Here is a 144,179-nt window from a genome sequence, read left to right as displayed (position 1 = left end):
AATGCAGATAAGATTAGAAGGGAAACAATAAACTGGGAAAACATTTTTACAATCAAAGATTCTGATAAAGGCCTCATTTCTAAAATATATAGAGAATAGACTCTATAAGAAATCACGCCATTCTCCAATTGATGGCAAAAGATATGAACAATTCTCAGATAAAGAAATTGAAGCTATTTCTAGCCATATGAAAAGATGCTCCAAGTCATTATAAATAAGAGAAATGCAAATTAAGACAACTCTGAGATACCACTATACACATGTCAGATTGGCTAGAATGACAAGGAAAGATAATATGCAATGTTAGAGGGGATCAGGGACACTGATACATTGTTGGTGGAATTGTGAATACATCCAGCCATTCTGGAGAGCAATTTGGAACTATGCTCAAAAAGTTATCAAACTGTACATACCTTTGACTCAGTAGTGTTACTACTGGGCTTATATCCCAAAGAAATCTTAAAGAAGGGAAAGGGACCTATATGTACAAGAATGTTTGTGGCAGCCCTCGTTGTAGTGGCCAGAAACTGGAAACTAAATGGATGCCCATCAATTGGAGAATGGCTGAATAAATTGTGGTATATGAATATTATGGAAGAAATGTATCTGTAAGAAATCTGTAAGAAATGATCAACAGGATGATTTCAGAAAGGCCTGGAGAGACTTAAATGAACTGATGCTGAGTGAAATGAGCAGTACTAGGAGATTGTTGTATACTTCAAAAACAATACTATATGGTGATCAATTCTGATGGCCATCTTCAACAATGAGATGAACCAAATCAGTTCCAATAGAGCAGTAATGAACTGAACCAGCTACACCCAGTGAAAGAACTCAGGGAGATGACTATGAACCACTACATAGAATTCCCAATCCCTCTATTTTTGTCCACATGCATTTTTGATTTCCTTCACAGGCTAATTGTATACTATTTCAAAGTTTGATTCTTTTTGTACAGCAAAACAACTGTTTGGACATGTATACATATATTGTATTTAATTTATACTTTAACATATTTAACATGTATTGGTCAACCTGCCATCTGGGCAGGGGGGGAGGAGGGGAAAAATTAGAACAAAAGGTTTGGCGATTGTCAATGTTGTAAAATTACCCATGCATATATCTGGTAAATAAAAACTATTAAAAATTTTTAAAAAGAATAAAAAGCTAAAAACATAAATAGTATTTTCACTTTTTGTTTGTTTTTCTTTTTCATAATTTTTCCCTTTTAGTTTTATTTTTCTTGTACAACATGACAAATATGGAAATATGTTTAAAAGAATTGCACATATTAAAAAAACCAAACATGAATGTTAGAGGTATAGAAGTTGATACCTTTATAAAGGAAATCTCAAACTAGCCTGGATAGTAGAAGAGAGGATGTATTTTGTATGGTCACAGGCAGTGTGCAGATGGTGGACAACCCTCTTGTTCTTACTGATGTCCTTCTAATACTTTTGCTTGAACTTGATAATGACATGGTTGTCCATGCAGTTGGCAAAGTCCTCCCAATTGGGTGTCTCTAGTTGTAGACTTCACTTCAAAAATTCCATCTTCAATGGCAAGCATGGATACACTGAAAGCATCACTTTCCAGATCAAAAATCAGCATGTTTTTCTCACCACCAATTTTTTTGTCCAAGCCTCCTAATCAATAGCAGCAGCAGTTGGCTCACTGGGGTTTTGAAGCACATTAAAACAATGATGGTTTCAGCTTTTTAGATGGCTTGATGTTAAAATAGCTTGGGACTGTGATGACAGCATTTGTGACAAGGTAATCTTCAACAATTTCTTTCATTTTGGTCAAGACCATAAAAGATACTTCTTGCATGGAAACTTTTGGTCTTCTCTTTGTACTCCACTTGGATCTTAGACATACCTGTGTCATTCATCATTGTGAAAGTCTAGTGCTTTGGTTTTGACTGTACAACTGTATCATCAAATTTGCAAACAGTCAGTTTAGCATTAAAGACTGTGTTGTTGGGGTTCATTGGAATTGATCCTTTGCAACCTCTGAAAATATTCTGTTTTGGTGAGAGTGATATAGCTTGGGTGATTCTATTTCCTTGTTTTCTTGGAATGATCTCCGCTTTGTCATGTTAAAAGACTAGACTAAACATAGGAACACCAAGATCATTGCCAACTGTGAGCCCATTTGGCATGGTTATTGGGGCATTAGGGGTCATGACTGACCACTGGAGAATGAGAAGAGCTGCTGTTGCTCTGAGTAGAATTCCTATGCCCTTACTTCTAGTATCTTCCCTCTGTTGATTGTTTCCAATTTATCCTCTATATAATTTGCTTGTACATAGCGGGTTTGTATTTTCTTTGTATAACTAAATGCAAGCTTTTTGAGGTAAGGGACTGTCTTTTGTCTTTCTTTGTATTTCCAGTGCTCAGTGAAGTGCTTAACATATAGTATGTGTACAATAAATGCTTATAGAGTGATGTATTAATACCCTTTATGCTGGGTGCCAGCTACCAAAAGAACAAAGATGAAACTGGTTTACTTCTGTAATAACTCTCATACCTATCTATTCCTATTGCTAACATCTTGTTTCAGGGCCTCATTATCATTCTGGACCAAAATATCAGTTTCTTTTCAGGCCTTCCTAGCTATGTTCTGTCTTGCTCCAATCCATCTTTGATACCATTCTAACTACTCTTTCTTATCTCTCTATCTTGCCCTGTTACTATTTTACTTAACCCTCTACTATGGTTCCTTATCAGGCAGCTACATAGTGGAATAAATAGAGCACCAGATGGGGAGTCAGAAAGACTGAAGTTCATATCTGGCCTGAGACACTTACTAGTTATGTGACCCTGGTTAAGTCATTTAACCCTCTTTGCCTCAATTCCCTCATCTGTAAAATGAGCTAGTGAAGGCAATGGTAAACTACTCCAGTATCTTTGTCAAGAAAACTCCAAAGCGGGTAAATGAAGGGTTAATGTGACTGAAATGACTGAACAACAACCAAAAATGGCTTCTTGTTGCCAAGATCAAACCCCCTACCCTTTTATTCAGAAGTCTTCACAATCTACTGCCATCCTGTTATTCTGGACATATCATATATTGCTCATAATTATGAACTCAGCTTCAACCATGTGTTCTCGATGATTTCTCATCTCTAGAGTTCAATTAAAATAGTAACTCTTCTAGAAGGCTTTCCTTAATCCTTCCTGGAAGGTATCCCCTCTTACCCCTCTAATCTCAGATTTCATTTATTTGTACAACTATTGTGTGCAAAATGTTTTTTCTTTATCACAATCTATCTTTCTTTTTATCTATCTGTCATATTCCACTCTTAGTCTATGAGTGCCTTATCTGGACTTTAGATCTGCCCCAGCACCTGGCAGAGTGATATACATCTGATGAGTACTGAATTCCTATTTTAGCATTGAAGTAATGAAAACTTAGCTTCTTCAAGAAGCCATCCCTTACCCATTCCATTTATTCCCATCATTATATATCCCTCAGTATTTTTGTATACAAAAGACTTCATGAATTACATTGTTTTTGTCTCTTTGCAAGGATCATTTGTCTCTCTGAGAGAGATGTCTGACTGACACATCAGAATTGAAATGGTTCTTTGAGATCATCTAATCTCACCTCATTTTATGAAAAGAAACTGAGGTCATTGAGGCCAAGCTATTGTTCAGTTGTTTTTTAGTTATATCCAACTCTTTGTGACCCCATTTTAAGGCTTCCTTGGCAGAGATACTGGGGTGGTTTGCCATTTCCTTCTCTGACTTGATTTACAGATCAGGAAACTGAGGCAAATAGAGTTAATTGACTTGCCTAGGTTCACACAGCTAATAAATGAGTGAATCTAGATTTGAACTCAGGAAGATGAGTCTTCCCTACTCTAGATCTGGTAACTTTGTCTACTGCACCACTGAACTGCTCCCCATGAAGATGGAATAATTGGACTAAAATTAGAGTGTTAGAACTCTGATCTCCCAATGCCAATGCTTCTTCTTTTTCCTCTACTACACCATGGCATGTCTATTGTATATACGTGTCTTATATTCCTATTAGGCATCAGCACTCTTAATGCATAAATAACTGTTTCTTCCCCATCCCCATCTGTCTATATCTGTTTATCTCTTCCCTCTCTCCCTCCTCCTCCTCCTCCTCCTCCTCCTCCTCCTCCTCCTCATTCTCCTCCTCCTCCTCCTCCTCCTCCTTCTTCTCCGCCTCCTCCTCTTTCTTCTTCTTCTTCTTCTTCTTCTTCTTCTTCTTCTTCTTCTTCTTCTTCTTCTTCTTCTTCTTCTTCTTCTTCTTCTTCTTCTTCTTCTTCTTCTTCTTCTTCTTCTTCTTCTTCTTCTTCTTCTTCTTCTTCTTCTTCTTCTTCTTCTTCTTCTTCTTCTTCTTCTTCTTCTTCTTCTTCTTCTTCTTCTTCTTCCTCTCTCACTCTCTCTCTCTCTCTCTCTCTCTGTCTCTGTCTCTCTCTCTGTCTCTCTGTCTCTCTCTCTGTCTCTCTCTCTCTGTCTCTCTCTGTCTCTCTCTCTCTCTGTCTCTCTCTCTCTCTCTCTCTCTCTCTCTCTCTCTCTCTGTCTCTCTCTCTGTCTCTCTGTCTCTCTCTCTCTCTCTCTCTCACACACACACACACACACACACACACACACACACACACACACACACATACACATTTAGCACAGAGCACACACTGCCCACATGGCATACTTTTGGTTCACAGTATTTTTCTGACTGATTTTCCAACACACTTAGGCTTAGGAGAAAGAAATGGAGTTGAGAATCAGAAGAATGTGGTTGATTTGTTTCCTGGTATGGCTAAGAGCGCTGACTTTAAAATCAGAGGAACCAGATTCAAATTCTTCTGAAATTTACTACTTATATGACTCGGGGCAATTCCCTTAATCTTTCTAGGCCTCAATCTCATCATCTGGAAAATGGGGGGGGGGGGGGCTGGATTTGATTTACAATGTCTTCTACCTCTAAATGAGAGATCTGATGGCATTTTTGGCAACATTGTTTTGGGGGTTCATACTCCTTTCTACCCCCCCTTGTCATGCCCATATTTTAGAGCTACAAAAGACTCATGATGAAGGCGATGATCTCTGGAATATTCATGCCTTGAGAGTTTCTAGCCACAGTTTAAATCTTTGAGGTTCGAGTTACATTTTCACTTGGCTAAAACTCAGCAATTTGATTCAAAGGGAAAAGCTGTCAAGGACAAGAGACAGAGACAGAGAAACACAGAGAGACACATACACACCCAGAGAGAGAAGGAGAGAGGAAAAGAGAGAGAGACAGAAAGAGACAGACAGATAGACACAGAGACAGAGAGAGAAACAAAGACAGAGAAAGAGAGAGACAGACAGACAGACAGACACACACACACACACACACACACACACACACACACACACACAGAAACACACACAGAGAGAGACAGAGACAAAGAGATAGAGACAGATAGAGACAGAGATCCACAAAGAAAGTCAGAAACAGGAAGAACGAAACAGAAAAAGAGAGACAAAGAGAGAGTTACATTTTCACTTGGCTAAGCTAAGCAATTTTATTCAAAGGGAAAAGCTGTCAAGGATCAGAGACAGACAGAGACAGAGACAGACAGGTAGAGAGCTGAAGATAGATAGAGAGTGGAAGACAGATAGAGAGTGGAAGGGAAAGCCAGAAACAGAAAAATGGAAGAGAGACAGAGAGAGAGAGACAGACAGAGAGAGGCAGAGAAGGGGGGAAAAGTTTTTACAACTTCTTGGATCTGGTGTGGCGCTGACAAAACAACACTAGGATGTGTGTGAATCAGAAACACATGGACAAGCTTCTCTTCAAATGCCTGTGGGCTCAGAAGTGAAGGAGTTTCGCTTTCCCCTGTGTTTTCTGTGTTTTGCCAGGTTGGGGCTATAGAAGCAAGGGGGGCCTGAGATGTGTCTCTTGCATCCTGCACCTGTGTGCTCACAGAGTGAGCCTTAGTAAAAGAAGGCTGCAGGTTGGGCAGGCAGTTGGACTCTGGAGGGAGGCCCAGTCTAACCATCTGCCTGGCTGGGCTCTGAATGGGACTAGCTTCTCTTCTGATAGATGGCAAATGCTATTGATACTTATCATTACACTAGGGGGGCTGCTGGTCAAGGACTGATAATGCCAATCCTCAACCTCCACCCCAATCCCAGCTGCTGGAGTCAGATTTTGTCCCTTGTAACACAAGCTCTGGGAAGATGAGTCTCTGCTCTCCCTGGTCTTGTGGCTTTGTTGAGAGGCCACTGACTCTGCAGTCCCGAGAATAAGTTGATCTCTACTTAACTCCATGGGCTCTGGCTCTTGGCTCCTGAGAAGCCCCAGATCTCCTCATGGAACTTTCCACCACCGGCTGGGTGACATTCTATCTCTCTCTCGCAATGGGTCTCGAAGGAAAACTCTGGGGCATTTTCTTAATAACTGGAGCATTGCTTACTCCGGCCTTCTCCCTTTGTTCTTTCTTCCTGGGTGAATGGAGAGTGAAATGAATGAACATTTCTTTTCAGACAGGAAAACTTACTTCAGGCCCCATAATGAGCTAGAATAACTGATTTGTCTATGAAAACCACAGTTGGGGAATTGATGCTGCATGTCAAAACATCCCAGATCACTTTGTTACCAGTTCATTGTCACTGGAGAAAAGCTGTTAGTTGGAAGCCTCAAGCTCAATGAGAGAGCTTCAGTGGAAACATGAAAAGGTTAGATTGTGTTAAAATACCCAAGCTTTGCAATACTTTACTGGGATCTGATTTCAGCCCTTCAGATCGAAGGTTTCCACTCATATTCTCTTTCTCCCCCTTCTCTCTCTTGGATAAAAATAACTTGGCATTTGCCCTGTGCTGCTACTGTTTGAATGTAGATATTAATTTAATCTAGAGTTGTGTTACTCCTTACATATTTCAGAGTCTGGCTGAGACTTTTGTGTTCTTGAAGCCAGGAAGACAGTGAAAAAATCTGAATGTTTGTACTTATTGCAGAAAGGATGAGAAGGGTTTTAGGATTTTTATTTTTATTAACTTTTTTTGAAAGTCCTCATTTTTCCAACTTGTGGCTTTGAAGGTTGATTGATAAAGCTATCAGGGATGGGACCCACAATTTTTTTTAATAAGTTCAGGGCATAAGGGACTGGGGTTCTGATGACTGTGTTTCTAAAACATTAAACTTTTCTACAAGCTTAGAGTTTCCCCATAAGGAGGCTGAACTTTGCAGAGATTGTTTCCCAGTTGTATTTCATAGCTATTCTGTTGACTCAAAACAATAGATCCTAAATATTTTCCTTTGGAATTTTGAGTAGATATATTTCTGGAGAGTTGGATCCACTGAACACTCTTGGGTGATAAGCTGTTCTTTTATCTTGATTTTTTTTAACTTTGAACTGGAAAAGACTAGAAAATTTAGATGGAACTGGCTCTTAATTTAATGTTTTTAGAGAAAAGTACCACCATCTGAATCAACACTACTGAACAACATTTACCACTCCACCCTGTCCCAAAACCCATCTAGAATCATTGATCAGATCTTATTAACCAATTGGATTTTAATCAATTGGTTTTATATGGCCAATTTGCGAATTGCACATATGTAACTAATCTGATTTAATTCATCTAATTTTCATTTAGAAACATAAAGTGAAAACCAGATCCCGCACTTTATGATTTTCCATTCTATTGTGAGGGTAGGTTTACAACATATGAAAAGATAAATATATACAAGATCATTTAGAGAGACAGAAAACATTAACAACTAAGGCAAGAGTAGGAGAGGAACAAGAAAGTCTTCTCAAAGGAGATGGCTATGAGTTGAGCCTTGAAAGAAAATCATTTTTTGGCAGAGAGAAGCAGGGAGTAAACTATGGAATGGTACTAAAGAGGGAAATGGGATTCGGGGAAACATAAAGCAGGTTGGTTTGGCTGAAACAGAGTATGTATGCCTAACCCGGCAAGTTTTTCTATTCCCACAAAGAAACTCTCTCGCTGTGGAGGCTAAGTAGGTTCTCAAGAGTCTGATCTCCTAGTTTGTTTGATTAAGCATGTTATCCAACTTTGCTCTAAGGAGTCAGCCACCACATAGACAAAATCCCTGTCTCACTCTCACATATCTATTACCAACACATTAGTCTCCAAACCAGACCTCACCCACTTTCTATCCCAGTGGGAAAATTCCAGGGACTGCCTGACTGAGCCAGGAACTGGGTCAATCCCAGCTGAAACTGGCCTATCTAGATCCATACCATATACTGATTTCTTTTATCCCAAATTGAAATTTAATAGGTTTAGCCATCAGGTGGCATTGTTAGCCACTAACTTAATCCAATTCAACAGGCTCTGGGCAAGTTCCACACTCTCTTGCAAGGATGGTGGTATCTTTGACAGAAACAAGGAAGTTAAAAGGAGGAATAGGTTTGAGGGGGAAGATAATGAGTTAGTTCTATTTAGAACATGCTGAATCTGAGTTACCTATGAGACATCTAATTGAACTATACAACAGGCAGTTAGTTGGTTGTTGCCCTTTGTTCTCAAAGAGGACCAAAATCACATCACTATGTTGGGATCAAGGTACAGTGTGTCTAACTGTAGTTGAGTAATGTACTATGGAACCTAGGAGAGGGACTGGGGTTTTATATATAGATTTGGAAGTCATCTGCTGAGGGATGATGTTTATAATTGTGGAAGTCAATAAAGAGAGAGAAAAACAGACAGACAGAATGAGATAGAGTCAGAGAGCACAATATCACAGAAATTCTGAGAGGAGGGAGTATTCAAATGAAAAGGATCAATAGTGTTAAGGAGTGCAAAGAAGTCAAGAAGGATAAAAACTGAGAAAAAGATACCAGATTTGGCAAGTGATCATTTGTAACCTTGGAGAAACCAACTTCCATTGCAAGAGGTTGAGTAATGAGTAGGAGGAACCGAAGTAAAGATAATTAATATACACAGATTTTCCCCCTCTTTCAAGAGTTTGTGAAAAGGAGAATTAAAGAATTATAGCTTGAAGAGACAGTAGAGTCAAGTGTATATATATATATATATATATATATATATATATATATATATATATATGTATTAGGAAAACAACATATGAACATATGCATGGATGCATGGGTAATTTTTTACAACATTATCTCTTGCACTCACTTCTGTTCCAACTTTTCCCTTCCTTCCCTCCACCCCCTCCCCTAGATGACAGGCAGTCTCATACATGTTAAACATGTTAAAGTATATCTTAGATATAATATATGTGTGCAGAACCATACAGTTCTCTTATTGCACAAGAAAAATTGGATTCAGAAGGTAAAATAACCTGGGATGAAAAACAAAAATGCAAGTAATCCAGATTCATTTCCTAGTGTTCCTTTTCTGGGTGTAGCTGATTCTGTCCATCATTGATCAATTGGAACTGAATTGGATCTTCTTTATGTTGAAGATATCCACTTCAATTAGAATACATCCTCATACAGTATTGTTGCTGAAGTGTATAATGATCTCCTGGTCCTGCTCATTTCACTTAGCATTAGTTCACGTAAGTCTCTCCAGGTCTCTCTGTATTCATCCTGCTGGTCATTTCTTACAGAACAATATTCCATAATATTCACATGCTACAATTTATCTAACCATTCTCCAATTGATGGGCATCCATTCAATTTCCAGTTTCTAGCCACTATAAAAAGGGCTGCCACAAACATTTTGGCACAAGTATATATATATATATATATATATTTTTTTTAAGGATGAAAGAGACTTAGGAATGTTTATAGATAGCAGAGAATGAGTTAATTAATAGGAAGAAATTGAGGATTAAAGAGAGTGAGGGGAATCATGGAGGCAATATGTTGGAGTAGATGGATGTGACTAGATAGAAAGGAAGAAATGATGCACAACACAGTGTCCCATGAAGTAAGGCAAAGTTTGACAAAGATGACAGTTCTTCTTATAGAATATATACATTTTATAGATATGTAAAGGAACAGGGCTTCCCAAAATATTTTAAGGCAGACTTGTAACTAGGTGGACTAGGATTCTGATTGGACTGTATTTCCCAAAAAGTTTTGGGTTGGACTTGTGTCTAGTTAGGTCAAGGCTTTTCCTGTACTTGTTCGTAGAAGGCTTGCAGGGAACGGTGAGGGTGGCGCGATAATAATCTAAGAAGGAATTTTTAAAAAGAAAACTGGGAAGAATTGGTTGGGGATGGGGAGAGGAAAAGGGAACAAGGAAAAGAAAAATAGTGTGCCACATTACATATCCTATACAGCTAGGACAGGATTTCTTAACTAGGGTTCCTTGAAGTTTAAAAAAATGATAATTGATTTTCAATGCAATTGATTTTCAATGTAATTATACCTTTTTTTTAAAAGCAACAATAACAAAAACAATTTAGAAACATTATTCTTAAAAGAGATCCATAGGACTTACCAGATTGTCAAAGAAAGGAGACAATGAAAAAAAGGGGCTTGGAGTTTTGAAGACCAAGATTTTTCCTTTTCTTTGGCCAACATGGAAAACTGGGTAATAATTCTGTCACAGTGATGTGATAAGAGGAAGTTCCAACTGATTCCTTCATTTGCAGGCTTGATGTGGCTTGCATTCTTCCAGTGTCTGAGCAGACTTCATCCCATATAGGAGCAATGCTTCTATATCTAATAGCAGTGCCCTCCAGGGCCTAAGGATTCAGTTGCTCTGTCATGCCAGAAGTTGTTATTCCAATATTTCCGTACACCCTAGGTCGATCTTCCTGCCAGAACCTAGACTATGGGATTTGTTTCAGGTAGGAGTCACAGACTCCTCCTATCCCTGAGGGGTTTGAGAGGAGATGAAGTAATTTGCTAGGGTATCCCTTGCTGCTAAGGATGTTGGATTTTCTAGGTAAATTGTTTTTGTTCTTACAATGATACTTACATCTAAGTGATTTGTTAACAACAGCTAGATCTAAGAGGAGTGGGCTTAGTGGAAGATGAAGGCTCAGCCAATTGAGTATCTTGAATCCTTGAGTAACAGGAAAAGGGAGATTGTTAAAAATTCTCCCTAAAGAATGTCTTTTTGTTCTCATTGTTCTTTTTTTTTTTTTTTTTTTTTTTTAGTTATGTCCAACTCCATTTGCAGTTTTCTTGGAAAGATACAGGAATAGTTTGCCATTTCCTCTTCCAGCTCATTTTACAGATGAGGACCTGAGGCAAACAGAGTTAAGTCACTTGCCCAGGATCACATAACTAGGAGGTACATAAGGCTGAATTTGAACTCAGGTTTGCATACTAACATTACTATTTCACACCTATGTGATCTTGAATATATAAATCAAGTACAGGCATAGAATTACCAAGGAAAATAATTACAATGAAATAAGTTATCAAAATATGTTAAAAAATAAATTTGTGGATTGAGTTTAAGAATATTTGATCTAGTCCATTTTTATAATGGAGAAGTTAAAGTCTGAAAGGAACTGATTTGCAAAGAATTTGATTCTTTAGAAAAGAGAGACAAATTTGAATCCAGTTCTTGTGATTTTTTAATCCAGGGCTTTCTAGCTCCCTTCATTATACAGATTTCTTACTGCATAAATTAAATTTTATAATATCTTTATAGTATTTAAGTAGATTTGAATCATCTGCTTATAAAGAAGGGAATCTAGATCAGTTTTGTCCTTTCTCCCTCATATCTAGACCACTAATGAATTTCAAGAATATCAGGTTCAGGTGACAGTCAAGGAGATGTAAAGGCTTTTACTCTTTCAGATCCAGAGCAGTCACATTTATGCCTGGTGGAAAGTTTTGCTTTTTTCATATTTAGAGTGGATTATTTTATACTCTGTAAAGAGTGTAAGATCTTGAACATTTCTAACCCCAGGGCCATCAATGGCTAGTTGTCCTTGAATTTTGTCTTGCAACTGGACTCTGGTGACTCTGGAGAAGAGAGTGAGACTGATGACTTGCAGTTCTGCCTCACTTAAATCCAATTCACGTGCAAGTCAAGACATTATTCCATGATGTCATTGGTCCTCTTCCAGAATGTAGAACAACAATAATCTCTCATTCTGAGTGGCCTCTTTGAATATTATAAAGGATGTAAAACTGGGAGTGGTCCATTTACAAGCTTTTAAAAGAAGTATAAAGAAGTATTACTTCTCTAGGAGGTATTAGAAGAGGTATTTCTATCAGTCACCCTCCTGATGGGCATTTAAAAATAAAACTAGCTAGCATTGGGAGTGGGGAAAGATGGGAGGGAAGGAGAGAGTATGATGCTCCTATCATCACTAATGACATCTGACTGCTACAATTTTTCCAGTGGAAGTCATGCCAAAAGCAGGTCTAGGGAGCTCAGAGAAATAGGTAACCATCTTAAGGGCATTCTGGTTTTGTCTAGACTAGAGACTCCATGCTCTTTCCCCAGCTTTCTAAGGAGAGGAGAAGTTAAATACCACAGAATGATTAGAAGGGAAGATGACTATAAGGATAGATCATATATTAGATGGGAAGGGCTCTTCTCCAGCTGTTCAGAGTTAATAATAAAAGACATACATTTCACAAACACTGAACATCACAAAAAAGAAAGAGGAAAAAAAAGATGGAGGGGAGAAAGAAAGGCGTCTGGATCTGCAAATCATTAGTCATGAGCAGAGATTCTTAGAAGTTGTCCCCACAACACAACACCTCAGACAGAAGATTAATTCTCAATAACATATTATGCTCTAAAGAATTGGAAAATGTTCCTCACTACTTACAAAGCTCAGTTTTGGGATTCCGCTAGAATTATGGAATGTTTCAAATCATCTTTGCTTGGTGAACACCTCCCCCCCTCCCATTTGGCTCAGGGAACTCTTGGGCCTTCCACAGGATGAGAGCAAAAATCCCTTGGGTCTGGGGAGGGGGCTGGGATTCAATGCCACAGACTTACAATCCCCTATTGGACTTCCCCAACATGTGTGGTAATATAATCATACTTTGCTTTGCAACTAAATCTTGCAAGGAAGAAAAGAAGAAGAAGAAGAAGAAGAAGAAGAAGAAGAAGAAGAAGAAGAAGAAGAAGAAGAAGAAGAAGAAGAAGAAGAAGAAGAAGAAGAAGAAGAAGAAGAAGAAGAAGAAGAAGAAGAAGAAGAAGAAGAAGAAGAAGAAGAAGAAGAAGAAGAAGAAGAAGAAGAAGAAGAAGAAGAAGAAGAAGAAGAAGAAGAAGAAGAAGAAGAAGAAGAAGAAGAAGAAGAAGAAGAAGAAGAAGAAGAAGAAGAAGAAGAAGAAGAAGAAGAAGAAGAAGAAGAAGAAGAAGAAGAAGAAGAAGAAGAAGAAGAAGAAGAAGAAGAAGAAGAAGAAGAAGAAGAAGAAGAAGAAGAAGAAGAAGAAGAAGAAAAGGAGAAAGGAATGGAAGGATGAAAGAAAAGAAAAAAGAAAGTAAGGAATAAATGAAGAAATGAAAAAGGAAGGAAGGAAAGCAAGCAAGAAAGAAGGAAAGAAAAAAGGAAGGAAAGAATTTTTAAGCTCTATTCAGAAACACCACTGTGGTGAGATTATTTTCCAGTTTGTTTTTAATCAAGCTTTCAAAACCTTCTGATACTTGGGCTACATTGAACCATTTGAAAGTTCTGCTAGTGAAGAAATGGCCAACATAGGCTCCTAGGCTTTTCTCGTAATTAAGACTGGCTATATTGCTTGTTTTCTTGCAGAGTTGAGGATCTTACCTGCTGAATTGTAACTTTTCTTTGCAGACAGATTGAGGATGTGATCTATTTTTTTTTATTAAACCATATAAACCTGGCTCTTTCTAAGAAATCTAAACTTCATGGCATCATAGATTTTGAATTAAAAGGGAGTTTAGAGGATATCTTGTCAAACCTCTTTATTTTACAAATGGGGAAATTAAGATCGAGAAATCAAATAATTTGCCCAAGAAGTTACATAGGGTAGAAAGTCACAGAACTGGGATTTGAACACAGGTCCTCTGACTCCAAATACAGTGCTCTTTCTACTGTCTCAAACTCTCTCTCTTATTACACTTTATATAAATTATTACTTAGGTGATACATGGGCTCATAAGGAGCCTTCTATTATAAGGCTTCTGGCTCTTAATTTCAGCAGATCTGGATTCAATCTTGTTGAAGAAGGAAGCCAGATTTTTTTCTTTTACTTATTGGCTCTTTATCTCCTCTAGTGCTCTACCCCATAGTTACAGAGAAAGGCTCTTTAAATAAAGTTTAAGTGTGGCAAGTAGGAGGCACAGTGGATACAGTGCCAGACCTGGATCAGGAAAATTCATTTTCCTGAAGTTCAAATATGACATTAGACAATTGCTAGTTGTGTGACCCTAGACAAGTCACTTAATCCTGTTCGACTCAGTTTCCCCTTCTGTAAAATGAGCTGGAGAAGGAAATAGCAAACTGTTTCAGGATCTTTGCCGAAGGAACCTTCAATGGGTTTAACTGAAACTATCAAATAAATATGGCTCCTCTAAGGAGTTCCCAAAAGAATTGACTAGATCCTTTCTAGAAATGTATTCAATTCTACGAAGTAGTAGATTTTGGAAATAAGACAGCTATTTATTTGCCCTACAACAAAATAAATGTTTCTTTTTAAAGTAAGACTCATAAGTACATTTTGATAAATATCTAAAAAAGGCAAAAAAAATTAATTAAAATTACTGGCTAGATATTTCATATTCTCCTGAGATCTACATTGTCTAAACTTGCAGTGTCTGTATCTATGTTGTCTCTGGCTAAACATTCCTCAGGTGGAAGAAGTAGGGGGTAATGACATTTGTAACAGCTGTTCCACATCTGTACCAGAGGGCTATATTAGGCTTGAGGTTTAGAATTAGAGAAAAGGGGAGAGATTGCTAATGGAAGAGAGTGTACAGAACATTATCTTCCTTTGGGACTATGAAGTCAAAGACATGTAAATAAATGTGGCCAAAACTGGGCTCTGTGTATCCATTTCTGCTAGTCCTAATGATCATTCCCTAATTTCCTGGGAGTCTATTTCCCTTTTGCTTTGCTTGTAGAATAATTTTCTTCTATTACAACACAGATAGGCATATAGAATGCATATCAGCCCTTTAAGTCATAGATAGGGATATTATGGTCAGTCACATCCATCAACCTAATTATCCTTATATTTGTATCAACAGTGGGACAAATAGTCCAAAATGATAAATAAACCAAAACAAAACAACACAAAACGTTCTTAGGGTATATTTCATTTTGGATGACATTACTTAGGTGGTTGGGTGTTGTCCTTAGTTCCCAAAAAGACATCACTATGTTAGAGTCAAGTTATAGTATGTCCAACTGTGGCTGATCAGACCAATGTGACCTTGGAATGCTCTGCCACAGGTTGGACACAAATAGTCTTTATAAATATTTGGGTGGATTCTCTAACTTTGCACATCTCACATTTCTTCTGAGCTAATTAATTTCTGATTTACTCATAGAACATGGCACCTTCTCTGATAAGGGCATGTCATACTGGGCAGTCCTGTGCAAGTGTCTCCAGTGTTATATAATCAATGTAAAGTTGAGAGACTTCGAGAATGTCCTTGTAACACTCTTTTTGACCACCTTGTCAATGCTTGCCCTGTGTGAGTTCTCCATAAAATAGTCTTTTGGGCATACATTTAGTATTTAAATAATGTGGTCAGCCCAATGAATTTGTGCTCTTTGCAGTTGAGTTTTAATACTAGAAAGAACTTCAGTGTCTGATATCCTATCCTGCCAGGTGACCTTCATGATCTTCCTAAGACAATTCAGATGGAAACGATTCAGTTTCCAGATATGGCGCTGGTAAACTATCCGGGTTTCATGAGCATATGACGTGAGGTCAGCTCAAAACCTTCAGTTTGGTAGTTAATCTAATACTTCTTCTCTCACACAGTGTCTTTCAGAGTCTCCCAAACACTGAGATAGCTCTGGCAATGCGTGTCAACCTCATTATTAATATGTACATCCTTGGAAAGCATTCTGCCAAGATAAATGAACTTATCTATAACATTCAAAACTTTTGCATTTTCTGTAATTGGTGGTTTTACATATAGATGGTGTGATGCTAGCTGATGGAGTACCTATGTTTTCATAGTGTTAATTATTAGGTGAAAATTGGTACAATTGATCCATACTTTGTTGCATCTCTGCTTTGGAAGCTGCATTAAGTGCACAATCATCTGCAAACAAAAAATATTACACCAACACTCCCTTCACTTTAGTTTTGGTATGTAGCTTTTTTAAGTTAAAGAATTTACCATCTTGTATACTTAGAGAACCCCAAAGACTCTGCTAAAAAGCTATTAGAAATAATTCAGAATTTTAGCAAAGTCGCAGGATACAAAATAAATCCACATAAATCCTCAGGATTTTTATACATTACCAACACAATCCAACAGCAAGAGATACAAAGAGAAATTCCATTCAAAATAACAGTCGATAGTATCAAATATTTGGGAATATATCTACCAAAGGAGAGTCAGGAATTATATGAGCAAAATTACAAAACACTTGCCACAAAAATAAAGTCAGATTTAAATAATTGGAAAGACATTCAATGTTCTTGGATAGGCCGAGCGAATATAATAAAGATGACAATACTCCCCAAACTAATCTATTTATTTAGTGCTATACCAATCAGACTCCCAAGAAACTATTTTAATGACCTAGAAAAAATAACAACAAAATTCATATGGAAGAATAAAAGGTCGAGAATTGCAAGGGAACTAATGAAAAAAAAGTCAGAGGAAGGTGGTCTAAGTGTACCTGATTTAAAGCTATATTATAAAGCAACAGTCACCAAAACCATTTGGTATTGGCTAAGAAATAGACTAGTTGATCAGTGGCATAGGTTAGGTTCACAGGACAAGATAGTGAATAAAAATAGCAATCTAATCTTTGACAAACCCAAAGATCCCAAATTTTGGGATAAAAATTCATTATTTGACAAAAACTGCTGGGAAAACTGGAAATTAGTATGGCAGAAACTAGGCATGGACCCACATTTAACACCACATACTAAGATTAGATCAAAATGGGTCCAAGATTTAGGCATAAAGAACGAAATCATAAATAAATTGGAGGAACATGGGATGGTTCACCTCTCAGACTTGTGGAGGAGGAAGGAGTTTGTGTCCAAGGGAGAACTAGAGACCATTATTGATCACAAAATAGAACATTTTGATTACACCAAATTAAAAAGTTTCTGCACAAACAAAACTAATGCAAACAAGATTAGAAGGGAAGTAACAAATTGGGAAAAAATTTTTACAGTTAAAGGTTCTGATAAAGGCCTCATCTCCAAAATATACAGAGAATTGACTTTAATCTATAAGAAATCAAGCCATTCTCCAATTGATAAATGGTCAAAGGATATGAACAGACAATTTTCAGATGATGAAATTAAAACTATTTCCACTCATATGAAAGAGTGTTCCAAATCACTATTGATCAGAGAAATGCAAATTAAGACAACTCTGAGGTATCATTACACACCTGTCAGATTGGCTAAGATGACAGGAACAAATAACGATGAATGTTGGAGGGGCTGTGGGAAAACTGGGACACTGATGCATTGTTGGTGGAGTTGTGAAAGAATCCAACCATTCTGGAGAGCAATCTGGAATTATGCCCAAAAAGTTATCAAAATGTGCATACCCTTTGACCCAGCCATACTACTACTGGGCTTATACCCCAAGGAACTACTAGAGAAGGGAAAGGGTCCTGTATGTGCCAAAATGTTTGTGGCAGCCCTTTTCATAGTGGCTAGAAGCTGGAAGATGAATGGATGTCCATCAATTGGAGAATGGTTGGGTAAACTATGGTATATGAATGTTATGGAATATTATTGTTCTATAAGAAATGACCAACAGGAGAAATATAGAGAGGCTTGGAGAGACTTACATCAACTGATGCTGAGTGAAACGAGCAGAACCAGAAGATCATTATACACTTCAACAATGATACTGTACGAGGATGTATGCTGATGGAAGTGGATTTCTTCAACATAGAGAAGAGCTAATCCAATTCCAATTGATTAATGATGGAAAGAACCAGCTACATCCAGAAAAGGAACAATGGGAAATGAATGTAAACTGTTATTTTTACCTTCTGAATCCAATTCTTCCTGTGCAACAAAAAATTCGGTTCTACACACATATATTGTATCTAAATTATACTGTAATATATTTAACATATATAAGACTGCTTGCCATCTGGGGGAGGGGTTTGGGGGAGGAAGGGAAAAAATCTGAATAGAAGTAAGTGCAAGGGATAATGTTATAAAAAAATTACCCATGCATATGTATTGTCAAAAAATGTTATAATTATAAAATAAAATAAAAATAAATTAAAAAAAAAAAAAAAAAAAAAAGAATTTACCATCTTGCAGTAGCAGACTTTTGTGTACCTCATTTAAGAAAATGGGATGTTGAAGGAACTGATTTGAAGTTCTAGGAGCTAAAATCCCAACAGATTACCAACTGGATATCTGTGAAGACAAAACAACTGTGAAATTACCATAGAAGTTCCCTCCACCCCCTTCCCTAGATGGCAGGCATTCCCATACATATTAAATATCTTATAGTATTATCCTAGGTACAATATATATGTGCAGAACCGAATTTTGTTATTGTTGTTGTTGCAAAGGAAGGATTGTATTTGGAAGGTAAAAATAATCTGGGAAGAGAAACAAAACAAAACAAAACAAAACAAAAAAACCAATGCTCACAGTTTACACTCATTTCCCAGTGTTCCTTTTCTGGATGTAGTTGATTCTGTCCATCATTGATCAATTGGAATTGGATTAGCTCTTCTCTATGTTGAAGATATCCACTTCCATCAGAATACATCCTCATACAGTATCATTGTTGAAGTGTATAATGATCCCCTAGTTCTGCTCGTTTCACTCAGCATCAGTTGATGTAAGTCTCTCCAAGCCTCTCTGTATTCCTCCTGTTGGTCATTTCTTACAGAACAATAATATTCCATAACATTCAGATACCATAATTTACCCAACCATTCTCCAATTGATGGACATCCATTCAACTTCCAGTTTCTAGTCACTATGAAAAGGGCTGCCACAAACATTTTGGCACATACAGGTCCCTTTCCCTTTTTTAGTATTTCCTTGGGATATAAGCCCAGTAGTAGCACTGCTGGGTCAAATGGTATGCACATTTTGATAACTTTTTGGGCATAATTCCAGATTACTCTCCAGAATGGTTGGATTCTTTCACAACTCCACCAACAATGCATCAGTGTCCCAGTTTTCCCACATCCCCTTCAACATTCATTATTATTTGTTCCTGTCATCTTAGCCAATCTGACAGGTGTGTAATGATATCTCAGAGTTGTCTTAATTTGCATTTCTCTGATCAATAGTGATTTAGAACACTCTTTCATATGAGTGGAAATAGTTTTAATTTCATCATCTGAAAATTGTCTGTTCATATCCTTTGACCATTTATCAATTGGAGAATGGCTTGATTTCTTATAAATTAAAGTCAATTCTCTGTATATTTTGGAGATGAGGCCTTTATCAGAACCTTTAACTGTAAAAATGTTTTCCCAATTTGTTACTTCACTTCTAATCTTGTTTGCATTAGTTTTGTTTGTGCAGAACTTTTTTAATTTGGTGTAATCAAAATTTTCTATTTTGTGATCAATGATGGTCTCTAGTTCTCTCTTTGACACAAACTCCTTCCTCCTCCACAAGTCCGAGAGGTAAACCATCCCATGTTCCTCCAATTTATTTATGATTTCATTCTTTATGCCTAAATCTTGAACCCATTTTGATCTTATCTTAGAATATGGTATTAAATGTGGGTCCATGCCTAGTTTCTGCCATACTAATTTCCAGTTTTCCCAGCAGTTTTTGTCAAATAATGAATTCTTATCCCAAAAGTTGGGATTTGGGGGTTTGTCAAACACTAAATTGCTATTTTTATTCACTATCTTGCCCTGTGAACCTAACCTATTCCACTGATCAACTAGTCTATTTCTTAGCCAATACCAAATGGTTTTAGTGACTGTAGAACTGTGATTTTGAAAGATTGCATTCGTTTAATGCCTTAGTGGATGGTCTTTGTGAATTACTGTGGTTGAAAAAATTCACTACCTGAAAGTAAGTCTATTGCATAGAAATAGCGAGTCATTCTTTGTCTCAAAGCCTCAGTTTTCTCATCTGTTAACATTTATATTACCTCTGAGGTCTAAGTGAGGAAAAAATATAAACTTTAAAATTTGAGTTAACCTTTCTTCTCTTGGCCCAAGTATCTATTCTTCTATTATTATTTTGCTTAATGTTTAATAGGCTATTGTATAGGTCTATTTACTACTACTACTATTACTACTACTACTACTATAACTATTGTTATTGTTGTTGCTAGTTAGTTCTTTTCATATTTTTCTTTGGGGTTAATATAGCAATGACTAGAAGACAAGTTTCTATCTTGCTTTTATTCTTTAACATCCAAAGTTCTGAAAAGTATTGCACAGAGAGTGCAATTACTCTTTGAAATTGAATAAAAGTATTTGAATATAAGCTCATTTTCTGTAAGCACAGTGGAGGCATTTCTAGTAGCAAACAGATTGACAGAGATGATACATATTTTATTCTATTTCCACATTATTTTAATTTCTGTTGCAAGGTTTTTATACTTTGAAAGAGATTGTAAATATTTTGGTAAATTTCTTAATTTTTCTTAAATTGTCTGTAAGGATGATTGTGGGCAACAGCTTGGTCTGGGATAACACTCTGGTTCCAGTGAAACTCACTAGTTAATTCTCAAAGATATTTGAGATCTATATTTTGCAGGATGAGGACTTATCTGTTGGTCCATTTTGATATATACCTATATATCTTATATCCAGCTAACAGGGTATAAGATAACTTTGGTATTCAGTAGATGTTAAATTTTTTATAGATGCAATGATTTTCCTGCACAGTTTCTTGCATCATCTGAATTACTCATTAAGTCCAGCCCACTTAAAGATAACGTATTTGTTATTTCTGATAAGGATCCTGAACTATCATCATGTTTTTATAAATAAATTTGTGTCAATCAGCCATCTAATTTACACTTTTTGTTGATATATTGTCTGAATTCTTGTGGATATCATCCAGGGAGGACTTTTTTTTGCTTTGGACAGGTCTTCAATAATTTTTAATTGTTAAAGATACCGATAACCACTGCTCTAGACTAGTGGTTCTCAAACTTTTAAAATTTTGTTTTATTTTATTTTTCCAAATACATACAAGGATAGTGTTCATCATTCATCTTTGAAAAATCTTGTGTTCCAAATATTTTCTCCCTCTCCTCCTCTCTCTTGCATCCCCAAGACTGCAAGCAATGTAACATAGGTTAAACATGTACAATTCTTCTAAACATACTTCCATATTCATCATGCTATGTAACAAAAATCAGTTCAAAGGGAAAAAAAAACATGAAAAACAAACAAACAAACAAACAACAATAACAAAAGGTGAAAACACTGTATTTCTATTGACAGTTAAGTCTCCATAGTTCTTTGTCTGGATGCAGATGGCATTTTCCATCACAAGTCTATTGGAATTCTTTGAATCACCTCATTGTTGAAAAGACCTAAGTCCATCTAGTTGATCACCACATAATCTTGCTAATACTGTGTACTATGTTCTCTTGGTTCTGCTGACTTCATTCACCATCATTTTATGTAAGTCTTTCTAGGCTTTTCTGAAATCAGCCTGCTCTTCATTTCTTATAGAACAATAAATAATATTCCATTGCTGTCATATACCATAACTTATTCAGCCATTCCTCAACTGAGGGGCATCCACTCCTTGCCATTACAAGAAAGGCTACTACAAACATTTTTGCACATATGGATTTTTTTCTCTTTTATGATTTCTTTGTGATACATACCCACTGCTGCATCAAAAGGCATACACAATTTGACAAAGGGAAAGCCTTTTGATTCTAAATTTGGTTAGATTGTATTTCGGAGGTAAACTATTATTTTCAGTTATGTTGACAACCCCATGTAGTGTAGGCCTGTTATTAGTCTTTATTATTACTTGATTAAGTGATATCTATTTGTTTCAAAAGTATTCCTATAAATTTTGACCTATTTATAAGTTGTTTTGAAAATATTTATCAATTCTTTTTCTCCTCTCTGGTGATATAACAGTTTTTCTTAGGATCACACCTAAGGGTGATGGGCCTTGTATTTCATTAACATTGGGTTTTTTGGTTTTTTTTAATTAGGACAATTTCCAAATCCAGTTCTGAAGGTGTATATCAGAACTGGTAGTATGTAGGGATTAATTTCTTGAATGTATTCTTTCCAGTAAAATTTGATTTCAGGATGCCAATAAGTCTCTTAACATTCAGCCACAACTTCTTGAGAGCTTTATTCTTAGTTTATCTTGCCTGATATCTGTAAGGATTGTTTTTGAACAGTGGTTTAATTTTGCCTCTAGATTCAAATTTGAAGCCTTTGGTCTCTATCTTTCTTTGGCATACACTGAGAATTTTACACTTATTGAATCCAAATGACATTTTGAGATCACTGGAGAATGCTTCCACAAGATGAAGGAGCTGTTTAATGTGTTTTTTCAGTGAAGCCAAATAGCTTGATGTCATCCATCTACAGCAAGTGATAATAATATGTTTGCTTTACTCTGATTCTTTCTTTAAGTTGGATAAATTACACTTAGCTTTGTTTTGGAGAGATAATTCATTTAAGTATAAACATAACCATAATGGGCTTAAAGTGTTTTTCTGGAAAACAATTACCATGTTTTATTCCTTTTTTGCTGACATTTTTTAAAATTGTATTTTATTCTTTAATTAACAAAAATATATGTCCTCCTCTCCCTAACCATTGTGGGGGAGGGGAAAGAGAAACACCTTGTAGCAAACATGCATAATATTGATTTTATTTTGTTGGTGACATGTTTTAGGTAGAGAATATTTGGACACCAACTACTCTAGCATCTTTATTATATTTGGCTCAAAAACACACGTATGTATTTATAGTACATGAATAAACCATGAATATGGAACTGAGTCAAATTCTTTAGGCAATGTAAATGTTATGGCAATTTGGACAGTTTATTCAATACTTGCTAAATTAATAATAAGCTGATTTTTACATCCTTAGGATTTTGGCATCCCCCCCTTTTACCTTAATCAATTTAGATGATATATTGTTTTCTTTTAAATGTTTATAATTTTTGTCATAGAAGCTGTAAATGCTTTGTATAAAATACATAAGTATTTTTTTGCTAATAATTCTTGTACCATTCTGAACGATTTAAGACAAATATTATGAGCCTTATTTCGGCTCCCAGTGACTTCCCAATTTCTCAGAAAAACTGAAGTCATTCTTCTTGATTTAATTACTGTTATTAGTTATACTACAAGTGCCCAAACTTTTTATTTATCATTGGATCCATCTTTATTATGTTGGACTTCTTGGGACCATATAGATGACCAGAAATGTTCCACACCCTCCCTCTTTAGAAGTTCATTCTCTGTTCTGATTTCTTTGCTTCTCAAGCCATTGTAGTAGGATGTTTCACTAATGTTGAATTATTTGTTTTATAACTTGCCCTGCTTTGAATTGCCATATCACAGTAACCTTTTATTTTGGTTTTTAATTACTGATAAATGGAGTTTAGAATTTCTGCTATACTTCTGATGTCCAGATTCTATTCTACATTCTTTCTTTGGTGTTGTCTTTATTTGAATAATATGGTATTCATGTTTTCTATTATGCAGACCATGTAGATGTTGATCTAATCTTCTAATGCCTTTACTCAGATCTTCAGGAGTTCTCTTAAGTCATTTCTGTTGTGATAATATTTGTTGCTTGTCCTTAGTAGTATTCTTTGATAGTGCCATCTTTCTTCCTGTGGCCACCATATATATATTGTTCTATATAGTTCCTGAAATGTTTTCATACTTTCAGTACTGTAGAAGAGTGTCATTAAATAATCCCTCATTCACAATAGTCATAGCAAATACCAACTTTTAAAAATAACTCTAAGTATAATTAGTTAGCTTGATTGAATTCCTGTAATAATTAAATCTCAAGAAGGGTTTTTAGAAATTGAAGTCTAAGTGTGCCCATCTATTTTTCAAGACCGAGATGTCAGGTTTGCATTTGTCACCTGCATTGCTTTTGGATAGAATTTCACCTACTTTGAATCAAGTCAAGATTTTCAGTGACCCCCAAATGTTTCATCTTTTTTTTTTTTTTTTTTTTTTTTTTTTTTTTTGCTGAGGCAATTATGGTTAAGTGACTTGCCCAGGGTTACAGAGCTAGGAAGTGTTAAGTGAATGAGGTCAGATTTGAACTCAGGTCCTCCTCACTTCAGGGCTGGTGCTCAATCCACTACGCCATCTAGCTGCCTCTTAATTTCATCTTTTATTTTGTCTGATCTAGAGTTAGGAATGAAGTTATTTCTTATGATTTCATTGTATGGTTGACTATACATTGTTATGTGACTTGGCATTGAGGAAAAAAATGTGGGAAAAGTCTAGTATGGAGCTGTTGCCTGTAATTGGTAATATCTGTTTTCAATTTGTACCAAGATAGTATCAGCATATAATGAAAGTATTCATGTCTTCAGTCCATTTCATGCACCCTTATAGTAGGTCTGTTTTAGTAGTTAGCTCCATCTGCAACAGAGCAGTTCCATTAGGTGGGATTGAGGTATTTCTTATTTATTCTGATAAATTTTACTTTCTTGTGGTACCAGGATGCAAAGAAGTCTTGTTCTGCTGTCTTCCATGAAAGTAGGTTGCTATGATGTTTTCAAGTAGTATCTGCTTACTACCCTTTGTTACCCCATCTATTTCTTTGGTTCTTAGAAGCAATTGCATCCCACAAACCAAGATGCTAATTCATGTATGGATACTTCAAAAGCCTAATGGCCAGTATTTCTAGTCAGGCCTTTATAGAGCCACCATAATGGTTTCAATGCACATGAAGTCCCCACTGTTCATCATCCTGACTTGAATCTTTCTACCTTATCATTATTTCCCCTCACTCTTTATGGAATAGACAATATGTTGGTCTTCAGAGGTATTGCTATAACTAATATATCATAAAATAATACATGATTGGTTAAATCATTATATGATATCACATATAATGATATAATATGGAATTTATAATTTTATTAATATTGCTATTTTTTAAATAGCAACAACTACTACAAAACCTTAGTTGAGAAGGAGCATGGTACAAAGAGGCAAGGAAGGGATAAGCCTTGGGTTAAATGATCATCTCTGAAATAGATTAATGATGTGATCATAGGCAAGAAAATTCACCTCCCATGATCTCAAGTAATTCACTAAGGCTGTAAATGACAGATAAGTTGATAATTTTTTGCTAGTGGAAAGAGTTTCTACACTGGAAATCCCTTACACCTATGAAAATGTGGATCTGGATCAGGTCCCTTTCCCTCTACCCCTGCTACCAAAAAAAGAGTTATTGACATAACTTAAAGATATGCTATTTTAAAGGAGTATTTCCAAGATAAAATAGAAGTTGACCATCATCATGAAAAAAAAACTTATTATTATATCTCTTTTTGGTGAGTTTTGTTGTACCAAGATAATAACATTATTATGGTTTGCCCTATGCTTCCTGACTCTATTTTCTTATTTCCCAGCTCAGGACACATTGGCACAAACACACAGATAAAGAACATATATAGATCACAACAGAATTACTAAAGCACGATATATATAGGCCAGTAAATAGTGAAGTCATAACAGATCTAGGATAAGTGCATTTGAAATCAAGAAGCAAGCATTCAGGTTAGAATATAATTGAGGAAAACAATGAGGAAATAAGCCACACCACATCCATATCCCCATCAGAATTATATAGACAGATATTAGCAACTTTCCTTTTACCAGTCCTAGAAGGCATCTTAGATAGGGATTTTTCTTTCACCCAGAACCATACAAATTATGGAAAATAAGTGGCACGAAGAGGTAAGTGGGAGGAAAAGATAATTCAGAAACTAAAATTAGACATGTAAAGTTTTTCCCCAAGTGATGCAATTTAGAGGAACACAAAAATCTACTAATCAGTGGTCATGGATGATCTAACTAATAGAATCAGATGTTAAAACAGCCAGACCACCAATGGTATTATTCTCTGATTCTCAAATCACTTTCTATATGATCAGGGCTTTTTCCTGTTGAGCCGCTAATTTTTCTTTCATGAATACCTTTAAGATTATTTTTTTCACTCCTCTACCAGCATACTTACTAGCATAATTTCATCTAATCATGAGTCACAAAAAAGTCACTATAACAATAAAGTATGAAGTAAAAGTAAATATGAAGGTTGATACTCCCAGATGGATGATTCTTAGGCCTTCCCATGCCTCTTCTGAATCTCACTTTGGTCTTTCTCCTTCCTGATCTCTTGCAAGGATCTGTCTCCAGGTACCATTCTTTTTGCTCAGCATATTCCTGTGTATGATTTTAGGCACAATGCATTATTTTGGAGAAACCTAATAGTGATAAAACTTTACATTTTTTTTTATTTCCTACCCACTAAAGATAGGAATTTGGTTGTCCTATGGTATATGGGATGTAGGGAAACTCAAGCTCACTGGCTTTGAATTCAGTTTCCATATTGTTGTTTGTCCTTCATTTTCAAAGACGATCAATGATGTCATGGAGTGCTACCTTACATGAATTAGATTTAAGTGAGGAAGATTTATTAGTGAGCCAACGAGGCTTCTCCTGGGCCACATTTTTGGCCAGAATATACCTAACTGGAGGGGTATGGAATAGATGTAAGAGAATCATGCAAAGGCAAGGAGTGACCAGTCTAGCTTCTCCTTCCATGTGAAGGCTTCTGGTAGAGGTGATCAGGATTGAATAGTTCTGCAATAGTTGGATAAAGGCCAGGGCTGTCCAGACCTGTAAGGTTGCACTGGAGTGCATCTCCTGAGTTGTTCCTGGAAACTCTCTCCCCGCCTGCTTTTCCTGGGCTGTTCCAAATGCCAGCTAGTGCCATCAATCCCTCACTTTTCAGAGCCCGGAGTTTATAAACCAGCAATAAAATAAGTGCTCTGTAAGTGCTTCTGGGAACTGCCCGAATGCATTTTCCAAACATAAATAATGGGGACCTACCCTCTGTGCAAAAGCAAATGAAAGTAGCAAAGTGAGTATGAAAATCAGTGAGCCATGGTGAGCTAACGAAGTCAGTGAGGTATCCCCAGTGAATGCAGTATAAGCAAAAGCCATTTGTCATGACAGTCTGTGTGGCCAACTAGCTGTTATTGGCATTAATCTCCATCCCATCATCTGTGGAGAAAGGACAGAAATCATTCAGATAATTGAGAAATCTAAGGATGCCTCCTCTGCACATTGAGGATTCCACCATCAAATTTTCTTCTCATACTTTGCTTAAGTAGGAAGTAACACATTGAACTAGCAAAAGATAGATGGCAGAATAAGAAAAAAAACCCAACAAAGCAAAATCTAAGCATAGGGTCAGAGATTGTAGTTTTAGAAATGAAAGTCATCAAATCAAATTTTTTACTTTTACAGAGGAAACTGAGGCACAAAGAATTGGCATCACTTGCTCAAGGCCACCTAGCCAAAAATGACAGGACCAGTTCTAGAACCAAGGCCTCCTATACCTCACTTAAAAGGCTCTATCAGCTGCTCCAAACATCTCTGATTGTACTCTAAATCTTTTATAGTTTGACAATTACAACATTGTTCCTGAATGAGACCATTGCCATATGCTGCTAACTCTAAACCTGAGAATATTAACCACTCCACAATAGGATTGATCCTAAACTATGATACTTGATCACCTGCTAAAGTTTCTTTCTTTTTTTCCAATAGATGCAATGCTTTTTTTAAAATTGCTATTAATTCCCAATGATTGAACTTCCTCTTACAATATAAAAAATATATAATTAAGCCGAACAAATCAACCCATTGTTTATGTCTGATGATGTATGGCTTATACTGCACCAACAGTCCATCACCTTTTTCTTCAGAGGTGGGAGTCAGTCAGTTAATGAATGTTTATTTAAGCACCTACTTTGTATTAGACACTGTGCTAAGCCTTGGAAATACAAAGAAAGATAAAAGGTAGTTGCTGCCCTTGAGAAATTTCCAATCTAATGCATCCTCTGAAGTCTTGTTTTGTCAAAGTTCTGATATCTTTCAATGTTGTTTTCCTTTACATTATTATATTCATTCTGTAAGTTATCTTGGTCCTGCTTATTTCATTGTGTATTACTTCATATAAATCTTCTCCAAGTTTCTCTGAATTCCCTGTTTGCTATTTTCATACTACAATAAATGCAATAAATTCATCACCTGCCACAATTTCCAGTGTGGCTCAAACTATTGTTCCCTTTCTCTAAAGAAAATGGAAAAGAGGGAGATGGCAGGGCAGGGATAGAAATCAGAAGATATTGATTCTCATCATGACTCTACTTCTACCTTACTGTGTAGCCTCGGGAGAAACACTTTCAAAAAATAATTAATTTTTTTTTCCCCTGAGGCATTTGGGGTTAAGTGACTACACCAGGCTCACACAGCTAGGAAGTGTTAAGTGCCTGGGGCCAGGTTTAAACTCTGGTCCTCCTGACTTCAGGGCTTCGCTCTATCCATTGCACCACCTAGCTGCCCTTAGAAGAACCACTTTTACCTCTTAGTATGTACATTTGAAAAATGGATCTAATGATAACAATGTAATGATTATTGTGAGGATGATACAGCAGTGTCACTTGCAATCTGTGTAATCAGAGGCAAATCACTCAAGATTATGGGTCTTGGTTTCCTTATTTACAAAAGTATTAAAATTGGGACTAGATTGGCTTCTAAGCTCTTTTTCAGTTCTAAATATATGACCTTGTGACCAAATTAGGGATCCTTGAAAAGTATTAAATGTGAGCAATTGTTACTGGACTTTCTCCATTGCCACTCCACAGTACATGCTGCATGGTATTCTTTGGGACATCTGTCTATCAAAAACATGATTTTTTCCACTGTTGCTCAGGATGCTGATTCTAGCTTTTCTCGTCTGATCTTTGGTACAGTTGTATCAAATACTTTTGTCTCTGTTGCAGACCCAAACTAGAGGATGCCATCATAAAAAACTCCATAAAGAGCCTGGACCTTGTTTATAACCCAGCTGGAAGCTAGTGAATTCTTTGACACCTCTCTGCCCCTTCCCCCAGCCCCCACTATGAAGTTGCCAGTGATTAAGAAGCTGAAACACACACATATACATACATTTATATATATATATATATATGTGTGTGTATGTGTATATATATGTACATATATATGTATATATATATATATATATATATATATATATATATATATATATTCACACTCATTAAAAGAAACATGGTGTCCACTTTTCCAAGAAAAGACATCTTGTCTGTGAGTCCTGTCATACGTTGGGAGCACCTATTAATTGGCTTCTAGGACCCAGTGTCAGAAGTCAGGCCCGGTATGTTTATTGACACAAGGAAAAAATAAAACGTTGTATAATTAGTTGAGTGACTGCCTCTAAATTCAGTCACTCCCCTTGGTATGTGCCACTGACAGGGTTTAAAATTCCATTTTGGGCTCTGAAAGATGCCAGGCCGAAGGTAGCCCAGACCTAACCCTCCCTACATCAGAACTATTGTACAAATGGGCCCAGTGTGCTGCTTGTGTTAAGATGGAAAACTTTTACATGTTTGATTTTTATGCAAGTCAATTAACTTGTTTTTTATAACTGTAAGGGCTTGCTTTGCAAATAAGATTACTTACCACTATAAATTATGGGAACATAGGGCCCTATTCAAGCAAAATTTTACACACCCCTAGCCCATGTAGTGGGCTGCAGGCCTGCTCCCAGCATGGGAACAAGCTTAGTCAAGTGGGAAGGGGGAGGAGGGGAAGGGTGGGGAAAGATTATTACAGGGCATTATTACACAGGTTCTTCCGAGAGGGAGTGACTTAGAATATCTATCTACCTTTGGCTTCTTTTCCCCTTACTCTGACCTGCCTCCAGATTATGCCAAATTTTGCCCTAACAAAACAATGGAGGTAAGTGAGAACGTGGAGGAAAATATAGTCTTTAAAATACCAGTAGCTTGGTGACCCCATCTCCCCTTGAAACCTCAGGCCTGATGCTAAGGGACATACCCATTCTTGGCCCTTTTCCCTGGAGTGTCATTCCAGGGGATGGCTTAGGAAAAATATCCTCCTATCAGCAGAATGTGGAGCAAAAGCTGTTTTTTTTTATTTGTATAATAATAGGCCTATCACATTTCAGAAAGCCCTGGAGAAATGTATATGAACTGATGCTAAGTGAAATGAGTATCAAGAGATCATTGTATGCAACAACAACAACAACAATATTTGTGATGATCAATTCTGATGGACATGGCTCTTTCAACGATGAAATGATCCAGGCCAATTCCAATATACTTGTGATGGAGAGAGCCATCTGTACCCAGAGAGAGGACTATAGGGACTGATTCTGGATTACAACATAGTATTTTCACTTTTTTGTTGCTATTGTTTGCTTGCTTGTTTTTGTCTTTCCCATTTTTCCCTTTTCAATGTTATTTTCTCTTGTGTGGCATGATAAATATGGAAATATATTCAGAAGAATGGTACATGTTTAACCTATATTGGATTACTTGCTGTCTGGGGTGGGGGGGAGAAAATCGGAACACATGTTTTGCAAGGGTGAATATTGAAAACTAAGTTTGCATGCATTTTGAAAAATAAAAAGCTATTATTATGAAATTTAAAAAATAATAAGATTAATATGATGCTTACCACATAGTAGGTACTTTATAAATGCTGGTTGAATTAAATTGTTTAACTTACTGGCCCTTCCCCTTTTATTTAAGGGACAATGGATACATTGGTTCTCCTGACTGTATTCTTCCTTATTCCTCCTCCTCCCCCTACCAGGAATGATCAGAGTCATACCAATAACAAGCTGGTATCTATATAATACATAAAGCCAAACATTTTAAATGCATTATTATCTCATTTGTTTCTCTCAACCAGCTTGTGAGATAGGAGTTATTATCTCCATTTTATAAGTGGGAAGACTGAGGCTAAAAGATATAAAGAGATTACTCCTAGGTCTCACAGCAATCAATTATCAGAAGTATTTGAATCCAGATCTTCTGTAACCTACATTCTGGGCTCCATCTTCTCTTATAATCTTATCTCTTTACATTGCTTTAGTCTGTTGCATATCTTGTTGGAGGGGATGAAGTAAAGGGCATAGCAAGAGTACCCTTGCCCTAAGGAGTACATAAAAATGGTAAAAATACATTTAGCCATCAGGAAGATTCTAATCTAGTTTGGAATAAGGTTCCAAATGAACAAATACTGTTGTGTATTCATAGGAATGGAATTCTTGAAAGAAAATGTCATGAAAAAGATTGATAATTAAGTGAAGTAAGCAGTTTTTTGTAGAGAATAGCACCCTCTCTAAGACAAGCAAGAGAACCATTGCTAGCTCTGACCAGGTTCTTTGCAGAGAAAGTGATATAATTTAGAGTAATATTGGTGTTTATCAGGAAACAGATATAACCAAATGTTGAATTTTTTTTGACAGAGGAGGAACTAGGGTAGGCAGCCTCAATTTTCTCATTTGCAAAAAGAAGATAATAAAAATAATAATGATAATGATGATATGCTGTCTAGAGCATATCATGTAGAAGACACAATAAGGAACTGCTTATAACAAATTTTTATTTATTTTATTTCATTTTTCCTTAATAATAATTTTTTAAATTTCAAAATATATGCAAAAATAGTTTTCAACATTTACAATTGCAAAATCTTGTGTTCTGAATTTTTCTCCCTTACTTCCCCTCTCCCCTCCCCTAGATAGCAAGTAATCCAATATATGTTAAACATGTGCAATTTTTCTATATATATTTCTACAAATATGCTACACAAGAAAAATAAAATCAAAAAGGAAAAAAAATAGAAAAAAATAGAAAGCAAACAGTAACAAAAAAAGGTGAAAATACCATGCTGTGATCCACATTCAGTTCCTGTAATCCTTTCTTTGGATGCACATGGCTCTCTCCATCACAAGCCTATTGGAACTGGTCTGATTCACTTCATTGTTGAAGAGAGCCAAGTCCGTCACAGTTGATCATCACCTAATCTAACAATATTTTTTTTTAAAGAATACCTCTATTTTTGGTGGGCCACATGAAATGGCTTGTGTCACAATGATGGCTTCCAGTAGAAAGGAACTTACAGCATGTACAACTTTTAAATGGTTCCTAAGTACATGAAAGCTTTGTTGTGGCTTTGTGGTCAAGATTGAATTACTTTACAGAGAAGTAATTATTTTCATTGATGATAATAATAATTTGCAGTTGAAACAAAATGTAGTGTGCATGGTAGAGCTTCTGACTTTAAAGTCAACAAGAGTCTGGGTTCAAGTCCTTCCTCTAACATATCCTATACTTTGATGGACAAATCCTTATTTCTCAGTACCCTTGGAAATTCTAAATAATCAATTAATTAACCAATTAATAAGTATTATTAAGGCATGTATTCAGTGAATACTATATGCTAGACACTTCTCTAAGGCACTGGAGATAAAGACCAAACTGAAATAGACCCTGCCCTCAAAAAACTCATACATATACAAATACACACATTTACACACAAAGTAATGCATGTGTGTACACATGTATATACACTTAAAATGTATGTTACATACATATACATGTGTGTATACATATCCATATATGTATGTAACTTCCATATAGACCCATCTAAACATGTGTGTGTGTGTGTATATAGAGAGAGAGGTAAATAGGTAGACAGATATATAGATGGGTAGATGAGTAGATAGGTAGATAGACAGATAGATAGGTAAATAGATAGATAGATAGGTGGATGGATGTGAATAGAATCCTGAATTTAGATTTTAAAAGATTTGGATTAAAATCCTTCTGATAGTTACTAGCTGTGAGATCTGTAAGAAATCACTTTATGTCTCAGCCTCAGTTTTCTCATTTGTAAAATAGGGATAATAAAAATAATGTGATGAAAGAGATATGTATTTATATATATATACATATTTAAGTATATGAAAAATAAATAATAAGGTAACTTTTTTGAGAGGGAAAGGAAGGAGGAAGAAAAGAACAAACATTTATTAAGCACCAACTTTTTTGCCAGATACTAAGCTAAGCACTTTTACAAATATTATTTCATTTGAGAATGACATCAGGAAAGGTCTTTGTTGAGCTTTCAAAGAAGCTGAGGTTCTGCGAGGTCCAGCCCAGGAAGGAGTGTATTTCAGGCCTGAGGGTCTATGGGAGATGGAGTGGAACAGCACTGTAGGAACATTGAAAGTGGTGGACTCAGGTCACAGGTGAGTGGCTGGCTGAGTTTCCATCCCAGGCAGCCCCTATACACTTATGAAGTCTAGGGTCCCAGACCAGAAAACAGACAAAACAAAACCCTCATAATCACATGACTCTTTCAGGTTTCCAGAGCACTTTACTCACAATAGCTTTGGGAGGGAGGAAGGGCAAGTATTATTGGTCTCATTTCACCTTTTAAAGTGACTAGCCCAGGGTCGTGGCTTATAAATGTCAGAGTCAGGAATCAACCCCCTGCCTCCTCTCTCCCAACTCCCCACACCACAACACAGATTATAGACACAGGACTGAGTTAAATGGACAAATCCTAAATAAAGAAAGTAAGAAAGATTTATGAGAGGGTGGGGATAGGGACAGGGGAGAAGCTTTACCATTTTAGGTTTTGCATGTGTCTCTTTGCATGTGGATTTGTTTTTCCTTTTTTTAAAGTCTGGACTCATGGAAAAGGGCCCTTTTTAATTAGCATCAGCTAAAATATGAAGGAAATAGCTGTGGGCCTTGGAGTTAGAAGGCTTGGGTTCAAAAGCTCTGGTATTGATGTAAGTGTACTTGGTTGAGTAACAGGCTCTAAGTAGGTCTGACTAGGTCTCTTGCTCAATTATTCCAATAGTGTCTGACTCTTTGGGACCATATTTGGTGTTTTCTTTGCAAAGAGATAGATAAAGAGAGCGAGAGCGAGAGAGAGAGAGAGAGAGAGAGAGAGAGAGAGAGAGAGAGAGAGAGAGAGAGAGATGGATAGATTTGTCTTTTCTTTGTCTAGCTCATTTTTTACTGATGAGGAAACAATCAGAGTGAAGTGACTTGCTCTGGGTCACACAGCCAGTAAGTGTCTTAGGTCAGATTTGAACTTGGAAAGATGAGTTATCCTGACTCCAAGCCCAGTGCTCTATCCACTGCACCACTTAGTTGCTCCTTGCCTCTTGGAGGGTCCAACTCTATAAAATAACACATATTTATTTTATCTTTTTCACAGGATTTTTAGATATAGATGGTCTTCATTATTGAAAAAAAAAATCACTGCATTGGGAATGAGGTTACCTGGATTTTGATCCTGTCTCTATCATTAACTTATAGCCACATTACAGCTGGATAGTTCAATGAATAGCACTTGTACTGAGCCTGGAGTTAGGAAATACTGAATTCAAATCTGACCTGGCATACTAGCTGGGGTGGTTCCTCAGTTTCTTCATCTGCAAAATGGGGTAGGGAAAATAGCATCTATCTCTTAATGTTCTTTTTTTTTTCCCCCTGAGGCTGGGGTTAAGTGACTTGCCCAGGGTCACACAGCTAGGAAGTCTTAAGTGTCTGAGACCAGATTTGAACTCTGGTCCTCCTGAATTCAGGGATGGTGCTCTATCCATTGCGCCACCTAGCTGCCCCTCCTAATGTTCTTGTGAAGATAAAATAAGATTGATCATATTTGAAACATGCTTAAAACAAATCCTATATGCTAGCTATTATTCTTAGCTATCTGAGACCTCAGCAAGGGACTTCCTCTGGGTTCCAGCTTCTTTATCTGCAAAACAAGGAGAGCTTATCCAGCGTTTTGTGATTCTGACAATGGGGTTTTTTTTCCCCAAGAGGAACACCATTTTAGGTTTTAGGGTAGGGACTGGACTTATGCCATTGGCATAGGGAGCTGTCTTTACCAATGAAAGTCAGTACTTATTCTGCCTGAGATATAAAAGAGGACTGTTTAATAATATTAATGCTTGTCTAATGGTTTATGGTAAAGCATTATACATAAGTTATCTCATTTAAGCCTCACAACATCCTTATTATCCCCATTTCACAGAGAAGAAAATTAAGCCTGAGAAAGAAGTCCCAGTATTTTAATTCAGTTCTTCCTGATTTCTGAACTAGCCTTCTTTCCCATCATGCCATCTAACTGCTTTTGATGCCTATGCTTAGGTAGCAATACATACTTCTAGGAAGAGACTCCTGTTCCATTTTTTAAGGGCTATGGGCTCCAAGGGCCCCAAACAGAAGATGACAAAGGCAGACCCCAATGCTTGCTTCCTATCTTATTTGAGCTCTGCAGAAACCTCAGTGCCAAAGCCGATCTTGGCACTGATATGTACTTGGCTAGAGTGACTTCTGAGTCTGGTCCAGGTTACTCTCCCCTGCCCCACTCAGGCTGCATGTTGGCTTCTCTCAGGAAATTCTTCCAACTTTCTGGCCGCAGAATTTTCCCCCCCAAATCTGAACTAGATTCCTAACCTGTGGTTGGTCAGATAGTCTGCCAGCTCTCTGTTAGGTACTGGAGTGCTGAGGGTAGAAGCAAGATGAGACCTTGTGCTTGGAGAGCTTGTGGAGTAGGTGCATTAAAAGAAACTGAAGGACATACAACTGAAAGTAACATATCCATAAGTGCTAAGAACAGTGGGTTTATAGGAAGGAAGGTCTTAACTGTGCCTCAGTTTCCTTATGAAGAAGGAAGAAATTGGATTGGAAATCAGGAATCACTAACCTCTGCTCTGTTAAGCATTTTTGTTTTTCAAGTATTTTAATAACTATATTTCATTATAATCATAGTATAATGGTATAGTATAATATATATTATGCTATATTATATTGGAAATTAGGATTTCCTTTGTAATTCTATGTATATTATTCTATGGAGTCCATAGATTTTTATCCAGTGCTTTGCAAGTAAATGTTTAACTGTCTCCCTACATATATGTGTGCATCTACACACATGTATGTATATATAATGTGCATGTGTGTTACATATTTATGTGTGTGTTATATATACAATGTAGATGTGTGAATATATACATATTTGCAAGTACACATGTGTATACGTGCATAACTCCTCATCTGTGAAATGATCTGAAGAACTCCAAATGGGGTCAGAAAGATTCAGATATGACTGAAATAACTAAACAACAAAATTCTCACAATACACTTTTAAATTTAATCTGCTTTCTTAACTTTTAAAAGTGATCTAGACGATTAACAAAACGATCAGGCAAACTCTAATTGGTTCTCAGGATTCCAAGGTATAAATGTTTACTCTGAAAATAATTTAACAATGGGTTTTCCAGCCTGAGGTGGCTCCAACACATTCCTGTTTCATTCATACGGGATCTATGATACAAAAAAGATTAAGAAACCCTTGATTAGGTGTTCTTTAAGGTGGTTTCTAAGTCCAGGATTCTGTAAGATCTTGTTAATTATTAATATAAATCAAAGATAGAAGAATCTATAACACCCAGGAGGGATTGGGGAGAAGGCTCAACAAAGGAAGCAGCAAGTATTAGAAGCATTAGTATGAGATCTGTAAGGGACAAGAGGAAATTTATTCATCTGCCTTTAAATAAACAAGTTATTGTCACAGTTGAAACCACTGAGTCCTGCAGGATTTAAGTGATCATTTCCAAATATATGCTTCTCATTTTCCTTTCAAGAAAGCCATCCCATAAACATTTTTAGAACAATTTAAGCTATTTAATCAATATTGGATTGCTTGCTATCTTGGGGAGGAGACAGGAGGAGGAAAGGAAAAAAAAACATGGTATACAAGGTTTTGCAAAGGTAAATATTGAAAACTATCTTAGTGTGTATTTGAAAAAAATAAAATACTAGTAAAAGAAATGAGATGATGATGATGATGATGATAAAAGAAAGCCATTCTGTATAACAAGGAATAAAAATGGAACAGAGGGCAGAGGAGAAGAGAAGCAGTACAATGTAACTAACCAGTAGATCAACTAAGTCTGACAACAAATGCAGTATTCCATGCTCAGAGTCCTTTCCCCTTTACACAGAAGAGAGGATGCTACATTTTCATTTCTAGTTTTCCAGGTCTATTTTGTTCATTATAATTACATAGTCCTTTTTCCTGTTTCCTGGTTTTGCCTATTTTACTTTGTATCCCTTTATTTGGTCTTTTAAAGTTTTTCTGCATTCTTTATATCCATTGTTTCTTATGGAGACAGCTAGGTGGTACAGTGGATACAGTGCTACACCTGGAGTAAGGAAGATCTGATTTCAAAAAAGTTTGGAAAGATTTACATGAACTGATGCTCATGAAGTGAGCAAAACCAAGAAAACATTGTACCCAATAACAAGATTATGTGATGAACAACTGTTAAGGATCTTGGCTCTTCTCAGCAATGCAGTGATTCAAGGCATTTATAGACTCAGGATGGAAAATGCCATCCACATGCACGGAGAGAACTGTGGAGACCAAATATGGATTGAAGTTAGTATTTTTACCTGTTTTGTTTATTTTTTCTCATGTTGTTTCCCCTTTTGGTCTGATTTTTCTTGCACAACATGACAGATGTGAAAATGTTTAAAAGAATTGCACATATTTAATCTATATTTTGTTGCTTACTATCTTGGGGAGGGGGATTCAAGGGTTGGATAGAGAACCTGGAACACAAAGTCTTACACAAATTAATGTTGAAAATCTAACCTTAGGTACCTACTAGTTGTGTGATCTTGATCCAGTCAATTAACATCTGTATGACTCAGTTTTCTTAATTGTAAAATGGGTATAATAATAGCACCTACCTCCCAGGATTGTGGGGATCAAATGAGATAATGTTTGTAAAGTGCTTAGAACACTTTCTGGCATATAGTAGGCACTTACTGAAGTATTGATTCATTTCTTCCTTATAGCCTAGTGATAATTCCAATACTTTCATGTATCATAACTTATTTAGCACTTCCATTTTATGCCTCTTTTTCCTCCCCAGTTCTTTGCTAGTCAATGACTGTTCTTTCCCATAATTTTCTTTATTGCAGAAACATTCTGGCTATGACAAGTCTGTAAAAGGGAGTAGTACTGGAGGCTGGGTGGCCTAAAAATGGAAAATCCTAAAACTGTAATGATGTGTGAGATTCACTTTGCTAAGTGATGTAGAAGATAGAGTGCTAGACCTGGAGTCAAGAAAACCTGAGTTCATCTGACCTTAGGAACTTACTTGCTTTGTGACCCTAAGTAAGTCATTTAATATTTTGCTCAGTTTCCTCATCTGTAAAATGATCTGGAGAAGGAAATGGCAAACCACCTCAGTATCTCTGCCAAGAAAACCCCAAATGGGATCAAGAAGAGTCAAAGATAACTGGAACTATTGAACAACAACAATGATTTCAAATTCCCACTCTAATATTTATTACCTCCATAAACCGGGGCAAGGACTTTACCTCTGTTAGTCTTGGTTTTCTCATATATAAAATGGTTATGTGTGTGTTAGATTAGGTAATAATAAAACATATACTTATATAGGACTGCAGAGATAGGGACTGGACCAATGATTTCTTTGATTTCGGAAGTCCTGGAAAACTATTTATTTCTACCCATGCAATGTAGGAACAGTAGAGGGAAAGTGAATCATGCAGGTTCACACAGCCAATATATATATATCACAGGAGAGATTTCAAAGTAGAGCTCTAAAGCCAGTTCTCTAACCACTGGGATGAACTGCCCATCCCATAATCTTTATGTTTTGCTGTTTTGCATACCTTATCTCATTTGATCTTTGAAACAATACTATGAGGAAGTTACTTTAGTTAGCATTATCTCTATCTTATAGCTTTAATTGGTTATGGTCTGTGAAACTTGGTCTCAGAAAGATTAAATGACTATCTAAGATAGCTAAGTAAGAAATCTAATGTAGGATTTAAAGCCAGGTCTTGTAAGCTTGAAGTCTATAACATCATTTTCTACCAAGATAGACTTGGAGTTGGAGGCTAATAATGTATTATACCCCAAATTCTAATATAAGAGGGAGCAGGCCTAAATGATCTCAGAGATCCTTCTCACTGGAGATTCTATGAGGTAACTGATGCAAAAGATCAAGAAGATGATGAGATACTCACTGCTGGAGTGATACATCCTCTCATTGAAGTTTAAAGAATCCATCCATTACAAATAGGATTAGCTGACTGCTCTAGGAAATCCTCCCAGAGGTGTCCCAAGTTATCTCCAACAGCAAAGTGATTTGCAGAGAGATAGCTTTTTGATGAGATTTAAGGTGCCTCTAAACCTATAATGTAATCAATCCAAAATAATCTCTAAACCTGGAAGCGGAAACCTGTTATGAAATTGTGTTGACTTGGAGGGAGATAGCTAATGACAAGAGTAAACCAAAGGTCACTTGTTTCTCTCAGCTTCCAGAAAAAGGAAAATTACAATTAAGCTTTTCTCCTGCAGACTATTCTCACAGTGGGAGGAGAAGGCTATATTGAGTGGCCCAAAGAACCAGTCCTTCCTGTGACATTATGTTAACTGTATAATCATGGGAAAGTTAAGTTAATCTTTTTAAAGCTTTAATTTCTTCATTTTTCCCATGTATAAATCTATGATTATATCAATACTCACTGAGGAAACTTCCTTTACCAAGGGCAGGTCTGCAGTCATTATACAATTTATCATAGAGAGTTGTTTGGGGGCACTGAGAGATTATGTGAGTCTGCCCTGTTAAAAGCAGAATTTTTACCCAGTCTCTGTGACTGGTAGACCTGCTTGCTATTCACTATGCCATGCAGCTCATTGGACTTTACAAGTCTTATTTAAGGACATTTAACTCAATTTACCCCTTACCAGACAGCAATCAGTGTGCTAGGCACTAGAGCTCATAGAAACAAAAATGAAAGACCTCAAGGAGCTTACATTCTGTTTTGGAAAATGACACTGACACAGATAAGTATCCACATCATTCCATATCATAGAGGTTAGGAGTGCAGTACCCCTGTGATCTGGAAAATTTGCTTAACATTTTTTGGTGCTGCCTTTATACCAGAGAAGATGTCTGAATTATTATGTCATAAAAGATAAAATATATTAATATTATATTTTACTATACATTTGTGCATTTCAGTATTTCTGAATTTTTTCTGTGTTGTCCACTGGCCTTTGTATATTGTCTATGACTTCTGCAAAACTCTCCCAAATTCCCATTTAATTTCTTATGCTGACTCAATATATTGAAACTATAATGGGGAAAGCTGAAGTATGGAAGAGATAACTATTAAAAATAGGTATGGGACAATTGAATGGTGCAGTAGGTAGAGCACTGGCCTTGGAATCAGTTCAAATTTTACCTGATACTTAAATTGTAAGTTACTTACTCACCCGGTTGCCTTAAAACAAACAAACAAACAAACAACAACAACAACAACAAAAAAAAAACCAAACAAACAAAAATAGATACAAAGTAAATACAAATTTTTTTAGAGGGAGTAGAGAGAAAGAGTTAACAATTAGAGGAATCTTTTAGTAGTTGTTCTATTACCATGTTACATTTTGTTTACTAATTCAGTTTTCTCTGAGCCTAAGGAGCAGTATCTGTGGAGGACCTGAATTCAAATACAGTCTCAGATACTTACTAGTTGGACAAGTCACATATCCTTGTCTGTCTCAGTTTCCTCATATGCAAAATGAATTGGAGAAAGAAATGGCAAACCACACAGTGTCTTTGCCAAGAAAATGCAGGTTATAAGTCTGAGGTAACTAAAAACTACTAAATAATGACAACAAGAACTGGTGAGGGGGTTTTCTAGGTGGCATGCAGCATTGATGTAATATAGCAATGATGCTGAGGTCCTCTGATTTTAGGGGAGGTTTCTATTCTAACAATAAATCAGTAATCCTAAATTTTCTGGACTTCCTACATCTCAATCTAAGAACAACAATCTTTCTGATTCTGAATAGACCATTCCTCAAATTCATTGCTGACTGATAATCTGGTCAGTGAGAACCAAAGAACCAAAGAAATCACTCATCTTCTACCTCTGGGCCATAGAATTAGCATGTCAATGATAGAAAGTTGGATAAAGGAGTCTCCTCTCTTTTGGCACTTTGCTAATTTCTTTTGGAATTTAGCCAGTTTATAATGGCATTACAATTACAACAAAATTTTGCCTCCTGGCTAGGGAAATAGATTCAAGCCTGCAAATTCTTTTGAGATACCCCAATACTGGTCTATGACCCCCAAACTTTTGGGGTCCTCTTCCTAACTTCAATAGCATGACACAGTGGAATCAATAGACTGGGACTATAGTTCTTGCTTTGCCACCTCCAAGCTCTCCTGTGACCATGGGCAAATCACTTTCCTCCTTGGTCCATTTCATCATTTATAAAAAATGAAGAGATTGAGCTAGTTGACACATTTTTGTTTTCACATTCCTATTTCTCAGAAGTGATGAATGCATCAGCTATCTGGCCTAATCCATCCACTATTTGGTTAGTTAGAGACTTTCCTGGTCTCTTAGGGTCTGCTTTCATAGCTATAATGGCATGAGAAATCAGAAAACCAGAATGATATAGGGCAAGTGGTTCTTAAAATTTTTGATCTCAGGACCCTTTTACCCTCTTAAGGATTATTGAGAACTCCCCCAATAAGAACTTTTGCATATGTGCATTATATGTAGGGAAGTGTTGGTAAATGTTTAACAATCAGGTCTCTGAAGAAAAAAAATGTATATATAACATACTTTTAAATTAAATTTGCATCATTAATACTTTCTCCATCTTTTTCTTAAGTACAGAAAACAAGAAAATAATAAAACAAGCCTCATTTTGTAGTGTTTGCTGATTTCAGAGATGTAAATACTCATGCTAAAAATGTAACAGTTGGCAATTCAGCTGGATTAAAAATTTAACAATTCAGCACTTGTTGTTCAGTCCTGTCTGACCCTTCGTGACCTCATTATGGACTTTTCTCTGCAAAGATCCTAGAGTGGTTTGTCGTTTTCTTCTCCACCTCATTTTACAGATGAGAAAATCAAGGCAAACAGGGGTAAATAAATTGCCTAGAGTCATAGTTAAACTATAAGTTCCTGAGGCCAGATTTGAACTCTTCTTGACTCCAGGCACTTATCCACTGCACCACTTCTTTGCTCTGTATACCCTGCTTATGTTTATCAAAATAGCAATTATAATATCATAATGGTACTATTATAAAAATTCTTTTGACCTTGTAGATCATCTTGAAAGAGTCTTCAGAGAGAACCCAGATCATTTTTTGAGAATCAGAGATGTAATGTAAAGAGTTCAGGACCTGTTCAGGAGAGATCTGAATTTGAATCTCTCCTCTGCTCCTAACTCCTTGCAGGAGCAGCCACAGTTTTCTAAGTCTTTTAAGTTAAGTTTTCTGAGCTTTAGTTTCCTTACTTGCCAAATAGAGATAAGAATTGTTTGTACTAGGATAGTTAGGAGTCACAAAAGAGATAATGCACATAAAGTGCATTGACAATTTTATTTATTATGAAAATCTGAGCAATTGTTCACCTAAGCTGTTTTATGGGTAGTTATAACTAGGCTTAACATTATAGGTGACCCATAAGCCAACTGAGATTTTTACATTCAGCATAAAGAGGTTTCCATCTATTAGGGATATAAATTTAAAGCTAGGAGGAAATCCATGGGTCATTTCTTCTAACTGAGAAGAAAACTGAGGGCCAAGAGAGGTATAGTAATTTGTTTAAGCTCAAATAGGTAAGAAGCAGAGGAGGAATTTTTTTTTTTTTTTTTTTTTTTTTTTTTTCTGTCTCACGGGCCAGATGCTGCTCGCTGAGGATGTTTATGCGGCCTACCAGGTTATGGCAAATGGGCTGAGGGGCGGAGACAAAGTGCGAGCTTTTGTTTTTACTGTAGTCCGGCCCTCCTATAGTCTGAGGGACAGTGAACTGGCCCCCTATTTAAAAAGTTTGAGGACCACTGGAAGGGTCTAGCATCATGCCTATAATACTGTAGATGCTTAATAAATGCTTATTGATCAATTGTTTAATGGTTTATTGTAAGGGCCCTTTAAATGGGCGGACACAGTGCATCGGGATTGAGGCCCAGAAGTAATTTCTGTGGATATTAGGACTGCCCTTGGGCGGGATCCTGGCCATATTGAGATAGTTTTGTAATGGGTGACTCTCTCGCTGATTGGCTGTGTGTGTGACCTCACAGGCCCTATATAAGCCCACTGCAGGCAGCAACCGCCCTCTTTAACCTCGTGCTGTTCACCCTGGCTCCTAGCCTGGGTGGCCAAGCCAAGATGGGTAGCCGAAAGAGGTAAGGATTTTGGTAGTGAACACATGGGTCTTCTGACCAGGTGTTCACTTGGGAACCAACAAGTCAGGGCATCAGCTAGGGCATTATGTGAGTAGGTATAATAAAGGCTTTTAAGATTACACGTGGTTGTTCTTGAGTGCGCTACCGGTTATTAAGCTATAGAAAAAAGAGATTGTGGCCAGAGACCTTAGAAGGCCTCAGAGGAGGCGAGCCGGGTAGAGCTCACACTGCAAAGGACAGTGGTCAAAGGTGCTCTGGTGGGTCTAGGACAGACTAGTAATTGTAACTGCCAGGAGAGCACGTTACAAATGGCGCCCAACGTGGTGGACGCATCAGGAATTATCAGGTTTTGAAAATATTTAATATTCAGAATTAAGATTCTGAAAGATCCGGTAGAAACGCCACTTAGGAGGGAAGACAGAGAAGCAATATGGACCCAGGTAACTCTGGGATCAGACTCAAGGACACAGCTGAACATAATGCTTATTATATAAAGAGGTTAAAGAGCCAGATGGAAGATCTTTTAACAAAGATCACCACTGAAGAACAGCAGGAAGCTTGTAATCAAGCTCCACAAAGGCTATCCCCACACCCAGTAAATAGAGCTAGGAGAGGGAGAACCTAGAGCTAATGCGATTGTATGACAGTAGAGAGTATAAAATGCCACAGCAAGAGTTGCTGGAATTGCAGGTTAAACTACAGATGGAGATAGAGAAAGAAGAAAAAGCTAGGTTACTACAGATAGAACAGGAAGAGTTCAAACCAGTGGCTGAAACTAAGGAAGGAAATAAACAAACCACGTGGACTTCAGTTGTAGAAATTCTTCTTAGCATTTTGTTGGTTTACCTTGTGCATTGTTGTTTTAAGGAATTTATTGATTACTCTTTCATTGAGAAGAAGTTTAGTTCTTTTTATGTGCAAAGCTCAGGTTTGATTTTAAATCAGCCTTTGGGGAATTTTCCAATTCTTCTTCCCTCTGCCTCACCTTCTTGGGCCAAGGGAGAAGGGGGAGGAGGAAAAGGAAGGGCAATAATACCATCAGCACTGCCCATTAATCCATTCAAAACTCCTGTGTCTTCATTTCAAAGGACAGGAGTAGGCTTTATGCCCCAAGGCAAAAAGGAATTGTGGGATATTGAGTATAATCAGAAAAGTTTTAAAAATACAGTTCAGTTAATTTCTAAGAAACCTTACAGGGACAAGACCTTGCAGTTAGAGAGAGTGGAATTTTATACTTGTAAAACTGCTAGGATCGTCTTTGGAGAGTTGGAACTCCTCTTTTCTTACCTCGTGGATTTTCCACTTCCACAGGTGAGCTTGATTTCCCAACCCCCTACGGGTACTTATAAAACAGTGTTTATGTCTAGAATGGGTTGGAAAATTGCTGTTTTAATCACTAGAATAAATAGACAGTGTGTGATCTTTGACCCAGGAGGAAAAGTAATATCAGATTTATTGATTCACACTCCTGGAGTACAATTCGGTATCAGAAACTCAAACTGATTTTTAGGCAAAAGAATTCAGGGATATAGCCGAGTGTTCTAGTAAAGTCATTACTGCACAGACTATCCCCAAGATCTTCTCTTCTAAACAAGAGAAGGGAATTTTGGGATATGTGATTGCTTACAATTTTTAAATTTTGATTTTACATTTTTAAACATTTTTGATTTTACATCTTCAAAGTATTTTGATTTTACATTTTAAAGTTATTTTGGTTTTATATTTTTAATCTATTTTGGTTTTACATTTTTAAATTCTTTGCCTTTTACCTTAGCAATGCACTTCGGGCATACACAGAAAGTGCAGCTAAGTGACAGACTAACTTTTGTCTGACTTTTGATCTTTTTGACAACAACTTTGTTTCCACTGTGATGTGGAAAGGCCTGGATGGCATTTGGAAAGGCCCAAGTTGGGCCCTGGGTACATTCCTTCCTAGGTGCAGATCCAGCAGTAGAGTTCATCCCCACCAGAGACATTTGTAACCTGGGGATCCAAGAGAAGGACCAGACAACCGGCCAGAGGGACCAGCCAGATGTCCGCAGCCCTTCAGACGCTGATGGCAGCAATGTCCCTCCTGACCATGACACCAGAGACACCAGACACAGTTCCAGTGTTGCAGCTGAAATGGACTGTTTTGGGTGATACGCAATATAAAGACTGTAAATGGACAATGGGCCTGCTTGCTTCTCCCGTGGCCACTTGCCATATGGTGGCCTGGGAAGAGGCTTTGCCCTATGCTTTCTATTGAAGGACTATGCTTTTAAATTAGTGGGTGAAAAACCAACACACCCACCTGCCATTGTTATTGAGACAATGTTACTGGACATGACTTTGCTTATGTGCACCTGTGAAACTAGAATTGTTCTAGAATTGTGAAAAGTGCAATAGAGAATTGTGATAAGCTAGAATTGTTCTAGGATTGTGAAAAGTGCAATAGAGAATTGTGATAAGCTAGAATTGTTCTAGAATTGTGAAAAAGTGCAATTGAGAATTGTGATAAACTAGAATTGTTCTAGGATTGTGACAAATGCAATTGAGAATTGTGATAAACTAGAATTGTTCTAGAATTGTGAAAAGTGCAATTGAGAATTGTGATAAACTAGAATTGTTCTAGGATTGTGACAAGTGCAATTGAGAATTGTGATAAGCTAGAATTGTTCTAGGATTGTGACAAGTGCAACAGAAAATTGTAAGAAACTAGAATTGGTCTAGAACTGTGATAAATGTAACTAGAATTGTGACAACCTACCTCACTGATATTTGTTAACTAGAATTGTGATGTTTTACCTTGTTGACTTCCCACCTCAGTGTTGACATCCTACCTCATTGGCATCCAACCTCTTTGGCCTATTATCTCGAGTATGACTTTGATGAATGGATTGAACATTTGGGCCACTGTTGAGCCTGGTTCTCATTGTCATACTTCTGTTTACTGATCTGCTGCTTTGTACCTCCTTGGGCATAACACTCTGTCATCTCATGGACCAAGTGAACTATAGCTGGTGCTAAAAGTTTAGCTTGGTGAGATGTGCGGTTCCCGCAAAACAAGAGAAAGGGAATTGTAAGGGCCCTTTAAATGGGCGGACACAGTGCATCGGGATTGAGGCCCAGAAGTAATTTCTGTGGATATTAGGACTGCCCTTGGGCGGGATCCTGGCCATATTGAGATAGTTTTGTAATGGGTGACTCTCTCGCTGATTGGCTGTGTGTGTGACCTCACAGGCCCTATATAAGCCCACTGCAGGCAGCAACCGCCCTCTTTAACCTCGTGCTGTTCACCCTGGCTCCTAGCCTGGGTGGCCAAGCCAAGATGGGTAGCCGAAAGAGGTAAGGATTTTGGTAGTGAACACATGGGTCTTCTGACCAGGTGTTCACTTGGGAACCAACAAGTCAGGGCATCAGCTAGGGCATTATGTGAGTAGGTATAATAAAGGCTTTTAAGATTACACGTGGTTGTTCTTGAGTGCGCTACCGGTTATTAAGCTATAGAAAAAAGAGATTGTGGCCAGAGACCTTAGAAGGCCTCAGAGGAGGCGAGCCGGGTAGAGCTCACACTGCAAAGGACAGTGGTCAAAGGTGCTCTGGTGGGTCTAGGACAGACTAGTAATTGTAACTGCCAGGAGAGCACGTTACAGTTTATTTTTTCAATAGAAAGGTAATTGTTAATATATAGATAAGCTCCTTGAAGGCAGGACCTGTTTACATTTTTGTCTTTTTTTTTTAATTAACTAGTATAGTGTTTAGCATAAAGTATCTGATTTTGCTCCTCTTTCTCCTCTCCCTCTTCCTTCTCTTCTTTCTTTTCCTCCTCTTCTCATCCTCCTCCACCTCCACTTCTTTCTTCTTCTTCCCAATGACATCAAGGGTTGATGTCTTAACTCATGGATGAACGGGATTTAAGTGAGGCAGAGTTGCACAAAGTTGTCAGATTTATTTTCTCATCAAAGTCAACCTGATTTAGTCTATTTGCTGGGACAATATTGTAAGGATGTGGCCTCTGCTCTTGGATGAGAGTTAGGTAATGGTGGAACCAAAGGTGAATGAACAGACCTGAAAAGAGTTCAGTAAATTCTCACACTAGAGATGTTCATCCTCTCTGAACACCCCATATACCTCTAATATATGCTTGCTGAAACACTTTTTTTTGGTGTTAGCAAAGAATTGTCAACAATGGACAAAGATGTCCATTGATTGGGGGAATGGCTAAATGAATTGTGCTATATGTATGCAATGGAGTATCATTGTAATGTAAGAAAAATGATTATGATGATGCTGAGAAGTTTGGCAAGCTTTAGACTTATAGAAACAGCTGCAAAATGAAATAAGTAGATGCAGGAAAATACTATAAAATAGTAGGAATGGAAACAACAATAAAACAATTGAAACTGAATTCTGGGCAATGATAATGACCACATTTGACATTAAAGAAATGATGATATAAAAAGATATCATCACTTTGCTACTTGGCCAAGTGGGACATTGCATATAATATTAAATATTTTTGCTTAGTTTTGAAGAAATTATTTTCCTTTTTTATTGTAAAAAATTCTTATAAGAGAAAACATTCTGAGAGGGAGAGGGACACAAAAGGAAATTTATATGATAACCAAAATAAAATTCATAAAATTTGAAAAAATAAAAAAAATATGCTTCATGATTTGAATGAGATTGTAAACTTTCTTAGAGACTTCATCTTTTTATCCTTGCATTTCAAAGATGTTCTTACATCATAGGACTCTCATGATGCTTTGTGTGCAAGAAGTGGTATATAGCAAAGTGTGGTGATATATGACTGTAGAACATTTGCTATGGAGGAGATAGATCACTTGAGTTCAGGAGCTTTGAGTTGCAGGAGGATTAAAGTTGAACCATTGTCTACAGTAAATATAGCACCAATATGATGAGGTCCATATTAGTGGAATGGAGACTCCCTAGAATGTCAAATGACAAATTAACCAACTCATCTCAGAAAATGAGCAGGCTGAGGCTTTCATGCCAATCAATAATGGCATCAGACCTGTGAATAGCTGCTGTACCTCCATCCTGAATGAGATAGTCTCTCCTTTTATCCTCCCCCCAAAAAAATCATATAAAAGACATTGTACAAGAAATATAATCATGAAAGAGGTGGCTAACAATATTGTGACAGTGAGCATGAGAAAATAGCAGATGGTTGGCCTCTGTGTGGTAGTGGTAGTGTTAGCCCCTCAATGTTTAAGACTCAGAGGATAACCTTAGGTGTACTGGGGAGGTCTTCTAAAAACTCAAGGGAGGCCAAGGACAAAAGTTTTACAGGATGGGAAGATCTGGTTGGATTACAATCAGTACTATTTTGAGAAAGTCCTATACTACTGGGATCCAGCATCCATTGACATAGTAAGCCAGCTGTGATGATGGGTGAAGGCTTTCCTGGAAACAGCTAACCTCTGACACTTCAATGACAAACTCCTCAGACAGGCCAAATGTCCAAGGACTCAGGTCAAATTGTTCTCTTCCTACCTCTGGGAAAGAGGAAAAAATGAATGCAGGTTGCTTTGGACTCTCTCCCTCCCCCTTTTTACGACCAATCTCTCCCCTTCTCCCCCCCACTTTCTTCTTGCTGGGAAAATGTCCTGTTGCCCTCTGGGAGAGTCAGGCCTTGGCCTCTGTTCTGCACTTTTATGCTGGATTGACAGCCTTGATCAGCAAGATGTAGCAATGGGGAAAATCACTATGTCACAACCCCATGGCTTCTGGGATGTGTTGCTATGGATACCAAGGGCAAGGAAGCCAAAGAGTAGGAAAAATGTATATAAACTCATGTGTGTGCACACATACTCCCATGTGTTTAGTAAACAGTAGTGCGCCCTGCTCATGTGGACAGAGCCCTTTAAATATTTACAAAGCCTATTCACCCAGACTTTCTTGGGTTTGGAACCTTGGGTTAATTTTGGATTTTTCTTTTTTTCTTGTTTTGGTGTGCTGGATTTAGATTTGAATGGATTTAGCATAAAAGGACCTGAATTCAAATATGGGATTTTTTGTTACTTTACACAATCACTTCATCTTTCTGAGTCTCAGTTTTCTTATCTGTAAAAACAGATAAGGATTAGACTATATGGCCCCTGAAGTTCCCTTTCAGCTCTAAATTTATGGTCCTAAGATATCCAAACAATTGTCAGAGACTTTTAATTCCAACAAACTAATAGTTTCCTCACTGTCACTATCATCATTCAAATTCAGGTTTTTCTTGCCTCCTGCTTATGACTATTGCAACATGAATAAATGAATTTTTTTTTTTATTAAGTTCTTACTATATACCCATCAGTGTGTTAAACACTAGGAATATACATACAAAGAAGTGTGATAGGGGACTGGTCAATAGGGGCCCTGACTTCAGAACATCCACAGGGGGCACTGTTTGATGGGTCAATCTCTGAGGACTGATAATGCTTGCCTTTCCAAAAAAACAAGATAGTCCCTTCACTCAAAAATGTACATTCTAAAGGATGATTACAGATAAAGAAGTGATCACCAGGCAGAGTGAGGGAGGAGTCAGTCTGGGAAGCCATAGGGAAGATGAGTAAAGGGATAATTAATTTGACTTCATTTTTCTAGGAATTGTAATCTTGATTTGATAACTATCCTCAGAGCTAAATGTATTGGGAGGAAGAAGGCTGCATGTGCTAGGAGATGGTATTGAAGATGATTGGAAAGAGAATATTGAGGCTGGGGGAGGGGTGTTAGATATTGTGAACAAACATCATTCATAAACCCATAAATTCAGGGTGGCAGCTGGGATGCTGGGTGGGAAGCAGAGGGTGGAGTTTATCATGAAGATAAGCTTCCTAATAGAGCTTTCCAACTTAATTCTTTTTCCCTCTTTTTCTATCCCGAACTCTTTCCAACACATCATTTATTTCACAGCCAGAATAATGTTTCATGCCATATATATCATCAAGTAAGTTCTTTGCTCAAAAATCTCTACTGTTTTATCATAAAGATCAAACTTTTGCCTGATAACCAGCACCTCAAAAATCCAGCATCAGTCTTACTTCAAATTACTTCCTACCAGATACTTTCCACTTTAGCCAAATTAGAATACATTCTTCTTCTCAAACATGCCTTCTTGAAAAGGACCCACATGGGCAAAACTCTTTGTAGCAGCCCTTTTTGTAGAGGCAAGAAACTGGAAACTGAGTGGATGTCCATCAATTGGAGAATGCCTGAATAAATTATGATATGTGAATGTTGTGGAATATTATTATTCTGTAAGAAATGATCAGCAGGATGATTTCAGAAAGGCCTGGAGAAACTTACATGAACTGATCCTAAGTGAAATAAGCAGAACCAGGAGATCATTGTATATGGCAACAGCAAGATTATCTGATGAACAATTCTGATGGACAAGGCTCTCTTCAACAATGAGATGCTTTAGCCCAGTTCTAATAATCTTGTAATGAAAAGAGCCATCTACAACCAGAGAGAGATCTGTGGGAACTTGGTTCACAACATAGCATTTTCACTCTTTTTGTTGTTGTTTGCTTGCATTTTATTTTATTTCTCAGTTTTTTTCCTGTTTGATTTGATTTTTCTTGTGCAACAAGATAATTGCATAAATACATATGCATATGTTGGATTTAGCATATATTTCTATTATGTTTAACATATATTGGATTACTTGCCATCTAGAGGAGGAGTCTGGAGAAGGGGAGGAAAAATTAGAACACAAGGTTTTACAAAATTGAAAAATTATCCATTCATGATTCGAAAATAAAAAGCTTTAATAAAAAAATGAAACTAAGAAAAAAAAAAAAAAGCTCTTCTGTCTCATATGTCTATGCTTTTGCTCCTGCTGTTTTCTAGGTCTGATATCATCTGTATCAATACCTGATAAATTTCTACTCATCATTTAAGGCTCTTCTCTGAAGAACAACAACTTATACCACTTCCTCCATGATATTTTTTTTTCTGATTCTCTTGCTGGTAACAATCCTCCCCTCAGATTATCCTTTTTTTTTTTTTTTTTTTTTTTTTGTGCCTCTGAAAAGTACTAGTCATATAATATAGTATAATAGATATTAATTATCATCCAATTAATTATCACCTCTGCACAAAATGGAGGCTTGCTATTGCTTTAACAGTACTTTGAAGCAAGTAATAATAACTCAGTTTTCTAGTGCTTAAATGTTCCAAAGTGTTTTCTTCATATCATGTTAGAAACATTAAGTTCTAATTTATTATTAATTAATTCTAATTTAATGATATGAATTTATCATGCATTGATATTTAATTGTGTAAATCACTAACATTAGAAATATTAAACAATGATTTGCTTTTAATATCATTTCTACTTCTATTTTATAGATGAGAAAACTGAGAATCAAAGGGATTATATGATTTGCCTTTTATCACACAGCTAGCCTGATATTCCAAGTCTTAGAGCCCTACAATATCATTGGAAGAATACCAGCATCAAAATGACAGACTCCTATTACAGGGAGAAATGTGGGTTTATGAAAAGAACTTCAATTTCTTAAAGCATACCAACCCACTCTCCTTAATAATGGACCCAGTTTATTAAATATTTTTAGTATCTGTATCTACTGGTAGATAGGGGTTGTCTACCTAACTGTGTATCATAACCTGGATTGTTCCTATCACTGTGTCTGCTTCATGCATATGGATTCCTACTAACCTGCAGTAATCTCCAATTTCTCCAAGCCAAAGTTCTCTGGCAGACCTCTTCTGCTCTGGATTCACTTTCCTTCCTTCACACCATTGTTAAGCACTAGCATTATAACTGTCTTCTACCCTCAAATACCTTAGGGCATTGTCCTGCTTTGGTCATTCATCAAGCTCCAACTCTGGATTACTCAACTTCTATCCTCTGTTCCTGTTCTCCAATAATATTAGGAAGCCTCAGCAAAGGCACCTAAATCCACTAAAAATTCACATTATCAATCCCAGCTGGACCTCTCTGTCTCCTCTCTATATCTTATTCATAAATTTGCCAGGTAAACTATTCCATGTTCGCAAATTTGCTTATGGTACAGCTCTTTATATCTAAATCATGTACCCATGTTGATCTGATGTCGGTATACAGTGTGATATGTTGAGCTATACTTAGTTTCTGCCAAACTGCTTTCTAATTTTCCCAGGAATTTTTGTCAAATAGTGAGCTTGGATTATCCCCAGAGCTTGGATCTTTGGGACTTATCAAACGGTAGATTATGTTCATTTACTACTGTGTATTACATACCAATCTATTCCACTGATCCACCTTTTTATTTCTTAGCCAGACCAGATTGTTTTGATGATTATTGCTTTGTAATATAGTCTGAGATCTGGGTACAACTAAGCCACCTTTATTCAGTTTTTTTTTAATTGATTCCCTTGACATTATTGACAGTTTGTTCTTCCAGATGAATTTTATCATTTTTTCTAGTTCCTACTGATTTTTGAATAAAAAACAAACACTTCTGTTGGATATTTCAAGTCTAGCTCCAGTCTACTTCCTTACATGAATATTAAACATTGCTTCCATTCACACATTTCACATTTTAGTTAGACCACCCAACTTGTTCCTCATACAGGATAGTCTCTATTTCATATACATGTTCTAACAAAGATTGTCTTCCATGTCTTCCTCAACTCATACTTTCTCAATTCATATTCTAGGTGACCTTCTTCAAAGAGTAACTCAAGCTCTATCTCCTCTATGGTAGCTTTCTGAATTCCTCCTGTCATCTAGTGCTTCACTGAAAGCCACAGAGATTACCTTCAATTTGTTTTTCTTATATTTTGTATTTACTTACATGTGTATATATGTGCACACATATACATGTACACACAATACACATATGTGTGTTGTATATTGCTTTCTCCTTAAGAATATAAACTCCATGAAGGCAGAGGAGAGAGATTATTTTGTTTTGTCTTTGTATTCACAATTCACAATTAAATAGCATAGTGGATAGGACCTGGGGTCAGAAATTCATCTTCTAGAGTTCTAATCTGGCCTCAGATATTTTCTGGTTGTGCAACCATGGGCAAGTTTGCCTCAGTTTCTTCATCTGTAAAATGAATTGGAGAAGAAAATGACAAACAACTCCCGGATCTTTGCCAAGAAAATTCCCAGTGAAGCATTGGATGTGCCCTAAAGGACTGGACAACAATTCACAGACTCAACCCATATTAAGTATTTGTTGATTTATTATTAAAATGAATCTTTCTAAAAGTAGGTCTTATTATGTTATATCCTGACCCTTGTTCCACCTTTCCATCCTTCTCCTCCCCCCACATTTAATAATCCACTATAAGTATTGAAGCTAATATGAGAAATGTGGATTTCTCCTCCCTCCTACTTGGTCATTCTTAGACTCTTTTGAGGATTCTTCATCTATGTCATGCTACTAAGCATAGGTGAATCCCAGGACTCTCTCCTGAGCTCTTTTTTCAGCTTTTTTCCCTCAACAGTATTTTATTTTTTCAAATATATGTAAAGAAAGTTTTCAACATTCATTTTTGGAAGACTTTTTGTTCTATATTTTTTCCCTCTTTCCCTTACCTCCCCCCCCCCTCCATATATAGGTTAAATATGATATGTAGGTTAAATATGTTAGGGTAAACACATTCAGTCCTTTTAAACATATTTCCATATTTGTCCTGTTGTGAAAGAAAAATCAAACCAAAAGGGTTTTTCTTTCACAAGAAAGAGAAAGCAAGCAAACAAATAACAATAATAAAAGAAAAGATGAAAATATTATTCTTTGACCCACATTCAGTCTTCATAGTTTTCTTTCTGGTTGAAATTGTCATTTTCCACTCCAAATTTATTGGAATTGATTTAGATCACCGTATTGCTGAGAAGAGCCAAGTTCACCACAGACTTATGCGTGTTATTACATTTATCTTTATCACATTGATTATCGCATAATCTTGTTGTTACTGTATACAGTGTTCTCCTGATTTTGCTCACTTCACTCAGCATCAATTCATATAGGTCTTTTCACACACATGTTGCCAGCAGGTAGTACAATGGATACAGCTTTGAACCTGGAGTCAGGATGAACTGAGTTAAAATGTGGCCTTAGATATTTACTAGATAAATGACCTTGGGCAAGTCACTTAAGTTCTACATGTTTTCTCAATTGTAAAATGGGAATCATAATAACCCTTATTCCCCAGGGCTACTGTGAGGTTCAAGTGATAAAATATATGTAAAAATGCTTACCATAAGTATGCATTATCATGTTCATCATTATTATTTTTATCATCACTCTATCTTCAGTTTCTGTGACTTATCATTTCATGCCTAGAATGTTTTTTTCTCCTTTTTCTCCTCAGTGCCACTTTTTAGATTCTTTGACATTCCTCCAGAATCAGTTAAAATGCTAATTGTAGGAGACCTTTCCAGCCATCCCATCTGATCGTACTTTCTCCCCTAAGGTCACTTTCCAGCTATGTATCTTACATAGACCAATATATACATGTGTTGTATACTACATTAGAATGTAAGCAACATGAGGGCAGGGGCAGTTTTTCTTCCTTTTCTTAGAATCCTTACCTCTGACATTTAACAAATACTCAATAGACCTTGGGATCACAGACCTAGAACTTGAAAGGGGAATTTGGAAGCCATTTAGTCCATTTGTATGCAAGAGGAAATTGAAGTGGAGAGTGTTTAATTGACTTTCTAAAGTCTTTGTTGTTTTTCAGTCGTTTTCCATCCGGTCTGACTCTTCATGATCCAATTAGAAGTTTACTTGGCAAAGATACCTGGAGGGATTTGCTATTTCCTTCTCCAGCTCATTTTACAGATAGGGAAACTGAGGCAAACAAGGTTAAGTCACTTGCCCAAGATCACACAGGTAGTGTTTGAAGCCAGAGTTGAAATTAGGGAGATGAGTCTAACTGATTCTAGACCCTGCTTCTTAAAAGAAATTAAGCATTTTAGTGTTGATTAGTCAAGACTTCTTAGCCAGTAAGGATGAGGAACCCCTACAAGCATCAGGATAAGGAACCCCAACAAGCTTCAGAATTCATTCCTGTTACAATTAAGCAAGCATCCTAGGTTCTTTTAAGAGTAAGAAAAAAAAAAAAAAAAAGAATGTTAATTTTTTTAAAAAATAAAAAATCTATATATTTATGGTTGTCATCATGAGCTCAAGGTGAACCACTAGGTACTAATATTTTAAGAATAAAATTCACATTTCTCATATTAGTTACAATACTCATATTGGGTTTCAGGAATGCAAAAGATCTAAATTCAAATTCAAATGAACCAAAGTTAATTTTTAAAAAAGGAACTGATTTGACTTTTTAAGGAAAACTATGAGAAAATCAACTGCTCTGCAACTGCAATCTAAAACAAAATGGAGAAAAACATACTCAAAGTTAGAGTGTCCATTAATAACAGTCCCATGTGGAAAAGCTCTGTAGTAGGTCTCTGCAAAAGTAAAGGGTCTAATATTTATCCTGGATGAATTCCCATATGTAGCACATACTCAGGAGCTACTCTTCAACCTTAACTTGTACTAGCAGGTCAGAGTCCCAGAGGGTGGCTGCTACTTTCTAAAAAAAAAAAAAAAAAAAGAAAAAAGAAAATTCAATTTTATTTTCAATTCCAAATTCTCCTCCTTCCCTTTCCATTGAGAAGATGAGGAAAACAGAACCCATTACAAATATGCAAAAAGTCATGCAAAAATAAATTTCCATATTATCCATATTTCTTCCCCCCCTTCCACTCCATCCTTGTCAAAGCAAGAAATAGAAGGAAATAGAAGAAAATGTTCTTCAGTCTGTACACTGAGTCCATCCATTTTCTGTCTGGAGGAAGATAGCATGTTTTATCATGTCTCCTTGGAATTATGGTTGGTGGTGACTGTTAAGTCTCTTCTCAGGGTCCTAGGAGACCCTATAGAGCTGATTGTATTTTTATAATAATATAGATCACAAGACTCCACCACTGTGCATCTCCTACACTATCAGCTATGATCAATTAGTCAGTTAACCTTAATTTACATTTAGAAAGGGGTATTTACTAAGGAGGTTAAAGAAACAATTGACACAAAATATCTCTCTCCTCCCATCTCCCAGGATAAAAGGAACAGTTGTGGAGACATTCTCTCAAAAATATGCAAAGTCCAGGAGAAAGTGAACTCAATTAGACATAAAAACACATCATACACATATATTTTTATGCATTTACATACATATATATATATATATATATATATATATATATATACCCTCATACACATGTATGTGTGTGTTGTGTTTATATAAATCCATAGCTATATTCCTAAAGACATAATTAATTGCTCCTTAAGTTGGAGTCCTTAAGCTGCTCCCCAAAGTATGGTATATACCTAGGTATATACCTTCTCTGCTGGTTCTTTGTAGAGATTTCCTCAATGTGTTTTGGTTTCTTCTCCAGCCCCAATGCAAACACTGTATGAGTTATTGTTGGGATGCCACTAGCACTAGAATGCAGATGGGAAAGTCCATAACTTACAGTACTCTGAAGTCATCTTCACCATAGATAGAAAAGACTATCCCAGAAGCCAATAGAGGAAGGGCAAGTGTGCTTAGGAAACTGTGGGTGAACCTACTCGGTTTGTATTATTATAAGGGAGGGGAGGTAAACTTAGTTCATAGACCCAATCTATGGATCTGGTCTAATGGGGATATATCTAGCTTGTTTCCGGAAAGACCTTAAACCCTAAGCCTGGGGGGAGGAGACCAGATCAAGGTGCTTGAATGAATGAATGTATCCCAGAGCACATTCCCTCACTAATATAAGCCAGTAAATCCCCTAGCTAGGTTTCAAGTTCCTCTGGGCAAAAAGAAGAAATTGTATTAGATGGTCTTTAACACTCCTCTCTATTTTAAAGTTCAGTGAGTCTTCTGATTGTACTATAATGCCTTCTGCTGTGACAATCTTTCTAAAAAAAAGGCTTGCTCTTGCTGTTTGAAGCTTGAGGGCTAGAAGGTACTTAAACAATCCTAAGAGTGAAATCATTCAAACTTAGTTTAATTATTCCTTCAAGTTTCATTGATCTTGAGACCAGTACTTTTCCTATTTGTGTCCTCAGTGCTTACTATGTGCCATAGCACATAGAAAGTGTTAATAATTTTTTTTTTTCATTCATTCACTCATTCATTCATTTATTTACCAGGACTGAGTAATCCTATTGCCTTTCTGGGGGGATAGTTCTCAACTTTATCCACCTTGGCTTAATCCTTCTTTCTTTTTGTTTTATCTTCCTATATCAGTTAAGTAGTTTAGTGGGTAGAATGCTGTAAACTGAACTTAAAATACATCATGTGGTTGATGAGTGACTTTTCAGTTATGTTTGACTTTGTGACCCCTTTTGGGGTTTTCATGGCAAACCTGGAGTGGTTTCTTTTTCCTTCTACAATTCATTTTATAAATAAACGAAACTGAAGCATATGGGGTTAAGTGACTTGCTTAAGGTCACACAGCTAGTAAGTGTCTAAGGTCAAATTTGAACTTAGGAAAATGAGTCTTCCTGACTCTAAACCTGACTCCAAGCTTCCTATGCACCATGTAGCTGTCTGAACCCTGTGTTATCCACTTCCTAACTGACCCTGGACAAGTCACTGTACTTCTCAAGCCTTATCTGTAAAATGGGGATAATAATTTCATCTTCCTCACAGGACTGTTTTGAGGATCAAATGATACAATATATATAAAGTGCTTTGCAAACCTGAAATGCTATGCCAAAATGTTGATTATTGTGTTTTTACTTCCATTTTTACCTTGACCATCATGATGCTTTCTGTTTTTAAATAAAATCAGCACTTAACAAATACTGAAGGGGAAACAAAATACCATTTCCAAAGAGTAGAAAATAAATATTGATTTGTATATTAATTCAGGAATTTTATTACATAGAGTGTGATTTTTTAAAATGATATAATAAATTCACCATGTTACTTTCCTTTGTTACACTTTTTTTTTTTTTTTTTTGGAGGCTGGGGTTAAGTGACTTGCCCAGGGTCACACAGTTAGGAAGTGTTAAGTGTCTGAGGCCAGATTTGAACGCAGGTCCTCCTGAATTCAAGGCTGGTGCTCTATTCCATGTTACTTTCCAAATTGTCCTACTTGTCTCTATTTCCTTCTGAACTTATTTCAGTTCTTTTCTTGTACCTTAAAAAAAGTTGATTATCCTTGTTTTATATATATAAATAATTTGGTGGGGAGGCAATACCTTGTTCTCAACTCCCTTCTAATCCTCCTTTAAGAAAGAGATAAATAAAACCCTTGTAGCAGATAGGTATAACCTCCCCATCTCCCAAGAAAAGAAAATTCATTAAGTAGCCATTTCTGAAAATGTCTATTAGTTTATGCAGTGGATAGAGCACTGCTCCTGGAGTAAGGAATACATGAGTTAGATACTTAATAGCTGTGTGATTCTGAGGAAGTCATTTAACCTGTTTGCCTTGATTTCTTCAACTACGCAATAATAGTTTACCTTGACATGGTACATTCTATTATAAGGATGAAGTGAGATAATTGTAAAATGCTTAGCATAGTCCCTGGCATATAATAGGCTAGTATATATATATGTGTGTGTGTGTGTGTGTGTGTGTGTGTGTGTGTGTGTGTGTGTGTGTGTGTTTAAGTATAGATGTATATTTATATATCTTTTAAAAATCAAGCTTGATGGGGGCGATAGCCTCTTTGAGATTCCTTATCTGATCTACAACTTCCTTTGGGACTGATCTTTGATTTACAGATCTAGTCAAAACCACCCTTTTGTAAGGGGAGATCCTATCTGAGCCAGTTTTGGGCTTGTACCCAGCCCCAACCGGATCTGAGCTGGCTTGGATTTTCTCAATGCCCAACTATCTGCTCAGGTTTCCCCAAAACAATTTCTTCCTTATCTGAAAAGCATGCCAAGAATTTGGCACTGCCCTAGGCACCTTGAAGCAACTAAAAAAGCCAAGGTGGAATCATCCCTGGGAAGAGAGTTGAAACATGCCAGGCAACCATGCTTTGCAGACTCTCTGTCCCACCGCCGCTTGGGGTATATTTCCTCCTCTATCTAATATCTTTTATTAACCAGACTTTAACCTTGCTTCCAAACCCTGCAATAAACCTCTTTTGATCAATCTAGGTTTTCAGGCCTGTAAATTCATTTACAGGGGACTCTCGCCGCCACTAGACCTCATTTAACTCTGTATCCTTGCGCTGAATCCAAAGGGGTTGCAGGGGAGCTCCATGTGACTCCCTGTACCCAAATCCTGCCACTAGACCTGAATTAATCTTAATGTTATTGAGGTATAAACCTCATCAAAGCTCTATGTATAAAATTAATGAATTAATATACAAATCATGTTTATAGTCTATCTACTCTATTTGTGGAAATGATATTTTGTTTCTCCTTCAGAGTTTGTTAAGTGAAGATTTTTAATATTATATTTAAAAATAGAAGACATCAGATCAAGGTAAAAATGGAATTAAAGACATAATAATCAACATTTATATGGCATAGTATTTAAGGTGTGCAAAGCACTTCATATATATATATATATATAGTATCATTTAATCCTCAAAACTCATACATTCCCTTTCTCTTTGCTATTTTTTGCATTTGAATCTATCACTTTTCTCTCAGGCTCATCACCTTTATTCTAGTGTCATAGATGGTCATTCTTAAGTCTTTCAAAAATTTTTTTCTATGATATCATTACTAAATAAATTATTCTTCTGGTTCTGTTTATCTCAGTTTGTTTCAGTTTATATGTCTCCCCAAGTTTCTCTGAAGTCATCTCTTTTGTTATTTTTTATGGCACAATTATATTCTATTACATTTAAATACTACAATTGTCCAGTCATTCTCCAAATGATGGGCATCTCCTTTATTTCTACTTCTGTTGTACAACAAGAAAAAATCATTATAACCATGAATTCTCTCCCTCTCTCTCTCTCTCTCTCTCTCTCTCTCTCTCTCTCTCTCTCTCTCTCTCTCTCTCTCTCTCTCTCTCTCCCAAGGCAATTGGGGTTAAGTGACTTCCCTAGGGTCATACAACTAGAAGTGTTAAGGGTGAACTCAAGTTCTCCTGACTTCAGGGCTGGTGTTCTATTCACTGTGACACTTAGCTGCCCCATTTTTCTCTTTCTTTAAACTCTTTGAGAATATAAGAGATTTCATAGTATCACTGAGGCAGCTGGTGGCTCAATGGATAGAACACTGGGCCTAGAATAAATAATACTGGAATTCAGATACAGCCTTAGTCAGACTCTTCCTAGCTATGTGATCCTATGCAAATCAACCTCTAATTGCCTAGCAAAAGGATCATCTGAAGAAGGAAATGGCAAACCATACCCATATCTTTGCCAAGAAAATCCCATGGACAGTTGTTCCAGAGTCATAAAGTGTTGGATACCACTGATCAACTCAGTGACAATAAAGAATATTATCACTGCATCAGAGAGTGTGCACATTTAATAAAGTTTGGTTTATAGTTTCAAATTTCTTTTCAGAATGGTTGGACAAATTCATAGCTTGATCAATAGTATATTGGTATACCTATCTTTCCACAGGCCCTCCAATAATTGTAATCTGCCTTTTTTGGGTCATCTCTGTCAATTTAATGAGTGTGAGGGGAACATTACAGTTGTACTAGTTTACTTCTCTAATGAGCAGTGATTTGGAGCATTTTTTCATATGGCTTGGAATTCTTCCTTTTAAGAATTGAATTCATTTGGAGAATGGATGAATAAATTGTGGTATATGAATATTATGGAGTAGTATTGTTGTGTAAGAAATGACCAACAGGATGATTTCATGAAGGCCTGGAGAGACATATATGAACTGATGCTGAGTGAAATGAGCAGGACCAGGAGATCATTATATACTTCCACAACAATACTATATGATGATCAATTCTGATGGATGTGGCCCTCTTCAACAATGAGATGAAACAAATCAGTTCCAATAGGGCAGTAATGAACTGAACCAGCTACACCCAGCAAAAGAATTCTGGGAGATGACTATGAACCACTGCATAGAATTCCCAATCCCTCTATTTTTGTCCGCTTGCATTTTTTATTTCCTTCACAGGCTAATTGTACACTATTTCAAAGTCCGATTTTTTTGGTACAACAAACCAACTGTTTGGACATGTATACATATATTGTATTTTATTTATACTTTAACATATTTAACATGTATTGGTTAACCTGCCATCTGGGTGGGGGGGGAGGAGGGAAAAAATTAGAACAAAAGGTTTGGCAATTGTCAATGTTGTAAAATTACCCATGCATATATCTGGTAAATAAAAACTATTTTTAAAAAATTAAATTAAAAAAAAGAATTGAATTCATTTGTTGAAAAATAGCTCTTGTTCTACTTGGGTTGAACCAGTTCCTCATATATATCTTGAATAATGGACTTTTTCTTTTTTTTTTTTTTTTAAAGAATTTGTTAAAAAGAATCTCCCCCTCCCAGTTAACTATTTCCTTTTCATTTTAACTGTGTTGATTTTGTTTGTACAAAAAAAAAAATCTATTTTATATAATCAAAACTGTCCATTTTATTTTCTGTGATCTTTTTTTTGTCTTTGTTTTGTCTTGATTTCTTCCCACATCTTTGGTTGCCAAAGGTATTTCCTGGAAGACAAGAACTGAGTGTTTTTGTATTTGAATCCATAGTGCTTGGGACATAATAAGAGTTTAGTAGATGCTTTTTTCATTCATTCATTCATTATGTTTATTCTCTACTAGAAGTTTTTCCTGAAGCAATCAGAGAAAACTCTTTAATGTAAAATAAGTTTTGCTAAAGTCTGAAGAGTTGAAACAGTCATTTTGAATATTAAGAAAAGCAAAGAAAACCACCTGAAGTTTTCCCCTAGCTTTTCTCCTACACTGATTTCTCTTTCCTTTAAATCCCTGATCTCTCTGTGGAAGAATTTTTTTTGCATAATCATAGAGGTCAGAATCATGTAATGGAAACAAATAAAATTTGGTTTTGGAGACATGGTTGACTCTAACTAAGGGACCCCAGGCAACCCATTTCACCTCCATTTCCTTATCAGGAAAATGGGAATAATAATTCTTTCTCTGACTACTTCACTAAGGAGCTTCTATAAGCTTTAAAGTGCTCTATAATCAAGGGTATGCTTGAGGTGATTGTTAAATTCTCAATATAAACATTTACACCTTAGAAATTGGCATCTGTCTCAAATCAGGGCAGGATTTATTGTTTTGCTGATTGTCTAGACTTAAGAAAGTGATGGAGAAAATGTTAACAATGCAGATTAAATTTAAGAGTATGTTCTGTGCTTTTTTCTTTACAGAGAGTCAATTGTTAAACATTTCCTAGCACATCCTGCCTATTAAGTAGTTCTTTGGGAGTAGAAAGAGATCATCTAGCCCATTACCCTCTCCACTTTAAATAAGTGCATAATGTATTTGTTAAATTGGCTTGAATTATTTACTGTTCCAAATCACTGAGAAAGGCTGTGAGCTGAGATTAAATGGTTGCTCTGGTTCTGGAGAAATAGTGGAAAGAATTCTGGGCCTGGAGACCAGAGACCTGGGTTCAAATCTATGCTCTGTCTTTTGCTACTGGTGAGATCTTGGACAGTGACTCAATGTCTCTACAGGAAAGTTTCCTCATCTGAAAAATAAAGAGGTAGAATTAGATGAAGAACAATTAGGTGGCAAAGTGTATAGAATGCCAAGCTTGGAGTCAGGAAGATTTATCTTCCTTAATTCAAATCTGGCCTCAGACACTTATTAGCTATGTGGTCCTGAACAAGTCACTTAACTCTGTTTGCCTCAGTTTCCTCATCTATAGAATAAATGAGCTGGAGAAGGAAATGGCAAACCATTCCAGTATCTCTGCCAAGAAAACTCCAAATGAGGTCACAATGGATCGATCAGACATGACTGAACAATAGTAACAACAAAGACTAGATGACTTTAAATATTCTTTCAAGCTCTAAATTTAAGATTTTATAGTCCTAATTTGAGTTTGGCTACTAAATTTTATTTGACCCTTGATAGATCTCACTATTTTTGTGGACCCATCGATAAAATAAGTGGTTGAGACTGGATCTTGAAGGGCCCTTCTGTAATTTCTATCAGCTTTTAAAGGCCTCATTTCCAAAATATATAGAGAATTGACTCTAATTTATAAGAAATCAAACCATTTTCCAATTGATAAATGGTCAAAAGATATGAACAGACAATTTTCAGATGATGAAATTGAAACTACTTGTACTCATATGAAAGGGTGTTCCAAGTCACTATTGATCAGAGAAATGCAAATTAAGACATCTCTGAGATACCACTACACACCTCTCAGATTGGCTAAGATGACAGGAACAAACAATAATGAATGTTAGAGGGGATGTGGGAAAACTGGGATACTAATACATTTTTGGTGGAGTTGTGAACGAATCCAACCATTTTGGAGAGCAATCTGGAATTATGTCCCAGAAGTTATCAAACTATGCATACCCTTTGATTCAGCAATGTTCTTACTGGGCTTATATCCCAAAGAGATACTAAAGAAGGGAAAGAGACCTGTATGTCCCAAAATGTTTGTGGCAGCCCTTTTTATAGTGGCAAGAAACTGGAAAATGAATGGATGTCCATCAATTGGAGAATGGTTGGGTAAATTGTGGCATATGAATGTTATGGAATATTATTGTTCTGTAAGAAATGACCAGAAGGATGAATACAGAGAGGCTTGGAGAGACTTATATGAACTGATACTGAGTGAAATAAGCAGAACCAGGAGATCATTATACACTTCAACAACAATACTGTATGAGGATGTAGTCTGATGCAAGTGGATTATCTTTGACAAAGAGCCAATTCAGTTCCAATTGATCAATGATGCACAGAATCAGCTACACCCAGAGAAGGAACACTGGGAAATGAATATGGACTACTTGCATTTTTGTTTTTCTTCCCAGGTTATTTTTACCTTCTAAATACAAATCTTCTTATGCAACAAGAGAACTGTACAGTACTGCACACATATATTATATCTAGGATATACTATAACATATTTAACATGTATAAGGCTGCCTGCCATCTAGGGGAAGGGGTGGAGGGAGGGAAGGGAAAAGTCGGAACAGAAGTGAGTGCAAGGGATAATATTGTAAAAAAAAATTGCCCACTCATATGTTCTGTCAATAAAAAAGTTATATATATATATATATATATATATATATATATATATATATATATATATATATATATATATAGCCTTTTCCAGAGCAGCTAGATGGTGCAAAGGATAGAATGTCGGGCCATGACTTGGGAAAACTCATCTTTCAGAGTTCAAATCTGGCCTCAGGTAAGCCTGGGTAAGTCTGGTTATCCAGGCTTACAATTTCAGTGTCATATATGAATTCTCCCTTTCAATCATGTCATAGAGCCATCTAATCCATTGCCAAATTTTACTCATTTATTTATTTCTTCACAATATCTCTTGTATATGTTTCCTTCTCATCATTCATACAGACATCACCCTAATACAGATCCTCATCACCTGCAACCTGGACTTTTGCAATAACTCAGTCTCCCTGCCTCAAATCTCTTCCCTTAACCTATTGTGGTTCACAACACAACATTTTCACTCTTTTTGTTGTTGTTTGCTTGCATTTTATTTTCTTTTTCATTTTTTTCCAATTTGATTTGATTTTCTTGGGCAACAAGATAATTGTATAAATATATATGTATATATTGGATTTAACATACATTTATACCATGTTTAACATGTATTAGATTACTTGCCATCTAGAGGAGGGGGGTGGGGAAAGGCAGGAAAAAATTGAAACACAAGGATTTGCAAAGGTTAAGATTGAAGAATTATCTATGAATATGTTTTGAAAAATAAAAAGCTTTAATAAAAAACTCTTCCCATATTAAAAAAAATTCGATCAGCTTTCCACCTGCACCTCCACATATACAGTTTTATTCATTTTGAACTTAAAAAAGAAAAAAAATTCCATGTACAAAGAACAAAATAAAAAGAGGATTCAATATAAAACCCAAAAATGTCCATTTCACACCATTTATTAAAAAAAAACTATGTAATAAATATTACATATAATTTTTGAAGCTTTCCTGCTTTTTTGTGTGCTTCTTATTAAGTTTTCATTAGTTCTCTACTGTCCACTTTTATTTTTTTTTCTCCCTCTATCCCCACCCTATCCTAGAGAAGTTTACCATTAGATACAAATATGTGTATATATGTAAAACCATAACATACAAGCTTCTCTTAATTAATTGTTTCTCTGGAGATGAATAGCATCTTTTTTTCATTGATCCTTTGTGATTGATTTGAATATTCATAATACTCAAATTGACTTAGTCCTTCAAAGTTCTTCATAAAACAATATTGCCATTGCAGTGTACGACATTCTCTTGGTTCTACCCATTTCACTATTAATTATTTCATACATTTCCATGCTTTTCTAATATCAATCAGCTCATCATTTCTTATAGTGCAGTAATATTCTATCACAATCATATGCCACTTCCCCATTGATGGGCATCCCTTAAATTTCCAGTTCTTTGCCACCACAAAGAGAGCTGCTATAAATATTTTAGAATGTATAAGCTCTTTTCCTTTTCCCCTAATCACCTTGGGAAACAGACCTAATGGTGATATTGTTGAATCAAAGAGTATATGCAATTTTGTAACTCTTTAGGCATAATTTCAGATTGTTCTCTAAAATGGTTGGAAAAATTCACAGTGAATTAATGTCCCATTTCCCATACCCCCCATATCCCCTCCAATATTTGTCATTTCCCCTTCTATCATTTTAGCAAATCTGATAAGCGTGAGATGATCTTTTGAAGTTGTTTTAATTTGCATTTCCCCAATCAATAGTGATTTAGGGTGTTTTTCCATATGACTTTAGATAATTTTTGCTTTTTTTCATTGGAAAATTGCCTGTTTATATTCTTTGACCACTTATCAATAGGGGAATCACTCATATTCTTATAAATATACGTTTTCTAAGTATTTGAGAAATGGGATCTTTATTCAAAAAAATGTCTACAAAAATTTTCTCCCAATTTTCTATTTTCCTTCTAATCTTGGCTGCATTAAGGTTTTATTTGTACAAAACCTTTTTAATTTAATGTAATTCAAAGTATCCACTTTACACCTCACAATGTTCTTTATCTCTTATTGATAAATTGTTCTATCAATAAGTTTGATGAGTAACATGTTTGATGAGTAACATGTTCCATGTTCTTTCAATTTTCTTGTTATATCTCCCTTTACAAATAGATCTTATATACATTTTACCTTGTCTTGGTAACTAGTATAAGATATTTGCCTATGTGCAATTTCTGCCTGACTGCTTTGCAGCTTTCCCAATAATTTTTTTTAAACCAAATAATAAATTCTTACCCCAAAGTTTAAATCTTAACATTTGTCAAACACAAGGTTACTTTTATCTTTGCTACTGTGTACTGTATGTCTACTTGTTCCTCTGATCTATCTTTTTCTTTCTTATCCAGTGCCAGATCATTTTGATAATTACTGCCTTATTGTATAATTTAAGATTGGGTATGGCTAAACCTTTTTTCTTTACTCCCTCTCCCATTAATTCCTTTCATATTCTTGACTTGTTTGTTTTTCCAATTTAATTTTGTTACTGCTTTCTAGTTCAGTAAAATAATTTTTGGTAATTTAGTTAAGATGGAATTAGCAAATTGATTAGGTAAATTTGTCACTATTTTATTGGGTCTGCCTACCCATGAACAATTAAAATTCTCCAATTATTTAAATCTGATTTTATATATATGGAAAGTGTTTTATAATTATGTTCATGTAGTCCCTGGGTTTGTTTAGTAATTATACTCCTTGTTTCTCTACTGATCTTATTGGAAAGGTTTCTGGGGCTAATTGCTTTTGGAAAATTGCAGAGTAATTACTGAATTTAAGCTTCCCATAAAATCGAAGTCCCATCTTTTTAATGTGAAAATTTTACTAGTGTAGCTGCAAGATATGGCTTACTCTAGGCACTCCAGCTGCTATAGGAATAAAATATATGGAACATATATGGCAACAAGATATATTATTATATGGACCCTTGCCTGAGAAGAAAATAATGAGAAACATATAGAGAGAAATAGAGAGATTCGTGGTATGTATGTCCAGGTTGCAACATATAACCAACCAAGAATTCTGAAGAAGAAAAGGAACAAAGGATGTCATCAGGGAATTATTTGTGTGATTGGAAGAGAAGATGAGTATGCCATATGTCAAGAGTAAAGGATGACAGTTGGATGAAGTATGCCAACAATACTCTCATCATGTTAAAAAAAAATGAAGAAGACTTGGGCATAGTCGGTATATTTTCCATGATGAAATTTTGAGAAAACAGGGATAAAGTTCTCATAGGAATCACAGACATGGCTGGGTTGTGATCTTCATGATTAAAAAGAACTCTTTAATTTATGCATCATGGATTCATTTGAGTGTGGGTATTTAAGAATATAGATCATAGGATTTTGATTAGGAAAGGACTTTATAGATCATGTAGTGCAAATCCTTCCTTATGCAAAGAAGGAAACTGAGGTCCCAAAACAATATCTCTCAATATCCTTTTCTTTCCACTCAAACAACTTTTTACTCTGACTTTCATCACCCTTTGCCTCAACTAGTGTAATTGCCTCTTATTGGTTTCCCTGGCTCCAGATGCTCTTTTCTCCAATCCAATCTCCATATAGATGTCAAAGTTATATTTCTAAAATAAATCTGACAGTTGCCTTGTTACTAATAAATCTATGGTGGTTCCCTTTTGCTCCTCTGCTATTACAAAATCCTCAGTCTGGTACTTAAAGCCTCTCACAATCTAGTTTCCACCTACCTTGCCAGTTTTATTTCATATTATTCCCATTCATACACTTTCTATTCAGTTTATCTACCCTGTTAGCTGGCCAAAATACACAACATTTCATTTTCTACCTCTGTATTTTTTTCACAAGTGAGCTCTTTTTCTAGGAGAAACTCTTTTCTTCACCATCTCTTCGAATTTCCAACTTTAAAAAAAATACATGCCAAAGACCACCTCTGTCATTAGGCTTTTCCTGATTCCTTCTTCTTCCACCATTAGCCAGAGAGTAAACAAGCATTTTTTAAAAGCTTATTATGTGCCAAGGACTGTGCTAAAAGCTAGGGGATTCTAAAAAAAGCAAAAAAAAAAAAAAAAAAAAAAAATCAACAAATTGAAGTGCTTGCTCTCAAAGATCATACATGGGAATATAGGAGACAACATCTATGTAACTGGGTTCATAGAAGATATATACAAAGTATAAATTAATCTGAATGGGGAAGACAGTATTAGCATTATTTCCTTTTTGAAATTGTTTTGTATTGCTTTTCATTTATTTGAGTGCATTTTATCTCATTCCTAGGAAAATATAATCTGAGATCAGGGAATGTTTAATTTTAATCTTTGTTTCTCTAGTGCTTAATATAACATTTTGACCATAGTAGAAGTCTGATAAATACTTTTTGACTTGATTTGACTTAACTTGAAATAACCAGTCCTAGGTCGCACTCAGTAAATAGGAGAATCCAAATTCTGAAGTTATTTGATTCCCAAATCAGCGCTGTTTTTCATTCTCCCAAATTGATATTACAAAATTTAACAATTCATATTCTTTAGGATAAATCTTGACTTTCCCTAGGAGAGTAGATTAAAATGCTACCATTCTTGTGTAATTTTATGTGTACTTTATGTATACGATGATTTTATGTCTATTTAGGGCAGAAAGAAGTTGAAGCCAAACTGTGAAGGGTCTCAAATACCAGGCTGAGAAGTTTGTGTTTTATCCTATAGATAATAGGGAGCAAATGAAGGTTTTTGACTAGGAGGAAAGTGTGGTCAGTCACAGATAGATTTTAGGAAGATTATTTAGGGACTGGTTCACAGGGGGATTGAAAATGAAAAAAAAGAGGCTGGAGGCATTGAGATCAATTAGGAGACTATTGAAATAGTCCAGGCCAGATGTGATCAGATTCTGAATTAGGGTAGAAGCCACGAGTACAGGGAAGGGAACAGATGTGATCGATGCTGTGGAGGCAGTGTGTGGGCCTTGGCAACTGATGGGATGGGGGTGGTGTAAAGCAAGGGAAGAAGCAAAGGTTTTGAATCAGAGGCATGATCAAAGAAAGAGGGAAGTTAGAAGGAATTTAGTAGGGAAGGTGATAAGTTCAGTTTTGGACAGTTTGATTTTAAAGTCTTGATAAATTGGACATCCAGATAGCTGTATCCAAAATGGAATAGGAGATGGGGAACGTCTTCTGGGCAGATATTAAAACTGTAGCCATAGATTTGAGATTCAGCATCAAATGTGATAATTGGAAGCTTTTATCCAGGAAGAATTGTAGAAAAGTATAAAGTGTTTAGGACAGAGTCTTGAATGGGTGGATGCATCCATATAAACCAGAAGGGCACCTGAAGGATGATTAGAGGCTTGAATGATGATAATTCTGTTAAGGAAATGAGAAGAAACAGAGGCAGATAGGAAGAAAAGTAGGAGAATTGTTTTAGAAGTCAAGGCAGAAGAGATTATCTGGAAGTGGGGTTATGCTTCAATATTTTAAGAGTTGCTGTGATTTCATAGTGGGGTATGAAGTGGAATACTTCCTTTGTGAAGACAGTTTGCAATTCTTTCAGCAAGTTATAGTTTATAGAAAGGACACAAATGGCCCATATTATCAGAGTTGGAGGTGCTAGAAAGTTCAGAGATCATCTACTTAATCTTTCCTTCATTTACAGATTAAAAAACTATTTCTAGGTCACGTAGGTAGTATGTAGCAGACACAGGATTCAAACTCAAGTTTTCCAATATAATATAATACAGTTAAGCTTAGCAATTTCTGATTAATTATATTAAGCTAAGCAATTTCTGATTAATTATATTAACAACTTTCAGGAGATTTCTCTGGGAAAATCAAAAAAGAAAAAAAAAGAAATAAAATACTTTTTCCTCTTAGATACTAATATCATAATTCTTGTCTCTTTATTCTTTAATGAGGCCCAATGTACAACTCTACCAATAGTATTTTCATTATTTTGCCTATCTTCTCCCAGTCCCTCCAAGCAGTGAGCAGTTCTTTTGCGACTAATTTGCTACTAATGTCTATCTGTTGCAATTTGTTGCCAGCATTATTATAATAATAAAAATACCTATTTTACAGATGAAGAAACATGTTCAGAGAGTTTGTATCTTTGTCCCCAAACAACCAGCATTTGATCTCTTCCAGTCTGAAAGTCCAGCAGGATTTCTATTGTCCTTTCATATGCATTCACTTGAAACCTCCATGCTGTTGGCTTCATCCAGCACGAACTCCATCCAAAGTGCTCTTAAACGTCACCTAGTCAGTTTCTTATTGCAGCTGCTACGAAGCTTCAACTCTGTTCCCCAGGAGTGAAAGAAGCTGAAGTCTGAATTTATAAAGTCTGAAAAATAACAGTGAACAGATCCCATTCCCTGAATATTCTTAAAGGGTCTTGAGAAAGGAACCTGGACTTTCTGGGACATTTGGCCTTTTTCATTTTGTCTCTACTTAAAAGGGCAGGGTGGGTGGAGTGTGTATTGGTGTATATATGCTGAGTACAGGTTTCTCGTTTGATGGATGGATCCATTTAATCATTTCAAAGTGTAAGTGGTGTGTGGATATGAGTATGGGGGGGCATTGGAGCTTTTCATGAGTTATTATTATTATTTTTGGTAACCGATGTTTGCCCTGTTTCTGGAGCTATAGCAGTTATAAATCTCCATTCTCTCTGCACTGCAGTGTCCCCCCGAGCAGCTGCATAAATCCAGAGAGACAAGCTGTCAAGGCAGCAGACTCTACAGAGATCAATATTCCTCCTGGCAGGAGATGGGCACTAGCTGACCCGAGAGGACAGCCCTCTCTGTTTCTCTGACCGGAGAGCCTTCCTTTTCTCTGATGTCAACTGTTGTGGGTACTCCAATTATTATTAGTCTTATTAAAAATGTGACTCGTTGGAGAAAGATAAGGCATGAAGCTTCAGTCCCCAAGAGCAGCGGTCCAGCTTCCTCTCTAACCACCTTCTCTGCCCGGCAGTTATCCTGGCAAGTGTCTTCTGGGGTGAACGCCAAAGAGCAGTTTTGGAGAGCCACTGGCTGCTCTCTAGCCCAGACTTCCCTTGTTTGTTTGACTTTTCACTACTGCGCCCTGCTCCTGCCTCTCTGGATCACTTAGGGAGAGGAGGTGAAAAAGGAGAAGCTCGCCGGCTGCGAGAGGGTTTTCCAAATGAAAAGGGGTGGGGAGGGGGAGGCAGACCGGCTTAGGGGAGGGGGCTCTTGCCGAGGGGGAAGACCTCGCATTGTAATCCAATGACATTTCCATCGTGGGGGTGGGGGGCACTCGCTACGGCTCTTGGAACCTTGGCTGCGGGCCCAGCTGGGAATAACTCTCTTCGCATAATTCGCGTGTTTACCAGGCATGAAAATTCTTGCTTTCGGCTTTTTTTTTTTTTAAAGACTCCCACCCTGCCCCCCTCTGCCGCCCCGTCAGCCCCTTTTGCAAGTGAAACTCTGTCTAAAAAAATATTGGCCCGGGGCGCAGAAAGTTTTGCATAAATTCATAAGTGATGAATGGCTGATTTTAATGTTATTTGGGTATTTGTCAGAATCTAACAAATATACATGGGGACGGCAGTTCATAAACTTAAACATCTCAATATCCCCTTTCTTCTGGAAATAAATTACGTTTGTTTGCTCGGCTTGGAGTCTTAAAAGGTAGCCGACATTAGGAATATTTTAAAAGCCATCATCCATCGAGCATGTCTCCCAGGCGCCACGAAGATTAAATGGAAGAATCATAAGATGGAGGTCTTTAACTTTTAATCCTTTTACAATGAAGCCTCAGATAGTCGCGGGGGCAGGGTGCCTTCTCTGGGGGGGAATAATGCCGTTATTCCTTGGCACTCAGTTAATGAATACCCTAAACGACGAGATAGACAGAGACACAGAAAAAGAGAGAGACAGGCAGAGACACACACACACATACATACACACGTCCGCGCGCGTACACACACACACACACACACACATACATACATACATACAGAGACAGAGACAGAGACAGACGGAGAAGGGGAGGGGGCTGGCTATTGAAACGAGGAGCCAAAGAGGCTGGACCTGGGGTGGAGGGTGGGAAGAAATCCTTGGGCTGGGCTGGAGGGACGGGGATTGGGGGGGGTTGACCCAGTACTGGGGAACCCAACGGAGGTTGGAGATAATTAGCGTGAATTCTCGTTGACTTGGGAGAGTCCCGGCGGGAGCCGAGGGAGGAGGCGTAGCAAGGAGGGGGTGGGGGTGAGGGGGTGGGAGGTGGCAGGGGGTGGGGTGGCCATCCGAAGGGAGGGGAGCCAGGGAAAGGAGAGGAGCTCTAGAGTCCAAGATAAATAAAGGGAGTGTTGAGCCGCAGTGTCAGGTAGCTGGCCCACGTGGAGGGGTAGCGCTGGGTGTGCTCTGTATCGCCCGCCTGAGAAACGGAGACCTAGATGCCTTGCGAAGTTATGTAGCGGCGGGCCGATTCGGCTAGGGGAGGAGCGCAATACCAGATCGGCGGTGGGGGTGGGGAGGAGGGGTGTCTTTCTTTTAGGGGTTTGAGGAGGCTGGGGGGGTACAGTGTGAGTGAGAGGGAGCGCGGGGTGGGGGGACGGAAGGGGACAAGGCTAAGTTTGTTTCCCTGAGTTCTATTGATCCATTAATCAGAAGCAAGGGAAACAGTAAGAACATTCCCCCCATCTCTCCACCCCGGCTAACCATCCTTCTTCAAAGTCCTCCGAGCAAATTGTGTTGGAAATAAACTTTTCCCCTCTCCTTTCGGCGTCCCCACCCCCCACCCCAAGGCACGTGAAATTGCAAAAAGGAGACTTTCCCTAGTCTCTACCCCGCCCCCTCACCCACGCCACCGAGACCGGAGCTGCACAGAGCCTAGTTCCTGGGAACTAGCCTCCTCCGTAGTCCAAACCCCGCGGGATCTGAGACAAGATTGTAGCGGAGGTTACCTGGATCTTAGGATATATTCTCAAATATTTCTAACCTGAAGGTAAAAGGCGCACACACACACACACACACACACACACACACACACACACACACACACACACCCCTTAGGCTCTGACGGGACTGAAGGGGGGAGATGGATTGTAGGTGCCGGGGACTGTGTGTGTGTGTGTGTGTGTGTGTGTGTGTGTGTGTGTGTTTGTGTGGCCTTGACACTCCTTATAAACTCCTCAGTTTATAACATTACTTCTCGCACCTTGGCAGCATTTCCGTGGTTGCTTTCTAGGAGCTTAAAGGGTTAATGGGGACTAGATCTTGGGGTGGGGTAAAGGAGAAGCCGGAGGGGTGATGGGATCTGGGTGGGCGCTCAGATCTCCCTCCTCCCCTCCTTCCCCTCCCATTCTGAGGGGGTCAAGTTTCAGCTGCACTCCGCCCCCAGGGTAGGTGTGAAAGACACGTGTCCCCATTGTGAACAGCCTGTCAGGCAGGACAAAGCGGCTGTCTCCCCCCCACACCCCGCCCCCAGCCTCACAGCCCAGCTTAGGGTCAGCTCCGGGAGGCCGGCTGGGTGTCGAGGTCAAGACGAGATGGAGTTTTAGTAACAGGGAGAAGGGGAAAAAAAAATCTGGAATTCGGAAGGAGCCATGTGATTCCAAAGAAAGGTGGTTTAAGATCACCGTAGCCCCTTCCTCACTTCACCGCGCTGCCCCCCCTTCCCTGCCAACGACCGCTGAGAAACTCATTAGGAGGTGATAACCTCTTCTTCACCCCCAATGGAGGGGAGTCCCGGGAACTGGAGAAGTTCTTTCGCTCCATTCAAGGAAAACCCACATGAGGACCCACCCCACCTCCACTGCCCACCACCCCCAGCCCCCGCCCGCCACTCCACCCCCCTCAGCCAGGAAAGGGTCAACAAATAGACTGGCAGTGCCCAGGCGCAGAGTCGGTTTTAGTGGTTGACTTTAATTCTGCTCTGCACTTCTCTCTCTTTTACTACACGGGATGATATTATAAAGAATAAATAGCAGGTGCTCTTAATTTACAATGATTAGTCATTCCATTTGTTCTCTCTATTTACAATAACTGTAAAATAACATTGAACTCTATAGCTTCTGCGAGGTCCAAGGAAACAAAAAAACAAAAACAAAAACAAACAAAAACACTTTCCGAAGAATGGAAAATAGCTTCTTCTTTTTAAAAGTCCTTCTACGAAAAAAGTTTTTTTCCCCCTCTCATCTTTGTACTTAAAAAAAAAAATAACTTTTTCTGCTTCGCCAGGCGAAGTGCTCTGGATATAAATAGCAGGGTAACATTAGCAACAACCAGAATAACAGTCTCTCTTTCTCTGCTTTTTTTTTTTTTTCTTTTGTCTTTTTTTAAAAATACAGTAGAAGCCGGTAACTTTGAACGTATAATACTGACCTTTTAATAAGTAAATTAAAACTGAGACCGTATATACACACACATACATTCCTACACAGTTAACAGTGCATTACATGAACCAGAAAGCTATGTCTCTGTAGCCAAAAAAAAAAAAAAAAAAAAAAAAAAAAAAAAAAAAAAAAAAAAAAAGTTCATTGAATCCGATTTGGAAGGTTGGCAGAATGGGGGTGGGGCGGGGTGGGTGGCGAGTGGGTGGATCGAGAGTTGGGGTCTGGGCATGAGGGACCCCGAGTTCTAGCAAGAGCACTTGCATTCCGAAATGATGGGGTACTGGATGGGGATCCAGCCGCAACGCTGCCCCCCTCGCCGCTGGCACCGCCACCGCAGCACAGTGAGGTGCACCGACTTGGCCGGCTTGCAGACCATGCCCTCCGGCACGGAGCAAGAGCGCTTGCTGAAGCAGCTGCCCACTTTCACGTAGCGGGGCCAGAAGCGGCTGCCCAGGTCGTTCCACGCGTAGAGTACTGGGCAGAAGGTCTGAGACCAGAGCCACATCTGCAACTTCCTGCGTAGCTTCTTGCTAAGCCGGTGTTTCTTGCCCGGGGGCAAGCCCTCGGAGAACTCCAGCCCTTTGATCTCGCTCGGCATGGCCCCCGACGGCCGCTGCCGCAGCAGCTGGTCCAGCTCTGCCAGGTCCTCGCCGCCCCGGCGGCTCCCCACCCCACGCCTGGCCGGTCTTCAGGAGGCGCGGTGGCCATGAAGCCCGGGTCGTAGTGACCCCCAAGCAGGGAGCGGAGTAGAGTCTCGTTTAGATCCTTCTCCTTGGGGTCAAAGATAGGGTCCGGATGCTCGATAAGGTCCACCAAGGGCAGGTTGTCGCTGGGGGCCGGGCGGATGTGGAGGTGTAGTGTTGGGCAGCCCGCCGGCCCGCCCGGAGCAGCACCAGTACCACCACCACGGCGTACAGGGTTGACCCCAGGCTGGGGCACCGCTCCATGCTCCGGCGCGGGGCTGGGGCTGCAGCGATCTCCTGGATCCCCGCCCCACCACTCCCCACACCCCCGGATGAAAACCACGCCAAGCCCCCTCAGTAGGTCTTCCCTCTCCGGAGCAGCTCAACCAAAACCAAGGGGAGCAAAGGACCGACAGCATGGGAGGAAATCCATGGTCCCTCTGCCTCTCCTTTCTCCCACCGAGGGTGTGATAGGGTGTGGGTGAACTTTCTTTTAACTCGTCCTCTTGTTTTTAGCTGGGAAGGGGCGCATCCAAAGTGACTCCAAGGACAGAGGTCGTGGCTGAGGTGTCCTGGCTGGTCTCTCCTTTCTCCCGGCTGGAGTAGGCTCGGGGCGCAGGGACTTCGCCTTCTCTCGCTCGGTAGCAGTGGCGTGGCTTTTCCCTCTCCTCCTTCGCTTCCTGCTCACGAGAGCTGCCTTGCCTTCTCCGCAGAGGACGCTTCAGGGTGAGTAGCCTCCCGTGTAGGGGTCCCGGGGGCGCTCGCCCCAGCGCGGTGTTCTGGAGACTCGGTAAGGCAGTCTCCAGACGCAGCAGCAGCTCGCCGGCGGTGGCGGAGTAGCGGCAGAGGCAGCAAGGACAGAGAGCAGCAGCGGCAGCAGCTAGCGCGCTCAGGCAGCTAGCAGCAAGCTGGCAGCAGCGATAACGGCGGTGGCAAGCAGCAGCTGGACCAGGAGCAGGAGCCGGAGCCGAGCAGGAGTAAGGCGCAGGAGCGAGAGGCAGTAGGAGCGAGCAGCAGCAGCAGCGGCTGGCGGCGGCGGCGGCGGCGAGCTCCTCGCACGATTGGCACCGGTTTGTCTGTCTCGAAGGGTCACAAGCTTATAAATTTCCTGCACTTTCAGCCTCCATCACCATGGAAACCACTGACTACTCTCTCTCTCTCTCTCTCACTCTCCTCCTCTCTCTCTACCTCTCTCTCTCTCTCTCTCACTCTCTCATCTCTCTCATCTCTCTCTCTCTCTTCTTCTCTCTCTCTCTCAGTCTCCCACCTTTCTTTCCCCAAACAACCCCACCCACCCACTTCTCCACCCTCGAGGAGCTAAATGAGCTAGATGCAAGGTTGGGGCAGCGGCAGCTGAAGCTGCGCCGAGTTCTGCGACGCCGCTGAACGGAAGATGCCCGTGGAAGTCAGTCGACAGTCAGTGGCTGCTCGCCTCACAGCTCAGAGGCGGGCAGTGCTGGTCGGCGGCGGGGGCGGCGGCGTCGGCGGTGGTGGGCGGCGGCGGCGGTGGTGGCGCTTGGCAGGTCTCCGCGTAATTTCTCTCTCCACCCACACCCCCCTTCTCCTCTCCTCTTCCTCCTCCTCAGTCTTCCTCCTCCTCCTCCTGCAAAATGCACTCCGCCAACCCCTCCTTTCTTCCTTAGGCAAGGGGGGGCTCATTGCAGCGCCGGGGACTGACTGAAGGGGTACAGGGTTGAGCAAAGGGGGGCGACGGTGGGGGACTAGAGGGATAGGGATGATTCCTTTTTCGATGTATGTTTTGCAAAGGATAAGCGCAGCGAGGGGGCCTCTGAGATTTCTCTCTCGTGTGTCTGAGCAAAAAAAAAAAAAAAAAAAAAAGTGCAAGTAGTGAGTGCTTGCACTGGGCCCTCAGTCACCTTTCTAGCTTTTCCTTCCCTCCCCCACCAGATATATACACATCTGTGCACCCATGCAGCACCGGAGGTCCACTGCACCCAGTATTTGCCTTGCCCGGCACGGGAGCGATGTAATTCCTAGGAAGTATTCCTGCCTGGTTCCCAGGCCAAGGAGGTTGGGGGGAGCGGTCGACTCCCACCCTTCTACTTTTCCTTGGCCCTGTAGATTGTCAGTCACAGAGGTGCGTCTGACTGCTTAGTCTTTCCTAAACATTTGGTGCTAGCCCTGCTTCCCTCCCTTGGGGTGGGGCGCCCTCTTCTGGCTTTTATGTGACCTTGCAGTTGGTCGCGGCCAGAGGAAGACCTTGTGTTTTAGGGTTTACTTTGCTTGGGTGCCTGTGTATGTATGTGTCCTAAAATGCACCTTTGTATTTCAGAGGATTTACTTACAAGAGAAGAGGATGCCTGAGATGTTAGCCTTATTCTTAACCTTCTGAATGCTAACCTCCTTTTTCATTTACAGGGAAGGCAAGTGACCCTCGAGTGAGTACAGTGTTGGTGTGAAAAAGCTTTCAGTAAATTTACTCTTCCTTAGCTCATATTAATGGACTACAGAATGTCAGCTCTTTGATGGCAGAAAAGGGTTCGTTTCTCTCTTCATAAACTTGGCACTAAGTACAGGTTCTTGGAGTTTATTAGGGGCTTAATAAATGCTTGTTGATTGTTTGACTGATTTTGCCCCCTCCCCCCATGGCTAATTGAACAATTTCTCACTTGGGGCAAAAACAGTTGGGAATGATGGTATCAAGGTAGATAATAGTCGAATTGGTAGTCTTCGAAAGGAAGCATCTCTCTCTTACCTCAAGTTAATGCCTGAGGCAAAACTTTGAGGTACTAGTTATTGCTCAGAACTCCCCCCCCCATTCAACATACAAAAGAGCTCACCTGATAAAGGGTTCCCTTCTGCTCCCCTTGGGCCTGTCTTGGGGAAGATACTTCCAAAAATGTTGAAATTGGATTTGGAGGGAGCTAGGCAGAAGCACTCTCCCTTCCAGAAAGGAAGGCAGGCTCAGGCCTATTGCTTTTGTTTTAGGGTATGATTTGGAGGGTCATGATATATATTTTTGGGAAGCAGAAGATCGGTAAATCAGGACTCTAGAGATGGAGTAAATTTCTTGGTAATATACAACTACACAAAAAGAGTATTGGGAATTTCCCAGTGTGACAACTTCAGTGAACTAAATTTGACATCTTATTTACAAGGGAATTTTCCTTTACACATCTTCAAAAAGGATTTATTTTCCCTCTTCCTATCTTATTGTCTAAGGAAGACAGTATGTATATGTGTATATTTTATATATATATTTACATGTGAAGTCATATAACAAATCATTTATCTCTTACTATCTAAGGAAGAGAGTAGGTATATATATGTGTATATAGTCATATCATGTCAAATAATATATATCTATTTGAAAGGTAATGCTGAAATGCCCTCCACTATACACTAAAATTTACTAATTCAGGAGTGGAAAGGATAGATTAGAATAAGAAACATGACTTTAAGTCCTACTTATCAGACAAGAGTATTCCTGACACTGGGCAAATCTTTTTTTGTTGTAGAGGCTGGATTTGAACTCCTGACTCCAGGGCTTCCATTTAGCTACCCTAAGGGCAAATCACTTCTGTTAGAAACTGAGACCATAAATTCAAAGAGAGTCCATTAGGAAGTAGCAGGTACAGTAAAAAGAGGGCTGGCTCTGGAATCAAGTTCTGCCTCAGTTTCTTACTATTTGTAAGCATAAATGTTTAATAAAGTATCTGATAATAAGGCCAGTTGACTGAAGAGTCCCTTTATCTTTTTAGTTTTTCAGAGTCTCTTTACGAGGGGACTAGACTAGATGCCTCTAAGGTCCTTCTAACTCTAAATATTCTATGGTCTCAGTTACTAGAAGGAATTTCTCCCACACTGATGAAATCATAGATTGGAACCAAAAAAAAAAAAAAAAAAAAAAAAGAGGCTTATTGGAAGAAGGCCAGGATGAATTATACATTTTCCAAAGTAAATGGAATTTTGTTACTTTGAAGTATTGACAGTTTCTAAAACTAGGCTAATGAAATGTCTACTAGAGCACCATTTCAGTGAATAGGAAGGACGGTGCTAATATGAGTTCAAGTGGAAACTTCCAAGATGTTTGAAGATTATTTTGCAAAGACTTCTGCCTTGGAGTCAGTTTCTAATTAGAACTCTGTCACTAACTAACTGAATGACATTGGGCCAATCTTTACCCAATATGGGGCTTTACTTTCTTTTGCTGTGAGATGAAAGTGTGGGACCTAGAGATCTCTCTGCTCCCTGATATTCTGGAAATCTCTGGGTTATAAGTTTTTTGGAAACATGATTTTCCAGGTAATCTTATTTAGATCCTTAATTTGCTTATGAGATCTTTCTTCCACAGATAGGATTATTCAAAGATTTGTCCTAGTACCTTGTTCCAATGATACGAGTTCAAATAGAAACAATATCTACTCACAAGGAAGTTATGTTCTGATTGGGAGAGGAGACAATAAATACATATGCATAGGTATGGAATTAGTATAAAGAGGCTATATGAAACTGTTTCCTGTTCTTCTAGAATTTATCCAAGTTCTGATTCTCTGCAACATGATTTATGCCCAACATTTATACAATGCTATAAATTTCACAAAACCATTTCCACAAAATCATGGAATAGTAGCATTTTAGAATTTAGCTCAAATCATATACAAAGGGAATCCCCATTGTAACATAAACTCCAAGTGGCAATCAGGAAAACAAATTCAAATCCTACCTTAAATACTTCCCTGTATGACCCTTATCAACCTCTCTCTTAAGTCTCAGCAACCTCATCTGTAAAATGGCTTAATGATAGTATCTTTCTTCCAGTTATATACATATGAAATAATATATCAATCAATAAACCTTTATTAATTGTTTATTATATAACTGGCACTATTCTAAATGCTGGGTTTAAAAAAAAGATAACAGACAGTTCCTACTCCCAAATAGTTTATAATCTAATGGAAGAGACACCATGCAGACAACCAAGTGCTTTGCAAACTTTAAAGCAATATGCAAATGCTAGCTAACAATTGTTATGGTAATTTTTATTGCAAAGTAGTAATAATATTTACAAAGTAATAATATTTAAAATAGTAATAATTATTACAAAGACTTTCACAGAAGAAACACTTATAGCCTCTTGAGAAAGCTCATTCTATTTTGAGATAGTTCTAATTGTTACCAAGGTCTTTGTTTGTTTTACTAAAGTCAAGCCTAACTTTGCCTCTTTGTAACTTCCACCCACTTCAGTCTGATCTTTTTTTTTTTTTTTTTTTTTTTTTTTTTTTTACATGACAGTCAGCTATTAAGAAGAACTCTCTTGAATCTTCTCTTCTCTAGGACAAATACTCCAATTCCTTTAGCTACCCCTTAAATGAAGCTGCCCTTCCTCCCCAATAACCCACATCCTTCCTTTGATATCTAAGGGTTATTAATGATCTTTTTCAATGGTCATATACTGAAAAGTCAAGGACACAAATATCTTTCCAATTATATAGGTTTGTTCCTTTGTTCCTGCAAGCAGCCAAGTAATCCTTGACTGCTTGCTTTCCCACTACACATATAACCAACAGCTACAATAAGAAATAATGTCTATAATACTATGTGCCAGACACTGTGCTAAGCAATTTATAAATATTTTCACATTTCTCACAGTAATTGTGGGGGTAGGTACTGTTACATCTCCATTTTAGAGTTCAGAAAACTTAGGCAGACAGAAGTTAAGTGATTTGACCAAAATAGCCAGTAAGTATCTGAGGCTAGATTCAATTATTTCTACCTGGGCAAGTCACATAAGTTTGTTTACCTCAATTGCAAAACAAGATGAAGAAAATTGAAAACCACTTAATATATTTTCCAAGAAAATCCCTAAATAGGAATATGAAGAGTTGGATATGACTGAAGTCAATAACAATAACCTCCACAATATCTCTCAACTCCATCTCCTTTCTCACACAGATACCAGAATCTCATTCTTTCTTGCCTTCCATTTCATTTATTTGTACATTCATTTACTCAGTGAGGAGGTCACTCAACAAGCATTTATCAAGTGCTTACAATGTGACAGGTAGTCTGCTAAGCACTGGTTATACAAAGAAAGGGAAAAACAGTACCTGACTGCAAAAAGCTCACATTCCAATGGGCCAGACAGCATACTACTAACCTTGTTCTATACAAGAGATAAACACAGTAGTTGGAAGGTAGTCCTAGAAGAGAAGGCATTAGTAGCTGGAGTGAAGGGAGGATAATTGGAAAGGCCTCTAGATGTTGGGATTTTAGCTAAGTCTAGAAGGAACCCAGAGAAATTGAAAGTTAGAGGTAAGAAGAGAAGATGAAGTGCCGTGTGTGAAGAACAAATATATACAACTAGAACTGGAGAAATAAAAAAGGTACACGCATATATAGCTGTATCATATAGTACATGGAGGGGACTAAGTATATAAAGATTGGTAAGTCAGGAAAGTAATAGGGACTCACTGGAGTTTACTAAATAGGCAGGATAATGTGGTTAGACCCACAATTTAGGAAATCAGTTGAATGGATGATGCATTGCAGTGGGAAAATTTTTGAGGTTATGAGACCTATTAAGAAGCTGTTATAATAGTCCAGATGAGAGATGATAAAGGCCTTTACTAGGATGATGGTTGTGTGAATGGAAAGAATATAAGAGAGATTTAATGAAGGTAGAAATGACAAACTTCTGCAACTGATTTGTTATGTGGGGGGTGAAGAAGTGTAAAGAGTTGTGAATGGCAATAAGGTTGTGAATCAGGTTACTGGAAAGATACGGTGGTGCTTGTAATAATAAGGAAATAGAAAAGAAGGTGTTTGGGAAAAGATGATGAGTTTTGTTTTGAACATTTGAGTCTGAAATTCCTAACAGAGCATCTAGTTAAACAATTGGTGATGTGGGACTAGAACTCAGGAGAAGGATCAGGGCTGAATATATGTTTCTGGGAATCATTAGTACAGATGATCATTGAATTTATAGGAACTGATGATCTCACCGATTAAGCTAATATAGAGAGAAAAGAGAAGATGGCACAGAACAGATGCTTGAGGGATATCCACAGTTGATGGGCTTGACATCTATAAAGATTCAGGAGGAAAGACAGCAATGTGATGGAAACCTGGAGGGAGAGAGTATTAGGAAGAGATGATTAACATTGCCAAAGGTTGCTGAGAAGAAGGATGATAAATGAGTAAAAGGCCATTAGATCTGACAATTTAGATATCATTAGTTGAATGATGAGGTTGGAAGACTTTGTAAAGTGAGAGGAGAGGAAGTAGAAGCACCTGGTGAAGATAGTTTTAGCTCAAGGACATTACTAGAGAGAGAGAGGAGAGATATGAGGTGTTTTTAATAGGATTAGTAGTTTGTCATTTCTACTTTCATTAAGTTTCTCATATATTATATTCTTTTCTCCTCATTCTCATAACCTTAACTCTCCTAGTTAAGGTCCTCATCCTGTCCCCTCCTTTTTTTTTAAGATGGGAAGAAATGGATGTGTTTGATGACAGCAGAGGAATTGGTTCTTAGGGAGAGATTGAAGGGGGGGAAAGTGAAAGAAAGAGAGAGAAAAAATACAGAAAGAAAGAGAGGGAGGTAGGAGGGAGGGAGGGAGAGAGAAATGGAGAATCATGATGATGATGATAGTGGAAGCTATCTCCTGAGAAGATGGAAGGGAAGGGAATCAAGGGAATGCCTTTGGCTAGGAGAAGGGTCATCTCTTAATCAAAGACAGGAGTGGCAGAAATAGTGGGTGAATTTTTCTGTATGATGTGAGATGAGGAGGAGAGAAGAAGCATTTGGCAAATGTCCTCAATTTTTTTTTCTTTGAAGTATGATAGATATATATCTATAATACTTAAATATGGAGTATCTTAGATACTTGGATACTTATATCTAAGATATCTAAGCATGATTTTGTGGTTTCCTCTAAACTCTTCTGCCACACAAAGATAAGGGCAAAGGAGATAGAAGCTAGTAATAAATAATAGAGGGTTGAAATTTGGCAAAGTGATCAGACAAAGGGACAAGGCAGTTTGAACCCAATGTTGAATACAATTTTACTTGTCTTAATTGGATTTCATCTTATTGCATTTAAACTGATGCTTTAATATGTAAAGACTTTTTTAGATCCTGACTCTGTTGTCCAAATTTAGTTATCCTTCCCAGTTCTTTTTTTTTATTAAGTGCACTAATGAGCATGATATCCATGTGTCTAAGTCATTGATTAAAATGTTACACCTCTTAATGCTAAGCAAAGATGACTGAGACAAGGGGCAGCTCAGGTGAAGAAGTGGATACAGTACCAGCCCTAAAATCAGGAGGACCTGAGTTCAAATCTGGTCTCAGATACTTAACATTTCCTGGCTGTGTGACCCTGGGCAAGTCACTCACCACAATTGCCTGGGAGGGGAGAGAAAGATGACTGAAACATTCCATTGGAGACCACCTATCAAGATGATTTTGAGCCAGTAATTATTAGTCTTTAATTTTGACCATTAAACCAATAATGAGTCTATCTTATTGTGTAATTTATTGTCTGGTACATTTCTCTCCATCTTCTCCACAAAAACTGGATGAGATAGATACTTTATCAAATATTTTGTTAAATTCTAGATAAACTATCTATATAGTTTATCTATATCTATATCTATAGCATTCCTATGATCTGCTAGTTTGGTTTCCTTTCAAAAAGGAAAGAAAGTTAATGTAGAAAGACCTTATTGTTATGTGTAACTCTACATTGATCACATTTGGGACCTTTCTTGACAGAGATACTGAAGTGGTTTGTCATTTCCTTCTTCCTGTTATTTTACAGATGAACTGAAGCAAATAATATTAAGTGACTTGCTCAGGATCATACAGCTAGCAAGTTTCTGAAGTTAAATTTGAATTCATATAGATAGTCTTTCTGGTTCTAAGGCAAGCCTAGTGCTTTATTCATTTTCTCACCTAGTTATTACCCCTGCAAGATTTATCTTTCAAAAAACCATTCTGGCTCTCTGTAATCAACTCTTCTCTTTTCTCAAATCACTTAATAATGTTTGTAGTGACCTAGTTTAGAATTTCCCCAGGAATCCAACTCAAACTCCCTGGTCTATGGTTTCTAGACACTTATTTTCCCTTTTCTGAAAATCAGAATAACATTTATATTACTCTAAATCTGCAGCCCTTCCTCCAGTTCTCCATGATCTTTCAAATGTCACGAATAGTAGCTCATTCAGTCAGACAATAAAAATAGATAGCATTTAGATAACACTTTAGGGTTTGCAAAATGCTTTACAAGTATTATCTCATTTTATCCTCATAACACCCTGGTGATAGGTAGCAATTGGTGGACTTGAGATTTGATTTTGGTCCAGATAGAGTCTTCTTTCATTTTGGAGGTCAGTCCTAGATGGAGAGAAAAAAAAATTGGAAAAGATGGTCTTAATTTTTTTGTTATTTCAGGAAAATCAGTAAAGGTTCTTGTAGTTTGCATTTGAGCATTTTTTTTAAGGGGACTCTGGGAGACAGAGGTAAGAAGGAAGGATAAAGCACTTTGGAGCAGATACTTCAGGAAGACAAAGATAAAGATGACATAGGTTTCCTGCCCCTTATGTTATTCCATGTTGTTGAAAATAAACTGGGCCTTCAATTTCAGAGAAAAGTTTGGGAACTCTGCAAATAAGTCCTTGTGGTATTGCTCTAGTACATTTAACAATGATTAAAAAAAAATTGGGAAGGATAGCTAAATCTGGATGACAGAATCAGGATCTAAAGAAAAGAAGTCTTCACAGGCTAAAGCATTGATTTAAATATAATTAGATGAAATCCAATTAAGACAATTGTATTAATTATTGTCAATAATGCATATTGGGTTCAAATTGCTTTGTCCCTTTTTGCTCCTTGGATTTTAAACTATTAATCTCCTCTCTCTCTCTCTCTCTCTCTCTCTCTCTCTCTCTCTCTCTCTCTCTCTCTCTCTCTCTCTCTCTCTCTCTTTCTCTCTCTTTCACTGTTTCTCTCTTTCTCTCTTCCTCTCCTCCTCTGTCCTCCTCTTCTTCCTCCTTCCCTCCTCTTCCTCTTCTTTCTCTTCTTCCTTTTCTTCCTCTTCCTGCTTCTTCTTATCCTCCTCCTCATTTGCAGCTTGCTCTTTTCTCTTTCCCTTCCTCTCCTCTCTTTCTACCTTCTCATTCTCTTTTTCTTTGGCTTGTTCTCTCCTTTTCCTACTTCTTTTCTTTCTCCCTTTCCTTTTATGCCAGAAACATAAAGAAGCACAAAAATCTATATGCAACTAATTATAGATATAAAAATGACAAAAGCAACATATAATTCCTTGGTACTTTAAAAGAAACAATTTCTTTCCTTGTAGATATTCTCATGTAGATCACAGCACTTTACAGAGAGCTGGCACATCCTTCAAGAACCCATTGTTAGCCCCATGGGGCACTTATGCAAGATTCTAGTAGGATTTCAAGTACATAATATATGAAAGTATGGGAGGATCTGATTACCAAAGAACATGGTTGATAGTGGTTTGGTTCCCTTCTCTTCTCTTCCCTTCCCTTGCCTTCCATTCCTTTTCCCTACCATCTGTTCCCTTCCCTTCCTTTTTTTTTTCTCTTCTCTTCCTTTCTTAAGCAAGTTTTATTGATACCCTTTGTTTTCCTCCTTAATTTTGGTGCAATCCATCTGTGATTGCTTCCAATTTATCATCTCCACATCTTGTTTGTATGTTGTCTGTCCCATTAGATTGTGAGCTCCTTGAGAACATGGATAGTTGTTATTATTGTTGTTTTAATCTTCCTCTGTATCTCTAGTGTTTAGCATATTGCCTGGCACTTGGTAGGTGCTTAATTAATGCTTGTCAGCTTGGCTTGTTGACTCACATGAGAATACTTTCTAGACAGTTCCACTTCCTAGGATTGAACGGTCCCTTGTGACAAAAAAAGCAATTAAGCAACATGAAATAATCTGCTTTGTGGTTCTTTCCCACTCTACTCAGAAAAAGAGAACATGTTTCATTTTACCTTTTCTTCATGACAATGATTGCTTTAAAAAATTTCTCAAAGTTCAGCTTCTTTTTGGTGATTTTCCTATTTACTTTGTTGCAGAAATCATGTATATTTTTCTCTTTATTCTGATTACTTCACTCTGTGTCAGATTATCCATCCATCCATCCATCCATCCATCCATCCATCTATCCATTCATCTATACTTCATCTAGTTCTTTAGTCAACTAGTTGACAAGCATTTAATGAACTACTTACTACTTGGTGCCAGGCATTATGTTATATGCTAGGGATAAAGAAAAAGGCAAATACAAGGCCTGTCCTTAAGAAGCATTCTAACGGAATTCATATCTTTGCATTTCTCTCTGAATTTTTTATATTATTTCTTTTTCTTTTTTTAATTAAAGCTTTTTATTTTCAAAATTTATGAATAGATAATTTTTCAACATTAACCCTTGCAAAACTTTGTGTTCTAATTTTTCCTTTCCTTCCCCATCTCCTCCCCTAGATTGCAAGTAATTCATTATATGTTATTCATGGTAGAAATATGTTAAATCCAATATATGCAAACATATTTATGTATTGTTATTTCTTATAGCCCAGCGATATTCCATTGCATTCCTAAATCACACTTTGTTAAGCCATTCTTCAGTGGATGGGCACCCACTTTGTTTCCAATTCTCTTCTACCAAGAAAAGTGCTGCTATGAATAAGCCTATTCATCTTTGGGAGCTCCTGGAATTGTGTTTATGGCAGGTCAGAGTATCATTGACTCCTAGGGCTAGATGGCAGCTTAAGAAGTCATCTTTTTAACATCTTTGGGTAAAATCTGACCTGAACCTGTATAAGAACTGTCGCTGTTAGATTCTGACAGGTCTTAATGGCACTAAGGGGATTTCATTTGCAGGACCAGTTCATTCAGTCATACATATGTATTCATTCAGATGACATTGATTAGGCGCCTTACTTTGTGCCAAGATACCACTAGATTTGTTGATAGATTAATAAATAAGGCACAGAGTCTGCTCTGGGAGTCTTATGAGAATAATATCAGTTTTTAAGGAGTACAAATCTAGAGCTGAAAGAGATCTCAGTATCAATGAATCCCTTCCCTCCCAATTTTACAGATGAAAAAACTGTATTCTAGGGAAGTAGTAATCATCAATCATAAGATTTGAACCCAGAATCAATGTTTACTATGAAGGAGTTTATGAAGGAAGAAATCATTTCCAGCTGAACCAATTGGAGAAGGCTTCCTTGAGAAGGTGGCAGCTGAGCTAAGCTAGAAGGAACAATAATAGAGGTGAGGTAGATGTCTGCTTCAGGAATGGGTACACTGGAGATAGCATGTCTTACTTCAGAAAAACAAGGCAAGAAAAGAATGGAGAATTGTCAACCCATATCCATCCTGCCTGGAGAATTAAAGGAGAGTAAATTTAAGGCAGCCTTGGGAAGGGGTTTTGTTCCAGTGCTATTTCTGAAATTCTCTTGCTGGTAGGCCATATGAAGTTTTTAAAAGAAAGTCCTCCTCCCCCTGTGAATGATAGAGTTCTAGGAGTTATGGAGGAAGGAATAGGGAAAGAAAAAGAAAGAGACCAAAGATGAGAGGTGGGTAAAGAAGCTAATAGGAAATGAACTTTTGAGAAAAGAATTGTGTGAGAGACAGAGACAGAGAAAGACACACACACACACACACACACACACACACACAGAAAAAGAAAGAGAAAGAAGGGAAAGACAGAGACACAGAGAGAGATTCAGAGAGGGAGAAGCAGAGACAGACATAGAGAAAGAGAAACAGACACAGAGAGGTACAGATACAGACACAGACAGAGAGACATAGACAACAGACACACACACACTCACAGAGAAAAAGAGAGAGAGAGAGAGAAACAGAGATGCATTAGCTTGTTCAGTCAGTGCTTGGGTACATTCCTCTGTCCCCTGTCTAACTCCCTGCCCTGTCCAGCTCCCCAACCCCCCATCTGGCTCCTTGCTGGGGAAGGGGAAGACTGTCTCTGGAGTCGGTCCGCTCATTCATCTCCTGATAAACTGTTTATCTGAGATTTAAGGAGGGCGCCTCTCTCCCAGCCTTGGAGACAGAATCCTGGGTGTGTTTAGCTTGTCATGGGGTGGTGGGTGGTAGAGGGGGGAGATGTCAGGCAGGGGACATCATCTTTCTCCCTTTCCCCACCTCTTTAGCTCAGGGACTCCTGACTTCATCTCCTTCCTACATTTAAACCCATATAGTAGGTTTTTTCTTTTTCTTTTTGCTACATCTTCTAATCTGAACATAGAAGTTAGCCCTTATAGAGAAGCAAGCCTTCTTCTCCTTGAAGTTTTATTTTTACCCCACTTCCCCCATCCCAACCACTTTTCTTTCCTTCCTTTCTTCTTCACTTCTCTTTGCGTCCTTGCTTTTCAGAGTTATGCTCTGAAAGGCCCATATCAAAAATCAAATAGAGAGTGGGATTCTCCACTTAACATTTTTATTCTCGAAAATCATAGCTGTAGAACTGGAAGGGATTTTGGTGGGCAGAGAATATGCCATATTATTAAGGATCTAGAATTTCATCCCCCTTATCCATTAAGAGGGCAGCTAGGTGGTTAAGTAGATAGAATACTAGGCCTGGAGTCAGGAAGACTTATTTTTTTCTGAATTCAAATCTGATCTCAGATACTTACTGTGAGAACCTTGGTAAGTCATTTAACTCTGTTTCCTCAATTTCCTCATCTGTAAAATGAACTAGAGAAGGAAAGGGCAAACTACTCCAGTATCTTTGCCAAGAAAACCCCAAGTTACATTCCAAAGAGTCAGACAGGACAGAAAGGCCTGAGTAGCAACCACCCCATAAGAATCAATTAACCAAAAAACAACATCTCCCCCATTTAAACTCACTGGATCTTCCCACCATCACCATTATACAGCCCTTCAAATTCTCTTCTACTAACTTTTCTCAACCACAAAGAATATCAAAGCATTTAAAAAAATCATATCTATAGATGCCTCCTCTCTACCTGACCACTGTGAGGATATTACAGCATCAACCCTGTTTGAATCAAAAGTCCTATACAGGCCTATGTCTGAACATAGGTTTTCTTTCTTCTGTTTCTCCTTTTAGCCTGCCCAGATGTTTGTTGAGATCCTATGGCCTCTTTTCCAATCCTCCTTACTTCTTCTTTCCAAAGACAACAATGGAGATTTGTTCAATAGAGCAAAAAAGAGAGTGAAAAAGCAATCATGTCTCAGGGGAAAGAAGTAATCTACTGCTTTCAGCTACTGTATGACCTAATATATAGTTCTTTTTTTAGAACTCTTCCTCCTTGTTTTTGGAACTCACCTCCAGGAAACAGGGTCATTTAAGAGGTAGAAAAGACCATAGAGGTTATTTAGTACAACTTCCTCACTTAAGAGAAAAGCTGGACTGAGGTCATATAGGTTCTGAATCTAAACTCTTACTCCAAAAGTTGGTGTTCTTCATAATTCTAATAGTCTAATAACCAGAGAATCTTTAGAATTTTAAAGATGGAAAGGACCTTAGAGGTCATCTGGTTTTCTCTTCCTTCCAATGATTCAATCATAGGTATACAAAGCACATATGGATAATGTGCCAGCACACCCTAGGGGCAAGTATTACCCCCAAGGCAAAGGGCCATTGCTAATACTTTTCCTAACATGTGTCAACAACTAAAGCACACACAACCTACTCTCTGTGCATGCCCATGGATGAATTCCCTTTTAAAATCATTAAGGGGTAGTTATTCAACTTTGAGCTTTTCCAGAGATGAGGAGCTCATTGCCTCTAAGGGTTGCCCACTGTACATCTGGGCAGGTCTCATTGTTGGAAAGGCTTAGATGACAGTTTTACTAGGAAGGATAAACATCTTTTAAAATTTTCTTTCAGCTACTTGATGCAGTAGATTAATAGAGTGATAGATTAGGAATCAGGAAAATTTGAGTTCAAATTCTATCCCAGATGCCAGCTTTGTGACCCTGGGCATGTCACTTAGGTTGTTTTAGCTCCAGTTTCCTCATCTGAAGAAATAGAGAAAATAAAAATATATATCTCACAGGATTTTTTTGAGGTTCAAATAAGATTACACATGTAAAATAGTTTGAAAACCTTAAAGTGCTCTATAAATATTACTACTACTACTGCTACTGCTGCTGCTACTTCTATTATTGCTACTGCTGCTGCTGCTGCTACTATTATTAATTCTACTATTGCCACTACTACTACCACTGTTGCTGTTATTGCTGCTTCTACTGCTGCTGCTGCTGCTGCTGCTGCTACTACTACTACTACTACTACTACTACTATTACTACTGCTGCTGCTACTATTATTTCTATTACTATTACTGTTGCTACTACTACTATTATTGCTATTGCTGCTCTTGTGACTATTATTGCTATTTTTTACTACTACTACTACTACTACTACTACCACTACTGTTACTGCATCTGTTGGTACAATTACTACTACTATTGTTACTGCTATTTTTACTATTATTACTACTGCTGCTGCTGCTACTACTACTATTATTATTTCTTCTACTACTACTATTGTTGCTACTGCCATTGCTACTACTACTACTATTGTTACTACTGCTAGTGCTATTACTTTTATTTCTATTACTAATACCATTACTGTTGCTGTTGCTACTACTATTATTGTTTTTCCCCCATAGGTACCTTATTTATTTTTAAAATTTTTATTAATTTTATAATTATAACTTTATTTTGACAGTACATATGCATGGGTAATTTTTTTTTTACAACATTATCCCTTGCACTCACTTCTGTTCTGAATTTCCCCCTCCTTCCCTCTACCCCTTCCCCTAGATAGCAGGCAGTCCCATACATGTTAAATATGTTATAGTATATCCTAGATACAATATATGTGTGCAGAACTGAATATTTTGTTGCACAGGAAGAATTGGATTCAGAAGGTAAAAACCTGGGAAGAAAAACAAAAATGCAAATAGTTTACACTCATTTCCCAGTGTTCCTTCTCTGGGAGTAGTTGATTCTGTACATCATTGATCAATTAGAACTGAATTAGATCTTCTCTTTGTCAAAGATATCCACTTCTATCAGAATACATCCTCATACAGTATTGTTGTTGAAGTGTATAATAATCTCCTGGTTCTGCTCATTTCACTCAGCATCAGTTGATGTAAGTCTCTCCAAGCTTCTTTGTATTCATCCTGCTGGTCATTTCTTAAAGAGCAATAAGATTCCATAACATTCATATACCATAATTTACCCAACCATTCTCCAATTGATGGGCATCCATTCATTTTCCAGTTTCTAGCCACTACAAGAAGGGATACCACAAACATTTTGGCTATTACTATTATTGTTACTACTGATGCTTCTACTACTTTTATTTCTATTGCTAATACTGTTACTGTTGCTATCACTACTGCTGTTATTGATACTGCTACTCTTGCTGCTACTACTATTATTTCTACTGCTACTGTTGTTGTTACTATTATTTCTACTTCACTTTTTCTGGAAGTGGGAAAGGAATCAGGAACTCAAAAGAGTTAATTAATTTAACTCTTTTGTATGGTGGTCTTAAAATCACTTTTATCTCATGGACAGATTATTTCTCTCCCTTTCCTTCTATCTGTCTGTCTTTTTCTATCTTTCATCCCCCCACACTAACACAAACACACTCCCTGCATGTGTGACACTTCCAGTCCAATATTGAGGTGAGAGCTTAACTTTCTTAGATTTCAGTTTTTTCACTAGTAAAAATCCTTCACTAGTAGTTGTATTAGATCCCTCTTAGCTCTAGACTCAAGATTCTAGGACTTTTGAGTGGAAGGAGTTGTAACTGAATATATGAAGCTTAGAGGTGAAAGGGTTCTTGAGAGGTCATCTTGTTGATTATCCTTAGTCTGAGTCAGAGCATCACTTTGGACCTATGATAGTGTTTTTAAGACTGGCAGAAACAGGAACCACAACCTCCTGTGGTTATCTGTTTCAGTACTTGTTTAGAAATGAAATTAATCTTTGTATGCTATCTTAGACTTTAATTTAGGCAAGTCAAATTTTTCATTCAGACCTTAGGGTAGTGAAAGAACAAATCATCATCACTGACATTTAAACAGAACTTTGAAGTTTTCAAAGCACTTGACACATTCAGGAAGAAATGCAGATAAGGAAGACAGTTTTGAGAGTAATAGGGAGAATTTATATGTATTTCTTTTTTTAAAGGAAGCAATATGAAGTGGAGATTTATAGTTTGCTATGTAATCCTTTTTTTGTATTCTGCTGTGATTGTGAAAATGCCCCTAATGTACTTATGTGCAGGTGGCCCCCATTTCTATACTTGAGTTTGATATCGCTGAACTCATTTGAGTTTCACAGGGCCTGTAAGGTAGGGGATTGACCTTAAAGTTACAAATGGGGAAACTGAAGATCAGAGATATTAGGTGATTAGCCTGTGGTCACCCAATTAATGCCAGAGAAAGTATTTTAATCCATATTTTCTGAATTTGGATATCAGATTCCTAAATCTCTTCTCTCCCAGCTTTAAGACCTAAATTGTAGAATGTTCTGAAGGGGCTGGTTACACATGTACTAGAAATTAGGATGTGACCAGGAGATATAGCAGGTCAGTTTTCAATTTCCAATGATTGTTTTCTTATTGTCAAGGGCTAATAGTTTTGAAACTTCCATCATTCAAGATGCCAATAAATCAATCAACTATTCAACTAGTGAGTATTTATTATTATATGCTTTGTGAGCATATATTCTAATGAGGTAGATAAGTATTTATAGAAATATATACAGCATGATGCATAAATTCAGTAAATACAAATATATGCTAAGTAGTTAAATACCAGGTAGATTGGGAGGCAGGACATTAGCAGTTGAGGGATCATGCTGAATGAAGATAGTGAATCTTTTCATCTTTCAATGATTCTACTTCTGCTCTCTGGGTGTGAATCTCTGGCATCTGCACATGAAATTACAGATGAAGCCTTAGGAAAATGGAAAGGAGGAAAGGTATGAACTTTGTAAATGGACATTGGGTCCACTGACTTAGGTGTTAAAGGGAGGTGTCTAAAAGAAATCAGATTCTGGGAAAAAGTAAAGATTTAAATAAAAATGGAAATGTCAACTTCTCTAGCCAGAAGTTCTGTAGCTACCTTTATGGCTGCTTTTTATGAACATCAAATTTGCTTACATTGATTGGGGGGGAAGGTGAATTAAAATAATTTTATGGGGCTATATACATTTTTGAAATGAGGAAAAAGAGGAGGCAGCACACTTTTCCCCAAGGTATTCTTTATTTCTGGTTCTACTGGATGATTCGGTGGTAAAATAAAGAGAAAGTAGTTGTGGTTTATGATTGATTTTTATTGACATGTTGGTTTACTTTAATTAAAGTATGCATGTGTGTGTTTTCAAGTGAGCATGTATCTTTTGTATTAAAAGGTACTTGAGGTAAGGCATTTAATGGGGATTGCTTTGGGATATGGATGGACGGTTCAGAGGCAGATTTAGGCTTAATGTCAGAAAGAACTGCCTAACAAGAAGAGTTTTTCTTCAGATTGGACTATCTCTAGAGTTAGTGAGTATACCCTCATTGGTAGTCTTCAAGCAAAGGCTGGATGATTACTTTTCAGACATGCTGTAAAGGGAGATTCTCATTTATACACAAGCTGGACCAGATTGATCTCTGAGGCCTCATCCAACTCTGACCTATTTCCCATGATTATGAGCCAAACTCCAATGCTCTGTTTTCCAAATATTCTCCCCAACTTTCTAGCCTTCCCCACTTTTGTTTACTTAAGTGTTTTTATTAATCTTTTTAATATTGTTTTCATTTCCAAAATATATTTCTATCATCTTCTATCTAGAGATTCATTTCATGTAACAAAGAAAGAAAGAAGGAAGAAAAGGAACAGTGGTTCAGCCATATTAATCAAGATTTCAACTGAGTCTTGCAAAAGGAGTAATTTTCCACACCTATAACCTTCAATTTCTGCAAAAAAGGGAGGAAGGAGTTAAGTCATCAGTTTGTCCCACTGGTGACATTCTATGACTGTCACACTCTAATTATCCTTCAAGGCTCAATTCAAATGCCACCTCCTTCATTAAAGCCTTTCCAGATTCCCTCAGACTGGCTGTGCTATCTTCCTCTTCTAGCTCTAAATCTGTAATACTAGATCCACTCTGAACAATACTTGTCATATTCTGAACTGTTACTATAGTTATCCATGCCTTGTCACGTCTTGTGTACTAGACCAGAGCAGAGAGTATGTCTTAATTATCTCGCCTTTTTCTCCTATAGTCCCTAGCATGATACCTTCTATATCTGCATAGAGTTTAAATACATGTTTCTTGTATTGAATGTTTGATTCAGTTCTTTTGCTGTTGTTGTTAGTAGTCAAAAAATGATATTTAATCAAAGTAGTCAAAAGATGATATTTAATCATACAATACCCTTTTTTAAATTAATTTTTTCAATTAGTTTCTTTCCTCTCTTTAATCTTTTCTCTCCATCTTCTCTTCAATCCTTCCTGAAAGTCAATGTTATTTCCATGATGATGCATGGTTTGCTTTCTGAAGTAAGTTGAGAACTGGATTGAGGACCAAAAAAAAGTTCATTCTCTTTAGTCTGGAAAATAAGAAATTATCTCCTAGGCTAGAGAGAGCATTGGGAAGTTTCAAATGCTACAGACTTTTCTCAGTTTCGGTTACTTCCAGTATCTTGTTTGCTCCCTAGGATTGAGAGTGTAGTTTCTAGTCAATTACTATCTTCTTTTTCTTTGATTTGATTTTTGACTTAGTTTCCGGATTCATTAGTCCAACCTGCTGAGTGAGGTTTAATTATAGGCAATGACTTCTCTGGCAACCTGGTCACGTAGGGCATAGACCTTATTTCATCTTCCCTTCTCCTCCCATTCCCCCTCTCCCTCAGCCTCACCTCCTCATAATGAAGCATGACTGTCGTAAAACATGGCTTTTGATCGCACTTCTTCTCATCACTTTCAAGACAAACAATGTCTCAGAAACCCCCAACTGCTTTTATTTTTCTTATATCTAGGGTTACATCTTGGGTGTCTTACCCCATCTTCATTTAAAAATGCCCTCAATTAAGGAAAAAATACCCATCCATTTAAAAAATATATAGTTTGAAGGATATATCATAGGATCAAGAAAGTTAAGGAGAGACATGAAAGGAAACCTTTTTAAGTTCCAAAAGAGAGTTTCTCTTTCCCTACTAAAACACCCATAGTCTCTTACCTACCCCCCCCCCAATTTCTATTCTTTTATTTAATAGATCAAAGATTCCTTGGCTGTTGCTTCACCATTATGGTTATGTGGGAGTATAATACTGAAAATATTTCATAATAGTTAATGATTTTAAGGACCACTTTTTTATAAACAAATTAACATTTGGGGACAGTTGGGGGATGGGCAGTTGCATTAAAGGTTAGACTCTTGGCCTCCCCAACTCCTAACAAATTCAAAGCATTGTACAATTTTGTAATTTTGGGTAAGGCTTGCTTCCTTATGGAATGGCTTAATTATGTTAATTAGTTAATATGAAGCTTGATTAGGCCAGTGGTGATAATTTCTAAAATGCTCTGAAACGGGGCCCTTATTGGGGCTGGGAAGGAGTGGAATGGGACCAAAGGTGGGACCAAAAGGCAGTTCTGGGGTCTCAGCTCCATCCTGCATTGTTTTTAAATGTGGATCATCAGTGAAGGGATAGCTGAACACAAAGAAGAAAAAATGTGGAGCTGCCTTCTCATCTTTTTAAGGATTTGAGTCTTTCTGTCTGAGCCTTTAAAAATTCAATAAGGAAGAGCAGCTAGTTGGTGGGGTGGATGGAGTGCCAGTTCTGAAGTCAGAAGGACCTGAGTTCAAATGTGGCCTCAGACACTTAACATTTCCTAGCTATGTGTCCCTGGGCCAGTCACTTAACCCCAATTGCCTTAGGGGAAAAATTCAATGGGGCTAAGAAAATCCTATCAGATTATATTTTACAAATATATCCTTTTATTTCAGGCACCCAAAAGGACAAGTAACTGTGTTTCAGTGAAAATGTGTACAGTCTAAGTTATTTAGCAACTTTAATGTTAACTTTTGAGACAATCCCATTGTCCTAAGCCAAAATTTAAATAGAAGGATAGAGATTGAACCTTTGATTTCATTAATATAGGGAGTTTCCAGGTGAGGAAACTACTTCTAGCAAAGCTGGCTAGAACTTCCTCTGCAGTTTAGAATTTAAGAGAGTTATTTTGATCATTAAGAGGTTGAAAGGATCCATAGGCACTATGTGTGGGAGGTGGACTTGAATCAAGATCTTTCTTATTCTAAAACAGGCTCTCTTTTTGCTACTGCCTCTCAATTGAAACATACCTCCTATAAATATTTAAACAATGCTGTCAGCTTTGGGGGCAGTTGGCATAAAGCATTTGCCTGCCCTCTCATTCACACTCAACAGATTGCAGTTTTCTCAGATAGCATAAGCTACTCCAGTTCTTGTCTTTGACTTCCTTCTGTAGTAGGAAATAGGAGACCTTAATATTCAGGACTGTTTCTTAGTGAATATTCAAAACATCAACTCTGTCCTTCAGATGATCTGTTTATTTACTTGACCCTGGCAAATTTCAAGTTGGGGAGTGAGAATGCCATTTTTAGTTCCTTGTGTTATTTTGCTTCTTGTTGACCTGTCAGAAGATAACTAATTAATTTGAGAGCTATAGAGATACAGTGATTAGAAGGTACATGTCAGTAGTTAGTCACATGCAAAATAAGCTTAGTGAGATTTGAAACATATGTCTGGTGAAGATTGCCTCAATGTCCCTTGAACTTGACATGGGAGGTCTATTGAGACTATGGTGTAGATGGATATGCTCATCTCTTCTGACCTCTTAGTTAATCCAGTGCCTGAAGAGACTAATATTTTCTTTTAGAGGGACCAGCATAATTCAGTATGGAGGATCTTACCACCAATAGTCTAGCTAGTGGGGGAAGAATTCTTTGGTTATGACAATCCATGAAAAATACATGCATATATATGTATCTATGCATACATGCATAAATGGAAATGTATGCATATGTATAATATAAACTATACATATATAAATATGTAATATAGGTAAATATACATATATGTGTATCTATCTACCTATCTCCATTTCACCATCCCAATGATCTTGTCATCTCAATATTCAAATCACAAGAGGCAGAACTGGAATCCAGGTTTTTTCTGACTCTAAGGCCAGCTCTCTATTCACCATGATGCTACTCTAATATTTCCTTCTATTTGTCTTGATATTTATAAAATTTGTTGTTGTTATTTAGATCTTTGATTTTATCTATGTGGGAAATTTCTGGTTTGAAAACTGTTCTGCTGATACAGATCAGCAATTCATTTCTAACTTATGATCTTAAATTGCCTGGGAACACAGTTATAAAAAGACTATGCAAATTATCTGTCTACATGATTGTCTTTCTGCCTTAACAATCAATCAATCCATCTATCAATCTATCATCTTTATGTATCTGTCTCCATTACCTCTCTTTACACATCTATGTATCTGCATGCATTCATCTATCTATAACTGTCATCTCTATGTATCTATGTATCTGTCTCTGTCCTTCTCTTTACACATCTATGTACTTTTAATATTATTCCATCTATCCATCTATAGTCTCTCTATCATCTCTATCTATTTGTCTCTGTTATCTCTCTTTATAGTCTATATATCGGTATGCATCCATCTATCTCATCCATCTACTCTTTATCTATCTATCTGATGTATCATCTATCTATGGCTTTTAAATCATCCAATTTTCTCTCTAATCTTATATTACAGGTAATATAAGAAGCAAAACAACCAATTGATTTCCTTACTCCTCTGCTGGTCAAAATCAGGACTTTCCAGTGTTGGGCTGGTGAGTCACTCTCTGCAAGATGTATTCAGCTTTTTGTACAAGTACTAAGGTATAGTCCTGAATCTTGAGGGTCTATTACTCCTTGCAGCAGAAAGAAATCCAAGGCAGGAGTTGGGGGAGCTGAATCTATCCCTTCAGTTTGTTGGGTGGGTGGGGGCCTGGGAGGGGTATAGAGGGTAGAGCTCTGAATAATTGGGGCTCATTTTACTGAGGCAACAGCTGCCACTGACACAAGGGGACAAACTCAGCTTCTGCCCTTGGAAAGGGAAAGCCCTTAATTCCCTCTCTCAATCCCTGAGACACCAAGGGACCGGGCCTCATTCGAGGTATTCCCATCTCCTTTCATGTGGCATTGTTTCTCCCTTGGGGAAGTGCAGTTGTACTGTCGCCTTTGAGAACCATTCTCTGGATAAACTAGATTCATTCTCCAGATCAACTAGACACATTTAAGAATCAGGTTCATTTTCTCTAGAACTTGATTTTAGAATATTCTGAAGTCTCCTCTATTCTGCTAGAATTGTCCAGAAAACTTAGGTCAAACTCTTTTACACACACACACACACACACACACACACACACACACACACACATCTCAACATTCTTTTTATGATCTGAACAGGTTGAGTGTCTGTATTGACCACAACCAAGAGATACTCTGGGACCACCACCAACCATGTCATTCTGTGCTGTCTAGATTTGGCACAAAGAAGGTAACTCTGGGGCTACATTCTTGTGCAAGCTATTAGCTAATTTATTGCATTACAGGTTTCCAATATGAATGTCCAGGACTAAAGCTGTGAGCTTTGCCTAAAGAAGATTAGTTGAATTGACAAAGCTCAGAAGTATGAGACAATAACCAGGTACTTTTTAGGGTACCATTACTTAGGGTTATAGGTTTAGAGTTAGAAGAGTCAAATCCTCTTATTTTGAAAAAGTGCAGATTGGTTAAAAGTAGAAAGAACATTGAACTTGGAGTGTTCAAGTACAGCCTCTGAAGATATGATCTTGGGGTAAATGACTTAACTTCTTTGGGTTTCATTTTCCTTCCTCATCTGTAAAAGAAGAGGTTGAATTGGATGGTCTCTGACATATCTTCCAGGTATAAATCTATATTATAGGAAGAAAAATCTATTAATTGTCTACCATGATAGGAGTTAAAGAGGATCCAAATGACAGCATCATGATGGGGTCAAGCTAAAGTGTGTTTTTTGGTTGATCAGAGCAATATGAGCTCAGAAATTTCTACTATAGGTTGAACACATGTAGTCTGTATGAACATTTGTAGTAGAGATGTGTCTAAATTTGCTCCTCATATTTCTTTTAAACCACTGCAATTGCACTTTGCACTAGACATGCAAAGACAAACTAAAAATAGTCCCTGCCCTCAAGGAACTTTCATTCCTGCTTGAAACAACATGATAAGTAAATACAAACTATACTTAGAGTGATTTCAGGAACAGGCAGGAAACCAACAGCAACAAGGGAATATCAAACCCTTAATTAAGTATCAGGTAGCCTATCAGTAAAGTCTTTCCTTTTCAGCCAAGGTTGTTTCTAGCTTTAGATGAATGTTTATTTGTACATCTTATTTTGAGGTACTCTCCATCCAATCTTGCTTTCCTAAGTGCCCTGTTTTTGCCAAGCTTTCCTGAGAGACCAAGTAGCCTAGAAGATAGAAAGTGGGGAGACCTGTTTTCAAGGACTTCAGCCTTGCTTTTGATATATACTATGTGACTCCAAACAAGTCATTTAACCCTAGGCTACAAATTGCAGAGAAAAGGGTTTCCCCATATCAGTGAAATCATAGATCTAGTCTCTCTCCATGAAATCCTTCAGGGCCAGAGGAAATTCATTGGAAAGTTTTTTTTCTTTTCTTTTCTTTTTTTTTTTTTTTTAAAGAAAACTTAGGGTCCTACCTCTTTTAGGCACAAAGGATCTTTTCCTGTTAGTCTCTGTAGCCAAAGCCCAACTCCAACCATCCCCTTGGTACATAGTAGCTTCCCTGTCAGCAGCAGCAAATCCAAGGAACCTCAGAATCCTAAATTAGGCCCCCTTTCCCCCCAGTCCTCCGATTGGGGAACCTTGGTTTAAAATTTAAGTAAAACCTTGATACTCCTCCCCAGGTTGAGGGATGGCTCCAACTCGCCTTTCCTAGGATGCTCTGTCTCCAGAGGAATGTGATGTATGTAGTATGTGGTGTCTGCAAACACGGAATGCCTACAACTGCAATTAGACTATTTCAATAGAGGTGTTAGCCACATTTCAAAGTCTGAACGGCCTCATCCATGAAATTTATAATGGGATGAAAGTTCCATTCAGAGACTGACAACTTCAAATGGAATTTGGGTAATCTTTTATTTATTTACAGGAGGGGGAGGAAAAAATAATCTCATGTCCTCTCCCCTCCCCCTCATTCCCAAGCCCCTAAGTATAAAAATGAGGTTTGAGATTAAAATATGAGTGAAGCAATGCTATATTTAAAATTGCTGTGAAAAATGGATCTTCTTGTCAGCAGGAGGCCAGGGCAATAACCCCTTCTTGTAAATCTCCCTTCTTCTGTCCCCCAGCTCCAGCCCCAAACCCAGCCAGGCTCCCTTTCTGGACTTTTGGCTGAGATGAAATGCCCCATAGTGTCAGGGGCTTTGGTATTCCAAAGAATCCTACCAAGACCCAATACTAATTGGGTCCAATTTATCCTACCCCAGGACTGGACCATTAGTAGTCTGTGATTGAAGACATTGCCTGGATTTGCTCCAGGAGCCCAAGTAGGGCCTTTCAAGATTTTCCTCGGTTGCCTATTTTAACTGATGAGGATTGCTGTTTAATTAATTCCCTAGCTCCCCCTTTTTTTTAACCTAAGCTTACCTAAGTCATTATTCCATTAGCTGCCTCTTGGTAGATCTTTCAGTAACTTAAGTTCATCTTATTTGCACAAAAGCAGCCGCTATTTGCAGTATTAAGTGAGCCATGAGAGCAAAGGGTGGGGATTTATCCGTAATTACAGTAGGGTTCTTGCTTGGATCCCACTGCTTCTTTCATTCAGAGTCTCTGGCCAGAGCTGGCGCCAAGATCCCCGAGCTGCCCTGTGTTTATGCCATTGAGACTGGGACAATATTTCAGTGTGGAGCCAAGCCACGGGGATCCACTCTATAAAACCCTCACTAAAAATAGCCGCTCCAGTCCTTCCCATCCCCCACTCTCCACGCCACCCCCAGCTCTTTACCCTTCTTCCGTCCCCCCCTACTCCCTGTCCCTCTTCCCTCTCCTCCCCCTAGCTCCCTTCCCTTCTTCCCCCTCGATGCCCCCTCCCATCACCAGCAGCACCCTTCTTCTATTCCCAGGGAAACAAGCATGCAAAATTGGCGGATTCTACCAGCTCTAGGGTCCCCACAAGCTGCTTTCTTTTTTTCAGCAGCTTTAACTCAGAATAAAAGGCATCAATTAGCAGCCCTTAGAACTGACAGGACAATTAAAACTAAGTTGCAAAAAAAAGGGGGGGAGGGGGTTGGGGTGGAGAGACAGACTTCCAATGCATTCTTGTTGGTGACAGCTGCATTTCTCACGGGTTTTTAGGAGGCTGCGTGTTGCCTGTTACTAGCAGCTCAGGGGCGCTTTTCCACTTCCGAAGTGAGAATGGGGATGAGAAATAGATTTCCCTGGATAAATGTGGGTTCTCAGAGTCAGTCTGAGGGAGTTGAAAAAACGAAAAGAAAACCCTAAATGACAGCCAGGACAGTTCCCAAACCCATTATTAGATCTCAGAAAATTCTTATCATAGCAATGAATAAAATACAACAGGATCATGAGGATAAGGGAGTGGGGGCTCTGAGAGTGGGAATAAGTGGTACAGATTTGACAGGGAGCTATATTGTATGCCAGGACTGTTTTCTCTCCTAAGAGCTGATGTTACTAAAGACATTGCTCATCTTAAGACTTTCTGCCTTTTGGGAAGGTTAGTTTCTAGCACAGGATTCCAAAGTTATTTTTAAAAGCCCCTAAAACTAACCTTGGGACTAAAAACCAAAACAAGACTTCTGTTGAATAAGAACAGTACTTGCTTTACTATTGGGTGACCTCTGCTCATAGATACTCCTGGATTTTCGATGTGGCAACCTGTGAGGGTGTGTGGGGAGAAGGTTAGGGAGGGAGGATTGTCTTACACAGATTGTGATTCATAACAAGGGCAGTATTGATTTTTTGATTTGTTGTTGCAGAGGCAGAATGCAGGAGCAACAGATCTGATTGGTGCTGGGTCTATTATTGGGGATGAGAGAGATGATAAAAATTTTCATTTGGTAACATAATCATTATAGTTCTTATATATGCACATATATCACATACACACATGAGCATATATACATACACAGATGTACAATACAAAGGGTCTTTGTTTTTTTGTTTTTTTTTGTAGTGTGTACCCTCTTGGTAGTGTGGTAGAGCCTATTAACCTCTTCTCATAAGAAAGTTTTTTAATAATTGGAGGAATTGCTATATTTCACTTGGAGGATAGTGAAAATAAGGGTGTAATTTTTTTTTTTTCACCTTTGAAATTGATAGACTCTGTGAAATTTCCCCATGAGCTCTCAGGAAAAAAACCCTACCAATTATTATTATAATTTTTCATGGTTTATCATCATGTGGTGGTAGCCAGGAGATCTTAAATATGAATTGATCTAATTCCTTCATATGTAAGGAAGGGAAGCTCAGAGTTAAATCACAGAGATATTGAGCAGAAGGGATCCTTAGAGATTATCTAATCCATCCCTTTTACTTTTTATAAGGAGAAATTGAGTTCCATAGATAGAGAATAACTTGCCTAAAGACACAAAGATAGTCCACGCAGAGCAGAGCTGGTATTTGAATCCAAATTCTCTGATTCCAAATCCAATGTTTTTGTTAAGACTTTGCTCACAGACAACCCCTGGGAGGTAAAGGGATAAGTATTATTTTTTCTATTTTAAGGGTAAGGAAACTGAGGCTGAGAGGGGAATTAATTTTCTCAAAGTTACACAGAGAGCCAAATCTAGATGTCCTGATTCCAGAGTCAGGGCTTTCCCCCACTACACTATGCTGCCAATACATGAATGTTGCTATGCTCAGTGTTTTCTTATTATTTTCTTTTAAGAGAGTTCAGTTTTACAAATTAAACTAAACTCTCTTAACACAGTGACTCTATTTCCATTTATTTTATATTTCTCCACTGTGCCCAATAATAGGATTGTGTACCCAGTGGATTCTTGGTACAATTTGTCCACAGAGCCATAACTAGGACAAGGTGACTAGGGCTTTGCCCCAGGGTATCAAAATTTAGAGAGTGTTAATCCTTTAGCTTGTAGAAAAAACTGAGTTTAGCACCTAGTTAGCAAGAATGATTAGTTAAAATAATATGCTACCTGATAGTAGTGTGCTTTTTTTTTTTTTTTCCTGGTGAGCTCTTTCCAGAGCTGATCATGCCTTGTTTCCTCCCCCAGCTGTGGCCTCCTTGAAGTGGCTTGATGAGGTGTATATGTGTGTATATGGTGGGATTGGGATAGGGGTGATGCTTTTGCTTCTAGGAACCATTCTCTCTCCAAGGTCTTCTTTCCCAGTCAACTTGAATTTGGCTTAAAAAAACTGATTTGGAGTGAATCTTTCTTCTTTGTCTAAGGCACATTTTGGGGACTTAGCCCTACATGCTAGAACTGGTACATATGACTACATATGGTATATATATCAGGCATTAAGCCTAGGCAATTAAGATCTGTGAAGAATAAGTGGAGATCTGATCAATGGTAATGTCCTCTTCCTTTCTCTTTTGATAAAAGAAAAGAGAAACTAAAACTTATTTGGGGAGGGGTTCATTTAAAAAAAAAACCCAGATTTTGTTATTTTTACTTCTGAAAATCTCTCTTCCTTCATCTCTTCTCCAGACAAATCCATCTAACATAGTACAGTGAACAGAGATCTAGAGTTGGAGAATGTGAGTTTGAATTTCAGTTTTACTATTTGCTACCTTGTGACTTAAGGGATGCCACTCAACTTTTCTGGACCTTCATTCTTGTTAAAATAAAGAAAGTTGTACAAAAGAACTTCAAATGTCTCTTCCAGCTCTAAATCTATGCTCCCACGGCTTAAAAAAAGAGGATAAAAAACAAACCAATATATCAACTGTGTCTGATAGCATATTCAGCATTCTACTAGTATAGGTTCTTCAAAGAAGGGAGGAAAAGATATTTTCTCAAGGATAAGTTGAATCACAATAATTTTAACATCTTTGCAAACCAAGATTTTCCCAGAATTTTATATAAAAAAATTCCCTAAAGAAACTATGACCATTCTCCTTTTCCACCCCAAATCATCTAGTCAACATTTCATAAAGATCATTTTACATTTGGTTTATCTTAGCAGCTCAGGTGTCTCTTCCTATGTGATGTTTTTCAAGCTTTCCCCCATTCTCTTCCTCTTGAAAATACATTGTATTTACATATGTCTGTACTTCAGAGATACTAAATTCATTCCTGTAATGGTTGCTGAGACTAAGGAGATGCTTGAGTGGTGTATTATAGCTGATGAAATTAGTGCAAGTTCCTTTTTAAGTTTTGGTATAAGTTGCTTCAGTTTGGTGAAAATGGTTCTGTTAGGCAGGAAGACAATAGAGTGAAAAAATCTGGAATATTTGAGTTTTAATCCAGCTTTCAAAACTTGCTAAGTGTTTAATCTAGAACAAATCACTTAACTTCTGCCTGCCTCAGTTTCCTCATTTGTAAAATGAGGATTATAATAATACCTATCTCCTGGGTTGTTGAATCAAATGAGATAGTAGTATCCCTCTGTGTCCGCTTGCATTTTTGATTTCCTTCTCAGGTTATTTTTACCTTATTTCTGAGTCCCATTTTTCTTGTGCAGCAAAATGACAGTATGGCTATGTATACATATATTGTATTTAACATATACTTTAACATATTTAATATGTATGGGTCTACCTGCCATCTAGGGGAGGAGGTGGGGGAAGGAGGGGAAAAGTTGTAACAGAAGGTTTTTCAAGTCTCAGTGGTGAAAAATTATCCATGCATATATCTTGTAAATAAGAAGCTATAATAAAAATTTTTTTAAAATTAAAAATGAGATAGTATTTACAAAATGCTTTGCAAACCTTAAAACACTACACAAATGCTAGGTGTTCTTTTTTGTTGTTTTTAGGAAAAAAAATTAGTGTAGGATCTTAGGAACAGGAAGTTATTTTTTATTTTTAAAAGTTTTATTGATGACTTAAAAATAATCATTGCAGTTTCTAGAAATTCCCTTTTCCATTCTTTCCACCCCTCATTAGTCCTGCTCTGTAACAAAGAAACATAATTAAAGAAAAATAACCAATATAGCTACTTTATCTAACAATGTATGCAACATTCTGCAATAGTAATTCCTCACTTCTCAACCAAGAGGAAGAAAGAACACTGATTTTGAGTTGTAAAGGACCCTTAGAGATCATTTTGAAAAGGAAGGAACTAAGGTGCAGAGAAGTTGAGGTCATTTAGGTGATTATCAACAAAAGCCGGGCTTCATACTCAGATTCTTCAAATCTAAGGCATGTCAGAATTTAAGAAGAGAGGGGAGATTCCTGCTGAAGTTTGCATGCCTGCCCTTTTCTCTCTTCCCACCAATGAGATAATGCCCATAAATGCCCTGGTCTTAGTGAGCTTGTGAATTATATTCCTTTGTACTCTGGAAATTCTTTAAAAGTTTGAGATATGTTGAGAGATTCCTGGATGCCTTTGAAATTCTTGAGGCTTTAGAAGTTGTGGCATTCTGTTTGCAAAGAAGAACACATGGTGTCCATTTCCAAAGAGAGTGACCCAGTCACAGCCAAATCTAGGGCTCTATACTGGTTTAGCCACAAGTTTATGATCTAATAGAAAAATTCACTTCCTTAAGGGAGGTCTCATCCTAGATGAGTTTCATTTGGATCCCAGCATCTAAACTTGTTCAAGTTTATGTTTTCTGAAGGCAGGGCTGTAGGGGGCAGCTAGACGGCACAATGGGTAGAGCACTGGGCTTGGAGTTGGGAAAATTTGAGTTCAAAACAGACACTTAGTAGTTGTGTGACTTTAAGTCACCTTCTATTTGTCTTAGTTTCCTAAGTTGTAAAATGGGGATAATAATAGCACTTCTCCTCCCTCCCCAAGTATTGTGAAGTTTAAATGAGGTAAATGTAAGGCATATATTAAGCTATATAAATATAAATATTATAATATAATATATAAATATTATATATTAAGCTACATAAATGCTAGCTATTGTTGTTGTTAATACTGGCTTGATGAATGTTGGAAGGGATGTAGGAAAACTGGGACATTGATGCATTGTTGGTGGAGTTGTGAAAGAATCCAACCATTCTGGAGAGCAATCTGGAATTATGCCCAAAAAGTTATCAAACTGTGCATACCCTTTGATCCAGTAGTGCTACTACTGGGCTTATATCCCAAAGACATACTAAAGAAGGGAAAGGGACCTGTATGTACCAAAATGTTTGTGGCAGCCCTTTTTGTAGTGGCTAGAAACTGGAAGATGAATGGATGTCCATCAATTAGAGAATGGTTGGGTAAATTATGGTATATTAATGTTATGGAATATTATTGTTCTGTAAGAAATGACCAGCAGGATGAATACAGAGAGGCTTGGAGAGACTTACATCAACTGATGCTGAGTGAAATGAGCAGAACTAGGAGATCATTGTACACTTCAACAACAATAGTATATGAGGATGCATTCTGATGGAAGTGGTTATCTTCAACATAGAGAAGATCTAATCCAATTCCAATTGATCAATGATGGACAGAATCAGCTACATCCAGAGAAGGAACACTGGGAAATGAGTGTAAACTGTTTGCATTTTTTGTTTTTCTTCCCAGGTTATTTTTTACTTTCTGAATCCAATTCTTCCTTTGCAACAACAACAACAACAACAAAAATTCAATTCTGCACATATATATTGTATCTAGGATATACTATAACATATTTAGTATGTATGGGAACGCCTGCCATCCAGGGGAGGGGGTGGAGGGAAGGAGGGGAAAATTTGGAACAGAAGGGAGTACAAGGGGTAATGTTGTAAAAAATTACCTATGCATATGCACTGTCAAAAATGTTATAATTATAAAATTAATTAAAAAATACTGGCTTGTCTTTTTTTTTTCCTGAGGCAATTGGAGTTAAGTGACTTGCCCAGGGTCACACACAGTTAGGAAATGCACCAGATCTTGTGTTTTAACCCACAAAGGAGAACATCTGGGGGTTCTTCCATTACTCTAGTGCTCAATTAGGTTTTAGCATTTTTTTAGGAATCTTCTTCAAACCTCGTGAATCTCTACCTGTGTTTGATCAACTAAACATTGGGTATTGTTTATAAAAATACATTTAATTAAGTAGCAATGTAAATAAAATAACAATAGAACATTTCCCCATAAACTCTGGTATCTACATATGTGGAACATATGTGACCAGCACCCCTATATGAAGGAAGATATTCAGGGAATGTGTGTGACCAGGGCATATCCTTGGAGGGACAACTTATGCCCATGACACTACAAAGCTGTTGATGTCTTCTATTGACGTCTTCATGCTGCTCTCTGCTGGACTTACTGCTTTCTAAATATTGCTCTTTCTGCTCCCTGACAGGCAGTAGAAAATGTGACTGAGAATTTCGGCAGCTTATGTGAGTCCTAAGAGTTGTTCCCTTCCTCCATTCCCTTCCCTTCCTACCCAAAATAACAGAACCAAATCATACGAAAGTGACTCCTATTAATTTACTTCTAATAATAATAAAAAGCAAAGCATTTGGTATCACTAGGAAAAAGTCATGGTCTTTGCCTTTCACACTCAGTTCTTATGGGACTATGGCTAAGTCATTTAACTTACCAGATCTTCATTTTCTGTATTTATAAAATGAAGCTGTCAGACTAGATATACTCTAAGATCTTTTCAAACTCCAGATCATTGATCTTATAAAATAGAGCTCTGAATTGCTCTATGATCATAAGAAAATCTCTTAGCCCTCTCGAAACTTGTTCTAGCACTGCTTTATAATAAGTATTATGAGATATTATCATGAGTATAATAAGTATCAATGAGATAATGCATGTGGAAGGACTTTGTGAGTTCTGTGTTACAGTAGCAATGTAAAATATAAATCATCTGTGGGTGGGGAGGGGAAGGGAGAATAAAAAACTATAGATGATGTGCTTTCCATAGAGGACCTCAAGGAGGGATGTGATGACAGCTGCAGTGAGCACAAGCACAATGAAAGGGCAGAGCTTAGCTGTAGACCTCTTGATATAGGACTTGTTCCTGGGGCACCATCTATTCCATCTTGTGGTGCTACAGCTGACTAGAGATGATGAAAGGTTAGAATTAGTGACAGCAGTTCACATTTACATGTGCTTCATAGTTTACAAAGTACTTTCCTTATATTATTCCCTGTGAGTTAGGCAGTCCAAATAGGATCAAATAATTTACCCCCATGATTCTCTATCATCAGCTGTCTAATTCAAAGACTGGTATTCCTATCTCATTCTGTGATTGCCTTTCATTGTGTTCTATTGATTTCCTATTTGTTAACAAACTGTCATTCATATTAGACCTGTGCTCTCCCTTTAGAAATTACTTAGCAAGAATTTTTTATTTTAATTTTCTAAATCTCTGCTACTTGGCAGGCACAGTATTAGGAAGAGGAAGAGATTATGGGCTGGTCACCTGGCATGAATGAAGGATGATAGATGGGAAGCTAAATTGTTCCCCTGGTACAATGTCAAGTGTCAAGTGAAATGTCAAGTGAAATCAAAGAAGGTATCCTGAATTTTGAGTGAATCCCCTTTGTTGAGTTTGTGGGAGGATGTGGCTAAGATGTAACAAAATATGAGAAAACAGGCAGGAGTAGTCATCTGTATCACTGTGGGGAACATCTATATTTATGAGGTTACTTAGCCATTTGAGGATGCATATGTTGTTTCTCTCCAGTAGACTGTTAGCTCTTCCAGGACCGGGACTATATTGATTTTGCCTTTGTATTGTCAGAATCTAGCACACAGTGGTTGATTAGTAAATGTTTATTTAATTGATCATAGATTAGAGCTAGGAAGGATTTTATAGCTCAACTTTTATCTGATCCAGTGATTTTTATTGAGGAAAAAATTAAGACTTCAGAAAATTACACTGATGTGACTTTTTTCAGGGTTTCTGAAGTAGTAAGTGGTAGAAATGGGATTTAAATCTGGGTCCTCTGATTTCAAAGGCAGTGTTCAGTTAGTTTGGGGCTTGTTCCCCTACAACACTGACTGTTTGTTAAATAGAAAATAGTCCTCCTTTGGGTCGCCCATTTTCAATACCTTACCTTTCCCCTTTGACTCCCAGTTTCACTTTTTAAGGTAGAATAGAGCTTATTTGCTTATTAAAGTCATGTTGCCCTTTTGTGTGCCACTAATTCAAATTTATAGTATCATCAAATAAGAGAAAAAGAACAAAACGTATTTATAGAAGACATTTCATCTAACATCTTCATTTAAAGATTTTGAAATTTAATTTTCTAATTTTTATGGGTATATTTCATTTTTATACCACACATATTCATCAGCATATCTTTGTTCCTTTCCAGAGATTCATTCTCATAATAAAAAATGAGAAAGTTAAAATAAAATAGTTCAACAAAACTAGACAGCCCACCAAGATCTGACATTATATGTAGTGTTTCACATTCCAAATCCTCCACCTTTGCAAAGAAGGGAATTGCATTCTCATATGTCTTCTATTGGGACCAAGTTTACTTCGTTATCATTTCAAAATATTTATTTTTATTTTATTTTTGTTGTTATTTCTATTTTCATTATTGTAGTTGTATGTCATGAGGCACTAGGTGACACTGTGAATGGGACCTAGAGTAAGGAAGACTAATCTTTCTGAGTAGATTACATATATGGTACATATGTGCTATATATGTGTTATCTTACTATTTTTTGCATTTGGATTTCTGAGGTCAGCTCTGGTCTCAGACACTTATTAATTGTGTGATCCTGGACAAGTCTGTAAAATGATCTGGAGAAGGAAATGGCAAACTACTTCAGCATTTTGCTAAGAAAAGTCCAAATAAGGTCATGAATATGACTAACAACAAGAACATTTTTTATGAATTCCTTATAAGAGTATATATGTATATATATAATATATGTATGTGTATACATACATTTATAAAGTATACATATTTATAAAGTACATATGTGCTATCATAGTATTTTTTACATTCTAAAACACAAAAATTACCATTAAAAAGACTGAAATATAGAGAAAGTAATATTTCCTCTAGTATCAGAGGGATGTCATTGGAGGGGGGAGAATAACATGGTTAAAAATGTACTCTAGGAAAACACTTTAACAGCTGAGGAAAGAGTGGAGTGGGGAGAGATCCAAAGCAAAGATGCCAAATAGAAGCTCTTGGCAAGAATCTAGGTAAGAGGTGATGAGGGCCTGAACCAAGGAGTGCTTGTGAGATTGGAGAGAAGAGGAGAGACAGGAGAGGTATATTTTATAACTAATTGGATTTGTGGGGAAAGTGAGAGTAAGATGTTAAAGGTGATACTGAAGTGAATGGCAAGTTGGTGATGCCCTTAAGAATAATATGGAAGGGCAGCTAGTTGGCATAGTGAATAGAGAACCAGCCCTGAAGTCAGGAGGATCTGAGTTCAGATCTGACACTTAATATTTCCTGATTGTGTGACTCTGGGCAAGTCAACTAACTCCAATTGTCTCAAGGAAAAAATGCTATGAAAGTCAGAAGAGGGGTGAGTGAGGCTGAAATGATAAAATAATGAGATATGAGGTAACAACCCATCCATGCCTGCTCATCTTGTGAGACTCATATTGTCTTACTCTAAATGAAAAAAGGGTGAAATGGAGCAGTTATTACCCAGGAGCATAGACACAGTTCCATGAAGAGTGCCTTTCAAAGCCAAGAGGTTATGTTGGAAGGAGAGAATATTTTACCAATAACATTTATTGTTGTGGGTGTTTAGATAATAGGTTACAATGGCCTTGAAACACCATCAGGTCAGGGAATAGTAAAGATTGCAAGGGATAGCCACTCATCTTTTATGAATTAAGTGCCTATTATTTCTATTATTGTTGAGGACATCAAAATCCTTCAAGCCACTTACATTTGCAACCTTGGTGTCATCTCTGCCTTCTCAACCCCATTTGCTCAACACATCCATTCAGCTGCCACGGCTTGTCTTTTTTATCTTCAAAACATTTCTTGGTTAATCCCTTTCTTTCTTCTTTCATTGCCACATCCCTCATTCAGTACTTCTTTACCTCTTTCAAAGACTATTATAATAATCTCATAAATTACAACACTCCCTTCCTTCTTCAAGTCTTTCTTCTTTTGTCCATCCATTGCAGAGTAGCCAAAGGGATTATCCCAAGACACATGTATGAATGACAATCACTTATACAATAATGTTCAAGGGCTTCCATTACCTTCAGATTTAAAATGCTCTATTTGGAACTTAAAATCTTTTACAACCTGGTCTCTTTCTACTTTTCCAGTTTTTAATACTTTGCTCTCTTCCGCAGACTCTATGATACAGCAACACTGTCTTACTTTGTTATTTCTCACACACATGATTTCTCCATGTCTTTACATGCTCAGAATGCTCTCTTTCCCCACCTCCTTGTTCTCCCAGACTTCCTTGGCTTCCTTCAGGTCTTAGCTCAAAATCTCACCTTTCTTCAGGTGGTCTTTTCCATTTCTCTCCTCTTATCCTCTTCATTCCTCCTCACCAGCTGTGTTTTTCATCTGTGATTACTTCTGTCTGTCTGTCTCTTACATACCACATATATATGCATGTACTGTATATATGTAGAGATACATATGTAAATATCTATGTACATAGTTATTTTCATGCCATCTCTATCACCTGAATGTGAGCTTCCTGAGGTGAGGGATTATGTTTTGGGGACATAGCACAATGCTTGACACATAATAAGCACTTAAAAAAATTCTTGTTGATTGTTTGGAAATAGAAACACAAAAACACAAAAATCTTTATCCTAGTTTTGAGACCCAAGGAAAAATGTGGATTCGGAATAGCTGCAAAGAAAAAAGCAATTTGAGCTCAGAATTATTTTCTAATAACCTCCTCTCCTTTCCAGCCTCCATCCATCATCAATCCTCTTTGTCTCCTTGAGGAATCTTCTCTCTCTTTTTTTTTTTTTTTTAAACAAATCTAGCACTAGGAAGGATGACTCAAATCCTGCCTTAGGGCATGAAAATCACCCCAAAGTTGGGCCAAATCCAGGCTAATGAGGAAGGCAGAAACAGAGACAAGAAGACTGGAGGCTGAGTCCTGCTGTTTTAATTTAACTACCATTGGGAGTAAGGGGAAGCAGTGGAGGTATCCAGCAAGGCCTGGCCTGACCCCACACAGTTTCTAGGTCTTGTGATCTGGGAACTTAATGTCTGTCCCCTCCAGAAATCCCTCCACTTCTGGTCAACAAACAAGCTGATCGTTTTTTATTTGTTTGTTTCTTTTCACCCCAGGCAGATAGTAAATCAGACCACCAGGGGATTGTGTGCCACCTGAGAGGGGCCATAGGAACAGATCCTTATATGATCTAAAGAAGTCAAGCAATAGGTTGTCTCTGGAACTTTAGCAATATCAGTGATTTGATTACTGATTAAATACGCTATTTAATCAGTCTTAGCACTAAACATTCTCAACCAACTTGCTTGGTGGTTCAGAGAAAGTAGAGGAAATAGCACCAGAGTAACGTCAGAAGGCAATGAGGAATCTAACTATAGTCTTGGGTTTTTCCTGCTTTGTTGCATTTCAGAGGAAAATCACTGGATTTGCATCTGGAGAATGTTGGTTCAAATCCAGGCCCATCCACTACCAAATGATCTTGACTAAATCACTTCATTAATTTCTCTGCTCCTCAGTTTCCTCACCTGTAAAATGGAGTTGGACTAAATGACTTCTAATATCCCTTCTTGGATTTAGAGCAAGACTAGAGATTGCTAGCCCTCTCATTTTACAGTTGAGGAAACCGAGGCCCTGAAAGATTTAAGAGCCTTATTTAAAGTTACAAGGCATTTATGTAATCTTCTTTTACATAAAGTGGTGTTAGTCAGTGATAAATTCTACTGCCATTTTATCATAGCAGACTTGAAGTAGGAAATAATGCTAGTAAAGCTAGCTGAAAGTGGATGTTTCTAACCTGCTTGATGAGTGTTTAAGGCAGTTTAAAGACTTTAGCCCTTCCGTGGTTCCTTCTTTATCTCACCCTGGGGGTAAATAACAGGGATGCTAACCCAGTTTGTTAAGGGCAGACAAAAGTAGTTGCCTTCTGTTTTCCCAGAAGTGGGATACTTTGAAAATTGCCTGAAAGCAGATGGGCTACAAATTCAACCTCTCTAGTTTTATTCCCCTTTCCAAAGGCCAGGCCCCTGAACGCAACCCACATTTCCAAGTCGTTTTTAATTTGGCATGAAAACGGCTACTGCATCTCCAGTGGGAGCCAACGGAATTAATGTGAAACACACGGCTGGATCACCATGGCCTACTAAGTGTGGCAATGAACACTTTAGTGTGGAGGATAGGGATTAAAAGTGTCCCCCTCCCCCATTCCCTATACTATGGGTCTTCAAAGGTTTGAACCATTCATCTGAAAAAGTGAAAACTTTCCCCTGCTTGGATGTTATTAAAAGTAGTATTAAAAATAATTTTGCTAGACATGGAGCACCATATTTTTTGGAAAAGTCCATGTCTATACAACTAGGGAAATGAGTTATGGACATATACTTGTTGGAAAAACAAGATATAGCCAAGAATTGTTTCCTGAGCACTATCTACTGAAAATGTTTCTCTGGTTTTAATGGCAAAGAAAGCTGACAAGGGAAGAAAGAGAGATGATGAACAAGGGAGGAAAAGAGAGAGAACAAAAAGAAAGAAAAAGACAGGTAAGATAGGACATTTATGTCAGAAAATACAAGTGTTGTGATGATAAAATCTGGTTTATGCTGATATTTTGCTATATGACCCTGAACTAATAACTTTACCTCTCTGTGCCTCAGTTTTTTCATCTATAATATAAGACATTGGAATAGACCAGGGGCTCTTATCCAAGTAGTCTGAAGGTAGATTTCAGGGGACATGGGGAATTACATTTTTATTTTTACTAACATTTAACTAAAATTTAGCATTTCTTTCAAATAATAATAATAACAATAACTTCTCCTCCTCCTCCTCCTCCTCCTCCTCCTCTTCCTCCTCCTCCTCCTCCTCCTTCTTCTTCTTCTTCTTCTTCATTCCTGAGGTAATTGGGGTTAAGTGACTTGCCCAGGATCACACAGCTAGAAGTGTTGAGTGTCTGAGGTCAGATTTGAACTCGGGTCCTCCTGACTTCAGGGTTGGTGCTCTATCCACTAGGCCACCTAGATGCCCCCTATTTCTTCTTTCTCTCCTTACAGTGCTTAGTAGAGGATTTTGTGTTCAGTGAAATCACCATAGAATATTCTTGTATGTGAAGATGGACTCAGGATACAGGATAAGACATACATTTTTGGACATATTCAATGTAGGAATTAGTTTTGCTTAATTATATATTTGTCTCTACAATTCTGTTCTCTCTCCCTCTACCCCCCTCTCCCTCTCTCCCTCTTTCCCTCTCTCCTTCTCCATCTTTCCCTCTTCATCTCTCTCTCTTCTTCTCTCCCTCTCGCTCTCTCTCTTTCTCCCTCCCTTTCTTACTCCCCCTCTCCTTCTCTTCTCCTCCATTGGTAGGATAGGGAGAAAATAAGTCCTTGTTAATTGACTAACTTTTTTTTTTTTTTAAAAGATGACATCAACGACCCACTATCAGTAGGATTCAGACAGATTGTTCTCTCCCTGCCATTAGTGGACTTAGAATTGTTTTGAGCAGTCACATTCCCTCACCTGAGGCTCCTTTGGGAGACATCTGGCTATGGTTAAAGGATGAAGCCTAGGGGCAACTGAATAGATATTGTTGATTGACAACTTCTTGGTGAAGATTTTTTGTTCAGGACTTTCCTACTTATAAAATGGGTCAGGATTCTTTTTTTTTTTTTCTTTTGATTTTGTAGGTTATTATAAGTAGGGTTTAAATTTGTGCTCTGTTGCACTGTTTTGGTTAGTGATGAATAAAACACAGTTTCTCTGGGCTCCAGTTATCTTATGTAGAAAATAAAGAGATTGGATTAGGGATTTTTTTCCTTTTATCTTGACTATTTTAAATTAAATTAAATTTTTCAGTTATGGAATGACACAAACATTTCCATAACACAGTATAATTTAAAAAAAGATGATTGTACATGAAACTTTAAATCTCTAAAAGCTTCTCCCAGTTCTAACATTGTGTTATCCCTGGGCAGAAGAACATATAACATATGGTCTTCATTCAGTCTTTGGAGTATGAAGAAATAAGGTCTTTTAGTTCCCCATCTTCTGTAGCAACTTCCCTGTTCTTCCTGTATTGGGCTAATTAATTGGATCTGAATTTGGCAGTCTCATTCACCATGCCTGTGCATTAGTATTGAGAGACATGAGTACTGACCTTGGGAGCATAAAAATTAGGGTCAAGTCCCTGCTCCTGCCAGCTATTCTCTGGAATTTCACTTCAAATGCTTTGTTTATTCATCTATAAAATGGGGATGATAATTCATCTTATCTGCCTCAAAGGGCTGTCATGAGAAAAGCCCTTTGTAAAATTTAAAGTGTTATAGAAATGTGAGTTATTACTATGTTTTGAATAAGAGCAATCTAAAAAGTCTTTGTTAGTCAAGAAATACTTATTAAATGCTTACTGTGTTCCAGGCACTGTGCTAAATGTGAGGGATGCAAAGAAAGGCAAAAGACAGTGTTTGCCTTTGATGAGCTCACAGTCTAATGGAGAAAATAACATGCCAATGACTATGTATAACCACAAGCTACACACAGGATAAACAAGGAATAATTAACATAGGGAAGGCACTAGAATTAAGAGATATTGGAAAAGGTTTCTGGTAGAAGGTGAGATTTCACCTGGAACTGGTAAGAAGTCAGGGAAGCTGGGAGGCAAAAATGTAGATCCTTGTAGATGTGGGGAACAGTTAGTATTTTCTGAGGTGACAAACATTTCAAATTTACTAGATCCTTTTTTCCTAGCTTGTTTTCTGGAGAAATTTTTCTCTCCAAGGATTCTACTTCATTGAAATTTCCAACCCTCTATACTGATTGACATCATAGTATTGTAGATTTCGAGCTGGGAAGGAACCTTATACTTCATCAGATTCAATACTCTTAATTGTATAGATGAGGGAGCTGAGGCAAAAATAAATTAAGTAACTTTTTCAGGGTCACACATTTAGTCAATGCTAGTATCTGAGAAGAAATTTTTACTCAGGTATTTTTAATTCCAAATTTAAGACTTTCCCCTACAAGTCTGCAATGCCATCTAGTTCAGGGGAAAAATAGATTATAAAGGCATGGTTGCAAATTCTAGTAGCAAGTGAAAAGTGATTCCTGAAGCATTCATATACTCTTGCCTCCCCTGAAAATTTGAAAAAGGAAACTGATTGCTTCCATCGCTTGGTTAATGGCTGAACCAATGGCAGCATGCACGTATAATGGGGATATCATTGTGCCTTAAAAAGTGATGAATCTGAAGGATTCAGAGAAACTTAGAAAGACTTGTATGAACTGATACAGAAAAAAGTAAGCAGAACCAGTGGGGCAATTTTCTTGATAATTAGAATAGTATAAAAGAAAGCAACAATGAAAGATGTCTAAGATCTGGTCAATGCAAGGATCAGTCATAACGTTAGAGATTGATGGTCTTGTCAAAGAGATGGTAGAGTGTAAGTATAAAAAGAAGGATATGTTGTTAGATTTGTAAAGTACTTTCCACAATATTTGTCACATAGTAGGTGCTAAAGAAATGCTGTTATCATTGTTGTTGGCCCATGTGTCGATTTGTTTTGTTTAACTATATTCTGTTAAAAGAGAGGGCTCTTGGGATGGGCAGTCACTGGGGAATGAGAGTGATCTAAACCAACTCTGGAGTTAGAGGACTTGTGTTCAAATCTTCCTTTAATGCTTATTACTTAGATAATGGACAAATTACTTAACTTCTCTGGCCCTCAATTTGTTCACCATGAAATGAAGACATAGAATCAGATAGCTTCTGAGGTCCATTCTAGCTTTATATGTATATTAAAAATAGTAAATCATTTGGCAAAAAAATGTAGTGATCTATCCAATAATAATGGCTTGTGCTTATGGAGTTCTCTAAGGTTACAAAAAAATTTATATATAAGATCTCAGAGAAATGCTTTCTTACTCTAACTGGACTCTAACCCTAACCTTCCTGACAACAGCTCTGGGAGGTAGTTTCAATTGTCTCCATTTTACAGATGGGAAAACTGAGGTTGAGAGAACTTAAGTGACTTGTCCAGGTCACATGGCTAATAAATATCTCTCCAGTTAGTCAGTTTGGGGACTTGGCTTAGCCACTGCCCCAGGAGCAGGTTTTTTCTATCTGGGCTCCTATGAAAAGTATTTACTGAAAGGTATTCTTTTCAAACCACTCCTTTGCTTTTGACCACTTTCGAGCATCCCTTCTCAGCACAGGAGCTCAGTTGCAACCCTCTCTTATGCTTGGCCCAAGGACAGCTCTTGTACTGTCACAGCCCTGTCTCCTTCACTGGCACAGAAATCCCCAAGTAAATGAATGTGTTGTAAATCAGGAGAAAATATTGTGTCCTGGCTGAGTTTATGTTGATTGTAGCCCAGTGGTTTGATGATTACCACTGCTTGAGCCTGCATATTTCTTTACCCAAACCCAGCAGCTGAGAGGGCCAGCCTGGGCCTTCTTATTCAGTATGCACTTTAGCCTCTGAAAAGTGCCCTGTGGCTGACAAAGTACTGTTGATTAGCTGCCCTGAGCCTGGAGAGGAGTTCAGTGGACAGCAAATCACCTTGTAGCAAGGAGGCCTGGGTGAGACAAGATGCACCAGTATTCTATCTGAGAAAGTTTTTTGAATGTCAGCATCCGATGATAAGTCCTTGGCAGAAACTGTACCTTCTAGAAGCTCAGAGATGGCACAATATTCGGCCCCGTGCCTGGGTCTGGTCCCTATGTGTTGATCACTGCTGGCATGAGTTGGTCTGTGGCTAGCTTGGTGCTCTGTGCCCAGCACAACGGAGGCTCTGAGGAAGACCACTCTGTGGAGGCATCCAAGCAAATAACTGATGATGCTTCTGCTGAGACCCACGGGAGGAATTTGTTGCTAGAGCTTTGGCTGGGGGCACTACTGTCAATGACTGACTGTGGCATTATAGGGGTTGGGGTTAGAGCTTGAAAGATTTATAGCTTAGAGTCCTATTTGGAGGAAAACTAAATCAAGATTTAGCACAACTAAATTCTGGTTTGGACTCAGTGGCCTCTAAGGTCCTTCCTAGCTGTAGCCCAAGGGTTTTAAAACTATTTTGTGTTGTAAATTCCTTTGGCATAGTCCATTGAAGACATGGTCCTCCTGTCAAAATAATATTTTTGAATGCATAAAATAAAATAAAAGATTTAAAAGAAAACCAGTAATACTGAAATATGATTATCAAATTAAAAACAAAAACAGTTCACAGACCCCAGGTTAAGAATTCCTGATTTAGATCTATGAATGCGTCAATAAAATATGTTTGGAAATGGTGTTTGAGGAAGGCCTCAGGACTGAGGTGACCATTACCAGGTTTTAACAGGGTTTTTCCAAGTCCTAGACTTGAGGTTGAATTCCCCTCCAGGTTATGAGACACATGTCCAGTGGTGTCTGGGGGCAGCCCATGTACTTTTCTCACAGTGGGTTGAACAGCAGGGGACTGTAGGGACCGAAGGCCCTGTGGTCTGGCTTCCTAGATTAGCCCAGCCAGGTCTGGAGGAGGTCATCCAGCCTGGGATAAAAAGAAGACAAAAGTAAAGAGAGAGAGAGTGTTAAAAGGGAAGAGAAGCCTTCAAATGAGACTTTAAGGTCATTGTAAGTTAATATGTAATTTAATTGAGGCAGCCAGGTGGTGCAGTGGATAGGAAAAAGAAGACCTGAGTTAAAATTTGATCTTAGACTAACTGTGTGACCCTGGACACAAACTTCTATCTCTCTGTCTGTCTTGGTTTCTTTGACAACATGGAGATAATAATAGCACCTACCTTCTAGAGTTGTTTTTTCCTTTAATTTTAGTTTTAATTATTTATGGAATAAGACAAACATTTCTATAACATAGTATAATAAAAAGATCATTGTACATGAAACTGAAAATCTACTATGCACAACTTACTATTACTATTCTTTTCAAACATACAACATAATTATCATTCTTTTTTTTCTCTTTCCCTCCCTTCACCCCTGCCCTAAAGATGGATACCAAAGATTAAATGATATATAATATTTATAAAGTGATACATAGTAGGAGCTATAAAAATGTTATTCTTATTCATATGATAATACTCCTAGTAGTAGCACTCTTAATAGTGAATGCTAGAATTTATATAGGTTTTTAAATTTTACTAAAGAATCCTTGATTCTTCACAATAACCCTTTGAGATAGCTCTTGTCCCTGTTTTGTGATTTAATGAGGAAGCTGAGGCTGGGACAAGTTAAGTTAAGCCTGTAGATTACATACCTAGTAACTTAGAACTCCTTTCAAAACTTCAGCTTAGGTGCCACCTTCTCTGTAAAGTCTCTTTAACTCCTTTACCCCCTTTTTTGAGCTCTTTCCTCCTCAAATTGTTCGTCATTTACTTATCCTTGTTGTCCTTGTATCTCCCTAATGAGAATGGAAGATTTTTGAAGGCAGGGACTATTTTAATGTCCTCTCTGTTTTCTTGTGCTTAATGTACTATTGATGCTTCAGAAATTAAATTGAATTTAGTTAAATTAATTGGACCACATACAAGATAAAGCAGTATGGATTTCATTAAATCTTGGAGCTTGGTGTTAACGACCTAAAGAATCAGAGATTCTCCAAGTCTCCATGGGAGACCATTGAATTGGACTAGTTCCTCCACATGAATTTCTTGAACAATATCCCTGACAAATAGAAATCTGGCTTTTGCTTGAAAACCCTCTATGAGGGGAAACCTGGTATCTCCCCAGGAAGCCCATTTTACTTCAAGATAATTCTTATTGATTAAACATTCCTAGTTATTTCAACCAATCTACATGTGCAGTACCCTTAAATCTGCATCATATGACAAGTTCAACCCTCTCATTTTGCAGGAAATAGAACTGGGGAGGGGTGAGGGAATTTGCCCAAAGTCATACTTGTTATTATTTAGGACTAGAATCTAGGTCTCCTGATTCCCTGTCCACTGTTCTTTCTTTCCATCGAGCCAATATTCATTTTCCTATCTGGAACAAAATCTGTGTATGTTAGGTTATTAATTTAAGGGGATTTCATTGTGAGGAAACTCTACCAATGCAGGTTGACACCTTCTCTGCTAGTCTTGTTGCTCCTCCTTCACCCTCAAAGAGGATCAATGACATCAGGAGGGTGATCTTTTTTTGCAAGTGAATTGGATTTAAGTAAGGCACTGTTGTACAAACTCCCCCAGAGTTACTGGAATCAAGTTTGGCAAAGTCATAGATCAGAGCAACTGGCACTTGTAGTCTTAGCAAAAGACGTAGTACAATGAGAAGCTAATTGATCTGCCCAGGTAATACAACCAGTATGTGTCACAAGTAGGTCTTGAACTTTCCTGGATTTGAAGCCAGCTCTCTATCCACTCTTTCACATGGCTTTTCTATGCCAATTGAAATTCATAGGATTAAACTTAAAGTATATATATATATATATATATATATATATATATATATATATGTATATATATATGTATATATATACATATATATATTAATATGGCTTTTTATTTTCCATAAATATGCATGTAATTTTACAGCATTGACAATTGACAAACCTTTTGTTCCAATTTTTTCCACTCCTTCCCCCCACCCCCTTCCTCAGATGGCAGGTTGACCAATACATGTTAAATATGTTAAAGTATCAAATTAATACAATATATGTATACATGTCCAAACAGTTATTTTACTGTACAAAAAGAATTGGACTTTAGTGTACAATTAAGCCTGTGAAGGAAATCAAAAATGCAGGTGGACAAAAATAGAGGGATTGGGAATTCTATGTAGTGGTTCATAGTCGTCTCCCAGAGTTCTTTTGCTGGGTGTAGCTGGTTCAATTCTTTACTGCTCTATTGGAACTGATTTGGTTCATCTCATTGTTGAAGAGGAGCAGGTCCATCAGAATTGATCATCATATAGTATTGTTGTTGAAGTATATAATGATCTCCTGGTGCTGCTCATTTCACTCAGCATCAGTTCTTATCAGTCTCTCCAGGCCTCTCTGAAATCATCCTGTTGGTCATTTTCTTAACGAACAGGTATATATTTTTAATAACAAATTTTCTCCTGTTTTAATGGAGGGAGGTTAGAGATGCTCTCATAAAAGAGGTAGGATTTTAAGAGCTTTTTGACTGCTGGGTGACTTGGGTCTCTAGGTTTGAGGGAGGTCTGTGGATGTCTCTTTACTCATATCACTTAGAGGCTGTCTGTTTTGCCTTACATAGATGGAGTCTTATAGCAAATCAGGTGGGGAGCCATTCAATTTGGATAGTTGTGATAGCTAAGTCAATGGCTCCAACACTTTATCCACCAAAATACAATCACTGATTTCTTCCTGTATAAAATTAATCAAAATCTGAATCTGGAAGCTGGATTCAAAACAGGATGGCCCATCTGAGCTTATAACCTATAATCCTCACCTGTCATAGATCCACTGAAACGTGGGACATTAGAGGTGGAAGGGACCTTGAAATCCATCTAATTTAGCTTTCATGGATGTGGGAGATGAGGCATTGAGAAAAGAAAACCATCACAGAATCCTTGAATATCTCTCCATTTCCTCTTACATCAAGTCAGCCTGGCATTCAAGGTTTTCACAACCTAAAGCCCAACCAACTTTTCATTTTTACTGCCTCCTTTTCCTCCTTTTCTTTCTCCATTTTCTTCTCTTCTGGTTCCTTCTCTTCCTCCTCATTGTCCCCACCCCTTATGGATCTTTGCTCTGATTAAATTAGTCTATTTGCTGTTCCTTGAATATACTTTTTTGGCACCTGAGTAAATTGGTGGGGAATAGTGGGATATTGGACACTGTTCCTTGGGGACATATGTGCTATTTTCCCTGTTAGAATGTAAGATTCTCAAGATCAGTCTATCTTTGCTTTTCTATTTCTATCCCCAATGTTTTGCATGCAATAAGCATTTAATAAATGCTTTTTCATTCATTCATCTTTTAATTCATTTGTTTTTCATCATTCATTCATTCATCCTTCATTCTTACATGAATCAGAGTTCTCAGAATACTGAGAGACTGTTTCCATCATGAATTATGTCTTGATTAATTATTTATTATAATTCATTCTTCTTGCTAACTAGATTCGATGCTTAGTTTTTTTTTCCTGTTCTATAAAAGGGATGTGAATTCTGTCAGTACCTTTAAATATTGGTGCCCCAGTCATCTCTGTCCCCACAGACTTCTCCCTTTTTGTTTTTACTCACACTATTCTTCCCACTCAACATAATATCCTTTTTGAGTCTTTCCTTTTTTCCCCCCCAAGCTCTGCTGTTTAATTCCTGACCTATTTTCAAGGCCCAGTTCAGGGGTCACCTCTTCTCTGAAGCTTCCTTGCTCCTTCTAGCTAGAAAGTGAATATTATCTTTTTCTTCTCTCAAGTACTTTGTTTCCATCTTATTGCACGAACACATTACCATTTTTATCTTCTTGTCCCTTCTTATTCTCTATCATATTGAATCTTCCATGAATCAAGGAATATGTCTTTTCTTTTTTAGAAGCAAGACTAGTGCTGTATGAGCAAATGTTTCTTAATTGATTCAATGAATGAAGGAGGTCATTTACTTAAGGTCATAGAGCTAGTTAGTGATAGAGTTGAGACTAGAACCCACGTCTTCTGACTTTCTAAGCCAATATTTTTTTTCCCATTTATCACATTGTCTAATTGTATTCTGTGCTATATACCTCTTTCTCTCCCATCTCCTGAAATCTCATTTCTTCCACAAAAGCTTCCTAGATTAACCAGAGGTAACTATTGGCTCCTTTCCCCTCCTTTTTTGCCCTTCCAGGATATGAAATTCCTGCCAAGTGGCACAACTTGCAGTTCCGCATATCTAATGTCTCCTCTCCTGCCTTTGTGCCTCTCCCAGTTTGGATCTCCTTCTACTTCTTGGAAGTCCCTAGCTCCTTTCAAGCTTAATGTTTTCCATTAATTTCAACAGCTTCTTGGTTTGTCCTTCAAAATTGTCTTGATTAAGTATAGTCAAGATTAAGTGCTAACTCCTAGATTGATGTCTTTCTTGACTCCTTCCTCAATGGTTCCTGCAAATTATTTTGGAAAAAGGGAGTTGAACTTGAGTAGCTCCTAATCAACTTAATGAGATTATAGGCTACAAACCTTTGTCTGAATGGAATCTTCCATGTAAGTGATTATATATCCTGGCTCTAGACAAGTGGTCATAGGAAACCATTGTAATTGGGCTCCCAGTGACTGAAGTTATCTCCAAATTGACTATCAACTGAATTGGGCAATGAAATCTTGTTAAAATAATTGAATTTTTCCTATAGTATATAAAAGTGAATTTAGCACTTTGGGGCCTTTGGAGTTCCAGAGCAGATATATCAAGAAGAGGTAATGAAGGAAGATGTCTCTCTTCTATCCTTCTCCCTCTTTCCAATCAGATACAGAAAATGGTGACTTGCAGCAGAAGAATAGGGCAATCCAAGAGGTAGAATTCTTAGACTTATAATTCATGCTCTGCATTTATTTCTTTTTCTGAATACAGATTAAGTACTAGAGTTTTTGAGAATGGGTTTTCCCAGTCCTGGGAGTGACCTAATGGGTAATTGGATATTGGAGAAAGCCCAAGTTCTAGAGTTCCTTAGTTTAAGCATTAGCCTTGAGCATTAAAATTTCAAGAAGGAAAACATTTCCTCAATAGTCCTCCTTGGAGAAATAAGATCACTGATATGATCACTGGAGCAACTATGAAATGATAGGGGAATAGTTGGCATATTTGGACTTTATCAACTCTCCATTAAATTAAAGTGAGTTGCTCAAATAGTGAAGGTAGAAGGTGAATGGGGAATGTTCATTAAGCAGCCCCAAAGTGTATTTGCCTTTTGGGGAGAATTTACAGGGTGACTTAAGTACTTTATATATTTGTTCACGGGTTTCTATGAGTCTTTTGTGTCTTGTGCATTTTCTGTTGTAGGTGAGAAAAAGGCTGTCCCATACCCTGTGCCCGTTTTCCAAACCGTACATTTATGAAGAAGTTGGAAACACTATTCACTCAGACATAATCTCTGCTGAAACTTTATTCCAGAAATTTCCCTGAAATAAAATTCTAGGTTGGGAGCAAGAGTCAAACAGTTATAATGATCTTTTGGAACTAGTTTCCAGGGTTGAATACAATCTATGTGAAACCAGAGTTCTTGAGGGGAGGTTCTAGGGGAAGAAACTCCTTAGGCCACAACTGAATTTACTTTCTACAACTTTTGATATTATCTAACCTACTAGCTGTATGACATTGAACAAATATTGTGATCTCTTTGGCCTCAATTTCTTAATCTGTAAAATGAGGAGTTTGGATTAAATGGCCTTTAAATTTTCTTTCAATTCTAAATCTTTGATTCTTTGATCTATATGCATGTTGTTTCCCCCCATCCCCAATAGAATATAAGCTTCCTGAGGGCAAGAACATTATTTTTGGTCTTTGAATCCATGACTAGAATGCTATTCATTATTTATTTTATGGAGTCTGTATCAGTTTCTCAATCATTTCAAAGGATGTTTGCAGCCCTTTTTATGTCAAAATATACCACTAAATCAATGTGGTAGTTATATTGTTGGTACCTTGTGATTGAGAAAATCAAAATGGCAAAAAAGTTACTGTAGATTCAATGGTATTTTATTGCTATAGGATAACATAGTGAGCACAATGTTGGAGACAGGAATTTGAAAGTCACTTCTGATACAATGGATTCTTGTGTGACCTTTGGTAGGTTACACAACATCTCAGCCTCATTTCCCTCATATAAAATGGAATCAATAATAGCATCACAGGCCTCAACAAAATCATGTATATACAGTGCTTTGCCAGCTTTAAATTACCTTGTAAATGTGATTTAATGTGATTATAATTTCCTTCAAGAAACAATAATGCATATATTATCATACATTCTTTTATTGTATCCTGAAGGCATGTTTGCTTATTTGTAGTACTGAATCATATGACATGTTTTGTTTGAGTGACTTAAAAGATCAAAAGGTTAATGTTCAGTGGTCACTTAGATGCTTAAAGTTCTTGTATACTCTATGGCCCCTGGGGGAATCCACTGTCCGTATTCTTCCTGAAATTTTGACACTTGAGTGAAATTCTAGGTCACAGAGTCTTGTTTATGTACCAGATATCATGCTATTGTCATCTCAGGATCTCAAGTTTCTTAAAATATCCACAGATTTAGAAGCCTGGGTTGGTCAAAGTTTCAATTTTTACTTCTCATGAGTTACACTTCTTTTTAAAAAAAAAAAATGCATTAGCCAGAGACCATAAATACTGTAAGGTCCTAATATGTGGCTAAAATGAACTTAATTTAAAATAAAGTTTTTAGCCTGAAGATGTTTAAATGCAGATGAATGAGTGAGAATAACTTCTACAAGTCAAGGAAAGCATTCTCCATTTCAAATCTCTATTCCTCAATTCTTTCAAGCATTTCTTTTCAGGATTTTGCATAGGATTCATCCAAGTTCTCTTAGTCCTACATATACCATCCAAGCATTCTATGGTTCCAGTTCATTGAGAGCATAAATCTCTTTACTCCTGTTATTATGGTAAATTCATCAGACCATAATAATTTTGTTAACATTTGAAAACACAAAGAGAGTAGGACATATTGAACCCATATCTCTTTTATTTTTTGAGTGTTATAAACAGCAGCTAGGAAATGGATGTAGTAGAATTGTTCTAGTGAGTCCTAGAGAATTACATTCCCAATCTGAAGATGAACTAGAGTTGACATGCAACATGTGAGTGGTGAATAAGAAGTGAAAATATACACTCTGACTCCAATAGGGAAAGGATGGAGATGGTATGCTGTTATTTGTTCTTTTGAAGAGGAATATGACATCAGGGAGGTGATGCCATGATGTGCAAGTGAATTGGATTTGAGTGAGTGAGGCCTGTATGGTCACCAGCCTCACTTACTCCTCCAGGACATCTGGGTCCAGTGGCCAGATATAGATCAGGACAATTGGAGATGGCTCTGGATGCAGTGGGATACCTTGACTTTTTAAAATTAAGGTCTTTAATAAGTCTTAGTTTCACTGAGATAATGGAATTACAGTGATTAAGGCTAGGTAAAAATGAAATGGGGCAAAGAAAAGTCTTTATTATCTAGTCAAAGCAAAAATAATTCAAATGGTTCCAGAGGGGAAAGAGAAGCTGCATACCTTACAGTTCTCCCTCACTCAAATCCAATTCACTTGCATGCCATGGCATTAGTCATTCAGTAAGTATCTATTATGTGCCAGTTACTATACTAAGTTTGGGGGCACAAATAGTAACAACTAACAATGATATAGTGCTTCAATGTTTGCAAAAGCAAATATTATTTTATTTTTCAAAGAGATGTGAGGGTGGGGAAATGGGTAAGGGAAGAACAATTGAGATACTTTTGAAGGAGAAATGGAAAAGAATGGATGGAGCTGAAGAGTATTTGGATTTGATGACAAAACAATGAAATATGGGAAATGCATCAGAGCTTCATCTCACCTCTTTCCATATCTTCCTGGGGTACTGAGCTAATACAACAATTACTTATTGTCTGTTGTATGTAGTCTGTGCCAAATATTGGGAATGGAACTTGGATACAAGATTGAAATAGGATTTATCCCTTGTCCTTAGGCACCTTATAAGTTAGTAGGGGGGAATAAAACACTAACATATGCAATCTTATTAACCAATGTTACACCATAAGCTCATTCTAGAACTACAAAATCGAGGGCTATGTGAGGTCCAAGGGGAGAAGTTTATGATTAACCAGAAGAATAAGGGAAAATTCATGGATGTGTTCAAATTGTCTTAAAATGTTAATTTCCTGTCTCTCTTCTTCACTACTTTACTCCAACAGATTGGTAATCTCGATGGGAACTCCTTCCAAAAATGAAGATCACTATCCATCCATCACTGATTATCCTGGAAAGTATATTTTGTGGAAAAGGGTCCTTTGTCTCTGATACCACTAAGACCAAATGCTGATCTACTGCCACCATTGAGCAGATAAGCCCATGAGGACTGAGTTCAGAATTTCCCTTCCCTAAGCTTTCATCTCCAAATCTTGATTTCAAATGGTCCTTGAAGCTATCTTCCAAGAAGCAACCAAAGTAAAAAGGTCTTCTTTTTTCCACCATTAATGCCAACTATTGAACAACTTGTACCTATGACCATCTAAATTTAGAATCCTTGGGAATAATAGCACCCAAATTCAAGCCATTGGACTAATTCCAAGCCAGCAAGTATCCTGTAGCCATCACAAAGCATAATTGTGAATATGAGACATGGAAACTGTCTCTGGAGTACATGCAGCCACAGCTACTAAAGACTCCTCTACCCCCAAAACTCCTCTAACCCCAAATCCTTGGCATTGCTAAAATTTTGACATCAGAAATGGAGGAGGTGGCTTTATCACAGTCAATGACATTAAAGAAGATGTATTACCACCTGATTTGTTGCTATACCCTAAAGACCACTGGATCTTTCCATTTGACTTACAGCTGAAACTTTGTATGGGGTATCTTCCCTAATAAGAATATGGCATCCCTGAAAGCAGAGGCCATATCACTTTTCTACTTTTATCTGAGGGCTTAGCCCATATAGTAAATAGTTAATATGTGTTTTCAGTCATTCCTTCATATATTAATTTCTTTACTCCTGCTCATGCTGTGCAATTCTCATGCATGTTCTCTTGTAATCATCCATAGTGCTGGGTAACTTCCTTGAATTCTCTTGACATTGAATATGGGTTGTCCATTGGTTATTCCTTGTTCTCATATAAGCATGTGCTTTAGAATGTTGATTTGTAGCATGGAGTTTGATCTTGAGTTTTCTAAGATTATGCCACTGGAGGGCAAGTTCTACCATGCTAGGGAGTCTTCTAATATTGTCTAAGCAATAGTGTATGTCTGCTTCCTGAGGACCAGCCTATTTATATACAGAGAGGTTTATCACCAATAGCATGGCCACTTAATGGAGAAACTTTTGACTATGGCAACACACCTTACATACCATGCCAATTACCATATATTAACTAATTCCTGAAATCATCATCTCATCTCCTGTGATTGCAATGGATTTTCTTTTCACTTCTGCCTTAACTTCCTCCAAGATTCAGCTGAGATTCCACCTCCAATGGGAAGCTATTCCTGATCTAGCCCTAGTTGTTAAAGCTTGTTCTCTCTTCAAATTATCATGTGTTTACTTATGTCCATAGTTCAATCAATAAATATTTATTAAGTACTTACCATGAGCTAGGGACTATGCTAGGTCTCAGAGATAGAAATATGATAAAACTCTCCTTGTTCACAAAAGATTTCAGTGGGAGAAATAAAAAATTCTTAAAAAAACAAAGTATAAAAACAAAAAAAATTCTTATAAAAACAAAATATAAGGTGGATAAATACAAATACACAGAGTTGTTTGATACAATGCATCTTGGGAAAGAGGGCACTAGTTATTAGGTGAAGTATGAAAGAAAGGAAATGATGTTTGAGAGACTTCTTTAAAGGAAGAAAAGGATTTCAGGAGATGGAAATGAGGAGAAAGTATATATATATATATACATATATATATGCATATACATGTGTATATATATATATACATATATATATATATAATCAATATAAATGTATAAAGATCACAAATAGAGTATCATATATGAGAAACAGAGAGAAAGCTAAGTTGACTGGCTCTCCAAGTATGGAAAAAGGAGAAATATCCAATGTGACTAAAAAGATAAATTTGAGCCATATTTAATAAGGCTCTAAAAGCTAAATAGAAGAGTTTATATCCATCCTGGGGCAATAGGGAGCCAATGAAATTGATAAGAGGAATCATGTGATCAGATCTGCATTGAAGGGAAATTACTTTGATAGCAATATGTGGGAATAACTGAGATGAGGAGGAGAGACTTGAGGCAAGGAGATTAACATGAGTGGAGAGAAGAGATTAAAAGGGATAGATATGAAGGTAGAACTGTCCATATTTGGCAATTGATTGGATATATGGAGTGATGGAGAGTGAGAAGTTGAGGATATAGTTGCAGTTATGAACATGGGAGATTGGAAAACTATCTTTGATAGGAATATAAAAATTTGTAAGAAGGGAAAGATAAGTTCATTTTTGGATATGTTGTGTTTGAGAAGTATAGGACGTGGAATTTGAAATATCCACTAAGCAATTGGAAATTCAGGACTGAAGATCAAGGCAGAGTCCAGTGGTTTTATATATATATATATATATATATATATATATCTGCATTATATGTATGTTATGTACATTTTCACAGAGATAATTATTAAGTCTGTGGAAGCTGATCTTGTTGACAAAAGAAGGTAGAGAGAGAAGTGAAAGAGGGCTTGAAACAGTAATGGTCTCAGGCGCCATTTCATTCTATTCAACCATTTTATAGATGAATAAAGAAAGGCCCACTGTGGTTAAGAGGTCCAAAGTCAGGTAGTTGGTCAGTAAGCACTTATTAAGCAATTACTGGATGCAAGGACATCAGTTGGTCAAAAAACATTTACCTGTACAGTGATTAACGCCTAGTAAGTGCAACTTGACCTTAGGTGTCACTATATTTTTCAGATCCTCCTTTTCCTTCTCCATAAAATTAAAAAATTAGATTCAAAATGGGGATATGAAAAGATAATTGCTGATATCAAGGCATTTATAATCTAGTATGGATTGGACCACATATACAGGGGCTCTTTTGAGTCTGTACATTGAAGATGACAGTGCATAGGAAGGGAAGATAAAGTACTATGAGATCAAAAGAGAGTGATCATTTCCAGCTGTCAGGCTCTGAGAGAATTCAAGTGTGCACTGCACTGATTTCCTGGAGAGAAATTTTGGCTGCTTTTATGATGAAGAGTTGTTTTGCTAGCAGTTCCTAAAAAGGAAAAGTAGTTTTTCTTCTTAAAGGATTGAGAAGATGATGAGACTTAGGAAGGAAGGCTTTGTGTCTTTCCCAGACAGGCTGGTTTTGAGAGAAAAGAGGGATTCAAAAAGAATGAAGAAGCTTTAGAACACTTCCAGTTAAAATGAGCTGCCCAGGAAAAGGAGAATTCTGAGATATTTGGGATATAAGCATGAGAACAATTCATATTTGCATGTCACTTTTAAGGTTTGAAAGACATATATTTGCAAGGGAAAATATGGGCTTTGGGGGCCATATTTTGAATTAAAAATTTATCTATTCTACCTGTGTGACAATGGGTGAATCACTTAACTTTTTTATGCTTGAGTCACCTCATCTGGAAGATGGGGGGTTGGTCTGATTCTTCATGACTCTATTTGGGGATTTCTTGGCAAAGATAATGGAGTAGTTTGCCATTTCCTTTTCCAAGCTCATTTTATAGATGAGGAAACTGTGGCAAACAGGGTTAAGCAGCTTGCCCAGGCTCACCCAGATGGTTAGTCTGAGGTCAGATTTGAACCTAGGATAATGAATATTCCTGACTCTAGGCCTGGCACTTTACCCAGTATGCCACCTAGTTTCCTGACTCTCATTTTAGGGAAACTAAAATAAGGATTTGAGAGGTTCAATGATTTGTCCATGGTCACATAGTGTGTAAGGTAAAATTTGAACTTAAGTCTTCCCCCCTCCCATTCTATATAAACATTCAGAATTTAGAAAGAAATTGAAAGAACTATAAGTAACTAGATAAAATCAAGGCTTTTACTGATTAAATGTCAATATTTGTCTATCACTACTTACTCTGATCTTGTTTTATTTTAAATAAAAATAATTATTTTTAATAATAATAACTGACATTTAAGTGGAATTTTAAGGTTTTCAAGGTACTTTGAAATAATAACTCATATTCACAGCAAAATTAGGAGGTAGTTATTATCCCTATTTTACAGATGAGGAAATTGAGGCAGACAAATATTAAATGACTTGTTCAGGGTTATCTAGATAGTAAGTATCTGAGGCTAGATTTGATTCAGTCTCTTCGATTTAGAAATTAAATTTATTTATTGATTGCTTAATTAATTAAAATAACACTTATTTTTGTATCATTTATGCGTCTTCAGTTCAAAAAGTTTTTGACAGTTTGCTATTCGCCTTCTTCAACTTGATCAGTTCTGATTCTTTCAGCCTCAAAGAGCCTTGACATCAAAAATCTTTAATTTCTGGCTTGTGATTAATCAGAGGGAATGCTTTGCTCTATTTAGTATGTTAAATATTTGATGTCAAACCCAAAGAACTAAGAAATCATGTAAAATATTCAGTTCACTTCTAGTCCATTAGTGATCTCCTTGCCTCCAAGTCAGGGGCTCATGAAATTGTTCTGAGCAGCCTTTTTTTTTTTCCCAGTTACTCTTACAGATAGAGAGAGATCTGCTAAGTTGGGTTTGGGTAGCATCCAGTGGTTCCTTTAGCTCCCTCCTTTTTTTTTTTTTTTTTTACAATAGCTTTTAATTTTTCCAAATATATGCAAAGATAGTTTTCAACATTCATCTTTGCAAAATCTTGTATTCCAAATTTTTCTTCCTCTCTCCCTCCCTCCTTCCTCCCCTAGACAGCAAGCAACATGATATAGGTTAGGAGGGAGCAGTTTCAATCTGAAATTTGGACCCAGATTGAAACAAACTCACTTCATTAATGATCAAAGGAATTGTAAGAAAGACCTTTACCAGGTAAGGGCTTAGAAGTAAGAATGAATCAGGAAGGACAAGTAAAAATGATTATGAAAATCCAATACATATCAATCAAATAATCAACAAATATTTATTAAGTAATTGTGTACCAGACACTGAAGGAAGGTTCAAAGGAAAATAAAAAATACTTCTTGCCTTCTTACACTCTAATGGAAGAGACAGCATATATGTGTATGGGCAGGAGGAGAGGAAAAGTTGAATTCCATGGAGTTTGGAATGAGCTGGTAGGGACTAAGCCATTGAACATTGCTGAGTTGTTCTGCCTGATTCAGAGAAAGAAAAGCTTCTCCAGAAATAATTGGATCAAAGTAGTGAAGAGAATTCTTTAATTTTTCTTTCTTTAAAAACTAAATTTTCTCAATCTTTTGTTTTTATATCACTTTGATTTCCTTCTGTCTTCCTCCTCTAATTTTTCCAAGAAAACACAAGTCCCCAAACACCAAATAACAAAATGCAAAAAAAAAAAAAAGGAAGAAAGAAAATAAAGTTCAGTAAAAGCAACTAACACATTGAAAACATGTGATATTAAATACAATGTTACATGTGTGTCTTCCCCAATTTCCACAAAGAAACAGAGGAAGTATCTTCTCTTATTTCTTCTTTGAAGCCAACCTTGGTCATTATAATTTTTCAGGAATCACTTATAGTTGTTTGGTTGTTGTTCTTTCTATTGTCATTTTTTGTAGTCATTTAGTATATTGTTTTTCTGGTTCTGCCTTAGTTCATATAACTCATTCTATACTTTGCTATATTCATTACATTCATCATTTCTTACAACACAGTCATATTCTATCATGATTAATGTACTACAGTTTGTTCAGGCACCCCCAATTGATGGACATCTATTTTGTTTTCAATTTTTGCCAACACAAAAATGCTGCTATAAATATTTTTATATATATTAGACTTTCCATCTTGTCACTGATGCACATGCCGTTCAATGCCATATCTGTATGAAAGGGCATGGACATTTTAATAGCTCTCTTTACCTATTTCCAAACTGTTTTACAGAGTGGTTTGAACCAGTTCACAGTCCTATTATCAATGCATTATCGTGCCCATCTTTACATAATCCGTCCAACAATGACTATTCCCCCATTTTTTGGTGATCTTTGCCTATTTTTCAGATATGAAGGTTGTTTTAGTTTCCATTTCTCTTTTTATGAGTGATTTAGAATATTCTTTCATATAGTTGTAAATAGCTTGCATTTTTTTTTCTTTAGGAGGAAGGGAACCAGTATTTATTAAATGTTTGTTATTTGAATGAAATCTTTTCATTTATCTATTAGGAAATGGTTTTTATCTTATAAATTTCTATCCATTGGCTATCTATATATAATATATCAGAAACTTGTCAAAACAACAATAAATATTCATTAAACACCTGCTAAGTGCCAAGCTCTATGATAAGTACTGGGGATACCAAAAGAGCCAAAAGAGTCTCTGCCCTCAAGAAATTTACAATCTAATGGGGAAAACAATATGCAAACAAATATATACAAAGCAAGTTATATATACAAAATAAATAGAAAATAATTAGCAAAAGAAAGGCTTTACATAATACAAAATATTTTCCCCAATCAACTACTCTTTTCATCATAGTTGCATTAATTTTGTTCATGCAAAAATCTTTTAATTTCAAATAATTATAATGATTTATGTATTTCTTTTGTAATTGCTTCCATCCCTTGTTGGTTAAAGTGAAGTGATTCTGTGGATGGAGAGCCAGGAAGGTTTGAGTTCATTCTGGCTTTTGATACATACTGATTGTGTGACCCTGAGCAAATCAATAACTTGCATCTAACTCTTGAAGACGGGTGCCAAATAACATTCATGGCAGGAATTTTCTCTTTTTTTTTTTTTTTTGAAAGGGGGGAAGATTTTTAAAAAATTTTAAAATTAATTTTATAATTACAACATTTTTTTGACAGCACATATGCATGGGTCATTTTTTGCAACATTATCCCTTGCACTCCTTTCTGATCCAAATTTTCCCCTCCTTCCCTCCATCCCCTTCCCTAGATGGCAGGCATTCCCATACATATTAGATATGTTATAGCATATCCTAGATACAATATATGTGTGCAGAACTGAATTTTTTTTTGTTATTGTTACAAAGGAAGAATTGGATTCAGAAGGTAAAAATAATCTGGGAAGAAAAACAAAAATACAAACAGTTTACACTCATTTCCCAGTGTTCCTTTTCTGGATGTAGCTGATTCTGTCCAAAATTGATCAATTGGATCTGAATTAGATCTCTTTGTTGAAGATATCCACTTCCCTCAGAATACATCCTCATACAATATTGTTGTTGAAGTGTATAATGATCTCCTGGTTCTGCTCATTTCACTCAGCCTCAGTCCATGTAAGTTTCTCCAAAACTCTCTGTATTCATCCTGTTGGTCATTTCTTATGGAGCAATAATATTCCATAACATTCATATACCATAATTTACCCAACCATTCTCCAATTGATGGACATCCATTCATTTTCCAGTTTCTAGCCACTACAAAAAGGGCTGCCACAAACATATTGGCACATACAGGTCCCTTTCCCTTCTTTAGTATTTCTTTGGGATATAAACCCAGTAGTAGCACTATTGGATCAAAGGGTATGCACAGTTTGATAACTTTTGGGCATAATTCCAAATTGCTCTCCAGAATGGTTGGATTCTTTCACAACTCCATCAACAATGCATCAGTGTCCCAGTTTTCCCACATCACTTCCAACTTTCATGATTATTTTTTCCTGTCATCTTAGCTAATCTGACAGGTGTGTTATGGTATCTCAGAGTTGTCTTAATTTGCATTTCTCTGATCAGTAGTGATTTGGAACACTCTTTCATATGAGTGGAAATAATTTCCATTTCATCATCTGAAAATTGTCTGTTCATATCCTTTGACCATTTATCAACTGGAGAATGGCTTGATTTCTTATAAATTAGAGTCAATTCTCTGTATATTTTGGAGATGAGGCCTTTATCTGAACCTTTAACTGTAAAAATGTTTTCCCAATGTGTTACTTCCCTTCTAATCTTGTTTGCATTAGTTTTGTTTGTACAAAAGCTTTTTAATTTGATATAATCAAAATTTTCTATTTTGTGATCAATAATGATCTCTAGTTCTCCTTTGGTCACAAATTCCTTCCTCCTCCACAAGTCTGAGAGGTAAACTATCCTATGTTCCTCCAATTTATTTATGAATTCATTCTTTATGCCTAAATCATGGACCCATTTTGATCTCAGTATGTGGTGTTAAATGTGGGTCCATGCCTAGTTTCTGCCTAATTAATTTCCAGTTTTCCCAGCAGTTTTTGTCAAATAATGAATTCTTATCCCCAAAGTTGGGATCTTTGGGTTTGTCAAACACTAGATTGCTATATTTATTGTCCTGTGAACCTAACCTATTCCACTGATCAACTCGTCTATTTCTTAGTCAATATCAAATGGTTTTGGTGACTGTTGCTTTATAATATAGTTTTACATCAGGTACAGCTAAGCCACCTTCATTTGATTTTTTTTTTCATTAAAGGAATTTTCTCATTTGAGGGATCTCTACACAAATGATATCATTGTTCTACTCTTTATTTTGTTTTATTTTTTACTTCTCCTTACCTACCCATACCTGTGAAAATTATATAATCTATTTCTCTACTATTTTTTATGGTATAATCTTTAATATTCAAATGGTGTATTAATTTTGACTTGTGTATATTATATAAAATGTTGGTCCAAAAATAATTCCTGCCAGATTGTTTTACAGGTTCCCCAACAATTATTATAAATAAGGGAGTTCTTTTCCAGATAATTTATGTTTCCATGTTGATCATATAATGAGGTATTCAACTATTTCTGATTCTTCCTTGTCTCATCTGTTCAAATATTTTACTTTTCTATTTTTAACAAACATTCAATGATTTTTTGATGATAATTGATTTATATTATACTGTGAAGTCTAGAAGTACCATTCTTCCTTCTTTATTTTTCTTGAAATTCTAGACCTTTTGTTTTTCCATGTGATTTTAAAAATTATTTTATATAGTCCTATGAACTATCTGCTTAGTAGTTTGATAGCTGTTCTGACTTTTTTTTTGCAGTAATGTCTGACTCTTCATCACTCCACTTGGAGTTTTCTTGGAAAAGATACTGGAGTGTTTTACAATTTCCTTCTCCAGCTTATTTTTACAGATAAGGAAATTAAGGCAAACAGGATTAAGTGACTTGTCCAGGATCACAAACCTAGTAAATACCTGAAGCCAGATTTGAATTTAAATCTTACTGACTTCATGCCATTTACTCTATCTACTATACTACCTAGCTGTCACAGTATTTTGATAGTTTGATAGCATTAAATCTATAAATTAAATTGGATGATATTGACACTTTTATATATTGGTACAACCCAGGCATAAAACTCACTATTCCTTCAATCATTTAAATTAAAGAATATTTTGCCATTTTACTTAGTATACATGGGATATGTTTTAGTTGATTGGCACTGAGATATTTTATGCATTGATTCTTGACCTTTTTCAAAATGAGTTGAACCTCTAAGATCTGCTTTAAAAATTTGATTCACCCTATGAGTATTTATTTAGTCTATATGATATCCAGGATCTATAAGTTATGATAAAATTCTGTTTTATGTATCAGAAATGTAATGCAGGTACCTATCATCCAGAAATTTATCATCTAATGATGATAGAGATAAAACAGACATATATGATTTTGTTGAGTAAGTTGATTACTGCAGATTAGTTAGATCAGAGTTAGATCAGTAAAGGAAAGCTTCATGGAAGAAAGGAGCACTTGGATTGGATCTGAAGTATGTTTACATTTTGGCTAGGTAAAAAGGAAAGAAAAGGTAGTGGGGGGCAAGTTTGTGGGGCTGAGGTTCTTACTTAAAGGCAATAGTGAACTTTGTATTGTTGATGGACAGTGAAGAGAACAGTTGATGCAAAATAGGCAACAGAAACAATGTTGAACCCTGAGTAAAGAAAGACTTGAGTTCAAATGTGGCCTCAGATACTAGTTGTGTGAATCTGGCCAAGTAACTTAATGTCTGCTTAACTTAGGTTTTTTTTTTTTTTCTGTAAAATCGAAATAATAACAGCAATTAACTACTAGAGTTGTTGTGAGGATAAAATGAGTTAATATTTGTAAAGAGCTTTTCAAATCTTAAAGTACTATATAATTGCTAGTTATTATTATTTTGATTGGGAAAACTATTTTTATTACCATTATCTATTAATATTGGCTTAGGTAGATATGATGGGCCAGATTACACAAGGCCAGGAGTGGTGAGTAAAGAAAATTTAGATTTGATGAAGAGATCAATAGTTAACTATTGGAAGTTTTTGACACAATATAGTAGTAGTCCTATAATAAGAAGGAGCAGAGGCATGGTGCAAGAGAAGAAACCCCAGCAGCTGAGAAGTAACATTATAGAGCAGGAATTTTTAAACTTTTTTATGTCAAGCTTGTAATCAACCTTGTGGACATCTAAAGGCAGTAGATAGAGTGCTGAGTCTCGAATCAGGAAAATCTGAGTTTAAATTTGACCCTAGACATTTATCAATTGTGTGAACTCACTCTACTTTTGTTTCCTCAGTGGTTAAATGGGGATAATAGCTGAAGGTATCAAACCACATGTCTTGTGGACAGTATGTATGCAACATTCCTGGGTATGGAGAACCATATTAACATGTAATTGGGAAATATTTATGAAAATAAATGGAAATAGAATAAAACATAAATAATGTTACATTTTAAAATTAAGTCAACATATAGTCCACAATGATCCTTATGGCCCTTGTTTCTATGTGAGTTTGACATCACTGATAATGGTACCTACTTCTTAGGATTGTTGTGAGAATCACATTGAGATAATATTTGTTAAAACTAAAAAAGTACTTAGCACAGTGTTAAGTAGTAGGCACTATATAAATGCTTATTCCCTATCATCTTATCCCCTCTTCAGAATTACATTTTAAATGAATAAAATAAAATACATAGGATTATGAAGGAAGCCAATAATATTGAAATAAAGTTTCATTTCAACAATTTATTTTCCCATCCAAGTTCTACAACTCTTTGAAATCTATCCAAAAGCTCCTCAGGGGTTTGTGGAAGGAAATAGGTTTAGAATTCTTGCTCTAGAATAAAAAGGTAGACATTTCTTGCAGAGAAGGTCTTGGAATATCATGCCTGTTGTATGTAGAGGTGATGCTTTTGACACATCATTAGTAAAAAAGCTCCTTTAGAGTCTTCCCTTACCCTCCAAAGTAGTGAGGATGAATTTTCAATTAGTTTTCTTTGTCTAGTTCTTAGTCTCAAAGAATAGAAAAACAGAGGGAGTCAAACTAATGTTTAATTAACGATAGGATTTATTGATAATATGTAAACCCCTAGTAGCTTACACATATGAGAAGGGATTTAAAGATACATGTACTATTCAGCTTTACCAGTGGCCCACTTTCTTCTGCAGTCCATTTTGTCCCTTGACAGGAAAAATAGCATATATAGTGGTCATAGGAAAACCTTCCTTGTCCAGAACTTCATGTCAAGTTTGAGTGGTCACAGCAGTTGGGGATAGCATTGTTTTATACTCAGGGAGAAAAGGGAATTGGAACCTTTTTTCAGTGTTTGATTTAGGGTAAAGAGATCTCCGGTAACTTTCAATACACTAATTATGAGTTGAATAAAGATACACACAGGAATTTGAGGGAATTACTATGGTATACCACTATATCAGTTATTTTAGCTTTTTCCTCTCTTTCTTTTTTCACCCTCTCCTTTGTGGTAAAGGATCCAGTTTTTACCAGATTACACTGGTATAATCACTACTTTCTAACCAATCTTCCTCATGAAGACTAGTCCACACATGTGAGATGCTTGATTGAGGTTGGGAATGAAGTATGTAGCTATAGAACAGGTTTTCTTCCATATGGAGCTAACTGATAGATCTGGGGATCAAAACTATGACCTTGACTTCAGTAAGTCTTATGTTTAATCATTGGAGGTCATAACCTTAAACAGAAATGTCTTCAAGGAAAACATCACTTACCACATCTGCCCCAATTAATAAGAATGACAGAAATCTTCAAACCCTGCCAAGACAATGGTAGTATGGGGAAGAATTCAACTTCAAACACTATCTGATGACTTCCTCGTTTATTTTATTTTGATCTTCTGAATTTAAGAATTTTCTCCTTCCCACCACCTTACCCCCAAATGAGAGTAGTTTGGGCTTCCTCTTTTAATTAATTATTCCTATAAATTTAGTGCTAAAATCCATTGTTGCATGGCTACTCATCTGGCTGCTGAGTACCACATCCCCAAGCTAGTTTTTGCTTTTATTCATTGATTTTTATTTCTCATTTCTCTACTTTCTCTAAGATTAGAAAGTATGTGAATAATGCATTGATAGATTAGGAGCCATGAAAATAGGCTTGAAGTGACAAAGATGAAACTGGGATAGAGGGAAACAGAAATAAGATCTATTCCTGGAAGGGAGAAACTGTTTCCCTTTTTTGCCTTTAAGTCTTCAGTGCCTGGGGTATAATGAATACTTAAAGTACTTATTGAATTGGCCAAATATACTGTTAGTGCTCTTTAAATTCAGTGTCCTCTAAATTGATGCCCTGGGGCAAAGTGCAGTAGATTGTCCTTTCTTAGTTACAGCTCTGGGGAGAAGCTTAGTCGCTTCTTAGTCTTTTTTGGGTTTGAGTCTTGTCTCTGGGAGAGGCCCTGGTCAAGCAGATTTTAATATTCTCCTATCTAGGATCCCAGGAGCTTTTGAACATCTCCTTCAGTCAAGACCTCATTTTTCTAGGCTTCACCTTAGTGGTTGTTGATTAAATGCAGTCTTAGAAAATCCATGTTCTGGCCAGTCTGAATGCATATTAAAGCATTTCAAAATGTTGGAAGAGGAAGTCTGCATACTTAATATGTAATTTAGCTGAAAGAACTGGAACAACTTGCATTTCAGTATGTTCCTCATTTTGCAAATGAATGTTATTTTCGTAATGGACCATAATGGTTCCCTCAGAGTTATTCTGGTCTGTTATGGTAATGTGGATGATAGTGCTTTAATATGAGTTGACTTTTGACTCCCTGGCTGTACACCATGCCTGCCTGGCTCCTGAGAACACCTCCCCAAGTTAGTTTTTGCCTTTATTAATTGATTTTTATTCTTCATTTCACTACTTTCCCCAAGATGAGAAAGTATATGAATAATACATCAATAGGCCATGAGCCATGTAAATAGTCTTAAAGTGACAAAGAGCTGGTTCAAAAGTCTTGATAAAACTGGGATGGAGGGAAACAGAATGTCCTTCTTGTCTCAGCTGTTCTTGTCTCTGGATATGGAACCAAAAAAGAACTCCCAGGTCTGCAATTTTCCCCACTGATTTAGTTTGTTTGAAAATCAGAGATGTTCGTGTGGCAAAAGAACAGGGAGAAGCAGGGGATTCACAGGATAAGATTTCCTGGAAAGTGCTTTTTGGCTGTTATTTTTACAGAGAGTGGTTTTTGGTCCTGGTTCCTGGAAGGGAAAATCAAACCCATTTTCCTTCTTAAAAGATTATCTTAAAATGTCCTTTTATAGGCTCCCCAGGGCCAGGAAAATGGCTCTACTACTCAAGATCCTGGGAGGTGTGGGAGTGAGAGTCTGCCCATCTTCCTCTAAACCCCTATAGTGTTCTCATCATTGCCCTAGGGTGACCACAGTCGAAAGCTTAAATCTTAAATTCACCAGTCATTTCTGTCTCTTTGGCAAGCAGCCCTCTTCTCCCAGGCTTACTTTTTATTGCTTTACTAGGCTTTACTCTGGTCCTACTTGATTCTAACCCCCCCCCCCCAATTCTATGTAGACCTCCTATCCAAGTCTTTATTCAGTCTGTGTCAATTTCCCTTTCTCTCAAGTCCCTCCTTTTGCTACTTCTTTTTAGTTCCCATTCTCTGTTGTTAAGTCCTTATTTGCTACCCTGGTGAATTTATTTGTAAAGAGTTTTTAAGAGATGGAAAAGGGTTTCCTTTCATCAGCTGAGGATGCTGATGCATTTGTTGTTGTTGTCCTCCCTGTCCTCATCCCGTCCTGGTTGTCCTCCTTGTCCTCGTCGTTGTCCTCGTTGTCCTCCTCCTCCTCCTCTTTCTTCTTCTTCTTCTTCTTCTTCTTCTTCTTCTTCTTCTTCTTCTTCTTCTTCTTCTTCTTCTTCTTCTTCTTCTTCTTCTTCTTCTTCTTCTTCTTCTTCTTCTTCTTCTTCTTCTTCTTCTTCTTCCTCCTCCTCCTCTTCCTCCTTTTCTTCTTCTTGTTCTTTTTCTTCTTTTTCTTTCTCTTCTTCTTCTTCTTCTTCCTCCTCTTTCTCCTCCTCCTCCTCTTTTCTTCTTTATTCTTCTTTTTCCTCTTCTCTTTCTTTCTTTTCTTCCCTTTTCACCCACAACCCAGAAAAGATAAAATTGTTGTTTTGAGGTTTAATTCAGCATTTATATGCAGAAAACCAAGTCTTGAAATATGGCCTATTATCATTTGAGTGTCACATTTAAACAAAGCATTTTACCTTCAGTTAAAAATTATTAACCTGTGGGAGGTATCAACTAGGTATAAGTAAATGCAAAAGCATAGCAATTTATTAAGGTATTGGAGGACTACAATGTCAAAGATCCCTCCATAATGAAGTAAAAAAAGATACCAATTAAAAATGTACATCTTATATTTAAAGCTAAAGGAAAAACAGGATTGGATCCCATAGTGTGTGGTTACAAATCTAGAGATGCTATTAAGTGAGGCTCAGGCATTACTTTTTGCTTTCTTCATAAGATTCACACATATACATGCAAAGGTTTAAGCAGTAGTTAGTATGAAATTTATCCTTGACTCTTATTATTTGACTGGAGATAAGGATTTGGAGTCAGATATTTCAAAATTGGCTCTACTACTTATCACCTGTCTAATCTTGGGCAAATAGCAAAACCTTCTTCACCTTCTTCATCACACACTAATCTCTAGGTTTTTACATATCTTTCTGTTGCATTCAGAGGCAGTGCCATAATTTATTTAACTTTGCCCTGGGCCTTGGTCTGCTAATTGATAAAATGAGATATTTGGATAATACCAGTGAATCAATAAGCATTCATTAAGTGTCTTCTATGGATCTGTCACTAGTAGGAAACAGGGGAACAATGTCAAAAATAAAAGTCTCTACCTTAAGAAGTATACATTTTAGGGGAGGAGAAGGCTGGGGAATGTACAACTAGTTCTGTTAAGTGTGAATAATGAATCCCCTGAAGTAGTCCTGTTTTATTTGAACTTGAACTATCTATTTCCTTTGAACTTGGGACCAATGGTCATATTTGACATCATTATAACAGAATGGGGTGAATTCAAATACTTGTAACTACGTCAGAGGATAAATGATTCACACCAATCCTTAACATTGTATATACAAATGCAGATTATATATAAAATCAGTATATACAGATAAGTAAATTCAGTTTAGGCACAGGGTGTAGTCTTAAGATTTAATGGCTTAACATAGACAAGAAACAGAATGTCCCAGAAATCTTAGTGCAGTTTTAAGCTTTAATGATTCATTCTGTATACAGGAATTTATACACAATCTGTATCTGTATATACAATTTTAGGAATTAATGTGAATAATGAAGGACATCCCAGAAGTCTTAGGTTTTAAGCATGTATTAGAGATACTTTGTACAAAGTAAATTTGATAGGGATGTACTAACATCTGAGATAATCTGGAAAGATCTCTTGTATGAGGACTCAAGACAAGTTTTGAAGGAAGATGGAAATTCTTAAGAGCCCAGTAGAAGAGGAATTACATTTTAGTTGTTTCTAGTTGTTGTTTCTCCTTTGTTTTCAAAGAGGACCAATTATATTATGGGATAATGTCCTAATTCTCAAGTGAATTGGATTTAAGTAAGTGCCACAAAGTTGTCTTCCAGAATCATCAAAGACCCTGTGGGGATCTCAGATCACAGTTTAAGAAGCTAGACTCTATACCACTGAAATCACAGATCTATTCTCTATCTCTGTTACTGTGTCTCAGGCACTGTGTTAGGTCTTCAGGATGCAAAGGCAGACATGAAACATATCCTGCTCTTGGGGAATTTATGTTCTCTCTGGAGAAACAATATATATATATATATATATATATATGTATATATATATATATATATATATATATATATATATATATATATATATATATATATATATACCTAAAGAACTTTCTATGTAATGGGTGCAATTGGGAATGTTTCATCTATTCTCAGTTATTCTAGCTAGAATACATTTTGTGGAGAATACAAGGAGCTGGGCCTTGTCCTATGGTACATATCCGGTGGTCTTTACCAGTGGCTCTTATGGACTGGTTCCCTACTGAAACATTTAGTATTTGGGGTTGATACATCAAGCCTTGGATGGCATGGCTATTTCAGAGGATCTGTCAATAAGCTGGGAAAAGACATTCACTCAGGAGATCTTAAAAGGAAGTGACCTTGGTCTTTAGAGCAGGAGTTTTTAACTTTTTGTATTTGTGAACTTGTGAACAATGTTGGTTTTTTTTCCCCCCTTAGAAGAACAAAGCTGCAGTATTTTAATGAAAATTTCTCATATCACAT

General features: G+C 37.3%; 1 protein-coding gene and 1 long non-coding RNA gene across 2 annotated transcripts; one reads left to right on the top strand and one right to left on the bottom strand.

The window, feature by feature from the left end:
* Positions 1–74,377: 74,377 nt before the first annotated feature.
* NOG (noggin) lies at positions 74,378–75,842 on the bottom strand. The gene is given in 3 exon segments (XM_074261849.1): positions 74,378–75,524; positions 75,527–75,719; positions 75,722–75,842. Coding segments are annotated over 3 exon segments (699 nt in total). The 5' UTR covers positions 75,815–75,842; the 3' UTR covers positions 74,378–75,111.
* A 9,646-nt stretch (positions 75,843–85,488) lies between these two features.
* Positions 85,489–131,644, top strand: LOC141539292 (uncharacterized). Its single transcript, XR_012481251.1, has 3 exons — positions 85,489–98,445; positions 99,065–99,155; positions 127,731–131,644. It is a non-coding gene; the product is annotated as an uncharacterized LOC141539292 (long non-coding RNA).
* Positions 131,645–144,179: the final 12,535 nt, after the last annotated feature.

The sequence above is a fragment of the Sminthopsis crassicaudata genome, chromosome 4 (genome assembly GCF_048593235.1).
Source record: "Sminthopsis crassicaudata isolate SCR6 chromosome 4, ASM4859323v1, whole genome shotgun sequence".
In the NCBI taxonomy this organism is placed as follows: domain Eukaryota; kingdom Metazoa; phylum Chordata; class Mammalia; order Dasyuromorphia; family Dasyuridae; genus Sminthopsis; species Sminthopsis crassicaudata.
Note: the sequence above shows the minus strand (reverse complement) of the source record. Positions and strands in the feature narration are given on the sequence as shown.